At 39.8% G+C, this 121,896-nt stretch overlaps 1 protein-coding gene and 1 pseudogene across 1 annotated transcript; both read left to right on the forward strand.

The window, feature by feature from the left end:
• The first annotated feature begins 1,645 nt into the window (after positions 1 to 1,645).
• On the forward strand, positions 1,646 to 2,830 carry LOC134492405 (dnaJ homolog subfamily A member 1-like; annotated as a pseudogene).
• Positions 2,831 to 59,467: 56,637 nt separating this feature from the next.
• Positions 59,468 to 116,168, forward strand: LCP2 (lymphocyte cytosolic protein 2). The gene is made up of 21 exons (XM_063292440.1): positions 59,468 to 59,766; positions 67,217 to 67,279; positions 70,883 to 70,929; positions 90,191 to 90,256; positions 94,675 to 94,706; positions 97,922 to 97,959; positions 99,100 to 99,295; positions 100,537 to 100,640; positions 101,356 to 101,422; positions 101,773 to 101,856; positions 103,559 to 103,581; positions 103,671 to 103,690; positions 103,795 to 103,899; positions 105,157 to 105,187; positions 106,773 to 106,785; positions 109,109 to 109,238; positions 111,323 to 111,363; positions 112,350 to 112,471; positions 114,581 to 114,658; positions 114,941 to 115,096; positions 115,387 to 116,168. Exons 1-21 carry the CDS (start codon positions 59,689 to 59,691, stop codon positions 115,507 to 115,509), a joined length of 1,617 nt encoding a protein of 538 aa, XP_063148510.1. The 5' UTR covers positions 59,468 to 59,688; the 3' UTR covers positions 115,510 to 116,168.
• The last annotated feature ends 5,728 nt before the right edge of the window (positions 116,169 to 121,896 follow it).

Below are 121,896 nucleotides of genomic sequence, written 5' to 3' on the forward strand. Positions count from 1 at the left end.
AGAATATCTGTAGCTCAGGACTGAACTGTGGAGTTCTTGGTGCTCTCTGAGCTTGGTATTTGCTTGCAGACATTTTATTACCCAACTAGATAACATAATCAATGTAAGTAAGTGTGGGATTTGCTCCCTGTTTATATGCAGTAGCTTGTCCTGCCAGGTTTGGTGGGGTGTGGTTTCCTCTCTGGTGGTCTCTTGATTAGATTGTTTTTTGCCTGATTGTTTGTCTGGTGCTGATCTCTGCTTATCTGAATGTGGGCTGCTGGAGGGGATGTATTGTTGTCTTTTTGTTTCCTTCCTAGGTGTTTTTTATTCTCTCTTTTGAATGGTGTATAAATTTGGTTTATGATTTGACTGATTTGTCTGAATGCCAAGCTTGCAGGAATTTCTGGATTTTGCTTGGTCTAGAGCCTCGTGTGGCGCAGAGTGGTAGGCGGCAGTATTGCAACCGAAACTCTCCCCACAACCCAAGTTCGATCTCAGCAGAAGCTGGATTCTCGGGTAGCCGGCTCAGGTCGACTCAGCCTTCCATCCTTCCGAGGTCGGTAAAATGAGCACCCAGCTTGCTGGGGAAGATGACGACTGGGGAAGGCAACGGCAAACCACCTGCTATAGTCTGCCAAGAAAACGTCATGAAAGTGGCATCCCCCCCAAAGGGTCAGACATGACTCGGTGCTTGCGCAGGGAACCTTTTACCTTTCACCTTCACCAAGATGCTAATAGTTTCCCAGTTGAAACTGTGTTGAGTGTGTCCATGTGTTATGAGATTAAGGAGTTTTCACCATGTCTTCTGACAGCTAGTTGGAGTTTGTGGATGTGCTCTGCTAGTCTTCTGCCTGTTTGTCCTGCATAGTGGCTGTTGCAGTCCTTGCGCTGTATGTTGTAGATGACCCTGTTTTTAATTCTTGGGCTACTGGGTCTTTGCATTTCAGATAGCAGCTGGGTTTATAATCTCAGCATGATTTTTGCCGTAACCCAGTAAAAAAATCTAAAACTATGCTAATGCATATACAGTAGGCAATGTGACCATATCATCCATATTTGTTTGTTCTGCAGTAGATGGATAGAAACTGAGCTGGACTGCTCATTACCTGTTGTAGGTAGATGAAAAGGAGTGCTAATGAAATGAGTGGTGGAAAGATAAATACTAAACTACAGAAGAAACATGGGGAAGATAAATCACATCCAGTTCTTTAGGAGACCTGCTTTGTTAAATTTAAACTCCTATAGCCTCGAGGTCAAGAAAATAATATCAAGTCTGGAAAATATTTTTATTCAAAAACAAATACATCCAATAAAAGGGAAGCAGAGTGGTATTGTATATAGAGATGCCCTACGCCTATGAATAAATATGTAAGTCCTGTATATGGAATTCCTGTGGCAAAATTAAAGGAGGGTGAATACCAGTGATAGAAGATGTCAGCACAGAAGGTGGTATTTTTGGGAATGGATGGGAATTCCTTGAAAAAGAAAACACCCTGAATGCTACCTAGCCTGAGATCATCTCAGAACTTTCCAAAACAGTCACAGTTGTCTATGTGAGAGAAAGATGCAGGCAAAGGTTGGACTCAGCAGTAGTCATGAGTAGACTTATAGGGAAGCCAATCAGCCTTTCTCTTGGCCAAAAGTACAAGGTATCAGTTGTATCATGGTGAATGAGATCATACACTATGGTACACTTGGGGTAAACCTAATACCTTGCAGAAGGACCTGAAAAAGGCTTATAGGAAGCTTGCACTGAAATACATTCAGATAGGGATCCTAATAAAGAAAAAAAGCTCAAACAAATTTTATGAAATCCTTCCTGACCCCAAGAAAAGAAAATTGTAGGATAAAAGTAATGAACAAACCATAAAAGAAATTGGTAATGGACATTTTGGGTCACCTAAGGATATATTTGATATATTCTTTGGAGGAAGCAGAGGAAGGCAAAGAGAGAGGGGAAGTAAAAACGTTCATCAGTTATCAGTAACTCTAAAAGACATGTATGGCAGAATAATAGGCATAGGGCTGTACACAAAAAGGTAAACGTGGAATTCAAGGGGTCAACAAAGGTGCAGTAGAATGCTGCCTTAACTGCAGAGGAACAGGCATGCAAATAAGTATTCATCAGATAGGACCTCAAATGGTTCAGTCTGTACTTATGGAACATCAAAGCCATGGAAAGCGCATCATTCCCAAGAACAGATGTAAAAGCTGCAATGGAAGTGAAACTGTTAGAAGGAAATTTGGGGATACACATTAACAAAGGAAATAAATATGATCCAAAAATAACTTTTCATGGTCCAAAAATTTCAGTCAATCAGGTAGCACCGCTCACATTTCTATATGGTATTGAAGTAAGGAAACCGGAACTCAATTTGCTGTGGCTTACTTTATTTTGTGCATCAAAGCTGTATGGTGTACAAATGCACTGGCTTAGTATTCAGTGTTTTCTGTTTAGTATTATAACTTATATTCCCTCTTATGTATGCACCTGTATTTGTGATTCTTGTTAAAGATGTAAAACTGAAGTTTTGCATTCATCACCAGCTTAGAAAAAAAAAGATTAAAGGCATAAAAACCAAAGGTAGTGCCACTGTGAAAATTTACTCTACGCCCCCAGCCAGGCACAGAATGTAGACAATGCCTTTCTAAATCAGTTCATCAAACTTTCAAGAAGATAAGTTCAACTGGTAAAGGGAGACTTCTACTACCCTGATATCTGCTGGGGAAATAATTCACCTAAGAGTGAAGGTTCAGATTCCAGACATCTCTTGTGGTGATTTTCATTTTTCAGAAAGTGAAAGAAGCAGGGAAGTCAGCTACCCTGGACAAAATAGAGAGCAATTAGTTGATGGTCTGAAAGTGTTAAGCACCGTGGGGAAAAGTGGTCGTGTCGTGCTGGAGTTCAAGATAACTAATAGAGGAAAAGCTGACCGAAATATATCATGTACCTTATGCTTCAAAAAAGCAGGTTTTAACGAACTCAGATGAAAACTGGTCAGCATAACATGTCCTGATATCCTAAAAGATAAACCAGCCTATCAGGACTGGAGATCCCAAGGAAGATGCTGAAAGTACATTCACCAATGGTTCCCAGAGGAGGAAAACTAGGAAAAGTTTCAAGAGGTCCACATATAGGTGAATTGCAAGCTGAGAAGGAAAAGCAAGATGTATAGAAGCAGGGGCTGATAGTGAAGGAAGAGTACAAATTGATAGCTTGATTCCATGGGAATAAAACTCCAAAGGCTCAAAGAATACAAAATATGATGAAAAGGGGTGGTAGCTCCACAAATAAAGTGTTGAAGAAGCCGTTAGTCTGTTGCACAGGGAAGGTGGATAAATAATAACTGGGAATAGGGAGAAAGCAGAACTGAAACACCTTCTTTGCCTTCTCTCCCAAGAGGGAGAGGGAAAAGGCAAGAGGGCAAAGGCCCTTCCTGACGTGACTAAGGAAGATGGAAACAGAGCTCAGGTTTGATAAAGGTATCGTAAGAACCCATGCTGCTATCTTAAGCAAATTCTCAGAACCAGGTGCATTACATCCCAGGGTGCTGAAGGAGCTGACAAAAGTGACATCAGAAGTGTTGACTGTAATCTGTGAAAATTCCAGGAGAACTGGAAAAGTGTCACAAGGTTGGAAAAAAGCAAACATATTCATAGAAGAGAAGAGGGTAACCTGGGAAAATGAGACTAGGCAGCTTAATATTTGTGCTTAGCATAGTATTAGAAAGGACTGGCAAGCAGCATATCTAGGAGCACTTAGAAAAGAATTTTTCCATTGCAAGGAACCAGGATGGGTTTGTCAGAAATAAATCATGTCAGGCTAACCTTATCACTTTTTAGGAATGTACAACCAGGATAATGCTGTGAATGAAGGACACCTTGAGCTCAGAAGAACATTTGACAAAGCCTCTTGTGAGAGCTCTTGTGGACAAGGGAAAAGCGGATCAACGTAAGCCAGAGGGTACTGCATTTCAGCAGACCCGTATCTGATTGAAGACCCACACCCAAAGGATGCTTATAATTAATTCTGCACCACCCTACAGGGAAGTATCAAGTGGGGATTCCCAAGGCTCCATCGCCTGTCCGTCATATGTCCTATATGGCTTTCTCAGATTTGGCTTAGCATGCTGTATGTGTAATGCCACTGTGATATGGAAACTATGGTTTATGGCTTATTTCAATGTTTGAACTCAACACTGTGGCTTATTCAACTAACCATGCTTAAGCAAACCATGGCTTAGGCTGAAATGTGAACTAGATGATTAATAAAGAATTCTGTTTGTATGGCACAAGAGGATGTACAGAATCATTAATATTAAAGTCACCCATTCCAGACAATACATATGCTCTTCTCCCATTATTCATGGGTTACAGCACAGATCCCCCTCTAGTTTACCAGGTATCTTTCCCTGACAAACTAATAGAGACACACATAATAAAGCAAAAAAAAAAAAAGCTCAGCCTTAGACTTCCAATGTTTAGAGGAGGAGGATAACATGAAAAGTTGAAGGGGAGAGGCACTAAGTAACAAAATAGGAGAGAACCATCCCCATGATGTGCTGAGGGGAGAAAAATCAAATGATTTTATTTTTTTCTGCACAAAATTAAAACACAGAGATCTTATTGAAACCGAGCAGCAGAAACAGCACCAAATAAGGAATAATTGCCAAATGCATTGGACATCAACTGTTCGTTAGCATAAGACTTTCCTAAATGCCTTATAAGAATTGTTCTTTCTGATGCAAATTGTGACACAATTCTTTGGGTGAAATAAATCTGTTCTCCACACAGCAGCACAGATGAGCTTAATCCCTTAGAGAGCTCTCATTCAATAAACAAAGTACAAACTCTTTAAATGGTACAGTTCCTAGGTTGATGTACCATTAGTAAAGTCGGAACATACCATTTGTTTAAAACATTGCTACCCACTTTTCAATAAAAGCAAAACAATCATTGCTGCAAGCTATCTAGAGTACAATTAGTAATGCAGAATTGGCAACAAGCAGACAGCCACTAGATCAAAATCAGGGGCAATGTTTATTTTTCTTCTGCCCTAGATGAACTTCTATATGATTTTCACTCTTAATTGACAGAATGGAAATAGAAGGTGAGGTACTGTGCTGCTTCTAGCAGGTTAAGATGTACACTACTACTACGTTTCTGATCCCAACTCTGGACTGCAAACTATTTCTGCAGCATGGAACATTACTTAAATAGCAGCCTTATCCAAGAACAGAAATTATTTACACAGCTAGATCAGGCCAATATTTTCAGAAGAATCATGCAAAATATATAAATGAGGAGGGAACCAATCATGATATTCTACCTTGCCCCTTCCAGTAGGTGGACATGGAAGGTTTGAACAGCAGCTACATCTTCTGTTGAGTTGGATTCAACTGCAGTTCCCCCAAGATCTCAGAAACCCTGCACAGAGTTTCCAGTCTCCTGGAGGACTAAAATCCACAGGGCTACATGCAGCTACAGCCTCCTTTCAGATCTTCTCAATCAGCATAGGGAAGGGAAGGGATAAAACATCTTCACACTTTAGAGACTCCAGATGGTGGAGAAGTCTCTTCTTTCAACATTATTGCACTGCCGAGTTACAGAACATTGTTTGCATATGTCATTCTGTGTTTTAGGCACTTCTCTTAATGAATTATAATTTGTGTTCGTACAAGATAATGGGAAAAAATGTTCATACCAAGGAAGGAGGATGGCCAAATCTGTGTTAGGAACAGGAAGCACTGGAAAGGAGCCTTGAGTGGCAGGTCAAAGGTGGCCTTGGAGTCCAGGGCAGAAGAAATCATATCTATATCAAGGCATTTTCCATCACTATCATTTCTCATGCCTGGTAACAGCAGTTTGACTATTTACTCAAGGCCGGTAGATTTCTTTAAGATGTCTAATCTGTTAAGAAGCAATGACCCTACTACGTTCAGGTTGTCATAACCTGTGTTGTTGGAATGTCCACCACTAATTGCATCGGATCAGACAGAGATTTTAAACAGCAACTTCTTCCTGCTGTTTATGCCGTCCAGAGTCCATGACTTCTAGTCTGAAAGTCATGTAGCAGAAACACATGAACCAAAAAGATGTGATTAAATTGATTCCTTAGAGATCACAAACATTTAGTCTTTGCAGCTCTGAAATGAGATGTTGTTACTGAAAATGAACAGGTAAATCAAAATACATGAGCAGAATAATGGCAGTGTGCCAATAGCAGTGTCTTATAATTCGTGAGATGTTTGCTAGTAATTTATGCTATCCAGAATAGTTTACCAGCTTTGCCATATGTAACTAATGTGAAGCATCATATGCAATCAGAAATTAATTAGAGGAGCTTATATACAGCAAGTTCAGTAAGTTTTTAATTCTTAATCCAGATTCATACTGGCAAAAGTTTTCCACTTATCCCAGGGCTTCCCGGGAGTCATAGTTTTGCAAGGAGATGAGCTTTGCGTGGAGTTTTTCCAACAAAGTCTGAAAAGTCTGAAAGTCTGAAAAACTAGTATCCTTAAATACCTTGCAGAGGAAATTATAACCTTTAGAATGATTTACAACGACTACAATGAAAGCTATTTAATGCTAATTGAGATTCATAATGTTCACTCTCTGTTCTCTGTTTCTCACTTATGAGGATCAAAATATTAATCTACTAACTAGGGAAGAAAATAAACTTCACTTAATTCAAAACGACGGATTTCGCAGTAATCATGTTCAGAATCAGGCAGCATAAATCTTTATTTAAAACCCAGTTTAATCTTCTGTAGCTATATTACCTCTTAGGCATGTTACTACTGATTTGTGCTTTACTATTTGCTGGGAGGGTGGACAGCACAGCATTTTCCCCAACTTTGCTAATCTTGCATCCAGAAAAAAGAATAAAGGTAATTATCTTATAAAAGTACCCATCAGTTAAAAAGGTACAGCTTGTATCTATAGAACGGCAGGGATGTTGTGTACTGCTATAAAGCTGGTATCTAGAAAGAGGTCAGCTAAACCAAAGGACAACAACAAATCTATGTGTGTGTGGTTAACAAGCATCATTTCCTTTGGAGTGCAAGGTTCAGGAACACAAATGGCTGCACTTCTTACAGCAACAGTAGGAATTAGCACACCAGGATGCCAGAGGTCTGAATGCCACCACTTCTAACTTAGCACTGAGATGGGATTGCTCAGCATGTTATTTGTCCTCCAACCATTTTTCAAAACCTCTTCATGACCATTGCCAACACAAGACAGTTGTTAGAAGTCCTTAGCTGCTCCAGATTCTCAGCTTGTGCTCTTCTGCTTTCAGGTGCCGTAAATAAAGGAACAACAAATTATTAAAAAAAAAAAAAATGAAGGCAACTCCACTGAAACCATCATGTTTTGTGCAGAATATTTTCCTCAGGAAAGTAAGCCAGTTATTGAGTCATTTAATTTAATTGTTTCTAATGTGAAGGAATCTACTGTAATGAATTTAGTTTCCTATCATTTACTAAGTGAGTGAAAATATTTATTGGATAGCTGATTATAAATGCCTATCATCTCCAGGTACACATTCAGCTCTTTGGGGAGAAGGCATAAAAATCCAAAGTTCGACCACATCCTCCCCTCCCCTGCCCAAATAAATGAAATAAGGCAACTGCACACCTGAGGTTTCACACTGCATAAGAAACACGCCTTAATTTCTTATAATGTTCCTAGATAGTTTTTCAAAGCTTCTGTTTTCTTTTTTTGGGAAAAAATAAAGGAAGAGAAAGAAACAATTTCACCAGATAATCCTAATGCGACTTCCAATCTGCATTCCTGTTGGCTGAACCCAGTAAAAGAAACTTTAAAAAGTCTTCATTAGCCATCATCAAACAGTTCAAGTGTGAAATCACAGAACTCTTCAGGCAATTAAGAGCACCGCAGAAGCAGTTATTACTAAAACTTCAGAGAAAGTTAATCAAAACGAGGGCAGATTTTATTTTTGGAGACGCATCGATCCCATTCCGTTCAGGAGCCTATCAACCTTGTCTCGGCCGGGCATCAACTGAGAGTGACGAAAAAAAGAAGAGAGAGCACAGAGTGGGCTCCCAGTCTTCCCACCGAGTAATAAGCAGATTCGCGGAGCTGTTTTCACGCCGCCTTGCTGCCGCAAACGCAAAGAACGATGCTCAGCTTCTGAAGCCGCGCGAACAGGAATGAATGTCCCGAGGGAACCCTTTCCTACGAGGCGAACTGCAGATCCACTTGACCGACAACCCCTCACTTGGGCATTAAAATGGGACTCCCGACACTGCAAATGTTTCCGCCCGGGAAGGATCAACGCTACCGAGCAAAGACTTCCTGGATCTGCTGCACCCAGACAGCTGCAGCAGCAACCTGAAAAGCTGACTGAAACGCCGCCGCTTGCCTTGTCCAGGGCCCCACTGATCGCCCAGAAGTGACCTACCAACAGTTAGCACCTTCGCGGCACCCAAAACGCGACAGCGCAACCACCTCTCCGAAGGGACCAGCACCCTTCTGCTGCCTAAACCCAATGACTGGCAAACGACGCCCGCTCACTCGCCCCTCTCCCTCCCGGCCTCCCGCCCTCCCGGCCTTCCGTCCCCACGTCGACGACTCCTCGCCTTACCTTTGCTAAGAGTGCCCGTGACGAGTTTGAAGAGGGTGCGGGCAAATTTCACGAGGCCGTGCTGACATCGCTTCGAGCACCCGCTCATGGCTCCGGAGGAGGGCCCGGCTCTCTGCTAGACCGAAAAGTCCACGCCAACTTCGAGAGCGCAAAACTCCCAGCTGAAGCGGGGGCGGCCCTTCGCTGCTCCTGAAAGGCAGGCTCCCGCGCCGAGCTTCCAGCACTGGGGGCAGCCAAGGCGGGTGTGCTACCCAGTGTTAAAGGTGCAGCTCCCTCCCTGCCTCCTGGGTTTCCCCCGCCCCAGCTGAAGGATGCCCTTTAAGATTGATCAGCCCGGGGAGTTCGCTGCCACACCACGCTTTGCCAACCGCCTTTGGGGCAGTGGGCACGCAGCAGCGAATATCAAGACCGGCGGCGGGGCGCGGAACCGCCGCCGTTGAGTCGCTTTCGGCTTTCCCCGCTCCGTTCGTCTGTCTCCTCAGAAACGAGGAAGCGATTGTTCTCGTAGAGGACGACCGTGCTTGGGAAGGATTTGCTACCCTGCGTAGAGACGCAAGCGAGTCTGTTGGCTGGCTCGTTCCTGAAATTACAGTATCCCACCGAGAGCTCCGCTTCCGACGTCTGCTGCAGGTTCGGCCGGCTCCCGCAGGGATTAACGCGCCTGATGCTGCTGATTAGGAAAGCGGCAACTGGTCTTTGACTTTCCATTTATCCCCAAACATTTAATCTGCTGACTGCTCTCTCTCTCCCCCCTCCCCCCTCCCCCCACTTATCGATCTTGCTCTCGTCTCTGCAGAAGTTAAATTAATCTTACCGCTCTAGCAAAAGAGCCCCTCAGAAGATCGCTGTGTGCCGCCTGCAGTTTCCAAAAACAGTTGGCAACTTCCCTAGCTTTTGGTTCCTAGGAGTTCTGCTGAACACGCCCTCCCTGGCCCCCAAAACCCAGGCTTCACACTTATCCCCAAAGCAAAGAGATTTCCCCTCCCCCACTTCACCACCACAAAGAACTGGGGGAATTAATCAACCTGGCACTAACTTTCAAGTCTGTAGGCTCTCTCTGTGAGGATGACATGCTCTCGATAGGGTAATATATCATAGATAAATACGGCCATGCATCTGGGGGCATTACACCTGCAGAAGCTATACTTGGCATTAAATTGTACCTGCCACAGTGATTGTTAAAAAAAAAAAAAGAGAGTAGCGCTGGCATTTGGCAACAGTGTTTATTGCCTTTCCATGCCCTGACTATAAATGGAAGGCCTAAAATGCAGAAGTACCAAACCCACATTTGTGAAAAACTGGCCCAGTATTTATTCTCAGGACACTCTTTCCCTCCAATGTTTAATTCCAGCTTCTAACAGTTCCAGCTGCCATGGCAAAGGCACGTTGGAGAAAATTTCTACACAATGCACCTCACCTTAGGCAGGTAGTCTCCCCTTTGGTTGGGTAAGTGTGAGCAATAGATACACCCAGAGCATCAGGTGGCGATTAGCCTTCAAGTGATCCTGATGCCAAAATTCATCCTTATGTGCCGAAATGAAGATAAAGTTCTTCCTGAAAGCAAGGACATAATTACAGCAGTTTTGCCTACCTACCTTCAGCTTGCTGTTGAGACATGAGAACAGGAAATAAATACTCTGCAAGCCAAGTGGTAAAAACATAGACTTAACAAAAAAACTTCATTAGGAGAGCATCTTTTATTCCTCAAGACTTCTTTCTCTGTGAAAGGTGACAAATAGTGTTGTATTATTTACTTTTTTAGTGCCTTGTGATGCTTCATTGACTACAGCGTGAAACACAAGTGGTGGTGCTGCATCTGCACCACATGCACACACCAGGATAGATTTTGACACTAGAGTAATCCTAATGCAGTGTCTAAAATGAATTGAGAAACATATAGATTATGTACATAACAATTTATTGTGTGCATAAGATGTTCAGCTTTTCTGAACCTCTTGACTATGGGGAAAATCTGTTATTCAGACTGACAGGATGTTCAGTGACATTTAAAGTGACATAAAGAAGGCTGAGTTTGTGCCAGTAACTGCATGTAGCTCCTCGGTGGGATGAGGGCAACAGTGCATTGGCTTGCAAGGTAGTCTCTGAAGCAGAGAACATATATACTTAGATATTTATTTATTTATTTATTAAATTTATATCACTGCCCATCTGCCCCAATGGGGGACTCTGGGCAGTTTACAATAAATAGCATTAAAAACATAGCCACATAAAAATTACATTAAAATATACATAAAAGCAAATGTAAAATCCAAGTGGAGATGGAACACAATCACTAAGTGGTGCTATGGCACTAGCCATCCCCAGGTGGAGCTATCACTCTCTCCCTCCCAAGCAAGGCGGCAGAACCAGGTCTTAAGTTTCTTCTGGAAGTCCCAGAGCGAGGAAACCTTTCTCAACTCTGGGGGCAAGATGTTCCAAAGGGCGGGTGCCACTGCAGAGAAGGCTCACCTCCTGGACCCCGCTAGATGAAATTCCTTTGCTGATGGGGTCCGTAGCATGCCCTCCCTGCCTGACCGGGGGGTCAATGTTATGGGGACAAGATGGTCCCTCAGGTACCCTGGTCCCATGCCATGTAGGGCTTTAAAGGTAATAACCAACACCTTGAATTGGACCCAGAAGCAAACTGGTACCCAATGCAGCTCGCGCAGCAGCGGTGTCACATGGGCTGATTTTACAGCCCCAATAACTTCGCGCAGTCGTGTTCTGGACCAGCTGAAGCTTCCGAATACTTTTCAAAGGTAGCCCCATGTAGACCGCATTGCAGTAGTCTATATGGGAGATGACAAGGGCATAAGTGACTGTTCGGAGGGCATCTCGGTCCAAGAATGGGCGTAGCTGGCGCATCACCCAAAGATGTGCAAAGGCCCTCCTGGCTGCGACTGCCACCTGCTCTTCAAGCAGGAGTCGCAAGTCCAGGAGGACCCCCAGGTTCCGCACTGGTTCCGAATGGGGCAGTGCCACCCCATCCAGAACCAAAGATGACAACTTCCTGGAACATTCCCCTGGCATCTCCCCAGACTCCGCTTCACACTTAGAGTCCAACTTAGAATGGATCTGAGTGATTTTATCCTGCAGACGCTGTGAAAACTCTTCCAAATGGCCTTGTAGGTGGGTCCCTGGATATACCTGACCCAGAAGAGATCAAGTGATCTTGAACAAGGCCATCGGACGGCATTCTGCAGATGCAGTAAGAGCAGAGAATACATATAAACCCATCATGTTATTTCCTTTTGGGTAACCAACATTATGCAAAGCCAAAAAGAATAAAACAAAAGCATGAGATAAGATGAAGAAAAGGGAACATGCTAAAATAGTTTACACCAAAACCCTTTACTATACCTCCCCATAACTTCTTATACCTGTAAACCATCCTTGAGAAACATCCTTCTCAGATGGGGCACAAATGATCAGGCTCAAATTTCTTTGGACACATTATGCGAAGACCCAGCTCTCTGGAGAAGGCTCTTGTGCTGGGAAAGGTGGAAGGAAAGAGAAGAGGATGTCCAACAGCAAGGTGGACAGACTCGGTTTATTTATTTATTTTATTTATTTGTTTATCAAATTTGTCACCGCCCATCTCCTCCCACCTCCCACCAGTTACAGTGGTGATGAGTGCACCATCTGGAGTACCCTTCAAGGTACACCAGCCTTGAACACCAAAGTCATGAATACTAAAACTACCTTTATGACAGGCTTACAGAAGCATAACTGTGCAACTCTGAATGTGCCTCCCCCCTCCCTGCCTTTATCCTAAAGAGAAATTGGGAGGGCCGAGTCCCAGTCCCTTTCTCAAATTCCATTCCTGCTTTGGGCTGAGATTTCTTTTATCTGACCATGGCTGCGGCTCATCCTCCTGTTCCTCAAGGTTATTCTCACAACCCATTACAATATCCAACTTTTTGGTTAGCACAAGAGTAAGGAAATTGCCCCCAAATGGATTCTGTACAGCAAGGAACTTCCAAGACCTTTCTAGATAGTGGGGTTCCACTGAATGCAGTGACTGAATGATTGTATTGCTCAGAAATCTTTTGGCAATCTTTTTTTGTTCCTGAAAGTGATTTTATAGGATGTTTTAGGATAGCTCCAATTGATACAGTTCCTTGCTATTGGATAGAATAGCCTGTGTTACATAATGTTTTATGCCTTATTATGGTAGTACAAGTTCATTTCATTATGCTCTCACAAAAATGACCCTAAAGGAAAAATATTTATGTTTCTTAAATTCAGTGAAAAATTTGTTTTCATAGAAAAATCTCTACTGCACCTTTCTTCAGACACTTTTTAACCTTAACTTTGTTCTTGATGGATCTTGGCTTTTACATAATTCTCATTTTAGGATTTTACTATTTATTATTTTATTTATTTATTGTTCTCCACTACTAAAATAATTTAATGTATCCTAGTTTACTTCTAAACCTTTTTCATTTGGTAGCTGTGACAGGAATCTTTTGAAATCAAAATAAAAATTGTGTGTGTGTGTGTGTCTGTGAATGTTGAGCTTATTTTGCTTATCTTAGTTGGAACCAGGTTGGGCCTGTTTACTAATTGGATCACTAGGGAAAACTAGGATGTATTGTGTACCATAGGCTAGACTGGGAAGCCAAAACACCATCCATTGGTGACAAACCATTTCCATACTGGTGCTAAGAAAGCCACCAGGACATGCCCATAATAACCCCTAGAAAAAGTTCCACTCAAAAATATAGATGTGTGTTTGTCTTGTGTGGATACATACCTATACACTATATGAAAGAAATGTTGCTGCCTACAAAAAGCAAGGAAATCCTCTGAGGCCATCTTAGTATCGTTTCCAAATTCTCCAAATCTGCAACCAGCTCTTTAGGCAGTAGAAAGCAAAGATAGTTCTAGAGAACAAAAGAAACATGTAAGTTCCACGCCTTGCTCTTCTACATGGAAGGGCAATACCCTACTCTGAAAGCCATATTTTGCCCAGTGGGACTAACTTCTACTGGGTTGCACAACATTCAGAAGGTCCATACTGCATGTAAGAAATGAAGCTTTGAATGCTCTCTGAGCAAGTGGAATTTCAGGAGTTGCTTCCGTAATACCCAATTGTTCTTCTGAAGTTTTGTCTTTTTTTGTCTTTATTGTTGGACATCTTTATAGCCGATTGGTTAACTTAATTAAAAACTCCTAGCTGAAGATACTCTTGGTTTAAGATTGGGAAAGGAGTACGGCAGGGCTGTATACTCTCACCCTACCAACTTGTATGCAGAACACATCATGCGACAAGCTGGCCTTGAGGAATCCAAGGCTGGAGTTAAAATCTCTGGAAGAAACATTAACAATCTCAGATATGCAGATGATACCACTTTGATGGCTGAAAGTGAAGAGGAACTGAGGAGCCTTATGATGAAGGTGAAAGAAGAAAGTGCAAAAGCTGGCTTGCAGCTAAACCTCAAAAAAACCAAGATTATGGCAACCAGCTTGATTGATAACTGGCAAATAGAGGGAGAAAATGTAGAAGCAGTGAAAGACTTTATATTCCTAGGTGCAAAGATTACTGCAGATGCTGACTGCAGTCAGGAAATCAGAAGACTCTTAATCCTTGGGAGAAGAGCAATGACAAATCTTGATAAAATAGTTAAGAGCAGAGACATCACACTGACAACAAAGGTCCGCATAGTTAAAGCAATGGTGTTCCCCATAGTAACATATGGCTGCGAGAGCTGGACCATAAGGAAGGCTGAGAGAAGGGAGATAGATGCTTTGGAACTGTGGTGTTGGAGGAAAATTCTGCGAGTGCCTTGGACTGCAAGAAGATCCAACCAGTCCATCCTCCAGGAAATAAAGCCAGACTGCTCACTTGAGGGAATGATATTAAAGGGAAAACTGAAATACTTTGGCCACATAATGAGAAGACAGGACACCCTGGAGAAGGTGCTGATGCTAGGGAGAGTGGAGGGCAAAAGGAAGAGGGGCCGACCAAGGGCAAGATGGATGGATGATATTCTAGAGGTGACGGACTCGTCCCTGGGGGAGCTGGGGGTGTTGACGATCGACAGGAAGCTCTGGCGTGGGCTGGTCCATGAAGTCACGAAGAGTCAGAAGTGACTAAACGAATAAACAACAACGAAGATACTCTGATGGGTTTCAAGGAGCATATGGTGTGCGGTTGAATCCATGTCATCTTCTAGCAAGTAGATTTCTAACATTAACTTGTAAAGTAGCAAACTGATGTGGCATATTTTTTTTCCAATGAAAGTTCTTTGGGGCAGGAAAGTTTACCATAAAGACAAGTGGTGGGGAGCTAGATTACCCATTCTCTTCTAGTAATAATGAAACTGATATTTAAACAGAAGTGAGTAATCTCAGAACCTTGTAGTCCTTGCAGATTAAAACTGGAACTTGCTAGTATGAGTAGGAATTTTTGTTGGGTGGGGGAATTATATTAGAACTTGGTTTTATCCCTTTTGGAAAAATTGGAATAAATTCAACACAGTATGCCAATATGGACAAGAATGTTGCATGTTTCTCTCTGTGTGTGTGTTGCATCACAGTTCTTCAAAGCTTATGGCTGAAATCTATACCTATCCACCTGGGAATGAATCTCAGTAAACTTAATGAGTAAACTTGTACAGCACTGTTAATGTTTATATATAAAAATCTATATTTAGTACTCAGAAGCTAACTCTTAACACATTTATTACATAAAAATTCTGGGTAAACACACAAACACAAACATATATGTACATATACATATACATATGCACACAGTATAAACAAACATATATATGCACACCTTTTTCTGTTTTATGAAGCATGGTAGTATAATGATTATGCAGCCAAATGTATTAATGACAGATAATCTAAAAGGTACATAATTCAAAATAATTGTTCTGATTATAAATTATAAATTATTTGCATCAAATATATCTCCCTGCTAATGCAAACTCCTTTCTGTTCTGTGCTGACAATTGTTGTTGTTTATTCATTTAGTCGCTTTCAACTCTTCGTGACTTCATGGACCAGCCCACGCCAGAGCTTCCTGTCGGTCGTCAACACCCCCAGCTCCCCCAGGGACGAGTCCGTCACCTCTAGAATATCATCCATCCATCTTGCCCTTGGTCGGCCCCTCTTCCTTTTGCCTTCCACTCTCCCTAGCATCAGCATCTTCTCCAGGGTGTCCTGTCTTCTCATTATGTGGCCAAAGTATTTCAGTTTTGCCTTTAATATCATTCCCTCAAGTGAGCAGTCTGGCTTTATTTCCTGGAGGATGGACTGGTTTGATCTTCTTGCAGTCCAAGGCACTCGCAGAATTTTCCTCCAACACCACAGTTCAAAAGTATCGATCTTCCTTCGCTCAGCCTTCCTTATGGTCCAGCTCTCGCAGCCATATGTTACTACTGGGAATACCATTGCTTTAACTATGCGGGCCTTTGTTGTCAGTGTGATGTCTCTGCTCTTAACTATTTTATTGAGATTTGTCATTGCTCTTCTCCCAAGGATTAAGTGTCTTCTGATTGCCTGACTGCAGTCAGCATCTGCAGTAATCTTTGCACCTAGGAATACAAAGTCTTTCACTGCTTCTACATTTTCTCCCTCTATTTGCCAGTTATCAATCAAGCTGGTTGCCATAATCTTGGTTTTTTTGAGGTTTAGCTGCAAACCAGCTTTTGCACTTTCTTCTTTCACCTTCATCATAAGGCTCCTCAGTTCCTCTTCACTTTCAGCCATCAAAGTGGTATCATCTGCATATCTGAGATTGTTAATGTTTCTTCCAGAGATTTTAACTCCAGCCTTGGATTCCTCAAGGCCAGCTTGTCGCATGATGTGTTCTGCATACAAGTTGAATAGGTAGGGTGAGAGTATATAGCCCTGCCATACTCCTTTCCCAATCTTAAACCAGTCCGTTGTTCCATGGTCTGTTCTTACTGTTGCTACTTGGTCGTTATACAAATTCTTCAGGAGGCATACAAGATGACTTGGTATCCCCATACCATATCTACAATCTTTCACAGAAGATAGTCTTTACCTAATACTTTATATACTCAATTTGGGCCATATCCATATAGGTCTTTTTTTATAATATATTTTTATTAAAAATTTTAATTACAATAGCAAAAACTAATACAAACTAAATTTAGAGAAAGAGAAGAGAATAAAAAGTGCAGGAAAAAAGAAAAAGAAAAAGAAAAGAGAGAATATAATAAAGGAAAAGACATTTATGAAGTGACTTCCAACCTTCATCACAAGTATAAACAAATTTGATAACTCTTCACCCTCTATAAGGTTAAACAGATATCTCTTCTTCCCATATCCCATCCCTTATCTATAAGCAAATCCATAAAACATCAACTTTTCAATCCTTATGTTAGCAAAAAGTCCATAAACAGTTGCCAGAACATTGCAAAAAAAAAAAAAGTATTATTTTAACCTTGATCAAATATATGTCACATATGATGAGTACATGATAAGAGAAAGGCAAATATATACATACAGTCCACACAATTATATACAGAACTTCTGAAGGGATGCAGCAGTAGCCTCATAACTGGATGTCCAATTCAGCTATCCAGGCGATCGCTTCTGGTGTTGCTTCGTGCAGATCTTCTAAGGAGCCAGGGAATGCACGTCGTGGGCAGTCCTGCATGATATGTTTAATAGTTTGCATATTGGCACCACAGTCTCAACAAGGAGAACCTTTCCAGCCCCACTGATACAGAGCAGAGGCCCTCCTTCCAGTATCACATCTGATTCTATTCAATTTCATCCAGACAGAGTCAGGCAGATTAAAGCCAGGAGGTTTGGAAGAGAGATCAATAATGACCAAGCCGCCCGAACGGTTAATCAAATAAACCAACTTTATATTCCTTCCTTTTACTTGTAACAATCTTAATCTTTAATTCAATCAAATATTGTCATAGGATTTGATTTCTCTTCAATTCTTCTTTATCCCATCACACAGATTTCTTCAAGGCCTTAACAAGTCTCTTTTGTAGATCCAATAATAAAACATTTTCCAGGTCATCTTTTGGTTTATCATTTGTATTTCTCTTTTAATTTTTAAAACTTCAGCAAGTTTCTTTTGTATATCCAGCAAAGCATCCTTTCCAAATAATTCTCTTAGCTTGTCATTTGTAGATCCACATTCTGTACTTTCTCTATCTTATAAAATTTCTTTCACATCTGTCATTCCTTCATTAACATCTTTTAGACATAGTCTATCCATAAAAGCAGACATTATTACTGACAGTGTTGATATTGTAGTTTCTAACTTCTGGCTCCATTCTTCAAAGAGCTCCTTTAATTTTTCCAATCTTATAACATTTTGTATCATTCTCTAAGTCCCAGTATTAATTGACATCAGGCTTGTATTTCTTTTCTTCTGCTTAAAATCATTAGTCCCCTCTGGTGTCCAGTTTCTAAAATCACTCTTTTATTATGACCTGCATAACCAAAATAAGTCTGTTTCCCATGAGAAGTTGTTTATTTTTTATAGTTAATTCCAAAATCTTATAATAGAAGTCAATATTCCAAATTTATCTGGACTCTTAATCCATTATAACTTTCTTAGATCAAAATCTTATTTAGCTTTTTGCTGTTTATTTCAAATTATTTAAGTTCTAAAGTTTGTAATTAATTCTTCTTTTGTTCAGAGTTGAAGGTAAACTCACCCAATGAAGACTTTTCAAACCTGTCATTCCAAAGGTCTAATAGCTTTAGAATAGTTAATAGGCAATTTCCAAAAGTGATTAGAAAGTGAGGTTTGCAAACTTAATGTCCTTTAAAAGGCTCTGCTGTGGTTGTGAGCAAGATGGCTAATCCCTTTTTCTCCCGGTTGTCAAACCTAAGGGAGACCACTGTCCTGCGGTCTCCCCATGAGGAGCAGCTGTCTGGAGCACATGTGGGCAATCTTCCATCCTCATCCAAAGAGGTTCCAAGGTACTGGTCTACTCACTGGTTCCTTGGTCTTTGCCTCGGTCATTGGATCTGCTTTCACAGAGCCATCTTCAATTCTCCACACCTTCCCCAGAAGCCCGGCCATACCCATATAGGTCTGAGGAATTAAATTTAAGTTTGAAATGAAATAAAATCACACATAATACTATATAAGAACAAAACCTTGTTTTTTCACAATAGTTTTAATGTAATAAGTTCCAGAACATTAGAAAAAATGTCTTACTTATTTTTAAAATATATATTTAATAGAGAAGATCAGCATTTTGTCCAGATACAATTCTTTAGCATACCATCATTTTCTGAAAAACAGTTCCAGGAACCATAAAGGTTTTGTGCGGGCTTGTTCACAAATGCAGCATAGGGAAACATAGCCACATGCAGAAACAAAGTGTCCTTTGCTTGCCTGAAGTTTGGAGTCTAAAGACTTCAATATAGACTTTTTTGATCAATACACTTATTATAACATTCTTCCCGTACTAAAAGTGTTGGAGAAAGCTCAAGGAACGTGGGTAGATGTAGCTAGCTGATCACAAGTGCTCTCTTCTTTCCTCTTAAAACCTTCTCGAACTATTAATATGCATCAACCAACCTATTTGTATCAATGGAATGCTAAAAAGAAAAAAGTAAAATGATTATATATTACTTTTACTGATGTCCTCTGAAGATAGTAGCTATAAAATATTTTGTGTTGCCAGTTTGCCGCATTCAGGGTTATCAGCCTGAAACAACCTGTTTCTTTGTAAGTTTTGTGCCTACCCAGGGTATCTATGTATAATACACTCACAAAAATGATCCCGTTAGCCTAGAGCGTACCTGATAATTTTATAAGTCAAAACAGGAAGAAACCACTACCCTCATGCAGACTCTGACCTCAAGTATCACAAAGCTTTCAAGCAGATTGCCAGCTGCCTTCCCACAATCAAAACATAGCAGCAGAAACCTCTAGGTGGAAACCTACACACATAGAGACACCAAGTCTGCATCTTACAGCCCTTCTCTGCAGGAGTCTGAGTAATGCCCTCATGGGAAGCCTTGACTCCTTTATATTGGCCCTAATCCATGCACCCATTTGTCAGTGGGAGATTAAAAGCAGCAGGAAAAGCTGAGCAACGAGCGGGCTCTCAAGAAAAAGTCAAGAGAGAAAGAAAAGCTATGCAGAAGTCAGAACTCAGCAATTGCACATTAAATTCATCCCTAACTAATATGCTTGCAGCAATGAATCACTGTCAATATGTTAACATCTTTGCTGAGTAGCTTTTCTCTTTAACTCTGATAAATTCTGCGTCCTGAGGCTATACATGCTTCAGATAGGATAAGAGTACATCTTTTAATTCCTCCAAACAGCCAGCCAAAAATCCGTATTAGGGATGACCAAGTGTGAGCTGGAGGGAAGAAGAATTGCTCACCCATCCCCCCCAAGTTTAGATACAGCTCCTAGATCTCCAAAAGCAGTTACCAGATTTGTGTTTTTGAGCATGACCAAGGGGGAATTATAAAATCCATGACTGAAGGGTGATTACATGAGTTGTGCTTGATTAAATGTAAAGATAAGTGATAGGGAATCAAATTTAGTTCTTGTCCTGGCCCCACAAACTACCATTGGGAGTGTAGCTCCAGGCCACTTAAAGGCAGTCCAGAAGTAAGACATGGTGAATTATAGCTCTGCCTGGAAGCAGATATGGGCCCAGAGCCATGGGCACTTTCTGGCAATAGGGAACTGTTGAGGATTCCAGAATGTAATTGAACTGAACGTAATGTAGCCTTTTGAGTCACTGCTTTTTGCAATATAATGATTATCTTCTGTTTATAATCCTCTATTTTTATTTGGTTTTAGTGTGTTTCTGTTTAATTAATTTTGAAAATATTTTATTTTTATTGTGAGTCAACTTGATTACCATCCTTTGGCACAAAGGTTAAATATACATCCAACAATTAAATTAGCATCTGGTGACTGAGCTGTGGCAGATATGCCTCTCTCCAATTATTGAAAAAAAAATAGCATGGGGGTTAGGATCATATTTACAAAATGTAAGTTTCCCATTTCCTTCTTTTTATGGACAAATCCCCTAGATTGTAGGGCAAATAGCACAAATTTAATAAATTGGTAACAATTCTTTGCAAATCTGAAATTTGCTTCTTATGTGACTCAGAGTCTTACCTCCTACCATAAGTTCTGGACTGCTAGTTGTTCCCAGATAGCTGTTTATGATTACTATTCACTGCCACCACCCAAACGCAAATAACAAATGAAATTTTTAGGCAATTATGCTCAGATCAGGACTGTGTGCCTGTTCCAGAAGCATTTTTCTTTCAGAATGAAAGCAGCATGTTTTATTTTTAAAATGTGACCTTGCCTTGTCCCCAGGATGCTGCTGAAATATTTTCTTTTTTATGACTTTCAGCAAGATTCTAAACTGGTAAACAAAATGATGGGGTTTCGCTTGGGATCACATGACTTCCAGGGTTCAGCTTTGGTACTTGCTTGTGAGAAATGAACCCATTTGGCCCAAACTTTAAAGGGGCGCTTTCTGCAGCTGGCCTATCAACATGTTCTGCTTTGACATTAAGGGCAGAGAAAGGGAAAGGTCCCATTCACTTTCTCCGAGGACAGGACAGATTGGCCAACAGTTTTTCCAGGGTCGAGTTCTCCGTTGGCAGTGGCAAAAAAAGAATCACAGTTTTTTTTTAAAAAAAACTTTGTTTTTTTTATGTTGGTGCCAATAACAGCAGCAGCAACTGTTTTGGCAGCCTAGATATCCTTTTGCATCCTCCACAAGATCTGAAGCCCAGCCTTGTTCTGTGGGGTTGTGGGTGAAAATGGCAGTGGCCATAAAAACAGTTGATAAAATGTTCAAGGAAAATTGCATTAAGATTTTTTTTTAAAAAAAATTTCCTTGGAAGTGAGGGGAAAAAGAAAAATTCTGAAGCAAAGAAAGTATCTTCTGAGAAAATGTAGCGGAGCTCTAATTTTTACCATGTTGGAGGTATCCCTATATTAATTAATATATTTTAATTTATGCAGCAAAAAAAAAAAGGATGGAAAGTTGAGCCACTTTAATCAAGCCCAATCTAAGAAGCCTTTTGTATTCAGAAAGTATATTCAGTAAAGGAAAAAATTGGTAGCACATTTGTGTTACTCAAAAACACAACAGCGTGATGGATTTCTTAAGAGAAATGTTGTGCCAGTATGTGTCTTTCACTCATAAGAAACCCAAATACCTTTAACTATGTTTTTAAAATGTGAATGCAGACTAAAGTTTCAAAGATAAAAGATAAAAAGTTAAGTCTTCTATAGAGCTCCACTCCTGATGACTCCAGGGAAAGTCCATGTAGTTTTCCTGACAAATATACAGGAAATGGTTTGCCTCTGCCTTCTTCCAAAATAATTTCTTGATATCCCAATTTAGCCCACAACCCAAGGGTTTCCTGGTGATCTCCCATCCAAATACCAACTATCCTCCTGTGTTTGAGGGCAAAGCAAGTGCTGGCACCCAGCTGTGCATATTGCACAGGTACCCATTAAAAAACATTTAACAGGGTTGATTCTGTTTTCATATGTACTTAAAGTCAAAAAGTGTCACAGAAAGGCTTCTAGAATTATAATGATTGAATGAAATTATAATTTCAAGAAATTAGCATTTTCCTACATATTGAATCGGCTGATTTGAACCTTCAGCTTTCTGTTTTCACTTTCCCTTGAGAACTGTCTGCTAAGTCACTCTCACTTTATGTAAACACATTTCGGAATTCTTTCATATCTTAGACTTTCTCTGGTTAAGCTCCTAGGGGGCACCATAATCTACTGCATGAGACATGGAAGATTTTAAACAGATTTTTTCTGACTTTTATCAATCTTTTATGCAAGATATCCAGACATTGTGGAAAATATTAGATCTAAAATATGCCATCAGGTTGAGGATGTGGTGGATGAAATTGAGGAATTTAAGAGCAATAGGAAGTTGTTGTTTTTTTAAGACTGAAATTGAGATTTTTATTGAGATGTGGGATGAAGATTGATTAATGGAGTTGGAGAAATCTAAGGGAGAGAGTGATCTGCAAGCCATAAGTAAAATTGATCTCCTGGTGGAATGCCATGAAAAGAACCTGGAATCTTTGAGGGGGGCAGTTGGGCTGTTTGATTCTTTCAAGCGGAAAGCTCTGGGCACATTGTGGGGATATGTAACTGCTCTGGTTTATTTTGAAGTGGGAAAAGGGTTGAAGAATGTTCATCTGGTTTGCCAGGTTTTCAAAGCTTTCCAAAAACCCAGGAGAGAGGGCACCATCCTTATTTCTGAGGAAATGCTGTTCCAGAGGGTGGGGGCTACAACACAGGAGGCACGCTTCCTAGATCCCATGAGATGGCAGTATTTAATGGAGGGGACCTGGAGCACCCCCACTCTACTGGAACATTGTGGTGGTTGTTATTGTTATTATCCCAGAATTAATTTAATCACTACAAAATATTTAGAAAAAGGGATTGCAAGCCTAAGCTCTTTGTTTACAGTATATCTTCCTCTTCAATACTGTGTCCACACCAGACTCAGTCCTTTGATATTTGGGCAAGTGTTTGGAATGAGGAAGCAGACATTTGTGTACAGACTTCTTTGGGGCCAGAATTCTTATACACAAGTTGCCCAGTAATCCTGTATGCAAACTGCTGTGTACAGGGCCTGCAGCTGTGTTCTACATCATTGGAGGCAAGGATGCATACTTAATACCAAGAGCAATGCTAAAACCAGCAAGATTGTTCCTTTGCTTTCCTATGTAGAGCTATGATGCATGGAGGACATTTGAATGTTGCAGCCTTTTTACAATGTCCCTCTGGGGTAATGTGTTAATTTATTCAACAAAGAGAGAGATTGCTCTTTCTCTCTTAATGTAGATTGATTTATTGATTAATGTGCCATCAAGTTGTTGTCGACTCCTAGTGACCACATAGATAGATTTTCTCCATAATGATTGGTCCCTAGCCTGGTCTTTCAGGTCTTCCAACAGTGCACTCATCGGCACTGTAATTGAGTCCATCCAACTTGCTGCTGATCATCCTCTTCTTTCCTTCCACCTTTCCCAGCATTAAAGTCTTGTCTACAGAACTAGGTGTTTGCATATTGTGTCCAAAGATGGATAATTTGAGCTTGGTCATTTGTGCCTTGAGTGAGAACTGTGGGTTGGTTTATTTATTTGATAATCCATTTTTTTTTTTGGATGTCCACAGTATTCTTGAGAGTCTTCTCCAGCACCAAAGTTCAAAAGCATCAATATTCCTCCTTTCCTGATACTTCAAAGTCCAGCTTTTGCTTACATATCACAGAGGATACTGTGGCTTGCACAGTTCTGATCTTTGTAGGTATAGTCACATTACAACATTTCAATATCTTTTCCAAGGCCTTCATGGCTGCTCTACCAAGTGCTAGGCTGTGGCATATTTCTTGACTGCTAATTCCTTTACTGTTGATGGTTGATCCTAAAGGCACTTTGCTATCTTCACTGTCAGTTCTAAGGCTGATTATTGTATTTATTGCCATTAGTTTGGTCTTCTTTATATTTAATTTTAGTCCCATTTTTTTACTCTGCTCCTTAACTTTTATTACTAGAGATTGCAGATCATCTGCATCTTTGGATATCAGGGTAGTGTCATTAGCATAGCACAGATTATTGATGTTTCCTCCTCCAATTTTAAAACCAAGCCCATCTTCTTCCAATTCAGCCTCCTTCAATATATATTCAGCATATAGGTTAAAAAAATAAGGGGAGAGTATAAAGCCTTGTCACAATCCTTTGTCAACCTGGAGCCAGTCTGTTTCACCATGTTTTGTCCATACTGTGGCTTCCTCACTTGTATATACAGTAAGTTTCTCATGAAGACAGTGAGAAGTTCTGGGATTCCCATTTTATCTGAGCACATTCCATAGCTTGAGATGATTGACACAATTGAAGGCCTTTCTATAATCAATGAAGCACATAGTGACTTCTTTTTGGTATTCTTTGGCTTTCTCAGTTATCCAGCATACATCAGCAATCACGTCTCACATTCCTTGGCCTTTTCTAAAACCAGCTTGAACATCTCTTTTTCCATGTAGGCCTCTAATGTGCATTAGATGATCCTAAGCATCATTTTGCTAGCTTGTGACAGCACAGCAGGATGGTGGGGGGTTAATGTAGAGGTGGGCAATATTTACCTATCCAGGGTTTTCATGTAATATTCGGGGAGGAAGGAGAGTTGCATGGATGAGGTAATGATCCACAATGAGTGGGACTGCCTCACATTTGTGATCAGGGTAAGGATTTTTTTATTTTTCCAAATTTTAGAATGAGGTAAGGGTGGTTTTGTTTTTTTCATTTTAAAACTGTGCTAAGTCTATTTTAGAGCTCACATTTTATATATATATACACACACACACAAACCCACATACACACACACATACACATACTCAAACTATACACACACACACACACATACTATATGCACAGACACACACACACAAACATACTGTCTATGTGTGTGTGTGTGTGTGTATATATATAGTGTCTGTGTGTGTGTATATGTAGTGTGTGTGTGTGTGTATACTGTATATATATATAGTGTGTATGTATGTGTGTGTGTATGTGTGTGTGTGTGTATATATATGTGTATATATAGAGAGACAGACACACACACACATACATACATACACATACACACTGTATATATACTGTGCGTGTGTATATATATGTGTGTGTGTATGCATGTATGTATGTATATACACACACACACACACACACTGTATTGTCCCAGCATCAAACGATGAAATATATAACTGATTTTCAGCACTAGTTGGAGCCACAAAAGGGATAGGAAACCCCATCCCAGTTCTATGACATATTTCATTGCTCCTGCATGGCAAAATCAAAACATTAAGTCCACAAATGCTCATCCTTTGGGCCAAAATATTAAGATCCCTTTTCATGGGACTTTATTTCCAGAAAGTATGTTAAAGACTGCAGCTTTTGATTAGCAAATGCCTCTAATTCTTTAACAAGAGTTCTTATATTGGTCTGCTCCTTCTGAGCCTCATCATCTGGAGAAAGATGCTTCACTGTTTCTTCTTTCCAGCCAGAGCAATAGTTAGCATCTTTAATTTTAATTCTATCCCAACTGTTATAATCCTCTCCTCCACTCCCCATTAGACTCTATTGCACTTTAATTCTAATAATCAAAAGCAATATGAATAAAATCAAGATTTGGAGCTTCATTCCGAATACAGCAAGATGCACGTCATTCTACCTGGGTGAGAAGGTGATTCCATTTAGAATGTATTTGTCACTGCTCTTGCATTCTTTCTAACTTTCTGATGAGGGACCACTAGATAACAGAGCATGTGACAAGGACAAAGCTACACTTGTGCACTTCAGAACAAAAAGTGAATTATTTTAAAGCAAACAGAGCAACCCATACAGAAATATTAGCACTTGAATTATGTCCTTCATCCCTACGTGTAACTGAGAAGCAAAGCAGAAAAGGAAGGGAGCTGTTCTTGTTCCTGAATCATGAGTTCTAAGTTCTTGAAGTACACATGCTGTAGAGTAATAATTGTGCACAGTAGATAAAATCAGGGTAGATAAGGATGATAAGAAAATATAACTGTATCAAGTCCTTCGCTTCTATCAGATCTTTATTTTTATTTCCTGCTCAAACTGTTCATAAATTAGAGAAGGCTATAATCTGTCATAGACTAGTTATTTTGCCTTTTTTTTAACAAATAGAAATTTAATTTTAAATGAAGTTAAATGGGAATTCTGAAAACAAACTGCCACTATCCAGAAACAATTTATTTTCAAAAATGTCTTTGGGAACTGTAACATTTTCTTAGAAAATAAAAATGGTGGGCATCTGCAGTTTGCAGTGTGTCCACTTGCTGAGAAAAGAAGACAAAGGCAAACTGCATATGGCAGAGATAATCCTCACAAGTCTGATTTTGGTAAAGAGGTGCACTGTCACTGACCACAGTTACTGTGGCAGCTATTTTGTGAACAAGTAACCTGTGGCGCTGCGGGTTAAACCGCTGAGCTGTCGATCGGAAGGTCGGCGGTTCGAAACCGCGCGGCAGGGTGAGCTCCCGTTGTTAATCCCAGCTCCTGCTCACCTAGCAGTTCGAAAACATGCAAATGTGAGTAGATCAATAGGTACCGCTTCGGCGGGAAGGTAACGGCGTTCCGAGTCATCATGCTGGCCACATGACCCGGAAGTGTCTATGACAATGCCGGCTCCAAGGCTTAGAAACGGAGATGAGCACCGCCCCCTAGAGTCGGATTCGACTGGACTTTACGTCAAGGGAAACCTTTACCTTTACCTTTAACCTGACCTCAGAAGCAGCCATTTTAGTGGAGTTCCACAGTATGTTTTCAAAATTCAGATGCCCCCACTGTTCCTTCATTTTCTACAGGATACCTGAACAGTTTGTTCAAGAATTTAAAGAAGCAGTAATAGATTTTATTTCAGTCCAAAATATTCCAACAGTCATACTCTTTACATTTCATAATAAACATATTTAATGGTTCTTCAGCAGTAATTGTTTTATGTTTTGCCATGTATAGCAAGAAGCCATTCCAGTGGAATTCTTTTCATTCTAAAATACCAAGAGGTTTTGGACTGAGTGGTATAACAAAAAGTGGTTTAAAGTGTCTTCAAGTAGGCTGAACAACGTAAAACATGTCTGGAACTGGACCAAGGGCACAGATAAAGATGACACCAAGGACAGGTGTTTGAAGAGGGTAAGCTTCTTCCCCTTCTATAAAGCTCATTCCACCATCACCACCCCAAATTTTCACCCCTTCCAACTGTATGAGGAAGACCATCTTCCGTCTTCTTCTTTTGGCCCAGATTAACAGAATGGAATGGAAGAGGTTTTCAAGGAAAAAGAGGGCTACTGCTGAGTCCTTATTGATCAAATGTGAAGGCCCCATAACTCGGTTGATCATCAGTGGTCTAAAACATGCATTAGTTCAAGCAAAGCACAAGTGCTTAACACAACACTGATTCTTAAATAAATACCATCAAGTTATTTTATTAATTAGTGAAGCTATGGCTGGGCTCTGATGTGTCAAATCATACATTCATTTGTTTGGTTCTGGCTTAATGCAATGTGTAGTCCTGACTCCTGTTGATAAAGTTTGGTTAATTACTTAATGTGATGTGTGAACCCTGCCAATAATGGTTTATTCAAAAGACCAGGGTTAAATTAAACCTGGCTTAGTTCAATATATGATCTCAATCTATATGAGACAGTGGAAAGGAAATCCACTATTTCCTCTTCAGAGTCCCAAACTGAAATAAATAACACAACCACCCATAATTTAGGATATAATTCTAACACGGGGACATATTCACCTCACAAACTAACTGATAACTTATACTACCTCCATAGGGGTAATAATAGGAAATGCTGTCCAGCTCTAAGTTAAGATGAATAGTTATAAGCTTTTAATAATATAAGAGAAGACATTTCTGTCATCTCATCTTCATTCTTGCTGTAGGAGCTTTTCATGGGGATTAGAGAATTAAGCTTAAGGACACTGAAAACCATTATCTTGTATATTCAGTTCAGGTTACATATCCCCAATAATGATTTTACCACTTACCATGAAAAGCATGTATTAACCCTCAGTTACATTCCCAGAATGAAGAAAAAAATCTGATTTCATTTAACTTCAATTATTGCGAATAGTAGATCCTGTTGAGGCCATAGTTAACCTCATTTCATGTCTCATGTCTTCCACAGTCTAGGAACAAAGGCTTTATTGAATTTCAAATAAGTTAGATCTTCCTCGATTTTCATTATTCAGAAAACAAATTACCTTCTTCCTCAAAAGGATTTTAAATTTGTCCAATATGAATGAACCCAAGCTACTTTATATCCTGTTTGAGATATCATTTCTACTTGCTGCATCTGATTACACTAATATTATTCAATATCATTATTAGAAATGTAAGACAAAGATTAATAATAGGATTTCTGCATAAGGAAGCTATACAGAGCTCAGTGGGAAAGTCCTAGAGTTACATGCAAAATTTTACATTTGTAAAAAGTGCAAAGTTTGGCTTGACTATTCCTGATTCTAATCAGGGTTGTCAAAATGCTACATTGTCCCACGTAATTGTAAATCACTATTAAATCTATATGTTGGATTATTTATATGATTTGATAGCCTCTGTGAATACGGTGAATAATGTTCGTTAACAGGTATTTAAATTAAACTTGTAAGTCAGAATACATCCCAATACCCAAGGCTGTTGTTTGTAACAGGACAAAATAAGCCTTCTTGTACTTCCAAGATTTGTTAGCAGGCTCTTCTATCAACCTATACAATTAAAGAGTGACAAATAATCAATGTGTTTCTATTCTAATAGTTCCTTGAAATTAAACAAACTTGGCAGCCACAAGAGTTGACTAATTTATATTTCTAATTGTACTCTATAGTTCTATACATACATACATACATACATACATACATACATGGAATCGAATTTTTCCAAAGTATTTGCTTGTCATTTTATAAAGTCATAGTCCTCTAGCAGCAGACAGTGTGCAGAATACATGATGGTACAGAAGTTGGTTACTGTGCTAGAAATTGCCACATATTGGCCTGATTAAAAGTGGAATATTTACATTTCAGTCTCCCTACCATGAATATTTCACAATATAGGTGATACCAGTAAAACAGAAGAGTCCATATAGAAGGGGTATTGCAGGAGAAAATGATTCACAATTTCTGCCTTTCCTGACTTGCAAGGGCAAACACACTATAAATACAGAATGATTTGATATCTGACCAACAACATTGAAGAAAGCAGGATATAAACCAGGCCAATGCAAATGGCTGTGTTTCAGCACTATAATTTTAGAAAAAAAGAATAGACTAAAGCTATACTTGCTGCCCCTACATAGGGCTCTATAAAAGGGTTCATAATATTCTGAAGGTCCATGTCCTGAAATCATAGCTTAATAACCTTTTAGATACTCTTTTAATTCAATAAAAAGACAAGGTTCAAGGATAGACACCCCTATTAAATAAAAATGAAATTTATTATGTTTATCATCGGCTCTGGATATGAAGTTATCTGCCAAAATTAACAGAGCCAGGCTGGTTGGAGGAAATAGAATCTTTAGCCATGGATTTAAAAAGGCCAAATATTTATTAGAATGAAAGTCTGTCTGCAGAATTTTAGCTTCAGACTGAAACTGAAAATGGCCCCTGGAAACAGGTTGGAGCTTCCACTAGTGTAAAAACTAAGGGCACAATCCATCCAACATGCAAACCTTTTAAGTCCTATTGGTTTCAATAGGTAACATTTACAGTAGGTAAAAGGTAAAAGTTCCCCCTGACATTAAGTCCAGTCGTGTCCGATTCTAGGGGGCGGTGCTCTTCTCCGTTTCAAAGCCGAAGAGCCAGCGTTTGTCCGTAGACACTTCCTCCATGGTCATGTGGCCGGCATGACTAAACGGAACACTGTTACCTGCCTGCCAAAGCAGCACCTATTAATCTACTCACATTTGCATGTTTTTGAACTGCTAGGTTGGCAGGAGCTGGGACTAGCAACGGGAGCTCACCCCGTCACGCGGATTCGAACCGCTGACCTTCTGATCAGCAAGCTCAGCGGTTTAACCCGCAGCGCCACTGCATCCCCTATTTACAGTAGAGTGAGTGGTTAATATTGCTGCTGAAATGATATGGATTTAAAAGTTAATAAGTTGTCAATAATATTCCTGCTGAAATAATATGGGTTTAAAAAACCTGTTTTTAAGGAGTGTGCCCCAAATATTACTTTGTTGTATAATGCTTTGCAAAAATGCTTACCCAATCAACATGCTTATTTTCTTGAAATATCTCTTTGAAAGTCACAATAACCTCAGCACAGAATATGTTTTTAAAAAGAAACAGCTCCGAGTAAGCAAACCCACTTTTAGCTGAGATTGATTGATTTAATTTGTAGGAAAAGAGCTTTTTTCAGTCCCATTACTGAAATCAAGTGGAACCTCAGTAAGGAAAGAATTCATCCCTGGAATATTTTGCAACAGACAGAAATAAGAAGGGGCACTTTTCAATGTGGTCTTCTCTGAGAAGGGGGAGGGTCTACTCCCCCAACCCTCATTTTCTTGCGCTTAGGGCAACACTGGTTTAATAAAAGCCCACAAATGACCATTTATTTATTTATTTATTTCTCTAGGTTTCCAATTCCTGCTAAAAGCCTTGATTTTATCACAGCTGCTTGGCCGAATCATTCATTTCCTCAATTTGGCTCGGTAATGATGCTAAACAAGCACCAAATGAGGCTATTTTCTGTTCCAGCTTTTGTTATATTTGATTCACGTCTAAAGATGTATCCACAGCTGTCCCTAAGGACCTATTTTTTTCCCTATTGCTTAGAGTTACACTTGGGATATTATTTCATTTGCAGCATCAGCAACACTGAGTACTAAAATTAACCCAAACTCTTTCTTCCAGCTGCTTCCTTTTTTCATCAAATTAGAAGAAGGCTGGTGATAGCCAATTGGCCACTGCCTTCTGACCCATCTGTGTAAACCAAGGCTCCAGGTCTCATATGCCCAGGTTCCTAACACTACCTCGAGACTATCCATTTCTGGTAAGTGTTGTGTGACAGCTGTGAGGTTGGAAGAGATTCATTTTAATATCATTTAAAAACATTGTATGGATAAAGCTTCTGTTGTCTTTTGAAAGTAAAACAAAGCAAAACTGCCTGGAATATCTGTCAAGTAGTTGTGATGAAAATAGTATCAAGCAGGTGGGATATTAGTTAATGGCAAGCTTGTCATAAAAGACTGGAAACTCTTTATGGACTTTTTGCTGAAAATGGACAAAAATGGACATATGATTTTGGGATTTATTGATTAAGAAGGTTTGTTTATGGGAATAAGGGAACTATGATATGCAATATAGGAGGATGGAGATGGTAACTGCAACATTTGTAACTGCTGCAAAGAAGATTGGAAGTTGCTTCTTTAGATATCTTCCTTTTTCTTTCTTCTTTTTTGTTATCCTTCACTTTTTCTTTTACTCTTTTATATCTTTTTATTTTTTTCTGTTTCTGTAGTTTTTGAAATCTTTGTAAAATCTTCTTTTAATAAAACTTTTTTGAAAAAAGACTTAATGGCAACCTCTGAAACCAAATATAATAAATGTGATACGCAGTTTTCTTTAGGTGCTACATTATAGTGACCATAATATGGACCAGGGTGTGGTCAAACAGGGTGTGACCAAAAAAGTCAAGAGGTGGCCTCTGCAGTGTGACCAAAGCTCTGCCCACTTTCTGTACATTGCATATAATGAGCAGAGCTTTGATCACATTGTTGTGGCCCCTTGGATGGACCAAAAGAGCAGTACTGTGTTTAGGTCAGTACATATCTGTATTAACCTTGCTAAAGCTACTTCCATCCTGACACCTACATGATAGAGAAGCAAAATCAGTTGTCTAAGAGCAGAGCCATAAATATTGCCTCCTATGCTCCATCAGTCAAGGTACAAGGTCCCACAAATCTGCCATGTTTATTTATTTATTTTCTATCCTGCCTTTATTTTTATAAATAACTCAAGGCAGTGAACATACCTAATACACTTCCATCCTCCTATTTTCCCCACAACAACAACAACAACAACCCTGTGAGGTAAGTTGGGCTGAGAGAGAATGACTGGCCCAGGGTCACCCAGCCGGCTTTCATGCCTAAGTCAGGACTAGAACTCACAGATTCCTGGTTTCTAGTCCGTTGCCTTAACCGCTAGACCAGACTGGCTCTCTGTGTTACTTTGGCATAGGAAACGGGGGGAAAAAAACTACAGACACCTCTTTCTAGCCTTGCTAGTTATGACCAGCCCTATAAAACATAGTTATCAACCCAGCAAGCAGAAGAAGCTCTTTCTGAACAGAAGACCTGTGCTCTGAGATTTACTGGCAAGAGATTTTTCCTTAATATTCCATATCAGAAAGAGGAGCCATCTGTAGCACTCCAGAGGTAGAAGAGAGATTGTAGCTGAAAACCTTTACAATATTTTGAATTATTTTTATCTTATGAATTTTTCTTTCTTTTCCCTCCTGAAGGGATGTCAAATTCATTGGAAATATGACTGTATAATATGTGTATATTGTGTCTACATATTTAATTCCTAAACACTATGATAGCATTTGAATATTATGAATCTGGAAGCATCTCATATTGTTTTAGAAACACAAGGGTTAAATATGGTAGAACTAAGAAATGTGTGAATGATGACTAGGTTATAACTGCATCTCCAATAGGCTGGCCCTGCCACTATCCATCTATTTAGGCTGAAGCTCTGAGAGAGGCTCTATCCACAATGTTAATACTGTAATGTTTCTATGTCACACCAGCAGGCTATTGACATTAAACAAACTTTTTGACCCTGGCACATGGGTGGTAGTAAAACTAGCTTGGGAGGTGGGGGATGACCTGGCAGGGTAGGCCAGCATGAGGTAACTATGATCTAGCTCAGTGTTTTTCAAACTTGGCAACTTTAAGATGTGGAGACTTCAATTCCCCAGCCAGCATTCTAGGAGTTGAAGTCCACACATCATAAAGTTGCCAAGTTTGAAAAACACTGAGCTAGCTGATGTTTATCCATTTACTTCTAAGAACTGTCTGTTGGAATTCCCAGCCACTTGAACCTGTTTCCTTTCTCTGCTGCTTAGTACAGAAGTGGAGTTGGGATTTAACATAATAATTTTTAACATAAAAATAGGGGGCTTTTGTCTCTGGCTTCCTGTTTCTTCCACCACCATTTGTACCATCTATCCATGTTTAACTGAACCATGGGTTCCTCAGTTAACTCAATTAGTCTGTTAGCATAATACAATGAACCATAATCTAATTCCACTGGCTAAGTTTATAGAACATTTGGGCTGAAATATGGTTGGGTAGCTTGTAGTTCAATGTGTCATAAGAACAGAACCAATGTAATGTATTGCCAGGACTGTGATATTTTGAACAAGGATATTTTTCATTGAAAATCCTAGTTTCAGTTCCCTTCCAAATCTATCAGTACAGAGGCAGAGCACAGAAAACAGCCTCAAGAAAGCAACAATGATTTGGCACAGAAAAAAGGAATCTCTGCTGTCTGCTGAAGAAAAACAAAAATTAACTCAATGTATCCGCAGACATTGGGCTGAGGGTTGGTGCTTCCAAATATCCTCCATAGGTGGTTCAAGCAAATTGCATCAGAAACAAAACTGAATAGAATTGTTACAGTCTAAAATCAAATTAGGGTTTTTTTCCCCAGCATGTGTGTTTTAAATCTTATTGCCTAACATAATCACCAGCCTCCCTGACTGGATACAACTAGCAGCCAGAATGTAACAAAGCTCCAACAGTTTTTGAGCAAAAAAAAAAACGACAAAAAACAAAACAGGGACAAAATCAGCTTTTATGTATAGAATAGAGCAGATGTTGGTCATTCTTTATGCACCAAGAAGAAATTCAGTCAGTGTTAGCATGCAGAATATATGAGTTTAATAAGCTTTTTCCTTTGGTGGGATTCCAGAGTCTTTGATGGCTTAACATCATTGAGAAATCCTTGTAAATTTGGATATGAAATGTTCTGGTATTCTTGGATTACAGTGCAGTCCAAAACATAGTTATCTACCAGATACCAGTTTTTAATATTGTGACTCAAATCTATGCCATTCAAATGAACGAAATAAAATATATAATTAAATATCATTTCTGAACTTTTTAGGTGCAACCTAGTAGTTTGCAGAGAAGTTGGGTACAAGGCAGGAACAATTAATATATAAGATACCTAGCTAAATTGCAGGATACGAGAAACAGGATCTTTTGAAGTAGAAGTACAGATTTGGAGAAAAAATAGAAAGATTTTCATGCTAGACATGCTGACTCCAGGTTATCATTTAACTAGCTCCAGCCTGAAAGTCAAGGAGGATACAGCGGACAAGAGGATGGTTTGGGTGGTAGCAAGATCATGTTCTAAATACCACTGCAATTCACATTGAGTTGGGTGGCAAATACATACATACCAGCTCAGAAACATATTTCAGACCCTAACTTTAGGTATATGAAGAAAGGGAGAAAGGAAAAGAAGGATATTCAAAACAGTAGGTTCTCCATCTTCTAATTACAAAGAGTAGTCATGAGCCAGCAGTGAAGGAGAAAGGGCAGGAAGCTTTGTATAAAGAAATACCAGAGTGGTGATTGACAACTGCATCAATGTGATGTGAAGAGCTGGAAGTTTCACCTGTGAGGACAAGCTGAGAAGGAGTTTGAAAATCACGCTCAAGGGGAAAAGATGCTAAGATGAGGGGAAAGGAGAAAAGTGTATTGAAATGCTGAGCCATGAAAGCAGCAGCAGCAGCAGCATTGAGACATTGGCAGAAACAAGTAGAAGAAGCACATTTGGGAAGGGTGTGATAAGGACAGTTATTCAAAGTTGCTTGCTTAGTATAAAGTTTCTGTTGTGTTTGTGCGTATACGGTTACTGTGTCTGGAAACTGCTTCTAATTATATAAATAAAAGCTATAGAAGGTTCATCCTGGGTTTTTGCTTGTTCGTTTTTCTTATCTGATGTCTCGGGAGAGAGAGAAGTCCCTTAGAGCCCTGCTGGTGGAAAGTTTAGTAGCAGATATGGTGAGAATAAGTTCTACAGGAGATCAAAGAGATTCTGAGAAATCTCTCTGGGAGGGCACTTCACAAACCCACCAGTGATTTCTGTTTTAGCAAAGCTTACATAAAAATAGGTTTGGTTTAGCACTGAAACACCATGTAAATACTTTCAGAGGCATTTAAGTAAAGCGTAATACCGTTGTGGGAGAAGATGTAATAGTTACACAATCTTAAAAAAAACATCCAGCCAAACTTATTAGTACTGTAGCAGCAGGGTGGACAGGAAATGAAAGAACTGCGGCTTAGTGCAGGAAACCTTTGTGAAACCCTTTGTGTACATTCCTCGCCATTGAGAAGACAACCACCTCAATTGCTTTATTGAATAAGATCACATGTTACACACAATCTCCTACTGCTAGGAGACAGGTGAATATTTGCTTTCCCCTGAGATGAAGATTCACGGCTTCCATTTTGCATTTGTACCATTGACTCACATGAGCAAGTAACCATAGCAACGTTTTCACCCATAAACCATATTTTACCATCTTCCCTGAAAACTAAAAACTAAAAGATGATGCAATTAATCATAGCTGTCATTCATTGTATCCTTAAGGAAGAGGGCCTGTCATGAGCACTGGTGGTGAGCCAGTGGGGAAAACGCATGTATAGTAGTGAGGAATTGAGCAGCCATTCAAAGAGAACCAGAACAGACCCACCTTAACTTTTGGGGTTTATCTGTCTGGGTTTTTCCCACGCTTCTTCAGTTTGGTAGGATTTTCTGTCTACTGTAGCAGTAATAAAACACTAGAGACCTATTTCTCATCTCAGTGTGATTCCTGCTTGTTAGGACAGGGCTGGATCCAAGAGACGTATTTTTGTCAATTATTTGCCCATGCTCTACATGGAATTTACTATGGTTGGCATATTTTCCCAAGCATGAAAGCCTACCTATTTACATTAGCATTGGCAATTAATATTCATTATGCAAATGAACCTTAAGTATCACTGAATATACCACATTTGGCTACATTTGGGCTAAAGCATAATGTGGTTTATTGCTTTATGCTTGCCGTAGATGTACTGGTGTTCAGGTAAGATTTCCTTTGAGTCTGTGTGAAGGTTTCCTTCCTTCCTCCCTCAGTTCTTGGTGGGTACACATCGAAGGGCAGTCCCCTAGAAAGCAAAGCCATTTAGCTGAAAAGCAAACAAAAAGTGCTTGATTTTAAATTGGATTTGGACTACATTCCAACCAGCTGAAAGTCAACTATTGATTGTATAATAATGATTTGCACATACAGCAAGCAGCTACCTTGCTATGTAAAATAAATATCAATAAAGGTGATAATTATTATTCAGAACAGCTTATATGCTTCTACAAAGGTCACAGAGGGAAGAGTTTCAGTAGAAATAAATACAATCATGCCATACTTTTTTTAAAAAAGAAATGGTGAATTACATTTCAAAAATAAGTAATCTTCCTAAGGTTCTTGGCTGGATATAAAAACGAGCAATCTTACCAAAGTAGAAAAAAGAACTTTTCCCAAATGCATTGCTAGTGGGGTTGATGGATTGCTAGTGGGGTTGATGAATTATTCCAAATACAATTCATGTTAATAAGAGCTCACTCTCCATACACACCACAGACACACACGCTCATGTACACACTTCTTCTATCCAGATATTATTTTTCATATTCCACCCAGATAATACCTCACAATATAAGTACATCTCACTAGTAAAAATTATTGGCACTTCTTTTTAGGGGGAAACATTCACTAGATCTGGCTCTTAACCCACATTTTTTTACTGAGAAGGAAACAGTTACTACATGTACAACTCACACTTGATATAGCATGGATGCTGCTAACTGTGGCTCATTAAACAAATTATAGTTGAGCAAACCATGTGGATTCCACAGAAAGATCCATCAGTGCTGATAGGGTCAAGCTGTTATTGACATCAGAATGGGTAAAGAAATTTAACACAAAAGTTGATGTTAAGAATTTCCAAGTGCTGAAAAATGCTACAGGTGAGACAGAAGGTGTAGTGGCAATGCAGAAGACCATTGTATTTTGAGGAGTTTAAGTGACCTATCTTGATTTTCTCTTCACATAAGGAAGCTTAGAGATTGTTTTGAGTTATACTAATGTTTAGCTGGCTTGTTTTTTATTTCTGCTTGAAGGGGGGAGAGAAGAGAAAACCCCAAGATGGTTTATGTTAACACTAGCTTACCTGTATGGCTTCCCAGGCTCTTGGATGATAACCAGGTGCATCAGACCCTGGGAACTATCTAGCCAAGGTCAGATCCTGCAGTCTCCGTACCATGGAAACAGGGTCACCAGGTTTTAGGGCCAGACTTTGACAAAAACCTGAGGATTGCCTTTTGAGTTGGGGAGCTTCTGCACAGACCTGAGCACTGGATGCTGTGAAAATGGAACCACCCTGGGGTATCTCCACTGTCGTTATTAAGGGGCTTCTGACAGCCTATGGGAGAATGGGTATCATCTTGCTTGGTATGTTATGATTTTTCTTTCTTTATGATATGCTGTTTATGCTTCTGTTTAATCTGCCTAAACTGTGTTTCTGTTTAAATCTGTTTGCTTAAGTTAATAATAAAGCTTAAAATCTCTTTATTCACTGGTGTGCTTATTGTCTCTGGATCTAAAATAACCAATTATCTGGGCACCTGATCACTGCCTGGACACTTGGCAGAACAGAAGGTGCTTAGCTTACTTTTTTCTTAACCCCCTTTTAAAAAAAATTACCAGATTTGCTGTCTTGTATATTTGCTACCTAACCTTTATCCAATTCATTATGCCTGCAGTAATTCTCATCCTGAAAAATATATGCCTCAAAATTGGCTGCATGATATATAATTATAATTTCGAATATTGGGGATGTACCTACTATTTCCTTTTATCCTCATGTAGTCTGGGCAGCATCCTGTACATTAGTAGGTGGGGGAAGTCAAGGAGTATATTCCATTTTGGAATTTTGGCCAACAGGACATCTTCAAAAAGAATTTAGGGGACAACTGTATTCTGTATTCTAAATGCACATTTAATTAATGCAATACTTGTGAATGAGAAATGTGTAGATCGAAACAGAATGTATTTTCTATGTATGTTGGTCTATGGCTACATAAAGAATTTGCTACATTCTAATGCCTGTACATCCCATTTATAATATTTAGTATGGCAAGGTGCTAATCTCACTGCACAGCAATGTCCTTTGAAATAGGTCCTTTGGAATGCACAGGAGGATGCATGAAGCACCTCTTTCTGAATTATTAAAGCAGTCACATCCTTTTCTAAGCTCATGTAACTGCTTTAGAAGCTGCTTGCTCTCAGGTATCCTTCATATCCCTGTTTGCGTAGCATCTTCATTTGAAGTATTAAAAACTAAAAATCAAAAAGAAGGGCTTTGTACAAACTCCAGCACATTCCAAAGTATCTCTGTGGAAGGATTTGTGTAGCCTTGATAAAGATATAAATTGATATATTGCACAGGTCTTTCTATCTCCAACATAGGCACCCCCTCCCATCATATGTAATATAGTTTGGGAGAAAGAATCAACATACGAATGATTAAGGGCTGTTTGCAAGCATTTAATGAAACTGTTTCCCCTCATTGGACAATTTCATTATACTGAGCCCTTGACAATATGTCAGTTGTTAGGTTTAAAGCCCCACAAATTCCATTCTGAAAATCAGTTATTTTATACTTGGATTTTTATTTTTTTGTTTTAAAGCAAAATGTGGAATGGCAGAAACCAACAGAAGCTGAACCACACCTGCTGTGCTTAAATTGTCCCCCTCTTGCTGGGACTGTAATGAGAGTTTAGGATTTTGATCATGAAGCTCATCTGCATGTATGCCTTTAACTTCTGTGTATGAGTGCCACAAACTTTCCTGGGCAGGCTGCAATTGCTCTGTTCATCTCCATTGCTTGTTTTCATTCACAAAAAGATGATGGAGGGTGGGAGCAGAAGCTGCTGCATCCTGGCCAGTCATTTTTCTATTTATCCCCTTCCCCTTACAATGAATATTTGGCATTGCTGCTCAAATCTCCCCTGGTTCTTCAAAATACGGCACCAGTTGTTTTTTCCTCTATCCAGTCAGTAAAACCTCAGCATTGACAGTCCTGCAAATGTCATTAAATACAAGATCTCATGCAGAATCAGAAAACTGCATGGGATAAGACATGACTTTCAAGCTAATACAGAACTATATATTTTTTTTTTACAGCCTTTAAATGTCTAGATCAATGTTTCTCAACCTCAGCAACTTTAAGATGCATGGTCTCCAACTCCCAGCATGCTGGCTGAGGAATTCTGGGAGTTGAAGTCCACACATCTTAAAGTTGCTGAGGTTGAAAAACACTGGTCTAGATGAAAACGGAAGAAAACTGACTTGGGTTGCAAAAATCCTCATGACTACTAGATGACAGCAGTGAGAAAATGTTCTACTGTATATCGTTTTGCTGCCATCTAATGGTCATCCCAAAATTTGCAGCTCAGACCTGGTAGCCCTAGCATTATGGAACATTGTGTCCTTTTTTGTTCTTTGCACTTTTCTCATACTAGCTCCATTCTTTGAGAGTTATGCTGCTCAGACACAAGCCAGTTTCACTTCCCAATATCCTCTGGGAGGAAAAAGAAGGAACATGACTCAAATCACTTAAGACGGACTGATGAAAAGGGTTTTTTTTCCTAGTAAACTCTACATCTCTAGGCAGGTTTGCTTGTATGAAATTTATAGAAAAAAAGTATTGTATCAATTTAAAGGTACTTTTTTAAAAACTTTGGTTAGATATCTTGAGAATTAAGTACATTCTATCATTCTTTGTGAAAGGAATTGCCGCTGATGCACTGAAACTAAAATTGCTTGGGGAGATCATTTTAATGAGGCAGTTTAAAGGACATATCTACTTTGAATTCTATGAGATGGAGGTATGTTGCTATAGTTATTAATATTCCTTTCCTTCCTGACACTGTATGGAATCATTCTCATGCCAATATTAAGAGCAATATCTGATTATTGTTTAGAGCAATATCTGATTATCCAAATATGCCTGTTTGGATAAAATGACTACTCATTTTATGAGTACTCTAGTTATGAGTACTCATAACTAGAGTACTAGTTATGAGTAGTCATAACTAGTACTCCAGTTAAGAGTAGTCATTAATTTGGAAATTCAAATGAGACAGCAGTTGATAGTGACAATATCTAAAAAACACCACAGTTCAAAAGCATCGATCTTCCTTCTCTCAGCCTTCCTTATGGTCCAGCTCTCACAGCCATATGTTACTACGGGGAACACCATTGCTTTAACTATGCGGACCTTTGTTGTCAGTGTGATGTCTCTGCTCTTAACTATTTTATCGAGATTTGTCATTGCTCTTCTCCCAAGGATTAAGCGTCTTCTGATTTCCTGACTGCAGTCAGCATCTGCAGTAATCTTCGCACCTAGAAATACAAAGTCTTTCACTGCCTCTACATTTTCTCCCTCTATTTGCCAGTTATCAATCAAGCTGGTTGCCACAATCTTGGTTTTTTTGAGGTTTAGCTACAAGCCAGCTTTTGCACTTTCTTCTTTCCCCTTCATCATAAGGCTCCTCAGTTCCTCTTCGCTTTCAGCCATCAAAGTGGTATCATCTGCATATCTGAGATTGTTAATGTTTCTTCCAGCAATTTTAACTCCAGCCTTGGATTCCTCAAACCCAGCATGTCGCATGATGGGTTCTGCGTACAAGTTGAATAGGCAGGGTGAGAGTATACAACCCTGCCGTACTCCTTTCCCAATCTTAAACCAGTCCGTTGTTCCGTGGTCTGTTCTTACTGTTGCTACTTGGTCGTTATACAGATTCGTCAGGAGGCAGACAAGATGACTTGGTATCCCCATACCACTAAGAGTTTGCCACAATTTGTTATGGTCCACACAGTCAAAGGCTTTAGAATAGTCAATAAAACAGAAATAGATGTTTTTCTGAAACTCCCTGGCTTTTTCCATTATCCATCGGATATTGGCAATTTGGTCCCTAGTTCCTCTGCCTTTTCTAAACCCAGCTTGTACATCTGGCAATTCTTGCTCCATGAATTGCTGACGTCTACCTTAGCTTCAGGGAAATGAGATCATATTCCTTGTATTTTAGAATGGAAAAATTACACTTGACATTACAAGTAATTATCATATGTAACAACTGCTACCATTGAGGGGAAATCTTCCTGGAAAAGATGGAAGATAAGTTGGACTGAATCAGAGTTTAATGTCCAGAACCAGAGTGAGTTTCCTGAATTTCCTATGTTCTTGCATACAGCTTAAGAGCATGCATATCTCAAGACAGTGGCACTCAAACTTGATCCAAGCACATCAACACTTTCTTAAACTTGCCAATGAGCAATTCCACCAGCTATGTTGGAATGGCATTTAGGAATAGCACTTAGCAATTCCACTTGCTATGTTGAATGGCACTTTCAACATAGCAGAATTCAGCATATATTTTCTCTTACAGGGCATGCAAGCTTCTATGCAGGCTCTCATATTTTAAGAAAATTATGGGGCAATCTATAATTGTATTATAATGATAGGTTTTATAATAGACAGCAATAAAAATGAGGCACAATAATACACATCAAAAAATAATACCCAGATTAATTAAAATAATCTCATTTGCAATTCACAGCAATGTTTTTTAAGCCACCCATATATGGCATGAAGCAATGTAAGTTAACATTGTCTATCATTAAGTTAAATTTACAGTTAAAGTGAAGATCAAGTATTTGCCAAGTTATTGAGTCCTTGATTTTGAATCAGTGTCCCACATTCAGCACTGTTTTTTTCCCTTGAAAAACCTCGAGCCATGGTTAAAATGAACCCTTGTTTAGCACAGTATATGAAACTACCTACTCTTATTTGGAACAGATCACAGTAACTGGAGCAAAGGCTTATAAAAAAGAATTCAGTATAACTTGACACATATGTTCTTTACAAATACCAATTAATTAATTGCTTTAAATCTAATAGAATCACCAACATTGTAAGTTTTCTGTTAATGCACTGGTTAACAGCTTCAGATGAATGGGCAGTTAACTGCAGAGTTATTTCTTTTCCGAATTCTTGTTGGGTCGAACCACCGACCAGAAACTAAGGAACTCCCAAACTGGAAAGAACCTTAGTTGGTAGGAAGGGAATGCATGATTTATGCCTTTTGAATTTCAATGACAGCTGATTTCCTCAACTTGGCATCCTGCGGATGAATGGGATTGTAGCCTAGGAATGCTAAGAGCCTGCAGTCTGACGGAGCAGGACAGTGCCAATCTAAGACTGAGTTGTGGATTCAAGAGAGGGGAAAATGAAGGTAATATGAAATCAGCTTTGAAAACTGAGGCACGACTTCCCAATAATTTATTGAATAATATGTTCTGAGGAATAAGTCAAAAGCATGACATAAGTATCAGAATGGTATGTTCAGATAAGAAGATATGATTGATAGAAAGGCAGCTATGAAGGAGGGGAGGTGAGGGGAGAAAAGAAGGAAGAAACCATTAATTTAGCAGGAAAATTGCACTATGTTGCTGGCAGGAATCATAATCTTGCTGATAAGGGCTGAAAGTGGGAACAATGGAAACAGAGCCACCCTAATGGCCTTTATAAAACAATTTCCTTCATTTAAAATATGGAGACAGGCTGCAGAGTGGAAAGTACTGATTTTTTTTCCCATTGTTGTCCTTGAATAGAACCTTGTCTGTAAGGAGAGAAGTGATGATGACTCACCTCAGCTGCGAAAACAGTCTTGAGCAAGTATATTAAGGGGCATCCAGAAATTTCTGCTGTCATTCTGATTTAGTACCTTGACTAGATATTATGCCAGGAAAAAATGTTCACTGGAAAAGTGCCTTATGCAGAATTAGATGGTTGGTCCATCTGGCTCAGAAGGTCTACTCTGTAAAGACTGGCAAAAAGACTGGCAAAAACTCCCACCTATTTGAGCTGGTGGACCCATTTGGGAATTTGAGAGACTATTATTTACACAATGGCTCCCAGGGTGGGGATGGCCAGTCACAAAATAGATATTAACTAGAAAGAAAATGGGTAGGTTTGCTCCTAATCTTCCCCAACTTTTCAGGAGGCTATCTAGTGCCTCTGCTTACATTCCTCTTTCCTTCTTTCTGAACCGGTATTGCACTTCTAAGGAAAACACTATTTTATTTTCTAAAGATGCCTCTGGATGCCTCTCTATTTGGGGCCCAGAATTATTGTTGGAAACACAGATTTTGCTTAGCATGGAAGTTTCCCACTTATTTGCTGTTCCTTAAATGATATCAAGACTGCAGAAGCATCTATGGCAGAGGGCAAGTTGAAAATTCAGAAAAAGGGATTTGGGGCAACTTGTTTTAAGCACCACTGTAACTTTTTAATTTCTGTAAATTAATTAGTGAAATATTAGTAGTAAACCAATTTTATGTCCAAGATCATGAGGTAGCTTTTACTGTATTTGAGTTTCCCAGGAAGAGAGTAGACTTGGCTCCTTTTTAGAAGTCACAATCCTGGGTGAAGCCATCCACAATACCACTTTTGTTTGAAGAAATCAAGAGAAGCTGAGGAGGGGTCAGCTCAGTCCTTAGAATAAATCCTAGTTTTAATAGGAGACCTAGCGTAGCCTTAAGACCTCTTTATTGACTCTGTAGAAACAGTAGTTTTGAACACAGTCTGTACATGTTTACTTGGGAATAAGTCCTATTGTGTTTATCAGAGCTTTTTGCAAAATGAACATATTTAGGATTACAGCCTTAATACAGGAGATTACAAATAGCAACACAAATCAGAAACACTACGAGCATGGATGCATGTTGATAGTTTCTGCTGCTTTGCTTTTTGGGTTAGCTTCTTGGAGATTTAATCTCCCTGCCTTCTTTTGGACACCAATGCAAGGAGTGGGAGACATGATTGCAGTCATTATTTAATTACAGGGCAGTGTGCAAATCAGCCCAATTTACCTTGCTTGAATTATCTTCCCATAAAATAAAGTTAATTACTATTAAAGTTGCATAAATGATCATGTATTATAGCAATAAGAAAAGTATGCCACCAGCCAGAAAGTACATTTTCTCTAGGAGGGTTTGTTTGGTTCTAAGCTTCCTTTCTTTGAAATGTCTTCTTCCTACATCATTTGGCTACATCATTAAGCTCCCTACATCGTTTGGTTCCTCACTCCCCCCATACCAGCTTCATGCTTTTCACAGTTTATAGTATTTTAGGATGATATTCATATTCTCTTGGCAATAGGAAACTAAACACAATTTGGTAGCCTTTGGTTTTCTGGAAGCATTTTCCATGAAGGTGAACTCATATGCGGACTAATGGGGTCATCTGAGTGCCTTTGAGTAGCATGCTTCAAAAGCAGGTTTGCAAGCAGCTTCAAACATTTTGTTCTCTCTCATATAGGACAAGGGCAGGATTTTGGATTTAGTCAAAAAGGCCTCAACACCCTAAAGATTTCACAAAGCAGCACGGCTTATTCTATGAAAAATTGGTTGCTAACAGTGCGTCTTATGTATTATTTTTTTGCATTCTTTTCAACCTTGCTTTTGCTTTGTTAATTATTCCCAATTTCCCCAAGCAGTGAGGAAGCCAGGCAGTATTACAGGTTTTAGTCTTCTTTGGATGAGAGAACAGTGGAGTAGATAGTCTCTGCAAAACAAGAACAAAGAAGAAAAAGAAAATGGGAGTGCAAATGGAAACAGTATAGATGTCGTAGTGATCTACTATTTCTGCATTTTCCCAGGTAAAAAGTGTGAAGTCCTTGAAACTGCCCCACCAAATTTCCATCTCCAAATGCAAAATGCAAGCAGAGATTTCAGATTCCAATTCCTACAATTAGAATAGATTGTGCCCTGATTTTTAATGACTACATAAAAATTGCAGGAAACCTCGTTGGATTTCACAAGAATGCCTTCTGTCTATCACTGTCTACCAGCACCTAAAGTCGGTGTCAGAGCTGCACAAGAGTTTATCTGAACAAAGGCATGTAACAGGGAGATGAAAGTTCTATTAAAGTCAAAACAAATTACTTCTGTTGCCAAGAAAACTACATGGATACCATTAGTACACCTTGATTTGAGGGCATATTTACCTTTTGCTCAAAGTGCCTGCTCTGGTTGCTATGACATGTGGTATGTTTTATCCGTACACGGAGACCTAGCTTTACAGTTGTTGGTGATCCTCTGCAATGCTAGGCTGTTTCAGGTGGCATTAAATCGAGCCATAAAATTGCTGGTCTGATCTGGGTTGGATCAGAAGTCCATTTTAGATCTCTGGACTGGGTCTTCTAATCAAATGGGTGCTCTTTGCCCATTTCTAGCTTATCCCTCTTGCCAGAGGTATCTTGTCTTGGCTATTTCTAGATGGATCTTCTTTGACTTCCTCCTCCTGAAAAAAGAAGAATGTTTTATTTTTCAGAGAACATAGTCATTACTCCCTAATGATGCTTTTTGGCCACTTTATGGATAAGCATACAATAAACATGATACACAATAACAGGGTTAAAGGACACTCTGTGAATAAGAGGCACACAAGAAAAATAAAAATGAAAAATGTACTGAATTTTCATGAGTTGTTTGCCTGCCTGAAAGTTGCTATTTTAAAGTAGTGATGTTCTCAATCCTCCCTTTGGCAAGCCTGTTACTCAGAGGTGGCTGTGTGCTTTGGACTACAGATAAAGCTGGCATAGGAACCCTCTTGAGCTATAGCTCCTAATACTCTTCTTACTTACCATGCTGGCTAAGGCTGTTGGGCGTTGTAGCACAACAGGTCAGGTCCCACCCCAGTTCTAAGTTGAGGGCTCACCTACACAGCTTGCTTGCCACAGCACAAATATGCCTCTGAGGACATGTCCTCACAACAGAGATCCCACCTCCATGCCAGCCTACTGCTGAGGCAGACTGAAGCTGGATCCAGGTGTTCTGGTATGAAAGTAGGGTGTTCCTTGGGAAAATGGAATGAGAAGAACTTGCATGCTAACCAGAGTTGTTGAGAATCGGGCAGCATTTAAATTTGATGATGATGATGATGATGATGATGATGATGATGATGATGATGATGATCTCCCATCTGGACAGTCCATGATGCATGGAGGAGGAGGCTGGAGATGATGCAGGCAGGAGTAATGATTAGCTACAACTGGACCAGCAGGTCTACTGTGAGACTGCAGTGCTGCTCTGGCTGTGTAGGAGACTGGAACCCAACTTCTGCAGCTCCTTCCTTTCTCTTCCCTTGACTAGAAAGTGCAAAGAACTGAAATTACCTCGCCTGTCCTAGCTTAATGCCAGTAATTGAAGAGACAGAGCCACTATGCTACAGTAAACTCCACTGCAGGGAATTTCCTTCCCAGTGGCCACTGCTGTCAGGGAAGCCTTTTCTCCTCATTTCCTCTCATTACAGAATCATCTTCTAACAAGTGAATTCTATCATCCATTCAACATCCAACTGCACTTGTTCTTCTCCTGCCCTTTTGGCTGATCAGAATTGTATATATGCTGTGATTTTACACAATCAGTGAAATGATTTCTCAGATTCTAGCTTTTCAGTAACATTTATCCAACCACTGCACCTCAGCTGCACAAACATAGATCACTACAAAGTAGCTGAAGAGAGCCAGTTTGGTGTAGTGGTTAAGGCACCAGGCTAGAAACCTGGAGACTGTGAGTTCTAGTCCCGCCTTAAGTATAAAGCCAGCTGGGGGACCTTGGGCTAGACACACACTCTCAGCCCTAGGAAGGAGGCAATGGCAAACCACTTCTGAAAAACCTTGCCATGGGACTAGTCTAGGCAGTTGCCAGGAATCAAAAACTGACTGGAAGGCACCAAAAAGAAAAAAGAAAACGCACCCAAGAGAGAGAAAAGCCCAAACTCCTTGCTGAAAAATGTATGTGGATATACCGGAAAGCACCCCACAGCTAAATATAGCTGTCACCTCCCCCCAGACCCCCTTTCTGAACTCTGGCTCAAGAATGCTTCTGGAGCAGCTGTATGTTGGATGCTCAAATCTAAGTGACCACTCACTGCAGCTAAAAGAGATAAACTCCTTGCAGCCACAGAGTAGTTGTTAGACTGATAATCATCCATCTTTTTAAATATGCTAAAAGATTTAAAACATGCCTTATTTGAATAGTTTCATAGAACTTTCAGATTTCACACCAGCCACAGCAATCAGTTTCTGTTGTTGTTGTTTATTCATTCAGTCACTTCCGACTCTTCATGACTTCATGGACCAGCCCACGCCAGAGCTTCCTGTCGGTCGTCAACACCCCCAGCTCCCCCAGGGACGAGTCCGTCACCTCTAGAATTTCATCCATCCACCTTGCCCTTGGTCGGCCCCTCTTCCTTTTGCCCTCCACTCTCTGTAATGGTTGCCTATTCTAACAGACTCAGTCTCACAAGCAGGTGCTTAAGGATAACTGGTTTATTGAAAGAATAGTGTGCAGATACAAAGAAAGCTGAGGATGAGCAAAAGCGCGCCAAATACAAACTAAAAACCCTCGCTTCAAACCCGGTTCCGCCCTTGCTCCCACTTAGCAACCACCCCCTCCCAGGTGTTAGCAACCGTCACCCACATCGGCCTGGGAAAGTAACCTTGAACACAGGCAATAACCCAAACATACATTCCACAGTTACAGTAAGGAGATTACAGCCTGGCAAGGCTGGAAATCTCCACTCAGCAAACACGGATCAGAAAAGTGACATGTGAAACGTTACGATGTATTCAGAACAGTGGAACGAGGAACATGACATACCGCCCCCCCTTAAAAAACCCCGGAAATTAAGGAGCAGGCTTGGTAGGATAGGCAGCATGAAAACGGGCAACTAAGATAGGGGAGTGAACATCGTGGGCAGCAACCCACTCAGGATGAGGGAAATGTTTCCACCGGACCAGGTATTGCAAAGTAGAAAAAAGGCGTCGGGGATCTAGAATCTCCTGGACTTCGAAGTGTTGCTGGCCATCAATCATGATGGTAGGAGGTGGTGAGGGTTGTGGGTGCCAGTGATCCGAGTGTTGGAAAGGCTTGAGCGAGCTGCAATGAAAAACGGGATGCAAACTTTTAAGATTATGAGGCAAATCTAACTTAAAAGTAACAGGATTAATTTGGGCCACAATAGGAAAGGGGCCCACGAACTTCGGTGCCAACTTCTTAGAGGGTTGCGGAGATTTAATAAACTTGGTGGAAAGGTAAACTTTATCTCCAACCTTGAAGGGTGGCTGAGGTGCTCGTTTGGCGTCAGCATGGCGTTTGTAAGCAGCTTGGGCATCGGCAAGAGCTTGTTTGATTTTGGACCAGGAGTCCCCCAGATGTGCTGCCCAGTCTGCCGGGGACGAAGGAGGAGAGGTTGGTTGCGGTAGCTCAGGAATGGGCACAAAATCCCAACCAAAGACAGTGTGAAATGGTACCTGACCAGTGCTCTGATGCACTGCATTGTTGTAGGCTACCTCAGCAAAGGGCAAGAGATCGACCCAGTTATCTTGTTGATAGTTAACAAAAGCACGCAGATATTGCTCCAATGTTGAATTAAGCGCCTCTGTAGATCCGTCAGTTTCAGGATGCGACGCAGTGGAGAGCGCTTGTTTAGTGCCCACCAATTTCATAAAAGCCCGCCAAAACTGGGAGGTAAATTGTGTGCCTCTGTCAGTCACCAAATGGGAGGGGCTCCCGTGGATTCTGTACATGTGTACAAAGAAGAGGCAGGCTAGCTGCTGTGCTGAGGGAATGGAAGTGCATGGAATGAAATGGGCTTGTTTTGAGAAAAAGTCCTTTACAACCCAAATCACAGTTTTTCTCTGGCTTGGAGGTAAATCCATGATAAAATCCATACAGATCTCCTCCCAGGGGCGAGAGGGACTGGCCACTGGTTGGAGCAACCCTTGGGGCTTACCAACCTTCCATTTGGAACCAGCGCACACAGGGCAGGAGGCAACATAATCTTTAACGTCACGCCGTAGTGTTGGCCACCAGAATTGGCATCTAACCAAGTGGAGTGTTTTCACAAACCCAAAATGTCCAGCCAGTTTGTCATCATGGCAATGGAGTAAAACGTCTTTGCGCAAAGCATCAGGCACATAGAGACGATCGTTTTTCCAAGCAAAATCACGGTCAAAAGTAACATTGTGTAAATTTGCTTGCAACCAAGTGTCAGATTTCAATTGGGAAAGAAACTGTTGTTGCAAGTCTGAGGGAACTGGCAGCCGTCCCGGAGGGGGTGAAATTGAAGCGTCTGATTGCTGCGCGCGAGTTTGGCTGTGGGTCACAGCTGCCAGACTCAATTGCGGGTCCATCCACAGTGTGCCTACTATGTCAGGCACAGTACTGGAATCTTGGGGTCTGCGGGAAAGTGCATCAGCCAGAAAGTTTTTCTTTCCCGGAATAAATTTTAAATTAAAATCAAAATGGCTGAAGAATTGAGCCCATCTGATTTGTTTCGGGTTGAGCTTACGAGGTGCACTGAGTGCTTCGAGGTTCTTGTGATCAGTCCAAACCTCGAAAGGGTGGGTAGCCCCCTCCAGCAAGTGGCGCCAAGTGTCTAAAGCAGCTTTGACAGCAAAAGCCTCTTTCTCCCAAACATGCCACCGCCTTTCAGTTTCAGAGAATTTATGGGAGAGATAAGCACAAGGCTTCAAGCAGCCCAACTCATCTGCTTGTAGCAGGAGCGCTCCAATGGAGAAATCAGAGGCATCCACTTGCACCACAAATGGTTTGCTAGGATCAGGATGCTGTAGAATGGGTTCTGCCGTAAATAGCTTTTTAAGCTTGTCAAAAGCCACCTGGCACGCGGGCGTCCATTTCAGCAATGCCCCCAGATTCTTTGTCCTTCGGGCGTCCCCCTGCCCTTTAGTTTTGAGCAACTCAGTGAGGGGCAACGCTATCTCCGCGAACCCCTGGATAAACTGCTGATAATAGTTCATGAATCCGAGGAAACTTTGGAGCTGCCTATGCATACGTGGTGGCTCCCATGCCAGAATGGCTTCAATCTTAGCTGGATCCATTTCAATACCCTTGTCTGAAATTCTATAGCCCAAATAGTCAATTTGAGATTTATGAAAAGCACATTTGGACAATTTAGCATACAGTTCAGCCTTCCTCAGCTTACTGAGCACTTGTCTGACCAGCTCTACATGTTCCTCAATTGTTTCAGTATAGATCAATACATCGTCCAAATACACCAAGACCCCTTTAAATAAATGGTCATGCAAGACCTCATTAATCAATTGCATAAAAACCCCAGGTGCTCCCGCCAACCCAAAAGGTAACACTTTATATTGGAAAGAGCCCAAAGGACAATTGAAAGCAGTTTTCCATTCATCCCCCTCCCTTATGCGAATACGGAAATATGCCTCCTTCAGATCCAACTTAGAAAATATTTTCCCCTTCACCAGATGTGATAACATGTCCTTGATTAATGGGATGGGATATTTATTCAATATTGATACTGCATTCAATCCACGGAAATCTGTGCATAATCTCAAAGTCCCATCTTTCTTTGGTCTGAATAAAACAGGCACACCCACTGGGGAATTAGCTGGTTCGATAAAACCCCTAGCTAAATTTTTGTCAACAAACTCTCTTAGTGTTGCCAGTTCCTTCTGAGCATAAATTTTTGGCTTAGGCAACTTTGCATTAGGGATAAAGTCTATGGCACAGTCAGTCTTTCGGTGCGGCGGTAGCTGATCCACCTCTTTTTCGCCAAACACATCTGCAAAGTCCAGGTATTGTTCCGGCAGTCCATCTAGCGGACCCGTAAGGGAATGCGGAGTTGCCACTGCAGCTCTCCCCACCTCGCCGTTATCCAATTCATCTCCCTCAGGGGCTTTGTAGAATCCATCTGCAAAAGTCACAGTCCTGTGCACCCAATTTATGTGTGGGTTCTGTTGCACGAACCAAGGCATCCCCAAAATGACAAACAGACCCCCCACAGGTGCCACCACAAAAGGCGGTTTCTCCCAGTGGCTTCCCATTTGCAACGCCACCATCCCTGTGGAGTGAGTTACCGCTTTCCCCCCCCCCCGCTGTAGATCCATCCAATTGGGTGAAGATCATGGGCCGTTTCAAAGGGAACGTGGGTAACTTTAACGCAGCCACCACGTCTGGGTGCATTAAACACCATGAGCACCCCGAATCAACCATCGCCCACAGTTCCACAGTTCTTGTCCGTGACCCCAATTTCACCTTTACTGTCAGGGTAGGGAAATTTCCACTCACCGAAGCGTGATCGCGCCCGTCCTCTTCCACCTGCCCAGCGGCGCCCTTTAAAGCAGGTGGCTGCCGTTTCCCGCTGGTTGATTAAGAACAGCCTCCTCCTCCTCGGCAAAGAAAGGGATCTCCGGTTCGACCTCCGCCAGCGCCGCCTTCATCTTTCTTGGCAGAGAAGGGGATTTTCCAGATGACTTTCCCGGCCGGTCCTCGGTCTTTCCCTTCGGGCATGCTGCCGCTCGGTGCCCCTCTTTTCCACACCGCAGACATTGCCCTCTCGCATAGCATCGCTCCTTTTCTTCCTCCCAGGTCCGCTGGCTGGATCTCCCTGGAGGAGCCGAGGTGCGGGACCCTTTACTGAATCTCCCATACCTCAACGATTTTCGATGGGCAAACGTCTCCAGGGCATGCTCCGCGCTGCTCGCCAGCTGAATCCAATCGTACAGGGTTCTTGGGTCCTCTCGCCCCAGGGCCCACTTCAGAACTTCCATTTCCAGCCCATCCTTGAACATCTCCACCAGCATGGATTGGGACCAATCCTCCACTTTCCCAGCCAGCGCCTTAAATTCCAGCGCATAATCCGCCACGGATCGTGACCCTTGGTACCCGCTTCGCGCTCTCCTGAGCTAACGGGTCTTCAAAATGTTGCCGTAATGCCCATAGGAACTCCTTGAAGTCTTCTAACTTTGGAGCGTCCGATTGGCACAGCTGTACATACCAATCGGCCGCCCTCCCCTTCAGCTTGGTAGCAATGGCGTTTATTTTGCCCTGCTCTGACCGGAACCCCTGTTCCCAATCCTCCATATAACTGTTGGCATTAGTGATGAAGAATGACAATTTGGTAGGGTCCCCATCGAACTTTACCATGAAGGGTGGGGGTCTCGCCGCCTCCGGTCGCTCAGCTCTTTGCATGGCCCCTAGCGAGTGCCTCTCTGCCGGAGGGGACCTCGAAATTGTCAACCTCAGGCCCCTCTCCTCTCCTCGAAGCCGAACCCGGCTTCTCCCTCTGGGGGATGGTAGGGGTGATGGAGAGGTGGAATGCCTGTGGTGGGACCCTTCCCTTCCTTTTTCAGGTGAACCCCAGCCCACTGACATTTTTTTCAGCATGGATTCAACTGAGTCCAATTTGGCCTCCAACACCTTTATACGGTCAGGGGTGGGTGATCCCTCGGGCACCTCTTTTTGGACCACCTTAGGTGACAGCGGTACCGCCACTTCCAGGAGGCTTGAGCCTCCCCACTGACCGATTCCTCCTCCCAAGTAAAGTAATCACCAGCCGAAGTACTGGTCGTTTCTGGTACTTTTTGACATCCCTCCTTCTCCTTCGAGTTGGGGTGGGGTTCTGCCTGACCCTCCGGGGCGTCGCTGCAGGGTACCTTCTCCGCTCTCACCACCGTAGAGTTCAGTTCCCCTTCGCTTGATGCCTCGCTCTCCATCTCCTGCAATCTCGGTTCGTTCCTCGCTAGCGCTCCCCGTCACAGACGAATTTGGATAGGGGCTAGCGGAATAAGGGTTTAGGATTCTCAGCTTTATGTAATGGTTGCCTATTCTAACAGACTCAGTTTCACAAGCAGGTGCTTAAGGATAACTGGTTTATTGAAAGAATAGTGTGCAGATACAAAGAAAGCTGAGAATGAGCAAAAGCGTGCCAAATACAAACTAAAAACCCTCACTTCAAACCCGGTTCCGCCCTTGCTCCCACTTAGCAACCACCCCCTCCCAGGTGTTAGCAACCGTCACCCACATCGGCCTGGGAAAGTAACCTTGAACACAGGCAATAACCCAAACATACATTCCACAGTTACAGTAAAGAGATTACAGCCTGGCAAGGCTGGAAATCTCCACTTAGCAAACACGGATCAGAAAAGTGACATGCGAAACGTTACGATGTATTCAGAACATTGGAACGAGGAACATGACACTCTCCCTAACATCAGCTCCTTCTCCAGGGTGTCCTGTCTTCTCATTATGTGGCCAAAGTATTTCAGTTTTGCCTTTAATATCGTTCCCTCAAGTGAGCAGTTTGGCTTTATTTCCTGGAGGATGGACTGGTTTGATCTTCTTGCAGTCCAAGGCACTCTCAGAATTTTGCTCAAGCACCGCAGTTCAAGTCATCCTTTCGGCTTTGAGCTAGCTGCGTCATCACGTCTGGGGCTAGTTGAACTCATCCTCTGTTCCTCCCCAGTAGCATTTTGACCATCTTCCGACCTGGGGGGTCTCATCTTCCAATGGTATACCGACATATCTCTGGTTGTACTGATCCATTTAGTTTTCACGACAAGAATACTGGGGTGGGTTGCCATTACCTTCCCCAGGGATTGCATTTAGTCTGACCTCTCTGTCATGACCTTCCCATCTTGGTTGGCCCTTCACAGTTTAGCTCATAGCATCATTGAGGTGCTCACTCCAGGACCACGACAAGGTAACGATCCTTTGCTGAAGATCAAAATCAATTTCTATTTTCCAGAAATTCATCCCTGCATTTTGTAACAGGCTAACAGCAGACCCAACAAAATTAACTAAGTGCTTCACTGCAGAGAACAATGAAATAATGTCCATTCCTACTGTAATTCACAGCAATCAAGGCTTATATGTTCATGTTCAGGGTTTAAAGCCTAGGCTTCTTCCTTCTTTCTGAGTCAGATGATATGTCAGTACTTTTTTCAAGGACATTGGAGGCAGTCTGGGATGAGAAGTACTGGTTCCCATCTCTCCAGCTTCAGCTTTGTAATGTCCAGTCTATGTTACATCAGAGAAAAGAAGCATTGAACATCAATCTGTCTATCTGTCTATCTCTCAGTTTAGGGACTGGATGGCTCACAGTGTAGTCAGCAACAAATAAACAACAATAATAACACAATACAGAACAAAATAATATGGGACCCAGTCACTCTGTACAAAAACAGACAAAAACACATCCAACAAAGGGCTCCCTCCATCTTAACTCAAGATGGCACTCAAGGCCTGGGACAACAACAGGTCTTCAAGGCCTTCTGGAATGCCATGGGGAATGTCCAGGTACCTAGTGTTAAAATCTGGCTAGTAGGCTTATCAGGCGCCGTTCCAAAAATACAAAACTTTAGATTATACCTATTATGAAAAAAAGTATTGGCTTAGTTCAACATACAGAATGGGAATTGTCTGTTGGATTTAGAGTGCTTCCACTTATTGGTTGGTTTATTTTTGTATTGTTGAACATTGGATTAGAGCCTAAATCAGTTATTCTGGCATTTTTAATTCTCAGGGACTGCACTTTAAGAGTGGCCCAGAGCAGAGGATGTGGTTGTAGACAGGAGTTAAACTCTCAATTTAGAAATTGATTTACTGGCTGAAACTGTCCCATTGCTGTTTTTTATTATTTATTACACATTTCCTTTATGTAAAGTCAGGGAAAAGATTTAATGATTCAGAAAATGCAGCATTATATCGGCTATTCCGCTTAAATTATATTTCTAAAGGATTTTCCCCCTCAAATAATTACCTGTGAATTGGTGGGGTCTCTTTTAGTAATAAGAACAAAGCTGTTGAAATTGAGAGAGTTAAACAGCTTTAAGGAAAGTAACCAGCAGGGTCTGCAGGAGGAGTCAAAAAAGTCAAGATGGCAGTTGCAGCTATACAACTGAAGCCCCACCCCTTTGTTTTATTTTATTTATTTATTTAATTTTATTTATCAAATTTGTCACTGCCCATCTCCTCCCACTGGAGGGACTCTGGGCGGTTTACAACAAAATCCTCAATAAAACAATAAATATATAAAATACAGTATAAAATTACAAATTATTAATAATATAGATAAAAATAAAGTCCAGATGGCTATATCTCATTCAATCTTCACGTGGAAGGGCTGCTTCAAAGCACTAGCCAACCCCAGGCATGACTCCTCTCCTCCCTGCCCCAGGCCAGTTGGCAGAGCCAGGTCTTCAAGTTTCTCTGAAAGGCCAGGAGCGATGGGGCTAGCCTCACCTCTGGGGGCAAGATGTTCCAAAGGGCGGGCGCTACTGCAGAGAAGGCCCGCCTCCTGGACCCCGCCAGATGGAATTCTCTTACCAACGGGGTCCTCAGCATGCCGTCTCTGCAAGATCAGGTGGGGCGGGTAGATGTAACGGGGAAGAGGCGGTCCCTCAGGTAACCTGGCCCCATGCCATGCAGGGCTTTAAAGGTGATAACCAACACCTTGAATTGGACCCAGAAGCAAACTGGTACCCAGTGCAGCTCACGTAGCAAAGGTGTTATATGCGCCCTTCTAGGGGCACCACAAATAGCTTGTGCGGCTGCATTTTGGACCAGCTGAAGCTTCCGGATACTCTTCAAGGGTAGCCCCATGTAGAGTGCATTGCTGTCATGAGTACTGATGGCGAGCAGGAGGGGGCCTCTCTCCAGGGTGGAAAACGCATGCGTAGTACTGAGGAATTAAGCAGCCATTCAAAGAGACACAGATCAGACCCGCCTTAACTTTTGGGGTTTATCTGTCTGGGTTTTTCCCACACTTCTTCAGTTTGTTAGGATTGATGTCCTAACAGTCAGAAATCACGCTGAGACAAGGAGTAGGTCTCTAGTGTTTATTACTGCTACCTAAAACAGAATCCTAACAAACTGAAGAAGCGTGGGAAAAACCCAGACAGATAAACCCCAAAAGTTAAGGCGGGTCTGATCTGTGTCTCTTTGAATGGCTGCTTAATTCCTCAGTACTACGCATGCATTTTCCACCCTGGAGAGAGGCCCCCTCCTGCTCGCCATCAGTACTCATGACAATTGCAGCAGTCAATATGGGAGATAACGAGGGCATGAGTGACCATTCGAAGGGCTTCCTGATCCAGGAAGGGGCGTAACTGGCACACAACACGAAGCTGCACAAAGGCCCTCCTGGCCACAGCTGCCACCTGCTCTTCGAGCAGGAGCTGTGAGTCCAAGAGGACCCCCAAGTTACGCACTGGGTCTGTCTGGGGCAGTGCAACCCCATCCAGAACCAAAGATGACAAAGTCCCAGATATGGAAGAGCCCTTAACCCACAGCCACTCCATCTTACCAGGGTTCAGTTGAAGCCTGTTGCTCCCCATCCAGACCCCCACAGCCTCTAGGCACCTGGAGAGGGCAGTCACAGCATCACTTACTTCACCTGGGATTGAGATATACAGCTGAGTATCATCAGCATACAGATGATACCTCATCCCATGGTGATGGATGATCTCACCCAGCGGTTTCATGTAGATGTTGAATAGGAGAGGGGAGAGAACCAAACCCTGTGGCACCCCACAATGGAGGGGTCGAGGGTTGGATCTCTCCCCCACATCACCACCGACTGGGACTGGTCCTGGAGGAAGGAGGTGAACCAGTGCAAAACCACGCCGCCCGCCCCCAACTCCCTGAGCCGCCCCAAAAGGATACCATGGTTGGTGGTATCGAGAGCTGCTGAGGGATCAAGAAGAGCAAGGATGGATGCACTGCCACCATCCCGCTCCTGCCAGAGATCATCCATAAATGCGGCCAATGCCATTTCCGTCCCATATTTTATTCAGTTTGTATGCTACCAATCTCAGCAAGTGATTCTAGGCAGCAAACAATCTTAAAATAAATTAAAAGCAAATTCCCATCATAAATACAAAAATTAAAGTACCCAGCAGGGAAGGAAGATGTCACAACTGATGGTTGTTAGCACAACCAGGAGGTGGGTCCATTCACACACTCAGGGCAACAAGCTGAGCACAGAACTGGGTCTTTAGGGCTTTATGAAAGGGCAGCAGGGTTGGAACCCATCCTAATCCTCTGTACTGTACATGTGTGTGATGTGTGTGATGTTGATCCATGTACAAAAGGGGCAGGGCTTCAATTCTGTTGAACATGATAATCATCTTGACTTTTTTGAATAGTGCAGATTCCACTGTAGTAATCCCACATCTGAGTTAGTGCAACTTATAGCAGAGTACTGTGTAGTAGCTTCAAATAAGAGGCATCAGAAAGACTTCAGACTGCTTCAGTGATGGAAGGGCTACTGAAGGACTAAGTGAGTGGTGTTCACTCAAGTCTGTTATTCAGAGTGTATGTGTGTGTGTGTGTGTACATACATACATGCACACACACACATCCATCCATCCATCCATCTTGGATTGCTATAAGTTCACAAAGTTCTCTGCCGCAGAACAGACAACAATACTGGACAAAGTTCCTATTGTCCACTTTTCTCTGAACAAACCCACACAAAACGTATTTGTTTATGACAGATTGCCGCAAAGAATACCTGTTTCTAAGCATTCCATATACAGTACTTCAGAAATACACGCTGGGAAATGTATGTAACATAGAATGACATCAGAGAATCTTGCAATTTAAAAAAATCTTGGATAATTTACTTTAAGAACTGTATAGATCAAGGAATTGTGTGCAAAAGTTGTAACGTTAGAAAAAGCTACAAAAGAAAAATGGAGGCAGATTTTTAATGGATTTGTTTTCATCTATTTTTCAAAAAACAACAAAACCTCAAGGCCATGTAAAAAGGGTATTCTCCTAAATACCCATGCAGGCTAGGAACCATGGGAACTCTCTATTTTCAGAGGGCACTGCTTGGTTTCTACCTTATGACAGTGCATTTATTTTTAAATGCTGACATCCTCCTCATTCAAGTTATGAACAAATCCTAAATGTGCATGAGAAGAATTAAGCTTGGCTGCACTCTTGTGGTGATACAGGGAGTTTGCTATGATTTTTTGTCTTTACAGAGCTACATATTTTCTGTTTTTGTATTTCTTGATAAGAAAGGAAGTAAAAAAATCACCACACTGATTATAATTTTTAAACGTCAGTATACTATCTTAATATTCATCACTGTCATGTAGGATGAAATAAGGTAACTCACCCAAATTTCTAACAGATGCTAACCCAGTTGTTAATGTATTTGGGAAAAATACATTGTTAATGTATTTGGGAAAATAATAACCTAAAAGAGATCTACATGAAGTTCTTTTGATGTACTTTTACATCACCCAAAAATAAATGCAAAGAACCATCCTGACTTTATTGATCCCCTACTTTGTTTGTTTGCTCATTTATTTATTATTATTTTTCACATCTTCACTTTGCATTTGGACAGCATGTTCTACAGTACTTGAAAGATACTGGGAGACTAACAGCTGAGGCTGAACTGCCAGGGGAATCTGCAGGGGATGAATCCAAAAAGACTAGACAATGGGGCTTCAGTTGCACAGTTGAGGTTGCTATCTTGCCTTTTCTATACTTGAAGACACACCTCACAAGTGCTTCCATTTTGTAGCAGCACAATGCTAGACCAGTGTCTGTGAGGCAGGCTTGCTTGTGCCTGCATCTTTGATCGGACTTACCCATTGTACTGAATCAAAATGCAGCTGGATATTGTGTGAATCCAGGATCTTGGTTTATAAATCACAGTTTCTGGCTCAGTGCTATTTGTGAAGCCAGGTAATTGTGGTTTATACACTAAAGCTTCATTAAACAAGCCTAGGCTTCATTCAGTGGGTCAGTGTAATCTTTCGGCATTCTGATACTTCATCTTTTTGTGTTTGATCTTTGGCTGTCTTTTGACTTTGCTAAATAGGACTGCAGGTATTTACAAACTATCTTGTCACCCCAGAGCAGGAAGTTTATACTTGCCCAGGTGGCAGAGTGTCAAACCTTGGAATGCTATTTCACATATACAGTAAGTTTCATTAAAATAATTCTGAGGGAGGGAGGAAGATTCTGGCTTATTTATCTCCTTCTGTTGTGTCCGATTTCTGGGAGTTTCTATTTCATTCCCCCTTTTTACTTTTTAATGTGAATTAAAAAAATATCCCAATCTGTAGTCTGGGTAGCATCTCAAGATGTTAACAACTTCTTTTGCACAAGGCAACTGACCCCCAGTTGCATTGATCCCTAGCTTCTTGCATTTGAGCCAAATAATGTCTTTTCTTGATGGTAACATTATTTCTTCTTTATTTTCAAACCTTTCTTTTGCAATAATGGGATTGAGCCACTGTGTTTCCTTATTTACATATTTAGATATATATATTAAAAAAAAAAAAGGAAGTGGTGAAGCTGAGTAACTTGCTGACAGGTTTTCTGAGAAAGAGACGGTTCGGCTCCTACCGGAAGCCTTGCTGTCTTCAGTCGCAGCACGCTTCTAAGGAAAGCCGAAACCTAGGAATTCAATTTCATTTAAATTAATTCTGTGGATCTGCTGTATTTTTCCTGTCTCAGTTGCTCCTGGGGAGAAGTCCTACGGTGAATCACAGCCAAGGTTAACATGTTTTGCTTCCTAACTGGCTAGCTAAGAACAGAAATGGATTCACGAAGCATGCCCTATCGCTCCGAAGTGGCCCGTTGGTCACCAAATGATTTGGCAGACTACTTTAGGAGGGTAAGTTTCATTTTAATTGAACAGTTTCATCTTTACCATTCCCAATTTTCCTAGTTGGAAAGCCTGAGCTGGAAAATGTATTTTTTCCTCATATCCAGAAAATACATTTTTCTATACATATGTATTTTCATGTAACTACAGCTCTCCAAAGTGATCCTTCCAAAAGAACTTAAAATCTTAGCTTGCATCTAGGAAGAAATGGATGTATTATTATCTTTTACATTCATTTCACTTATTTGTAATAGGAGCCTAGAATTCTATTGGTTGGCAATGAAGTCATTTGGTTTTTCTGTAAAATGAGAGTGAACAACTGCCATTCCAGACCCAAAGCTACAAGCAGCCAGATTATTTAGATCCAATATGTATCATGATCCAAACCTATCGAGGCCTTGAAAGCAAGGCTAATTCTTTTTCTTCATATTCTTTTTTTGGCCTACACATTCTGCAGAGAGGGAGACAGAATTTCGGCCTCAAAGCAAAGCTTAAAGTCTAGCTGACTTTTTATTTGAAGGCCCAGAATTAAGGGATTTAAAGCAAAGGACACGTTTCTCACCATTCTCCGTGGGAATTAATGGCAGGCCAGAAAAAGATTGTGCTTTCTACAGCACTCCTGTAAAAATGCCTTCTTGCACAGCTTGGTATTTCCAGCTTTTTGATACTTGGAAGAAGAGCAAGAACCAAATTGCAAAGAAGTATTGCTGTGCTGGGGAGAGAATGCTCACACGATCAGACATTGATGCTCTCATTTCAGTGCAGCAAATGTGGGACTTCGCCTACGTTTCTCATAAAATGCCATCTTCCCATCCCCCAAATTGTATTAGAGTGTGCATAGGTTGTGTAGTATACTGCAGAGCTTTGAACATGGATTCAAGGGCCAGTGGGAAGTGCTAAAAACAATTTAATTCCAGAAATAGCTTGTGGTCTCACTAGATTTCCTTCTCCACCACCCCTTTGCAATCACTCTCTCTTTAATATCGTGTTAACTATGACAAGTGACTAGGTGCTTTCTGGATACTCCAGGTACTATCCCCTCAGTATTAGGGCCAATACTTCTGGCTTAGCTTGATGTACCTTTCAGGAGAAACAGCACTTCCTGCCTTGACTGCACTATGTGGCTATGACAGCTTTATTTATTTTTCCTACAACTCATAGCAATGTGCTTGCACAGATGAATACCATGTTAGCAGTCTCAGAGAAGTTAAACCAAGCGGCAGACTTCATTAGAGCAGAGTGGAGACAGCAGGGGCACTGACAGTTACACTACCTTGGACTTACAGGTCTTCTAGCCTCGACAGATACAATTAGTCTCTTTCAGCTTTATTATATCCCCAGGCAATAGTCAAGGATAAATCAAGCTAGAGTGACAGCTTTGCAATGGCCCAGCACCTGACTGCAATTCTGTGTAGTTCAAATCAATGCACAGATTAGGCCCTTTGTAAAAACTGAGGATGGGTTTCTTGTCCTTTTTGTACTGATTACTTTTGCATATTCCAGGTGTACCCCCTTGCATTGTCTTTACAAAGTTGTGGCCTGTACTCTGTATGAAAAATCTCAGCAGACAATCTGGTTTTGCACAAAACATTCTGCACAAAATATTGCACAAAAGCACAAAATATTGTAGCTGTTTGGTGAAAGAGCTTGATGTTCATGCTCTTTGCTGGATCTTATCTTCCTTACCAGCTCTTACCTGTCTCTTCAACTGGAGATGGTGGGGGTTGAACTTGGAACCTTCTGAATGCAGCATGTGTTCTCTTAGCTTCCTCCAAAATTACAGTGACCATATTTTCTTGGAAAAAAATAAAGTACAAACCTGAAAAGGGGGCAAATCTGAAGAAAGGTTCATAAGGATTTAAAAAAAAATTGTTTCAGTTTATAACTTTGCTTTACAAAGGAAAATTCAAGAGCAAAACCAAGAAAGTAAATAAATAAATAAAATCAATCTAAAGGACAGCTTTCTGAAATAAAGGAGTGTTCTTTATAATAAAGGACGTCTGGTCATGGTATCCAAAATTCATCCAGGTTTTAGATGAAAGTTGTGATCTTTTCCAAACAGCAATAAAAAAAAATCTTCTGTATTGATTACAAAAGAATATGATCATCAATTTAAGTCAATCCCACCAAAAATGAAGATTAGATACCTTGGCTGTGGATTGCGTTATATGGTTTTTTATATTGTCTTCTGCTTTTTATATTGTTTTTTAATTGCTGTAAGCCACAAGGCCGACATATGAGATGGGTGGCTATATAAATAAAATTAAATAAATGAGAAAAAAAATGTAAACAAAGACAAAAATGTTATACAGCACCACACTTCTCCAGTTTGACCATTCCAGCTGAAATAAATCCTGGAGATTTCTCCTCAGAAAGCAACGTACAATAAATGTACAGAAACCCTTTATGTGTATGCATATATGTACGAGCGTATATAACTGCCAGAATCCTCACTCCAAAAAAGGGAAAGGCCAATATGTGAGAGAGATATACTGTATATATGTATATGTATATGTATATGAATTAATATATACAAATTAAAATTAATTGCATGTATAAATGAATATATACAAATTAAAATTAATTGCCTGTATGGTAAAATGACATTTATAAAACAAATTGATCCTCAATCTGCCAACTCTTCTGTCATATGTATTTACAAATTGCTGTCACACACAGAAGCACAAAAGTGTCCGTGCACACACACACACACATTCTCATCCTTTCTTCCAAAAGAAGTAGTAAAGGAGGAGGAAGGCAGTATTCCCTAGAAACTCAGGCACTTGGAGCTTGGCAATGAGCTGATTAAAAAAACCCTTAATCCCTGAATTTGGGGGAGAGACTAACTTTGCAAAGTGGCTTTTTCACCCCTCCCAACAGCACAAATCATGAGTACTTCAGGGAAAGCAAAAAGCATTTATTAAGGGGTTAATTATATAATTACAATACACTTATATACACTTTTTATAGTGTAACAAATGATACATACATCTGGTATAGGTGATATGTCAGAAAGCAACTAATCAAACAAAATAGATTGATTACATATGAGAACTGAACAACAGAAAACATTGATTACAGATAATATTCTGCAAGTGGCCGATTTATGGGTTACGCCACTCCCTTTCCCAGCCTGGTTTCTATCTGTCTTAAAGCTTGCTGAAAATGCTAATTTTTGCACGTAAAAGAAAGAATTGGTTTGGGGTAAAAGGAAAACATGGTTTCCCAAACTTCAAAAGGAAGCATGGATGCCATGCTAAAATGCTAAAATCACCTTTATTAAAAGGCCAATAATGAAGCCTAAAATTCCAGGTAACAGCAGGATAGGGTGGAGGGAAAGGATATCTCTACTGGGAAGGTAAGAGAAAAAACAAAATTGGAGGGGAGGGAGGAAGGAAGGCCGGCCTGAATAGGTGTTTAAAAAGTGTTAAATTAATCAGGCAAGCAGCTGGTGATTCACTAATTTTCAGGGCCTCCAGTTTTTCAGCAGCAAGCTCTGTTCTCATTTGCGCTTGCTTGTTCCTTTGTTTTCAACAGTTTCTTCCTCAGTATTCCCTTCAGCAGAGCGTAGGATGATCTCAACTCGTTCTCCTCCCTTCCCCACTTCATAGGTAATTATTTGAGGAAAGAGCTTCATCCTTCTCAAGATGAAAGTAAATACTGTAAATGTGATTTCAAAACCAAAACCAAAACTACATAGGCATTGTCTGTTTTAATTCTAGTGCTGAGCTGCAACTCTCTTTAAAGCCCTATTGAGCACTTCTTTTGTAACAGCACTGTGGCATGCCTTGCACTTTGCAAACAAAACCTCCTTCCCCTGTCTTTTGGGCCAGTTGCTATCTGAATGTGGCTCGGCCTAGGTGGGAATCCTTTTCACTTCTATAATTTTATGCCTCATGATTCTCACTCTCTTCCTACTAGGAATATAGGACTGGAAGCCTTGTCTCCCAGCTGGAGATTGATATAAGGAGGTTATTTCTGTGGATGCAGGCTCCCTTTTTTAGCAGAGTGGTTTGCTAGCAGTAGAGAAGCTGCTTGGTGTGAGGTGCAAGTCTTGTAGTTCAAATACTTCTGAAGGTGGGTTGCCTGGATGTCACCTATGCTAAATGAACACATTTAGCATCGGGCCAAATTACAGATTGACCTTTTCACTGCATTGATGTTTAATGCAATATAGAGTTCTGAATGCAGTTGATCAGCAATGGGCTGCTGTGCAAAGTCCTATTCAGCTTTTGCCCCTCCTATAGCTTTATTTGCCACACTTTCAATTTATTGCTTGATCATGCAATCAGCAATGTGGAAAGTTGCTGCAAGCCCATCTTAGTTTTCTTCTTATATTGTCTGTTTTCTCCAGTGCTAGATCACCTCTTGAGTAACTGTAATGAAATAATTTCCTTAGATGTCCTTTTCTTGCTATCAGTATTTTTCAACTTGGGCAACATGCTCAGTCCTTACTGATTGAGGTCAATCACTTCCCCTGCCTAATCCTGGCTGATTAAAGTCATCAGGAGTAGTTTGGTTTTCTAATTACCTTAAATTAAATTTTAAAAGCTCTTTAGAATACACTGTTTTGAACTACCAGCCTGTGTCAAATTTACCTCATAGATGAGGCTCTGTGATGGGTAGTATCATTACTTTAAGATTCCTGAATGATACTATTATTCAGGAATGTGAAGATACTTATTATTTTTGTATTTTTCCCAGTTAGTTTCTAAAAGACTTTTGAGAGTGGAACTGCTTGATTATCTCACTGATGACCTATGCTAGCAGCCAGACAGGACAAGTCCATCCTCTTGTGACAGTTCTGTTGGTCATATATGTGACTTCTGACATGGTGGACTTCTCTTGGTCTGTATATTTTTATAGCAGTGTTCAGGACAAAATAACCTCTCTGGGCCATCCTTCAGGGGTGAGATTGTATGGGTGTCATTATCTAGCTAGAGGGCAGGACTCTGATTTTGTATTGAGAACTCTTGTATGTATTTATGACCACTAATTAGGGATCCATTTTATCCTTTTGGCTAACGTATACTTCTGTGGAAAAATCTCAGTAAGGATATGAGTGAGATGCTCTGTGTTTTCGTTTAAGAAGAGAGAGATGTCAGTCAGTGATCAGAATTTAATTTAATTTAATTTATGAATTCAGTGTTAACTGTAATGAATGTAATGTAACCCATAATGAATTTACTGAATTCAATGTAAACTGTACTTATATTTAGAAAAGACAGAATATATTTTGTATGTTTGGGTTTATACGCAGCTTGTGTGATTGAGCTTCCCCTCCACTCTCAACATATCAGATTAACACAATGAGAATGAGGGTTCTTCAAAGCTTAAGAGAGGGATTTTTTTTCCAGCATGATTTGTGAGAAGCACCTTTCATGAACAAACTTAAGTAGCCACATTGCTTCAATTCAAAGCATCTTCCAACAGTTCCCATAGCTGGAAGAAACTTTTGTGAGTATATGTCAGCTGCTGGAGTGATTTCAATGCATGTGCAAAACCCTCTTGCTAGTGGGACTGCTGGAGAAAGCATTGAGACAATGCAAAATACCTCTAGTTACTTCCTCAGTTCAGTGAGAAGAATGTTTCCTCCATGGTGTGACGCAGGAAATCCCAGCCACTATTAAAGGCTTAATGGCATTGTTCTGGACTCAGTTTTGCTTTTGGGTGGTCAGATAATGGCTATACCCAGGATAAATTATTTAAAAATTATCAATATTTGTAAACTTGCTCAATCAAACTCTGGGCAGTATCCAACCAGGCAAACAAGACAACAAAATTAAAAAAAAAATACAGAATATGAGTTAACATAGTAATTAATATAATGGGAGACCACTATTATTGAAAGTCAAAGACACATCAGAATAGGACTGTTTTAATTGCCTTAGGGAGAACCAGGAAGGATGGGGCCAAATGCTGGCTGGGGAATTCTGGGAGTTGAAATCTACACGTCTTAAAGTTGCCAAGTTTGAAAAACACTGCTTTAGATCATGGGGGTTATTACTGAAAGAGCCTGCTGCTTGGCCCACATTGTGTGACCTCTCAGGGGGGTGGGAACCTCAGCAAGTCCTCCCTAGATATTCAGTCCTGATGGATAGAGTCATTCTGGAAAGGTGGTTCCTGATATATCTGGATGTTATGCCATTTGCAGCTTTACAGGTGATACTTTAATAATTCTGCAGTAGCAAGCCAACCTTGCCAGCAGTCTAGCAGTTGCATTCTGCACCAGCTGTAGCTTCCAAACCAGAACAGATATGAGCAATTTTATTCACAAGAAAGCCCACAAAGTCATCCTGCTGACCTGCAGGCATTATGTCCCAGTCATCCTTTCCTAGAAGGGTCTGGACAACCCAAACAGTGACATTAGGCAGAAATATGCAGCTACAATAAATGCAGAGGAGAATTAACCATTTGCCACTCTTATCATCACTATGTAGACTTGACTTTGAGCTCTCATCTACCTTTAGTCTTCCACCGTCCCCTCTCTAGGGATGTTTTCAGTCTGGACTGGCAACTGGGCATAGGCCCTGCAGGAACAATCTCAACCAGCACTCTGCCCATTTCCAAGTTCCAGAGGTTAACCAGGTATGAGAGACAACTGCCCACCAAATTTTGGGGAAAATTCCCAACAGCCCTGTGAAAACCTTCTGGATCCATTAGGTACCTAGTGTAGCCTATCTTAATTGGTCCTCTGTGTTTGTGGAGATCTGGGGCATTCATGATCAGGAGATTGACCAGGAAAGGATATGACTATGGTAAAAACAGATGTAAGCGTCCTTCATCTTCAGATCTTGTTTCATCTACAAGGGGCAGGGCTTTGATCACACTGTAAGAAGGTTTATTCTCAGTCTAGTTTCCTGTTAAGAAACCAGGACTGGAGAAGGCTGAGGGATTTTCTATGGCTAAGTAAGTTGTGAAACTCTACAATATTTCTTTGAATTGCATTTCTCTGAACTGCTACTTAAAGGGCAATAAAAAAGAAAAAAAATATGTATTCATTTCTTGTTATGATCTTAGAGCCTATAATTACATGACCTCTTCTGCAATTAAGCTGAAGGTTTTAAAAAAAAATTCTAGCAGGTAAGATCAGAATGTGAAAGCTCTGACAAATTGTGTCTTTGGCCTTTCAGTTCATGATGATGAAACAGCCTTCAAAACTATTGCTATTATCATTAGAGAAACAATTTTTGGGTCATAAGTGCCACTGAAGTTAGTATTATTTCTGAAGAAGCATGTCTAATCTTCAGCCATAAGCCAATTATGCTTTATTCAGACACTATGAAATCTGGTTACAGATATGCTTTTAATTATAACAGTACAATCCTAACAATGCAAAACTATGCATAACTTCTCAATTTGATGGTATTTACTTACAAAAGAATGAGTATAGGATGGCAAGCTAACATTGTTTCTTTCAACTATCTTATCACCAAACAATGTTTATTTTCATCTGCAGTTAAACTTCAAGGACTGTGAGAAAGTTGTTAGAAAGCATAACATAACTGGACAAAGATTTCTGGTAAGTTTTTCAATGAATCAATACTTTCAGTGAATGTAGAATTGGAAGGGAACATTTGTTGTTTATTTGTTTAGTCGCTTCCGACTCTTCGTGACTTCATGGACCAGCCCACGCCAGAGCTTCCTGTCGGTCGTCAACACCCCCAGCTCCCCCAGGGACGAGTCCGTCACCTCTAGAATATCATCCATCCACCTTGCCCTTGGTCGGCCCCTCTTCCTTTTGCCTTCCACTCTCCCTAGCATCAGCACCTTCTCCAGGGTGTCCCGTCTTCTCATTATGTGGCCAAAGTATTTCAGTTTTGCCTTTAATATCATTCCCTCAAGTGAGCAGTCTGGCTTTATTTCCTGGAGGATGGACTGGTTTGATCTTCTTGCAGTCCAGGGCACTCTCAGAATTTTCCTCAAGCACCACAGTTCAAAAGCATCGATCTTCCTTCTCTCAACCTTCCTTATGGTCCAGCTCTCGCAGCCACATGTTACTACGGGGAACACCATTGCTTTAACTATGCGGACCTTTGTTGTCAGTGTGATGTCTCTGCTCTTAACTGTTTTATTGAGATTTGTCATTGCTCTTCTCCCAAGGATTAAGCGTCTTCTGATTTCCTGACTGTAGTCAGCATCTGCAGTAATCTTCGCACCTAGAAATACAAAGTCTTTCACTGCCTCTACGTTTTCTCCCTCTATTTGCCAGTTATTAATCAAGCTGGTTGCCATAATCTTGGTTTTTTTGAGGTTTAGCTGCAAGCCAGCTTTTGCACTTTCTTCTTTCACCTTCATCATAAGGCTCCTCAGTTCCTCTTCGCTTTCAGCCATCAAAGTGGTATCATCTGCATATCTGAGATTGTTAATGTTTCTTCCAGCAATTTTAACTCCAGCCTTGGATTCCTCAAACCCAGCATGTCGCATGATGGGTTCTGCGTACAAGTTGAATAGGTAGGGTGAGAGTATAAAGCCCTGCCGCACTCCTTTCCCAATCTTAAACCAATCCATTGTTCCGTGGTCTGTTCTTACTGTTGCTACTTGGTCGTTATACAGATTCTTCAGGAGGCAGAGAAGATGATTTGGTATCCCCATACCACTAAGAACTTGCCACAATTTGTTATGGTCCACACAGTCAAAGGCTTTAGAATAGTCAATAAAACAGAAACAGATGTTTTTCTGAAACTCCCCGGCTTTTTCCATTATCCAGCGGATATTGGCAATTTGGTCCCTAGTTCCTCTGCCTTTTCTAAACCCAGCTTGTACATCTGGCAATTCTCGCTCCATAAATTGCTGGAGTCTACCTTGCAGGATCTTTACCTCACTGGCATGTGAAATGAGTGCCACTGTTCGATAGTTTGAACATTCTTTAGTGTTTCCCTTTTTTGGTATGGGGATATAAGTTGATTTTTTCCAATCTGATGGCCATTCTTGTGTTTTCCAAATTTGCTGGCATATAGCATGCATTACCTTGACAGCATCATCTTGCACGATTTTGAACAGTTCAGCTGGGATGCCGTCGTCTCCTGCTGCCTTGTTATTAGCAATGCTTCTTAAGGCCCATACAAAGCTCACTCTTCAGGATGTCTGGCTCTAGCTCACTGACCACACCATCAAAGCTATCCCGATATTGTTATCCTTCCTATACAGGTCTTCTGTATATTCTTGCCACCTTTTCTTGATCTCTTCTTCTTCTGTTAGGTCCTTGCCATCTTTGTTTTTGATCATACCCATTTTTGCCTGGAATTTACCTCCGATGTTTCTAATTTTCTGGAAGAGGTCTCTTGTCCTTCCTATTCTATTGTCTTCTTCCACTTCCGCGCATTGCTTGTTTAAAAATAATTCCTTATCTCTTTTGGCTAACCTCTGGAATTTTGCATTTAATTGGGCATATCTCCCCCTATCACTGTTGCCTTTTGCTTTCCTTCTTCCTTGGGCTACTTCTAGTGTCTCAGCAGACAGCCATTTTACCTTCTTGATTTTCTCTTCCTTTGGGATGTATTTTGTTGCCGCCTCTTGAACAATGTTGCGAACTTCTGTCCATAGTTCTTCCGGGACCCTAACTACTAAGTCCAGTCCCTTAAATCGATTTTTCACCTCCACTGCATATTCCTTAGGAATATTAGTGAGCTCGTATCTAGCTGATCTGTGGGTCTTCCCTAATCTCTTGAGTCTGATCCTAAATTGTGCAAGGAGAAGTTCGTGATCTGAACTACAGTCAGCTCCAGGTCTTGTTTTTACCGACTGTATAGATGTCCACCACCTTTGGCTGCAAAGGATGTAGTCAATCTGATTTCGGTGTTGTCCATCTGGTGAAGTCCATGTATAAAGCCGTCTCTTAGGTTGTTGGAAGGGAGTGTTTGTTTTGCAGAGTGAGTTGTCTTGGCAAAATTCTATCAGCCTATGTCCTGCTTTGTTTTGTTCTCCCAGGCCATGCTTACCTGTAATTCCAGGTGTCATTTGACTGCCCACCTTAGCATTCCCGTCTCCTGTGATGAAAATAGCATCTGTTTTAGGCGTGTTGTCCAGTAGGTGCTGCAGATCCTCACAGAACTGCTCTACTTCAGCTTCTTCAGCATTTGTGGTTTGGGCGTATATTTGGATCACTGTGATGTTAGATGGCTTGCCCTGAATTCGAATTGAGATCATTCTGTCGTTTTTTGGATTGTATCCGAGCACTGCTTTAGCCACTTTACTATTAATTATGAAGGCTACTCCATTTCTTCTGTGGTCCTCTTGTCCACAGTAGTAGATCTGGTGGTCATCTGATGTGAAGTGGCCCATTCCAGTCCATTTCAGTTCACTGACGCCCAGAATGTCTATCTTTAATCTTGACATTTCACCAATTTTTTTGGTGTGTTGATCCTTAGAACATTGGATTTGCCGTTCACCACCAGCACCGTCGGCCGCTAGCCGTCCTTTCGGCTTTGAGCTAGCTGCGTCATCACGTCTGGGGCTAGTTGAACTCGTCCTCTGTTCCTCCCCAGTAGCATTTTGACCATCTTCCGACCTGGGGGTCTCATCTTCCGATGGTATACCGACATATCTCTGGTTGTACTGATCCATTTAGTTTTCACAGCAAGAATACTGGGGTGGGTTGCCATTACCTTCCCCAGGGATCGCATTTAGTCTGACCTCTCTGTCATGACCTTCCCGTCTTGGGTGGCCCTTCACGGTTTAGCTCATGGCATCATTGAAGTGCTCAAGCTCCAGCACCACGACAAGGTAACAATCCTTTGCTGAAGGGAAGGGAACATAAGGGCAGTTTAATCCAATCCTCTGGATTGTTCAGGAAAACCATTTAAACCATGTTACAAACTTTCAGAAAGATATTTCAAAAGATCTCATTTCCTTTGGATATGCAAATTAATCTATCAATCAAGCAATAATTATTGATGGATAATAAATGAGAAGCTAATAAAAATGAAGAGGTATTGGTGAATAATTAAGGAAGAAGATTAAAGGATGAGGAAAGAGCATGTGGTCAATCAAGGAGTACAAGTTACATTTAAGCAAATATCGCTCTCGTGACCATTGCAATTCTATTTTTATTTTACGATAGGCTACATCTGTAACCAAAACTGTGGCACAGGCCTAATTATAGCATGCTGCGTTTTTGTTTCAGAGCATGTCTGAAAATGATATTCAGAAGTTTCCAAAGCTAAAAGTTCCGTAAGTAAAATACGTCCATTTTAACATCTGATTCTGTCATCAGTACGTTGACGCTCAATATGTGAAAAAGAAAACCAATGTGATCCAGTTAAAGGGAAAACAAATTCCTTAAATGTAAGTTCTGCTCATGCTCACCAGATGCTTTTTTCTGCCCAGTTTGTCTTGTCCTGGATCAGACAACATTAATTTCTTTTAGGTGAACCAGTGAAGGGGTAGAGATGAGGGCAGAAACCTATTTCTGAAAGATACAGTAAATGTTGGCCTAAATACGAAATACTACTGGAATCTACTTGAGGTAGCCAAATGTCTTGGGCAATACAGCCTTTTCTAATGTAAAGAACTTGGGTAGAATCTAAACTGAGTTGTATTCAGATCTCAGTGAAATCAGCAAGATCAAATCATGACTAACTTTTTTGTACAAGTTAATGTGGGATTTTAAAGCAGTTGACTTAGATGGCATTGATGCTGTTATAATTTTTTAACATTTATTTTAGAGTTAAATGGAAAAGGAAATAGAAATAATGCAAGAACAACTTCAGACTTTTATAGCAAAATATAGTTCCTTTTGCCTTCCTTGCACAAAGCTGGCCACAAAGCTCCAATTTCAGTTGCATCACAAGAAATGTCAGGAGCATCTAAAACATTTCACAATATGTTTTTTATTTTCACATCAGGGAAGGATAGAAATATATGGAGAGCAATGAATTGTGTTGGTATAAACTAGATTTAGCTATGCTTTCTTTTCTTAACTAATTCTTTTAATACGTTTTGTTTACTGTTTCTTTTTTCTCTGCTATGTATAACACTGCTTATTACCCCAAAAGGGAACAGCATGTTGAGTTTGTAAGTATGCATGTCTAAAGCATAATTGTTATCGAACAAAAACCATTAATTCCTCTCTTCTATGGTGGGCAGTCAGTATGAGTATATAAATTACATTATCCATTGATATTTTGACTCATAGGCTTAAGGCATTTTTTTTTAAAAAAAAATCCAAGTCATTCAGCAACTAGTATTGTCCCCAGTTAATTGCTTCAGAATTGCTGTGGTTGCATCTGCTACATGCAATTTATTTTACCTATATTATTGGTATGAGATCCTTGCAAATTCACTCAACAATTTATTGAAGACGTTCCAATACATTTTGGGAATGTAAATAGTATTCTGGTACAAATGTAACTCCCTGGTTGTAGAATCCCAGTTTCTGAAATATGTACTAACAGCTTCTGGCTGCTCCAAACATATACCAGGACTGTTCATGCACCAAGGTCAGGATCCTTCTGGCTGGGAATTCTGAGACTTTTAGTATCAATATGTATCAAGGGCACCAGGATGTGGAGTGCTGTAGAACAAGAACGGTTGCTTGATCTTTTGTGCAATATTTTGATACGGTTTTTCCCTTCAGTAGCATGTGCTTTCCTGTATCAGTTTTACCATCTAAACTAGCTTCAAGATCACATGTTTTGCAACACACAAAATCACCTTCCCTTATTACCACCCACATGATAGTTCTTGTTTTTTCTTGTGTTTTTTTCCCCATTTATAGTTCTTTTGCTTTTTGTCAAGCACCATGACAAAGGCAACGTCACAAAGAAAATGTCACAAAGAGCAGGAGGAAGGACGGTGGCCATGCAATTGGGAAAGAATTGTTGTTTTTCTTTGGCCTCACTCAGCAGTCATTCAGACTGACCGATCAGAGGCTCGGATTGAGTTTGTTTCATATAATCAAAAAAGCTCCGGGAAAGTTTTGCTGGCATCTGTCCATAGCAGAACAGCAAGGTTTTTTGGGGATTTGATTAACGTGTATCAATTAAGTCATATAGTAAAGACAGGAGACCTGGAAAAAAGCCTGTTCATTGCATGAGGTTGGAAGCCCCGTACATAGATGCCATGGCATAAATCATGTGAACTCATGTTCTACATTATTACATTGCAGTCACTGCGTATTCTGTGATGGAGTTCTGTTTTTTTCTGGCAGGTTGCCAAATGCAGAAAATACATCACTTTGTTGTGTTATGCGGACAGACTGACAAATGAAAAACAGTGCATTGTTTATGGCATTACAGATAGTATTGCTGTTGCTCGTTCAGGTTGCTAAATATAAAAACGATGTTGCTTTATTTGTTTAAGCAAAAAAAAAAAAAGTCTCAAACCGATCATCAGAGTTGTATATTTTTGCTATTCATGGAATCTGTTGAAATGAATCTGTTGCTATTGACATCTCTGCTAGATTCAGTTCTGTCGCTTTTTCTGCAAGCAGAAATTTCAAAACCCATTTTTAATGGCTGTTTGCTAGGAGATTTAAAAAAAAATGTTTTACTTTTTTATGTTATTAGCCCCTTGGCCATTTGTGTGTGTGTGTGTTGGCTATAAGCATAGGTTACTTATGACCTATTGCGCCATCAGTTTTAAATTCCCAGTGATATACAGTAGTTCTCAAAATGTTTTTAAATTTTATTCTGTTGGAACACAGAGCATTCAAAATGTTCTCATATTTCATTTTATGCACATTACTATACATCAGTCTACCCATCCATCCATTTATATGTTTGTCAAGACCAATGACCATAAGTTTGCCAACTCCTCACCCCATATAACAGAAGAAAACTAGACAAAGATAATAAAAAGCAATGGATGTGAGTCATATACAATTCCAACCAAACATTACACACCTGATTTACAACATTCAATCACTCACATCTTATATATACACACACTGGCTGAGCTAACCCATTATACTAAGCCCATAATATGGTTTGTTTGGTTTTGGTTTAAATGTTATATAACCCTTGTAATTTATCAGGTGTAATTTGTGACACAGAGTTATAATTCAGCTTTTGTGGCTTATTTATCAGGCTGTGGTTTAAACAAAACACGCTTTAGTGCTACATGTGGACCCAGCATCCTTCCTTCCCTTTCTCACACATATACATGCACACATATGTCAGGAGACTTATGCTATATTGATTATGTGCCATTAAGTCAGTGTTGACTCTTAGTGACCACATAGATGGATTTTCTCCAGGGCATCTGATCATCCAACAGTGCATCCATCACCATTGTAATGGAATCAATCCACCTTGCTGCTGGTCATGCTTTTTCTTTTCATTCCACCCTCCTTAGCATTATAGACGTCTCCAGAAAGCTAGGTCTTTGCATAATGTGTCCAACATATGATAATCTGAGCCTGGTCATTTGTGTGTCAAATGAGAACTCTGGATTGATTTGTGCTATGAAATACTGTATTTGCTTGACTTCTTGGCTATCCACGGTATTCTCAGGAGTCTAGTCCAACACTTAAGTTCAAAAGAATCAGTACTCTTTCTATTTTGCTTCTTCAAACTCCAATTTTCACTTCCATAAAGTTTCACAGGGAAGACTATTGCTTGGGTGAATCTGATCTTTGTAGGTATAAACACATCCCAACATCTGAATATCTTTTCCAAGATCTTCATCCTGATTTTATCAAATGCTGATCTGTGGCATATATTTTGATTGCTGGTTCCTTTAGTTTTAGTTGATTCTAAAGGCAGACACTACCCACCATTTCAGTATCTTGATTATCAATGCTGGGTGCTGTACATAGAAACAGATTAGAAACCATTCTCTTTTCAGTCAGAATGGCAGACATTAAAAATTGATTTAAGTTTTAAAAAATCCAATTTGCTGTAAGGAAACTGCTCAGAACTGGAAAGTTCATGCTTGAAAAGTAGTAGTGGCTAGTGCCCAATAACACAAGAAGTCTTGGAGTTAAAAAGTAAGGTCTTCATTAAATTGAGCTTAACTCCTCTTGACTTCATAGACACATCCTTCTGGATCTTTTTCAACTTCATGGTCTTGCCTCCAGTCCTGGAGTTCTCTAGTGGTCTCCTATCCAAGTACTAATCACTGTTCCTACTTAGCTCCCAAGCCCAACTGAGCATTCGATATCCACTTAGGACCTGATGGTTTCTCTACTGGGAAACTCTACTGAATGGCTGGCATATGACTAGATTGATTTTTCTCTCAGCTTCTCTTAGGGAATGAAGTCCCAAAGCCAGACTATCCAGAAGGCAGGAAAATAAATAAATAATTGTGGGGTCTGGAGGCATGGACCTTAGTGGCTACTAATCCAAGAGGAAGAATCTGAAACTTCTCTGCCCGAAGGAAGGCCCCTCCCCTTATAAGACTTATAGCAGTGGTGTAGGTGATATCATAGTTAGGATGTAAACATTTAAACCTTTCTGCTTATCCCCACCCCTTTCCCCCCACACCAAAATCTGGATTCATACAAAAAGAAAGGAAGTAGGGAATAGAGGGACTGGTCACAATAGAGGGTCAGAAACTTCTCCATTGAGCATTTCTGTGAAGGTCTATCAGTTTCAATATTAGGATGTTAAGTGAGTTGCCTCCAGTTTAAATCCACTGATTCTAAAATTTTATCAGATAATGCCCTTAATGAGCATTTGTAAGAAACCATATTCTATGTGTGGTTTTGAAGTTTGGTGTTAGAGCTCAGACAGGAAGCTCACTGAACTGTTAGAAGAGCATTGTTAGCTCTCTCATTAGTCTACCAAGGCATATCCAGCCACTCCAGAAAGTCCAAGAGCTTTTGCTTGGATTTATGTAAGTGGCTGATCCTGGCCGTTTCCTCACCAGGAATTTATATCAATTTACAGCATCATCCAGCTGTTGCTGTGGTGCTATCAAGTCTGCCTTTGCTAGTGACTGATTAATTGGCCCCTACTGGGGAAAAAACATCACTGAACTTATTATTTACTGTATACGTCACAGTGATGTTTTTATTTATTTATTTATTTACTCAACTTATATAGCCGCCCATCTCACTTTTACATGACTCTAGGTGGCTTACAGTAAAACAAATAAAAACTCAAAATACATAATTTAAAACAAAAATAAAAACACATAGTAGCCCGCCCAGCATGATCTAACCGAGTGTTTCTCAACCTCGGCAACTTGAAGACGTGTGGACTTCAACTCCCAGAGTTCCCCAGCCTGATCAGCCTGAAGTACACTTGTGGTTCAATCTTCCTTTTAAATTCTGCATGATTGGGCCAGTTTAACTCTTTTGACAATGTGCAAGTGAGTGACAGGCTGGGGAATTCTGGGAGTTGAAGTCCACACGTCTTCAAGTTGCCGAGGTTGAGAAACACTGATCTAACCTATCATGTTACATGTTATCTCCTAGTTTCCCCCCACCTCAGTGCTGTACAGATGTTGACAAAACGAAAGCACTCCTGCCACATGTTCACAGTCTGAGAGGCACAATGCAAAAGAAGAGGGATGGGAAGGGTAGAGGGAAAAGGAAGTGTCCGCTCTTGATCTTGCTAGAGGAGAGACTATGTTGCTTCTCTCTCACTGGGAGGTACTGTACTTTCCTTGGCTGATCTTCAGTTTTTCAGGGCCAGGGGAATCAAAGGCACATCCCACCTTTGTCATTCTCCTTATAGGCCTTCGATTTGGATTCCCCGTGTATCTGGGCTCTTGTAACCCTAACAGAAGCAACTTCATAAAGTTGTTGCTTCTCAGCAGTCTCTCCAATCTCAAACATCTTTTCCCTTTTTAGCCTCAGTGACGCCAGGCGATTTCTGCACGGCAGGAAATGCAAGTAGAAACAACACGGGTTTTCTTTTGCATAACCACATTGTTATGCTGATGGGGTGAAGGCCCAATTATGTGAATTATACATTACCTGACTGTTGTTTGATATGCTGTTGGATTGTGGCTTTCTCTCAGGTGAGAGCAGAAAACAGCCAGATTGCCAACCTGGCAAGAACAGGATGCAGTGGGTGGGTAGTTTTTTTTTAATTCCTTCTCCCCCTCTTCTATTTTGTGGTTTGTATGTGTTTGCTGGCAATCTAGCCTCAAAGTTTATCCAACCTTTGCTTACTACTTCTGATATAGCAGGAGACTGTTTTCCATTGCCACTTTTCCTGTCCGCCTCTACTATGATCACATGATCCCCTTCATGCAGGCCCTCCATAGGTTATCAGTAGTTTTCTGGATGCAATTAATAGCAGTAGTTTTGTCTTATAAAGTTTATATAGCTTGACACCAAGGTACCTGCACATCCACCCATTCCAACCAGAGTCAGCCTGTTTGAGGAAGTCTTCCTGGGAGAAGCTACTCCTGGTGCCCCGCTTTTATGAGGTCAAGGGTCTGAGTTGAGAAAGCATTGTCAACCATGGGACCTGTGATCTGGAACAGCTTCCTCTAGAAGCCAGACTGGAATCCTTACGATGGTCTTAGCTGATTTACCATACCTGATTTACCATCACTCTGACGTAGTAGATAATAAAGTCTAACAGATCTTAAACTCTTTGATTCTGCTTTTGGACATTATCAGAATAAGAGGGAAAATGCTACCTGAACAGCCGTGCAGCTAAGGATGGTTACACCTGTGTCACTCATGGGCTGTTGACTAGATGAAGACTAGATGTTGACTAGATGTCAGTGGGTCACAACAGAAGATAAATGTTGCCAGGCCACATTTATGGCATGCTAAGATGCAAGTGGGGTCATGACTATAAGGTTGCAGCTTCACTCTCATGGAAAATATTGACAGTTGAGTGGCATAATGGGCTCTCTGACATTACATGAGCAGGCACCCTTTTATCAACTCGTTAAAACAATAAGCAGAGCCATTTTAGCATGGCAAAGCAAAGACAGCTTTCAGTTTCATTTACTTCGTTGGCTCTCACCTTCTTTATTATGGCCAGCCACTAGCCTCAATTTTGAACTTGCTTGTGCTAATGGAATGTTGCCCACTGGTGCTCCTCCTGCCACATTTGGGAGCTCCACTCAGCTTTCTGAAAAGGGGCTCAAGGTTGATCAGCCTGAAGTACACTTGTGGTTCAATCTTCCTTTTAAATTCTGCATGATTGGGCCAGTTTAACTCTTTTGACAATGTGCAAGTGAGTGACAGGCTAACAAATACTTTTGAGAATAGGGGAATCGCATGCCACTTTCTCTGTGGTAGCCTCTTCTTTTTTGGCTAGTCTACCAGGGAGGCTTTATATATCACTGTGCCTGCTTTCTTCTGATGCCTCTGCTAATTATTTAGAGTATTGCCAATAAACCACAACTTCCAGACACAGACTACTTTTGCTCAGAAGGTTGTAAGAGGGAAAATGATCTGTCCATTTATCCACCTTCAGTATCCTTTTTAGAAACAAGATTCATATTGGTTTTTTATCGAATCTTTTCTTATAGAAGCCAAATTTAAAAACAAGTTGCACAATTTGTGGAATATATAAGAACTCTAGCCAAACAATGTATTTGATTTTTAATTAAACAATGCCTAGACATGTTAACCAAAGTCTTTGGATGCTTTTCCTGGAATTAAAATATTAAGGCATGGGTGTTTGCTTCATATCTTCTCTGCTAAAGACAGACATCAAGACTTCATTCAGCTTTTTGGGAGTCATCTTTCTCTTTCAGGCAATGAAGAAGTGATGATGGTCTAATCCAATCATTTTCTTAGCCAGGTTTTTGCTTCTCACATTTAAATAATTGTTTCCATGTTTTTCTTGATGATTTTAGCAATTTTTTTAATCCATTCAATTGTGTCCAATCCTCCGAGACTGCCTGGACAAGTCCCTGCAGTTTTCTTGGCAAGGTTTTTCAGAAGTGGTTTGCCATTGCCTGCTTCCTAGGGCTGAGAGAGAGGGACTGGCCCAAGGTCACCCAGCTGGCTTTGTGCCTAAGGCAGGACTAGAATTCATGGTCTCCTGGTTTCTAGCCTGGTGCCTTAACCACTACACCAACCTGGCTTTCAATTTTAGCAATACTCATTCCCATATTAGTTGTTGCTCCTATCCAGCTTATATTTGCTTTTTCAGTCTGTTTTTCTTTTTGTTCACATTGGAGTGATCCCTGAAAGATCTTCCTACATGTACAGTTTTCTTGACCCTGCTTATTAATTACCTTGAAATCCATTTGGACTTGTTGATAACTTTCCTAATTCAGAGTATGCACTTTTAGCAGTGTGTTTCATCATCAGACTCTGTTTCAACTTCCTTCTCAGAATCTCCTAATTCTTGAGAACGTTCCTTTTTAATTTTAATTAGATGAAACTTCCACATTTTGAAATTGCATGGCCAAAACAGGTTCCCATATACAAATAGAGTCGCATCACGTCCTGTGGCAATGACCATTACAACAGCAATTGGTGTTTGGTCCTTTGCCATATTTAGCTAAGACTGATATTAAATTGTCAGATATTCCTACCTTTATGAGTGAGGACAAATTTAACACCCATCAAATACCATCAGCCACTCTGATCTGTCCACCTGGAAGGGGAGAGACAAGAATACAAGTAATACTTTCCAAAGTATTGCTCCTCGGTCTTCTCCTTGATCAACTGCTTAAGCTCCTCTTTGTAAGCAGTCTGTGTGGTTTTTATGCTTCCTTCCTTAGCTGTAGATTTATGGGCCTAGTGGTTGAAAGACCCCAGAGGAAAATGATACACAAGAGCTGCCATTTCTTCTAATGCTTCGTAACTGCATTAAAAAGCTATTCACTTGGCGTAGCAGTTAGGACTTGGAATAGTTAGCCCTGGTCAAGTAATGGCACCAGAATTGAGAAGATGAGAAGCAAGATGCAAAAGGACTCTAAATCCAGCATAATGATTGCTAGCTTGTCTGTTATGTGCATTTGCAGAAGTCTTTCGTATCTCTCTTTATCTAGCCAAAATCTGATTACTGTACCTTATAAAGGGATTTTATACAACTTTAGGGACAAGCAAAGTGGCTAAAGCAGTGCTCGGATACAATCCAAAAAACGATAGAATGATCTCAATTCAAATTCAGGGCAAGACATCTAATATCACAGTGATCCAAATATACGCCCCAACCACAGATGCTGAAGAAGCTGAAGTAGAGCAGTTCTATGAGGATCTGCAGCACCTACTGGACAACACGCCTAAAAGAGATGTTATTTTCATCACAGGAGACTGGAATGCTAAGGTGGGCATTCAAATAACACCTGGAATTACAGGTAAGCATGGCCTGGGAGAACAAAACGAAGCAGGACATAGGCTGATAGAATTTTGCCAAGACAATTCACTCTGCATAACAAACACTCTCTTCCAACAACCTAAGAGACGGCTTTATACATGGACTTCACCAGATGGACAACACCAAAATAAGACTGACTACATCCTTGGCAGCCAAAGGTGGCAGACATCTATACAGTCGGTAAAAACAAGACCTGGAGCTGACTGTAGTTCAGATCACGAACTTCTCCTTGCACAATTTAGGATCAGACTCAAGAGATTAGGGAAGACCCACAGATCAGCTAGATATGAGCTCACTAATATCCCTAAGGAATATGCAGTGGAGGTGAAGAATAGATTTAAGGGACTGGACTTAGTAGATAGGTCCCGGAAGAACTCTGGACAGAAGTTCGCAACATTGTTCAGGAGGCGGCAACAAAATACATCCCAAAGAAAGAGAAAACCAAGAAGGCAAAATGGCTGTCTGCTGAGACACTAGAAATAGCCCAAGAAAGAAGGAAAGCAAAAGGCAACAGTGATACGGGCATATATGCCCAATTAAATGCAAAATTCCAGAGGTTAGCCAGAAGAGATAAGGAATTATTTTTAAACAAGCAATGCGTGGAAGTGGAAGAAGAAGACAATAGAATAGGAAGGACAAGAGACCTCTTCCAGAAAATTAGAAACATTGGAGGTAAATTCCAGGCAAAACTGGGTATGATCAAAAACAAAGATGGCAAGGACCTAACAGAAGAAGAAGAGATCAAGAAAAGATGGCAAGAATATAGAGAAGACCCGTATAGGAAGGATAACAATATCAGGGATAGCTCTGATGGTGTGGTCAGTGAGCTAGAGCCAGACATCCTGAAGAGTGAGGTTGAATGGGCCGTAAGAAGCATCGTTAATAACAAGGCAGCAGGAGACTACAGCATCCCAGCTGAACTGTTCAAAATCTTGCGAGATGATGCTGTCAAGGTAATGCATGCTATACGCCAGCAAATTTGGAAAACACAAGAATGGCCATCAGATTGGAAAAAATCAACTTATATCCCCATACCAAAAAAGGGAAACACTAAAGAATGTTCAAACTATCAAACAGTGGCACTCATTTCACATGCCAGTAAAGTAATGCTCAAGATCCTACAAGGTAGACTTCAGCAATTCATGGAGCGAGAATTGCCAGATGTACAAGCTGGGTTTAGAAAAGGCAGAGGAACTAGGGACCAAATTGCCAATATCGGCTGGATAATGGAAAAAGCCAGGGAGTTTCAGAAAAACATCTATTTCTGTTTTATTGACTATTCTAAAGCCTTTGACTGTGTGGACCATAACAAATTGTGGCAAGTTCTTAGTGGTATGGGGATACCAAGTCATCTTGTCTGCCTCCTGAAGAATGTGTGTAACGACCAAGTAGCAACAGTAAGAACAGACCACAGAACAACGGATTGGTTTAAGATTGGGAAAGGAGTGCGGCAGGCTGTATACTCTCACCCTACCTATTCAGCTTGTACGCAGAACACATCATGCGACATGCTGGGCTTGAGGAATCCAAGGCTGGAGTTAAAATTGCTGGAAGAAACATTAACAATCTCAGATATGCAGATGATACCACTTTGATGGCTGAAAGCGAAGAGGAACTGAGGAGCCTTATGATGAAGGTGAAAGAAGAAAGTGCAAAAGCTGGCTTGAGGCTAAACCTCAAAAAAACCAAGATTATGGCAACCAGCTTGATTGATAACTGGAAATAGAGGAAAAAAACGTAGAGGCAGTGAAAGATTTTGTATTTCTAGGTGCGAAGATTACTGCAGATGCTGACTGCAGTCAGGAAATCAGAAGATGCTTAATCCTTGGGAGAAGAGCAATGACAAATCTCGATAAAATAGTCAAGAGCAGAGACATCACACTGACAACAAAGGTCTGCGTAGTTAAAGCAATGGTATTCCCAGTAGTAATATATGGCTGCGAGAGCTGGACCATAAGGAAGGCTGAGCAAAGGAAGATCAATGCTTTGGAACTGTGGTGTTGGAGGAAAATTCTGAGAGTGCCTTGGACTGCAAGAAGATCAAACCAGTCCATCCTCCAGGAAATAAAGCCAGACTGCTCACTTGAGGGAATGATATTAAAGGCAAAACTGAAATACTTTGGCCACATAATGAGAAGACAGGACACCCTGGAGAAGATGCTGATGCCAGGGAGAGTGGAGGGCAAAAGGAAGAGGGGCCAACCAAGGGCAAGGTGGATGGATGATATTCTAGAGGTGACGTACTCGTCCCTGGGGGAGCTGGGGGTGTTGACGACCGACAGGAAGTTCTGGCGTGGGCTGGTCCATGAAGTCACGAAGAGTCGGCTAAACAGGTAAACAACAAGGGACAAGCAAACTCATTTGAGAATTGGAGCAGCTCTACTGTGAGGAAAGATTTTAGCTTGAAATAAAAGAAATAAAGAGCGACATGCTAGCAGTACATAACGTTGTGGGGCACAGAGAGAGGTCTAGGTCTTCAAGGGATTTTCCAGACAGAACTTCTCAGAATGGCTGCAGGGATAGGACCCATTATTTATCAGCACCATGACTCAACATCAGAGAGACTCTGAAAACTCAAAATAATTAACTGGATGCCATCAAAACTGGGTTCTTCACTACAAAAGAACATAAGAATAGCCCTGCTACACCAGGGGATAGTCCATTTTAGTTCAGCATGTGCTTGGAGATAATAATAATAATAATAATAATAATAATAATAATAATAATAATAATAATAAAGATTTAGGTATCCTCAATTCCAGAACAACTCTTTGTAACTGACCACATAGCAAAGAGAATAAAATACAACATGAGTAAGGAAAAGGAGAAGATTAATGGAAAGCAAGTAAAAATAGAGAACCAGATGGTGAATCTGACAACCACACAGAAAACATACACAAACACACCCCAGAGGCCACAGGCCAGCCACCCTAGCCCAGGACCTGGGAGAACAGCCAGATCTTTAAGCATTACGAAATGGGATTTCCATTTTTGTAGCTGCCAAAAAACTGAATCAACATCTTCACTGAGGTATCCACTATTACCCAAAGCGAAGGTCTCCACAGGATTTGATGTTTTTGTCAAAATGAGAAAACAAGCATTATGCCATCACAATGCAAGCTCTATCCCTTTCATATACTGTTTGTGTGTGACATCACAACACTTGTACAGAGAGGACAGAGCTCATATTATGATGTCACAACATTCATTTTGTCATTTGCCCTCCCCTTGAAACCCCCCTACAGACAACTCTTATCCCCAAATCTTTTTATAGATGTTAGTTACAGACAGCCCAGATCTCACTGGTGCATAAGTGAAGATAGGGAAGGGGGTGGGGATTGCCCCAATGTCCATACACACTTAAACTGGGCCATGTCTGTTGTTTGCTTTACCATTTACCCATTTAAAGAGATCTTTGGGGGCTTTTCACAATCATGTTTGGTTCCAGTACCTTCAACAGTTTGGTACCAGCCCCAAACCTGGCCAGCTCACTGCTTACTCCTAAGCCATGACATTTCTGAACAAGATAAAAAGTGCCAGTCCCAAAGAACTCTACTTCTCGCCCCTCAGATAAGTGGACTACAACTCCCATGAGCCACACTTTGTGAATGTTGAGAATTATAACCATAGACTACACTTATTTTCTGTTTTTGGTTCATTGTTCCGGTCCCAACAAGGTCATCATTTTCTTGCTGGGAAGGGAGGAGGAGGGAGAAACAAGCAGAGATGGGTTCCAGTCATAAGCCCATTTCTGTGAGCCAGGCGTGCTGGGCTATTGCTCAAGTGGGCTCTGGGTGCTCATCAACCGAACTACCTGGGTAGAAAAGGCTGAATGGAGGCAGCAAGAGTAGCATCTGCAGTAATGCTAAGATAGCTCAGAAAATGTAGAAAGCAACCAGTCACAGCTCAGACAATATCCCATGTCTCAGGGCATAGCTACTAGTGATGGCAAGAACCTGCCAATCTCATTCCTCAGTCACAGTAAAAGGAAAGCAGAGGGGGTTAGCTGTTTTGGGGCCTTCATACTTCCCTTTCGTCTTGCGTATGAGAGGAAAGGAATGGGACAGTGAGGATGAGGATGAGCCCTAAGAAATCAAGATGGAATAAACAAATAAATAAAATTTATTTATTTATTTTTATTTATTTTATTTATCTGATTTATCCCTGCCCATCTCCTCCCGTCGGAGGCCTCTGGGCGGTTTACAACAAGTGATTAAAAACATCACAATAATACAAAAAGTAAAATATAGTAAAAATACTATAAATAGAAATAAAGAATAAAGAATAAAAAATCCAAGCGATAATAAATAAATAAAACAAAATTGGCATCCAGTGTGGAATAACAACTAAGGATCCGTTCAACCCTAGCCTCAAATAAAACATAAGGTTTTGTATGTTAGAAGAGCACCCCCTTATTAAACTTGAACCAAACATTGTACATGCAGAGGTCTGAAATTAACCGAAACATGAAATTTGAAAACTGATTTTCAAAAAGCCCTAGGAATTAGGGTGTGTATATTTTTAGGAGGTCCTACCTGAAATAATCTGATTCTGAAAGGCATGCTCAAGTGTTTCTCTGGAAGAAAAACAAGTAAACCTTGAATTAATCTGTTTATTTCAGAATCTGAATCTTGACAGACATATTCTGTGTGTGCATGATTGGGGGCCTAAGAAGAGCCATGGTTTTGTCACTCTGTGCCCATTCAGCCTGCTAAAACAAATTGGAACCCACAAGTGACTCGGAGTTTCTCTTTTCCCCCACTTCATCTCATTCTCAACCCTTCTGTGTACCAGATTTTGCATAAGCCTAGTTCTCTGTTGCTGATGATTCCAAAAATACCAACAGGAATTAAAAGTCTTAAGCTTCAAACACCATTCACACAGGCCAGCTGAACCATACAGTACATGCCAAGCCACAGCATAAAACTCTTTTTGCTGTTTGTACTTTGCGTTGCTCATGCATCATATGGATGCTGATATCTGATGACCCAATAAAGTGAAGTTAGATCTAACCTCTAACCCACAGAAACCAGGGGTTATCAAATTTAAAGCAGACCCCTTCCAGATATACAGTACTATGTCATTTTACAGAAACAACAGTGCCTTTGCTATGTTACTAGGGTATATGTTTTCAGGGATTTGCATAAACTTCTAATCCAGATGCATCTGCAGGTCAACGAGTAATAAATGATGAAGCCATTGCACCAGTGAAATGCAAGGTCTGCTTGTTTCATACAAACATCAACTGGTATTGTATTTTTTCTCTGCATTTTGAACTGGACTGCTCATTTCCCCAGCTAAACATTCTAGAATTGGCTGGGGTTTTTTTTGTTACATTTGGTATCTCCACCCCCATCCCAAAATCATTTGAATCCTTGGATGTTGAGTTCTGTTTGGTGACTCACATGACTGAAAAAGATTGTTGCCTGTGTGGTGCAACCAACTGCATTTACTTCACCAAGACCGAATTATGCCCCCTTGAAAGGACTTAAGTTGAACCCTGAGTATATGTGGTGACACTGATTGGGTTGAAGAGAATAAGTGACAAAACTGTTTCCTTCTTTCAGTCATCCAAACTTCCAGATAATTGTATCAATCAGTTGCTGTGGGTTTTCTCTCAGTTTGAGGATTTGGTAGCAGTAACTGTAAATGTGCATTACTATTTTTTCCACTACTGTTTTTAACCACAGTAAGATCATTGTCTAAACTAATGGAAATAAATAGATAGATGAAGAATGATCTTAGTGTACAAGATTTCATACAACACCTGATGGAAACTTTGATCAAAACCACAATCTCTTTCTATCTGTAATTGCTAAAAGAAAAGAAAACTAACTTATTACATGGCCGTTAGCTGGACAAACATGGAAGCAAGTTGCACTGAAGCTAGTTAAATTTCAGACATTCTTCCAATATATTGGTTCAGAAGAAGGAATGGGCAGTCATATCATCAGCTTCAAGGAATGAACACATTTGGTTAGGTAATTAGGATTCCAATTTTCATCCTGGGATATGGCCTAAAGGAGTTTCAGCAAAGGGGAATTGTCAATTTAGGGCATCTATGTCTGGACTTTAAAAATCTGGACAACTATTATGTTGTTTTAGTTATTTGAACCATAGATCAGATTATACAGAAAAATCAGATTAAAAAGCAACATTAAGATTCAAACAGTCATAAATAAGAATAAGAACACCATATATCAGTAAGCTTGGCTGCTTCTAATAGGTTCTAATACAATGCAGTGCAAATCAATAGGAAGCTTGTAACGCTCCTATGGTCTCAGGGTGCTGGTTGAATAGCAAGAGATGTTCTACCAGGTCTATTAAATACACGGGAAGTTACAAATCAGAGTGTGGAATCAAAGAGAGCAGTAAAGAGATGTGTGAGTTAGAGATTCAATTTCTTGAAGTTCTGAGATGGGAACATCATTGTAATTTTCTCTGTAGTATTGCCAAGGATAGAGTACTAAAGCAAGCTTGGGAGGAAGCTCTGTGGTGGTTTAAATCCATGCAGTCATATGGGTACTTTGCCAGGATGAATAGTTTTCTGTTAATTCCCAACCTATTGAGTTTGACAGAAGTTCTCTGCTTTCTTTTTTAGAGGTCTATATCTAGAGTGCTAGCAAAAATTGTCTTGAAAAGCCACACTAACATGTATCTTTATGAAGCTGCATCTTCCAGGTTGCAGAATCAAATCAGCTAAAGGAACCCCAGTAAAACTCAGTTTAAGCCACTGAGTTGACAAACACAAGCACTTGTCATAAGAAAAACTAGTCCAGATTCAAGTCCACCTACTTGGGCTATTTCTTCATGAATCTGGGCAAGTCCATCTTCCAGAGCTCAACCATTTGGATAAGCTTGGAGAGGGAGGGGCAGTGAGCTACAGTGAGGAGAAGGGCAGAAATGAATGATTGTTCATACTTCATGTACATCCTGTAGCATTAATGGGTTTTTTAAAGTTTGAAATATGCTGTAGTATTTAATAAATGAACTATACAAAGAATCATCTCTTGACCCTTCATGATGCAATTGCTGTGGATTCATAAATACATAATTCTGCATTTATGACTATTTTATAAACCATCAGCCAGCTAAAGGAAGAAAACACTGAAATAGAAATTTGTCAGGTGTTACTAACTCCTTTTTAAAAAAAATATTAATCTTTCATTAGAAAAACTTTATTTAACACATGCATTTTGACTAACCTCCTTCCTGTGCAAAAATAAAAAATAAACCAAAAACCACAAGGGCTTTTTTTTTCTTAAAAAAAAAGACTATGTTCTATTTAAAGGTGACAGTAGTTTTTGAAATAATAATTAGTTTAATAGGCAGGAAAAGAAACTTCTAAATGCTCAGTTGCATATATAGATTTAAGAAGTTAATGAGATAAAAGTAGGAGGGTTGACCTTTAAACTGTGGCTGCCTCTGCCTCTTTTTATTTGACACCATTAAATTTACCGGGGATTGAAAGTATACCATCTAATTCCAACTACAGATCCTTGCTTGTCACACTCTTTACAAGCCAAGATTATATCTAAACACAAATCTTAGTTTGCAATCCTCCATAGAATCCTGGTTAATTTTTCTGACTGGAAACCCCATGGACTTTTTGCATAAAAATGAAAAAAAACTAACTTCTGGTTTATAATTTTGATGCTCAGACAGGATAGCTTATAGAAAGAAGAGAGTCATGATGTAACTTTAGAGAGGGAGATTAAAATATAATTGTACTTAAAACTGCTGTGAAGAATATCGGAAGCTATTTCTTTATACCTTTATATCTTCTTTTATATCTTGTTCTTTTTTTCCTACTTGCTTCTATTTTCTTTTTTATTGCACTTTTAGCTTTTTCTGCTATTTCTTTCTTTTTTATTTTGTCTGTTCTAATTTAGTTTGTAGTAGTTCTTACTATTTTTCTTAAAACTTTAAATAAAACCTATGGTTAATTTTTTGAAGCCAACTCAAGCAGTATGCACTTATGAAAATCATTTCCACAGTTGCATATAAATATGATTCACATGAATTTCTGAGGCTAGATATTGTAGGATATTGGGGAGGGGGGCAAATTATGATATATGGGTTTGATATTTAGAAAAAATACTAGATAATAGAAAACAAAAGTTATGTTGTGACCTTAGAGGAAGAATTTAATTTAAATTTATATCTATAACTGTTGTAAAAGAAAATCAGAAATCTCTTTTCTTTCTTTCCTTCACTTTTGGCTTTGATTCTTCATTCTTTCTTTACTTTTTTTTTTCCTTTTCCTTATTTTAAACATTAGTTTGTTAGTTTTTATCTTTCTTGTTTAAAAATTTAATACAGTTATTATAAAAAAAAATGTCAAAAGCCAAAAACACTTTTCCAAGGAAACAGAAACTGTTCTCTCAGTAAATTACGATGCTTCTTGTTAATATATTCTGGCATTATACCTAGTAAAAAAATTATGATTTCATTTCAAATTTAATTCCTGATTTACTGAGATATATGCTCACAGCTGTGAGAATAAACTTTGCCGAATATTGGAAGAAAGTTATAACAAGAATGTTATCTGGGACCTTAAAATGGAAGAATATACAGCAATGGCAAAACTAACAACATATATTCAGAACAGCAGTTTAACCAAATTCAGGCAAGAATGGTTTTCTTACACGCAATAAGGCAAATACAAACACATACAGCAAGGTTTCTAAGGAGTCTAAATGTTTATAAATATTGCATATTGGTTGGAATATAAAGAAGGGGGAAGTCACAAATCAAATACTTATCTATTTTCCAAGTAGTTCTTCTATCTATCATCTCTCTCTCTCTCCCTCTCTCCCATGATGACCTTAGTATTAAGCATTAAGCTCTAAAATAGAAGCCTTTTTTATATTATAAAATAATTTTTGTATTATAAAATAATTTCATTCATTTTGTAATTGTCCATCAATGCTATACTCAGCTTTAAGCATGAACAACCTTATCTTTATTAACATTTTAGAAACTGTATTTCACATTGATATAAATGTTTCTCTCCTTATCTTTAAAGGTTTAACTTATCTAAATCATCATAGTGTTGATTTCTAGTTTATATTGCATAAATACCACTGTTCCCTGCTAATATTTGTATTCTTTAATGTATTCTTTGTGTCTTATAATTCAGTAAAACAATTACTTGAGGGAAAAAACCCTTTTTAGCTCAGCTGTTAAACTTTTAGAAGGCCAAAGGATGCTGATAGGCTGGGAAAAAATACAGAGCTCTGGGGAAGCAAATGAAAGTAACTCCCTAGAAAAGAAACTCTGTTCATGAAATGCTGCCTCTTTGTTCTTTCACAACCCCATGGTCCTTGCACTCCTGCCCCAGTACCTCATAGTTATATCCTAATAGCCTCACTGACCTCACTAATCATTTGATATGTTACGTATACCCAATGAAATACCTGGCTGTTATATCTAATCACACGTGCCACTGCATTCCTTTTGATGTGTAATCCCCATTGTGTGCCTGCTACTCTCTTGTATTCTCTTCCTCTTCAATCTCTCTGCTTTGCAAGGGGGAAAAAAGGAAAAACAACTGGTTAGGCACAGGACAATGCGTACTGACTGTAATGGCAATCAAGTGATTGATGGACTCTGCAAAGGTCATGAATGTGGGCATTGGTTGTAAAGTTATTTTTTCAGCACCGTCATAAACTTTGAACGGTCACTGAATGAGGCAGTTGCTAAGCGAGGATTACCTGTATTTTAATTTGCATTAGTCTATAAAGAGGGACTATAACCCCTCCTCTTCTTAGGCCTCTCTTTGTCTCCAGCACTGTCAATAAAGAAATTTGTACCTTGGTGTAATGTGTCCCACTTCAAACATACCACTAAAAATTCTATGATAATATGGAACTTTTACCTGTTTATTATTTACTATTATGTGTCTATTTTCTTTCCTTCTTTTCACATTAAGCATTAAGCTTGCCATGCTTTTCAGTGTAATTGCATGGTACGTGTGTGGTTTAAAATTGACTAATCCTTTATTATAACTCCATTTAACAATGGAGTTGTCATGGAGCTAAAAAAATATAATAGCAGGATGTTGACTTTGTCTTGCCTGCTAGAACTCATGTAACCTTTCTGTGCAATAGTTGTATTTAAAAAAAATGTAGTAAATCCAGCTGAGCACATTGAACTCTTTCTTCCATTTAAACCATAAATGGTATACAGTTTAATATAATGATTGTTTTATTAATAACCTCCTGTTTCTTTTCTCATCTCAGCATTCTAAGCAAATTAAGTCAGGAAATAAACCGACACGAAGAAAAAAAAAGCATCTTTCCCAAAAGGTAGGAAGTGTTTAGTATCTTCCTGTTGCTATAATAGTAAATGAAAGTCGTTGAGACTGACTTCCTGCCATTAGATGGCAGGAGAGGATGTACATCCAGCTGTTAGGATGAATGGAAGAGCTTTCAGTTTTGTTCCCTGGATACAGTATTGATTAATGAACCATGTCCAAGGAATAAACAGCAAAAACAAAAACAAAGCTACTCCAGCGCAAATCATCCAGCATGAATCAAGATAACTGAATGTTAAAACTCCATATGAGTGAGATTAGCATATTGCAACAGAACACTTCTTATTAAACACCAACCGAAATAATTATGTTCATGAATGTATGACATGGCACTTACATTATCTTGAATAGTAATACTGGGTTTATTCACCCATCAGCTGCAGAACTGTAGCATATAGGGAGAAAATGCAAAGAACTTCATTCCTGGTTAGCGCATTAAATTAGTTAAACTGAAAGCCATTTGCCAGCAGGGCTGCAACTGGTGGGGGGGGGCAAGCAGGGCGTGTGCCCTAGGCTCCGTGCTGGGGGGGGCAAAATGAGCACTGCGGGGGTGCCAAAATGGGCGTGGAATCCATGTTTGCCCCTAGTTGCAGCCCTGTTTGCCGGGCATTATTTTCTGATTCAGCAACAGATTCCAGAACCAGCTCATAAAACCGAAACTTGATTCCTTCTTTGTCCTCATTGGGGAAGCCCTTCCTTTCCAATCTTCTGTTATGAAGCTGCAGTTGAGAGGACTTACTTATGAGCCCAGTTTTATTTGTGAATTTAGTTTATGCAAAGTACTCAGGTTCTTCTTCATACTGAGGCAGGAGGTAAACATTTGTAAGTCAGTGCCGGGTGCTCCTTTGCAAAATGTAATGCAACACTCAGGCTGCTACTGAGCCTTTTTGCCTCTGCAGACAGCAGCCAATGAGGGGGATGAAGTGTTAGGGAATTTCACAAGCCAATGGTGTCAAGTCATATATTTTCTACACAATTGTTAATTAGTCGATCTCCTTTCAAGGGCAAAGGACTAAGGCAGAGATAACATTGTCCTCCATTGCAGCAACTCCATTCTGACTGCAGTGTTGAACACATTTCTTGAAATAAGTACAATTAATTTCAGTGCCTGGGGTTTCTAGTCTCATTAGCTTCACAGTTGACTCCAATGGTTTGGACCGTGAATTGAGCTATGAAACTCTTTAAAGAAAGCTAAGTTTGTTTTGTTTTTTTAAAGCATCTGAATATTTAGTATGGAAGAGACAGATACAAAAAGAAAAATAGCGTAATCTTGACACTGGCTCCAGTGTAAAAGTTGCTCTCTTCAGCTAAGATCTTACTGTGTGGCAGTAGTAGTAGATATTGCCCATAAAGGTTTGTCGCCCAAGCACCACTTTTCTGTAATCTGGATAGTTTAATTCATACTTTTTGTTTCATACAATGGGACTCTAAGAGCAAAAAACATTCCCTGCCGGCATTTCACTGCTATGGCGTAGACCAGCTATATAAAGGCATTCAGTGTTGGATTAGGAATGGGAAGACACAGCTTCAAGTCCACCTCAACCAGGGAAGCTCATTTTATGACTTCGGGGCAATTGCTGTATTTCAGCCCAGCCTATTACAAAGGATCATTATGATAATTTAGATGTATATCCTACCTTTCCTCCAAGAACTCAATGAAACATACAGGGGACTCCCTCCTCCATTTTCCCCCAGAGAACAACAATCTGTCAGGTAGAATGAGTTGATAGAACATAATTGATCCAAAGTCACCTCCAGTGAACTTCTATGATTGAGGGTGGGCCTGAAGCTGGGTTTCCCTGCTTGAAGTCCAACAACTTCACCCACCCCTGCACCACAATGGCTAAATTCAATGTTTTGTAAATAGCCTGCTTCAAATTGTAGAGCATATGCACCTTTATTCAGGGGCCAGGGACATTTGTAGGAAAAGCAGATAACTTTTCAGGGTATTAAACGTGCCCATATTTAGAAAATAAGTACAAAGGTTCTAGAGTGATGCTCTGTTAAATTCTCTGCTTTTATTATTTTAAGAAAAGTACCTTTTTTTTTAGGAAAGAATTTGATGTTATCTGTGGGCATAATTGCCCCTTGTATGGGAACAAATCATATTAGATTTGGGACATGTAGTTTGATAGAATTTCTGTGTAATGAGAGTCTCTAAAAATGCAGCAGGGGGGAAGAATTCATTAATTGTGCCTTAGAGTTTTCATTGACTTTGCCTATAAACAATAAAGTTGTCTTTTGGCAAAGGGACATGTTGTTAAAAATATGTTGGGGCAAAAAATCTGTACAACACAACAGCAAAACTGTCAGGTGGTAGTGGTTAATTCTATCTTTTTGGATAGAATTAAGTATCATTTCCTGTGAAAGCCACTACTGGCCAACAATACCAACTGGTATTACTAATTTAATATCATTTGCTATTATTGGTATTAATATAATTGAAATTCTCTGATATACTATTTTTATTATTAATTATTTTCAAAAAATGAAAGGAAATTAGAACTGTCATGAAATACAGATGAAACCAAAAGTGCACAGGCTAAGTAGAAGTTCCTGTGGTTTTCAAAGCAAAGTGGTCTAGTTTCTTAGCCTATTAACTTTTTACCAATATTCTTCCAGTTAGTCTGTTAAACAGGTATACATTTTTAAAAGATTTGAATTCATATTTAAACAACATATTTTTGCACATTCTGCATATTTCAGCTGGTGTAAAATACCAATTTTAATAGCTAGATATTAATATATTCTGCCCAGATTCATTGCTCATCTGCATGACAGCACTAAAGTGTTTTGTCCAGGGCACAAGCTGAGTTAAACTAAGCCAGCTTTGATCTATTCTACCGCTTCACAAACCTGGGTAAATTATCCAAAATTGGGTAAAAGTGGTTTTTCTTTGGGTAATGACACACAAACCCATTAAATTGACTTAAAGTGTTTTACCTACATTGGGTAAAAAGGACTTTCTAATAAGCAGTTTTGGGTAATGAAGGAAAAGTTTGGGAAGCACCGATTTATTCAGTCTCAGCCACAAAGCAGAACAGGGGTTCTGTCCACATAAGAATTGGGGGTGGGGGGAGGTGGGAGGAATATTTCCTTGATACCAGCTACAAGCAGTGAAAGATCTGCTTGTCAGGATGGGTGCCTGGGATGGAGGCTTTAACCACTTTTCAAGTTGCCTAAGTGTGCCCTACACTAGTAACCTGTCAGTTGGGCTACTATGAACACAGGTCTACCAGTCTTCTAAAAGACCAAATGATAGTAAAACTGTTTACCAGTCCATCAGTCTACTGTAAGTTCAGTAAACCCAAAAGTGGCCATCTGGGGGGTTGGTAGGATGAGTGGGTATGTAGGATAAAGTTTCCGTCCATCCTCTAGCCCAATGATCTGTCCGATGGGCTGGTTTTGGGCAGACAAAATTTAACAGAAGACCTGGAGACAGGTTTACTGTTCTTCTAAAAAAGAAAAGGCTTCCTGTTCTTCTGGTCACTTGGATCAGAAAGGGAAACCGGCAGAACTGCTGTCAATTTCAGTCCAGCTCCCAAATACAGTATCTCAAACTGGTGTTGCAGGGGCATTCTGGCAGCCAGTGGCCTTCTAAGTATTCCATGGAATGTGCAAAACTGCAGTAGTATATGCAATATGGCACTGCCTTCATTCATTCATTCATGTATCTTTTTTATTTATTTGGTAAATGTATATAGTCGCCCATCTCACATATGTGACTGAGTGGTGCACGGAGTTTAAAAAACAATACAACCAAGTAACCAAAAACGTAGCAACAAAAACCATTAAAAATGGGATATTACCATGGGATATTTCTCAGGAGGATGACAGGGAGGGACACGGACATGAGAGCAGCTATCACATTACCCATTAGCACCAGCTGAAATTCGTAAACTGTTTAGTGGCAGACCGGTGCTTTCTCTGGTATGAACTGGTATTCCAGAACACCAATGTTTTCAGGTATATAAGGTCACATAGGGCCTGAGATGTCCCTCGCAGGCGTGACATACAAAGATCCTTCTGAAGGAGGGCAGGCAGCATTGCAGCCAGAGATGAAATGGCTGTAGAGGACAGTTACCAGTAACTGGATGGGAGATGATATATCCACAGTAGCATACACACTCCCTAACTAGAAGGAGTGGAGGCACTGGATACAGTGAAATAGACCACTGCAGGTACACAACATAGTACTGTTTGTGCTGGCAAAAGTTGGAACACATAGTGTCTTGATGCAAGAAAAGAAGCTGTCCTTGGGCCAGGGCTAGACTGGGCACAATGTCATGTATTCACGTCCTCCCCAAGCAGTTAGCCAGAGCAATCAGGGCATTTGAATTAACCAAAAGTTTGCTGTCATCATTGTCATCTAAAACATTAATTTGCTTATTTCCTCCTTTAATTTTACAGAGCACAGATACAGAAGTCTCCTGAAAATACAGGTAAAAACATTTGCTATGCCTGTTCGCTGTGCACCAATATTCAGAATTCATGCTGGTAATCAATTTCCTTTTGAAATAGTCCCACTCTGTGCTTTGGCTTTAGGCTACATTGGTGGTACTTTAATGCTGCAGAACTCAATGTGAAATGTTAATCATGATATGTTAAATGCAAATGATTTCAATGAGAAGTAAATATAATCAATTTACCTTGGAGCCAACAGTTGTATACATAATAATGGCTTTTAAAACAATGGAAGTTGAAGAGTGGAAACATTAAATAAAATTTAGCACAAGTACAGAAACCCTTTTCCTACTTGTACTCCTGCTGGCATACTAAAAGAAATAATTGGATTCCATTTTGCAGCTGTAAACCCATTCCTATTTTGGGTTTCCACCAAAGCCATATAAATTGAACAGATAAATAAGGACTGTTTACAAAACTTGCGTCTTGCTCATGCTTCAGACTTCTGTCTCCCTTCCACTCATTCTTATTGGCAGGCCCAGAGACATTCCCAGGATTGAAGGCTTTCATCAAAACGATGAAAGCAGCATTGCATCATTGCAATGCAAACTCCACCCATTTCATACTTATGCATGTGTCACAACACACTCACAGAAGGGGTGGAGCTCACAACACAGTGCTGCTTTTGTTATTTGATCTTTTGAAACTATGGTTACCCAGAGTCAAAACAAGACTAAGAGGCTTAGTATCATATTTTGTTTCAATACTGATTAATCACAGGCACTGTTTTCACTTGCCTAATAATATCAACTTTCTCCTTTAACCACATGATTTTGCTCTAATGTTATCCCTCGCCCAAACCCATGACTGAGATAACCATAAGTCATAGCTGTATCAGTAAGAAAATTCTTCTCCTTTGAGAACGTAATTCAACAATAGCATCAAGGCATATAAAATCTGTTACGTTTTGCCACCTATTCCTTGGAGGCAGAGTTAGCTGTGCAGTAGTGGGTATGATAAGAAGTTAGTTTGCGAAGTGTTGGGAGATGCATAGTCCCTCCTTCCTGGTTATTAACTAGCCTCAACTGTAGCCATCTCTCTCCCAATGTTTACCCTTTTCATTAGCATTTTGTTCCCGAGTTTCTTCGTACTCATCACTTCCTCGTCTACCACCTTTCTATTTATGACCATGACTTCCCCCCAGGCTTCCAACTAGGGATAGGAGAGAAGAACAGAGCTCCAATATTTTATTTAAGGAAGAAAAGGGATCACTTTAGCACTCTTCTGCTTTAATAGTATTCTGAAATGTATGTTTACCTGACGATGCAACAGCTGTTCTCTCCCATTGCAGTATCCAGAGAATAATGAAGGATAGTGAGCTGGATTTTCATTACTTGTCATTTCCCCTATATCAGTTCATTTCACTTGCTTCCCCCCAGGCCTGGGGGAGTAATGGAGGTAGCTGCCCAACAGCTAATCAATTTTAGTTTTCCTAGCAAGTTACACATTCACAGCAGGGTTTGTCTTCTTCCTCTCTGGGTCTTCCTGGGTGTTTCACATTATTTTAACTGGTGAGATGCTCAAATGGTGTGTAGAAGGAGGGGCTTCCAGAAGCCTAGAAAAGCCTGCTGAGTCCTGAAGAGAAACTAACCATATTCCTGCTGCAGTGTTCTAATTCATGATTATCTTTGTGGCTGGCTGGGGCCATGCTGAAAGGGGAGAGCAGCAAAACAGAGGAGAAAACCAGTAACCTTGCCTGTACCAAATGGAACGTCCACAAGTCAGGGCGATACCATTCAGCAGTGATGCAGAAAGAAACAACAGAGGCAGGACGGGGATTGTCAGTTGGGTAGCAAATTTTACGCCAGCATTTTTTTTCCTGCCAACTCAAAGGTGGATGGATAGCATCTTAAAGAGTCTTTGAGGATTAACTGCAGCATTCTAAGAAGATGGGAGACAAGGAACAGCAGGAAGACAAAGCAGATGGTACAAATAGGGCAGATTCAAGACATTTTCCTGCCTGAGGTGAAAGACAAGATAGCACGCTCTCTGTCCCATGTACAGATAATGAACAAATTGGCAGTTAAATCTTTCTACAGCATTGTTGCTGTCTCCCACCAGACAGTGAGGGCAGCAGAGTAATGATGGGGTGCAGGCCACATAGCATGATGCAAACAATTGTGCTTTCTACCTCATTACCACTAATCCACCCACTCCAGTGTCTGTTGCTTCAGGCATTTCCTTCACTCTGTATAATGGTAAGGTAGTTCTGGGCACAATGGTAATATGATGTTTGGACAGGACCAGCTAATAAAATACCCTGTCTGGAACCTTGTTCCTGGCAATGCAATTGAGTTGGAGGTGGTATGGCCTGTTTTTTTTTTTTAATAACTTACAAGATAAGGGCTTTCTCTTAAGGCATGTTCTTAATATATAGTATACAGTATGTTCTCCCAAGGGTTGTAGTAAGATAGCCAGGATCAGAATTAAGTAGGAAACACATAAAAATAATATTTATTCTTGAACTGATAACCCATAGCTTATTATGCTAACATAGTTACGTCTGAACAGGAACTACTGCTGCCTCTCTCAAAGTTTTCTTGCTATCCTAGTAAATAAATACCACATATTTATGCACTTCCTGCTGTGTGAATTGTGCAGTAATATAACACCTGCCAACTGGCTTTTTATTATCTGAGGCTATATTCCTATGTCATCTCACCATTTCCTAGCATCCTCTTTTTGGTCATATTTTTCCTTCAGCTAAGAATGAGTTCAGGTATGCATTTTCATCACTCAATATCCACAATATAGGCAGGATCTCCACTAGTGACTTACAGCATTTTTTAGCATCATCCAACCATAATTGTTTTGATTTAATACTAAGGAGGACAGTCTTGCCATTGCCTTAACGATGACAAGGTGGTAACAAAAGATACTATAGTCACTGGTGGGGAAATGGCCATAACCTGAATACATGAAATATCAAAACAGGGCTCTTGAAATTTCATGCTCTATCATTTTCAGTGGAATACATCCAAATGTTCAACTGAGACCGGCAAATAATATCATGGAGGGATTACCATCATCTATCCATAATATATGCTGTACATGACTTTATTAGCCTTGGCTCTCCCACCATGCTCTGCTAACTACGTATGCATCAACAGTTAACTGGGGAACCATCTCAAACTTAGATATTGATATTCTTCTGTGTATTAAGAAATGTATGATTTTTGCTGTTCTTCCACAGAATATAAACAAGAGGAGGGTGATGGCTGGTCCTCTTTTGTAAGTATATTTTGGGATTTGGGGCAAGAGTTGCATTTGTTCTTTGGGGCAAGAGTTATCATGGGAGGTTACACCCCAGCAAAAAATAAACTTGCTTGATTGAAAATGTATAATAATTTTATTTAATTTACAAATACATTAGTATGATTGCTCCCCATATATCGAATAATTTACCCATTTCTGTGGCTATGAAAATGATGATGATGTTTCTCAGTGGCAATTTTTGAAGAAGCACTAGATAAACATAGATTAAAACCACCATATATTGTGGTTTTAAATACCACAATAGATATATTTGAAAGAAATGGAATTATAGCAAAGATGACCAGACTGCTACTGCACTCTTTGTTTTACTTTACTAACAGTTTGGGGGTGAAGCTGTTACTAAAATGTGACAACATATACAGTATATTGCTAAATTGTTTGTAACCTTTGTAACCCATCCAGAATTGTGCATGAGTGAGCAGCCATAGACATGGAAATTATAAATAAATCCAGATTTCTCAAGAACATTGTTTTGTTAAAAAAGACCAAAATATCAGAGATAATTCCACTTTCTAATGATATCTATTATGCAGGTTCCAGAAGAGATAAAACATGTTTGGAGAGGGAATTTAACATATCATACTTCAAGTTGCCAAGTTCCTATTGTCAAGGATTCTGAGCAACTTAATTTCCCTGGCAAAGCTAAATGAGGAATGCCTTTCAAATCAGTCCTTGGGGAGTCAGCAGTATATAAATACCACAATTAAATATATTTTTTAAAAAAATATGCAGTGCCACAGGAGTTAGCATAAACAGATTCTTGAGTTGTTTAAAGCCCACAGAAAGGTGACTTGACCTGGGAACACTGAATTCAAAGTAGGAGCCTGTTGGTCAAGTAGATTGTTTTACTGGGGCAGATCTCAGAGGCATTGAGTTTTAGGCTTTATACAGACGATCACAATTAAGGGCTATGTGGTTAGCTGTTCTACCACCTTATCAGGGTAATCGCTATAAATAGGAGTCTTAGCTTCTGAACTGTGTGTGTGTATTAAATATTACTCTTGGTTGTGGCTTGTGATAGAATTCATTCTGTACCCGGAAAGTAATCTTGATATGATAGATTGTTTTGGCAAAAGGACACATCTGTTCTGACAGGATGAAAGTGATGATTATGAAAGCCCAGATGATGATCAAGTTGGAGATGGCGTTGATTATGAAACGCCCGATGATCAAGACAGGGTTGTGGATGAAAATGATCCAGATTATGAACCTCCTCCGTCAAATGATGAGGACGTCCACCGCAATGCTATATTTCCTCCCAAACCAATTCCAGCCACTTCAGAATATATAGGTAACTGCTTTAAATCTGATTTCAAGCAGTTCATTATTCAAATCATGGAGAGTGGGGATGTGTTATTTTGCAGAAAAGATGTGGGGAACTTTTCCCATTTAATAGTAATGCCTAGCAACAATTTTCTGATCTCTTAAAATAATTCCTTCTATGCTCTGTCAAACAGCATTATGGAATTCATTGATAGTTTCTGAAAAGCCACCTTAAATATAAATATAAAAATAAAACGAAGGGTCCATAAATATTAAATGATGTGACCTTATCACTACCTCTCTAGATTACTATAACACACTTTACTTGGAGCCTACTTTTAAAGGATATTCAGAAGCTGCAGGTGGTCCACAAGGCAGCAGCCTGCATAGTTTGGGGCTCTCAACATTGGGAGCACATAAACCAGTTTTGAGGACCCTGCATTGGTTGCCATTTGGCTTTTGGGTCCAGGTTAAGGTTCTGGTGTGATCTTTAAAGCCCTCCATGGCTTGACACCCAGATACCTACATAACCTCCTTCTCCAGCCAATTTTGGCCTGATTGATTAGATTTAACAGGAAGAAGCTGGTGCAAACCCCGTATTTTGGAAGTTTCAGGCACTGCTTTTCTGTTTTCAGTGCTGACTTCTCCATGAGAAGGCCAGGTCAGGTTCTTCATGGCCGGTCTTTCGGAAGTTCTTAAAGATCATGCTGTTTTGGAGAGCCTTCCCCTGGTTTATTTTGATGTTGCCACCTTTTATTCTATCTTCTTTATATTGTGGTGTTGTGGTGTTTTTATTTTTATCTTAGAATTGTGGTGCTGTGGTGCTTTTATTTTTACATTGGATGTCTTCTTTTAATTTTTTTTAAAATTTTTATCCTGTCTTTATTTTATTTTTTTATATAAATAACTCAAAGCGGTGAACATACCTAATACTCCTTCCTCCTCCTAGTTTCCCCACAACAGCAACCCTGTGAGGTGAGTTGGGCTGAGAGAGAAGGACTGGCCCAAGGTCACCCAGCCAGCTTTCATGCCTGAGGCGGGACTAGGACTTTCATTCTCCGGGTTTCTAGCCCATCGCCTTAACCACTAGACCAAACTCTCTCTCTCTCTCTTTTATATATATATTTTTTCCCCCTATGGAAGCTGCCATCAGCTGTTTTGATTGTGGCAACACAGAAATATGTTGAACAAACCAACCAACAAATAGATAGATAGCTCACACAACAAAAAGGGCTGGGCGTGTTTTGTAAATGTGCTTGCTTTCATTAGATAGACCTGCAACAGAGAGAGGTAAAACATCTCTTCAGCCTCCTGTTCCACCACAGAGGCCTGGCCCCAGCCCTGTACCAGGAGCATCTCGAAGCAGAGGCCACGTGGTATGTGTCTTTGAAGTTCAAATAGTTTATTTTCATATTTATTTGTCTGAAGGATTAGAAACATAGCTACCTACTTCTGTTTCATGAGGAACTGCTCTATAGCCATGTATGCATTTCTGTATAATCTTCCAGGCATAACTTATTCAAACAGTCTTGAGTTCTTTGCTTTGTTCTCTGCAGAGTGTTGTCAGGTCATACTCTGCATCTCAGAATTGAAGAAGCCTCCTTCAGTATAAGGATTCTAAAGCATAAATAAATTTAGAGGCATTGCACTCAAATAGATAGCAGCATCACACCCACACCCAACCTTGGCTGAGCTTGAAAAACAAAGCAGGGTTAGTCACCAGCAGGGCCATAATCTAGACTCGGAGGTAGAAACAAAATGGAACAGTGTGTAAGAAGGCAAAGGCAATTTATTTATATGTTATTGCCAAAACCCCTAAATAAGCATGTCTAGGAAGTCACCAGGATTCAAGCTTGACTTGAAGGAGACTTTTTCTTTACCTCTTACTCTACTTCAGTATACATCCAGACATAAAAGGTATTTATGGGAGGTAGAAGGGACAGACCTATATTACTTGTTCATTCTACTACCTTGTTGGCACCTCTGGAATGTCCTAAAATAATTTCAGCAAATTAAAATCAAGTTAAGTACTGTACTGTTAAATGCACTCCATTTTATTATTTTACTATTCATGTGTTATTTTGGCAGACACCCTCCAATTCTCCTTCAAGCAATAATGAGAATTACAGAGACAAAAGTGCAAATCTCTTTAAACGTAAGTGTGCTTACTGTCTTGCATGTAATATATTTCCACTATTCAAAACGTAAAACATTCCTCTGCCTTCCCAACCTTTCCACAATCTGAATTTGAATGCATGTTGATTTTTTTAAATGACTTTATTTGGTAAAGGGTTTTTGATAAAAGAGTAAAAAAAAAAGTGGGTATCAGTAGCACCCCAAATTGTGCTGTTACATCCAGGCAGTTAAAGCTAATCTTTGTTTAACCAATCTTTGAATGAAAGTTTTTAGAATTTTAAAAATGAGTAAGATGACTGCGTTGTGGGAGGGATGTATGGTGATACTAACACAGTATCTGAGTCAATATCTGTTTTGGTTTCACTCCAGCTCCAGCCCCTTTTGTCGACAGAAGCAAAAAGCCACCACTGGATCGACCTGGGCCTCCCTTTGAGAGAGAAAGCCTTGGACCTGGTTAGCATGTATTCATGACCATCACTTTTTAACTGTGGGCTTTGTTCAGGGTCAGATTTGTTAATTGCCTGAAAAAAGAGGGGGCAAATACATGTTGCAGGCTATTACAAAACAGACAGTGATGAGATGAAAAGTACAGCTTCAGAAGAACACAGTGGACAAGCAATAGCAAGAGGTTTTTCAACCAACGTATAATTCTGATGAGTCTACAGGAAGATGGTTAGAAATAGCAGAAGTTTGTAGTGTTTCAAACCACAGAAAAATTGGACAAAGGTCAGAAAATAAATTTAGAGTGGAAGTATAAAGCTGAGGATAAAAAGTGTTATTATTTTTTTGCAAGAACATTTTAAATGGGACTCCATAATTTTGTTTTCAACAAGGAACTGAGAGCTCCCCTAAAGAGGCTAGTTGATTGATCTATCAAATAAAAGAACAAGCAACACACCATGCTTAAGGCAGCACAGTTAATGGACTTTAACATTAAAGCAGTTTCTCAAAGGGCACTTTAATTTCTTTTGGCATTCTAGAAAGACAGCATTTCTAACTTCAATCTCTTACATTTAGAAATGAATCCAGATTAGTGCAGATTTGAGAGCATGACTTTGAAATGTTCTTGCTGTCCTTCTGGAGAATATTCCATCATATACCCTGTACATCTAGGAAAAAGGAAACAAACAGTGCTAAGACAATGTTCTTGGCCTCAGACTGGCCAAATTACAGATTTATTTACTCCTATATTGTCATCAGTTTGATTATGATATGAAAAGCATTTCTACAGGGTTATTGTACAGGGAGACAGCCCCATTCACATAAAACCAAATGTGAAAAGGGCAGACATGGGTTGCAGCAACAGCAGAGTACAGGTAGTCCTTGTTTAACTACCATAATTGAGACTGAGATTTTGGTTGCTAAGTGAAGCGGTCATTAAGTAAATCCAACCCGATTTTATGACCTTTTTGCGGCAGTCGTTAAGCCAATCACCTCAGGCGTCAAGCAGACCATGTGGTCATTAAGTGAATCATGTGGTTCTCCATTGATTTTGCGTGCCAGCAGCCATCCGGGAAGGTCGAAAATGGTGATCACATGACCATGTGACACTGCAATGGTCATAAATGCAAACCTGTTGCCAAGCACCCAAATTGTGATCATGTGACTGTGGGGACATGGTGATGGTCATAAGCGTGAGGACTGGTCATAAGTCATTTTTTCTAGCACTGTCGTAAGTCTGAACCATCACTAAATGAATGGTTGTTAAGCGAGGACTACCTGTACATTGATGGTCACATCCTCAACACTGTGTCCCTGAGCTATCCTGATTCTAAGTCCTCATGTATCAAGCACAGAGGTCTGAAAAGTGATTCCACCATGCAACTGCTGCTCACAACAAGAATTTCTTTAGCGGACTCTTCTTTTAAGGCCCAGTTAGGGATGCACTATTGAAGTTTTGTCTATACAGCAACATGGGAGAACTCTACAGCCAAGTAAAACATGAATACTTTAACACGTTCTATAAGAGAGAAAGGCATTATTACATTTTTGTTTTCTTCACAATAGTATGTTATATGCTTCGACTTTCAATCATGACTTTCTCTTAAAGTCAATGCAACCTTAGCAGCCCTGTCTAGATTTCTCAGTCCAGTGATGGGTAACTAACTGTTCTTCCCTCTTTTCATTCTTTTTTTGTTGTTGCTGTTTAATCAAGGCAAACGAGCTTTTCCTGAAATGGTAAGATATGGCTTTATTCTAGTAACTCCTACAATATTTTAGTTTATTTTTCAGTGTTTTTATTTATCCTTGTCTTTCCTTCTTTCCAGGCTCTGACACCAAAGCTCAGGTAAATGTTTAATTTTCTGTAATATAAACCATCAGAATTAGGCCAAGAGTCTGACACAGTATGAAGAAATTCGCCTTCAAATGCTATTCTCTTTCTCTTTTTAGATCTCTGGCAGAAGACTTAGCGAAGATACAGAAGCCTCCTCTGCCACCAACTGAGAGACATGAAAAAAACAGTCCTTCCTCTAGAAGAGTGCTGCCACCCACAAAGTAACTACATCTGTAAAACTTAAATAATTCAGCATTAGCCTAGATAGGTGCTACACAATGTCAAGAGATGGGATACATCTCTTGAAAGCAATTCTATGGGCTTGTTAGCAAAGTGCCCTTTAGTGTTTTATTGAAAGGGCTCTGAAAACCATTTTTAAGCTCTAACACAAATATACCAGAATGTCACATAACTGAAATGCAAATAGGTATTGTCAGTAGCCCACTTGTTGTGTTAGTATTCATAGTGCTAAGCTAAAGAAGGGGTTATAAATGCTTCTCATGAAAATTCCTTAGCTGTTTTCCCTCATCTGTCAGGACTGCCCTGTAATACAGGTAGTCCTTGTTTAGTGATCACAATTGGGACCAGCAACTCAGTCATCAAAGGAGGCAGTCACTAAGTGAAACTCTGACTGTGCTTATGATCTTACTTCGGCTTTCTTGAAGTAAATGCAAGGATTGGTCACAAAGTTACTTTTTCATTAATGTAACTGTGAACAGTCTCAGTTGCTAAGTGAGGACTACCTGTCCTGCCTTCTAAGCCCTTATTTCTCCTTTTTTGAAATAAGTTATAACCACTACTAGGATTAAAATGAGTCCGGGTAGGTGGTTTAGAGAAGAGCAGAGGCAGGGGAAAGTTCAGTGGCAGGTCTTTGCAATCAGTGCCCCTCTTTAAATCCCCTTGCCCACATTTAAAGAATTTGGCTTCACTTACCCACTAAACTGCACTAATCTTTAGATTTCTCTGCAATTTACTTGGCAAGAGGAAGAATGTATAGGACTTCCTCTGGTATATATTGAAAAGTTAATTTGCAGTGCTGGATAGGCTAATTGTATAGACACTGATATGTAGGCAAAGGTTGAGTCTGCATAACATATTAAAGCATGGTTTGCTTCACCATACTCTACTTAATGAACCATCACTAAGCTATAGAGCACGGTTTGCAAACCACAAGGTCCAAGTCATACTGTATATTAAACCATAATTGCTTTGGTTGATTTTGGCTGAGCAAGTTGCATAAACAGAGGTTTTGTACTTCAGCTCTCCTGTTTAGGTTCATCAGGGAAGAGCAATGCAGCTACCTTCCTCTTTTGCCCAAAATGACTTTTCATTATTTAGAACAAAGTAAATGCCATTTTGATTACCAATAATGCAATTCCATTGGTTGAGATTTATTTTTTATTTTATTTCTTAAATAGATCAACAGTTTTATTAAATAGTACTTGCAGAATGTACTATTAATTTTACTTGTTTTCTAGGAGCAATCAGATGCCTGAAAGACAGACAGAAGTAAGTATATCTATATATAATCTCTCTCTTTGAAAATGTCACTTGTAGTCTGTTCTCAATTTAACAGAACAAAATTTAATATTTGACCTGTTTTACAGTTTCCAATTGGAATCTCACTAATCCTTGGACTAGTTTCCAGGATCTATTTGCTTCCTTAATAAACTGGATTCAAATATGCTTAACTTAAGTGATAAATTAGTAGCAGTGCCTTTAACAGTCTGGTTTCTTTTACAGTAAGATACATGCTTCCTACCCAAATTGTGAAGATTTTAAAACATAGCTTCCCAAAATTATGCTGCCAACAGTACAGTATAGAGTAGAAGAAAGTGCCCTGCTACCTTGGAAGGTGGTAGAAATGTTCTGGCTGAGCTGGTAAAAATTAGGCCCCTTCCTCATGCAAGGCCTGTACTGACCTGAGATTGGCACCATTACCTCTCTTGTCCCCCCAGCAATGGGGAAATTTGTTGGCAGATTGCTGGGAAAGCCTTTGGCCCAGGAGAGATCAGAAAAGTCACACACACCAGGCATTTCTATAAAAATAATTTATTTACAGAAAGCAAAACGAAAGCAAAACATATTTAAAAGTCTTGGGCTCTCAGTGAGAGCAGCTTGACTCTCTACATGTCTGCACAGAAAGGAAAACAGAAACAGAAAGAAGTCCAAGGAAGTTCCTTCCCCCCAGGTGATGCAACCATTTAACACTGAAAAGGAGACAATTAAATTCAACCTCTTCACCTGGCCAAAATGATTAGTTACCATAGCAACCTTAATCTGTAGTAGGAAACATTAACAAAATTGCCTATGTAGCTGCAAGCAGAGGCAGGAGGGTCAGCCCTTTGAGGTAGACCAGATCAGGAAATCAATTCCACAGGAAGACTATAGCTATACTTTATTGAGATTTTTTTTTAAAAAAATCCCTTTAATCGTGTCTGATTCTCGGAGACTGCCTGGACTAGTCCCTGCAGTTTTCTTGGCAAGGTTTTTCAGAAGTGGTTTGCCCTTGCCTCCTTCCTAGGGCTTGGAGAGAGTGACTGGCCCAAGTCACCTAGTTGGCTTTGTGCCTAAGGCGGGACTAGAACTCACACTCTCTCGGTTGGTAGCCTGGTGCCTTAACCACTATACCAAACTGGCTCTCTTTATTGAGATAGACTGTAGTAACAGACACATGAAGTCTGAGTGTGCTTCTCCTCTCTCCCTCATCTATCCCAGTGAGTCACAGAGGAATTATCCTGAGTCTCTTCTTAATACTAACTCTCTTCCCAGGATATAAGGAACACTTCTGTCCTCCTTGTTTAATTAACAGCTTCTGAAGACTATTTGTATCAAGGCCCTCTCCCTGGCTCTCTACAAAAGGAAGTCCCATAAAGACAGCTTTGTGGTGTTTCTTTGGGGGCTTGAAGGCAAATGCTTTCCAATTGGCAGTAACTCCCATCTTCATGCTTCTCAACATTGCCCCTCTTCTCTGCAGCCAAGGCTCCATGGTGCCTTGGTGATTTTCTCCCAAGTTCTTGAACCCTCTGAGGGTGACAGGAGCCACCTGTATCCTTTTTTTCCTTACCACAATAAGCAAATGCAATTAGGGAAGAGTGAGAATGGGAGTAGATGGTTGTCTGGCTGCCATTTTTCATGGTTCTACCTGGGCTAGTTGGAGGGAGTGATGATTAGTTCAATGGGACAATGGAAGGCAACAAGGTGGGCAACAGGAGAACCTTCACAAAGTAGTGCAAAGATGCTTCAGAGGGCATTGGGGCAAAGCTGGTGTCTTTGTGGAAGTATCCTCCCTTATACTGCTACAGAAATAGTTTCTAGGCAGAATAATTTTGGGTTATTATGTTTGTTCATTCTCCACAATTACCTTTTGAAAGCAATAAGGACCCCAATCAATTTGCTGCCAGAAGAATTTGAGAAAGAGGAAGGCTGACTTTAGATATCCATTCTTCCCCAGTCCTTAAATAAAACATTTCAAGAATCACCTTTAGCAAAACTTAATTGGATCTAAAGCTATACTTAATTAAACTATATAAAATAATTACAGATGTGATGATTTATTGAATAGGTTTGCCCAAATCAGGCAAATTGTAGGTTGTTATGAGAAGGAAGGAAGGAAGGAAGGAAGGAAGGAAGGAAGGAAGGAAGGAAGGAAGGAAGGAAGGAAGGAAGGAAGGAAGGAAGGAAGGAAGGAAGGAAGGAAGGAAGGAAGGAAGGAAGGAAGGAAGGAAGGAAGGAAGGAAGGAAGGAAGGAAGGAAGGAAGGAAGGAAGGAAGGAAGGAAGGAAGGAAGACAGACATTGCAGGGCTACCTTAAAATATTTCTTACCTCTTCTAAGATAATGCCTGTTAAGACATTATCTTCTATGTGCCTGCATTAGCTGAAATATTTATTTTATTTTGGTTTCTTTAACCTTTGTACAAGTTATACATTGATATTGTCATGAGTACTGATGGCAAGCAGGAGGGGGCCTCTATCCAGGGGGGAAAACGCATGCGTAGTACTGAGGAATTAAGCAGCCATTCAAAGAGATACAGATCAGACCCGCCTTAACTTTTGGGGTTTATCTGTCTGGGTTTTTCCCACGCTTCTTCAGTTTGTTAGGATTCCATTTAATGTAGCAGTAATAAACACTAGAGACCTACTCCTTGTCTCAGCGTGATTTCTGACTGTTAGGACAGATATATTGAGTGAAACTCATGCAGTTAATCAATAAAGAACTGGCAACACTAATATTAATTTATTTTATATTTCAGACGGAACCTGACAGTATGTAATGTATTATTTTTACTTCATTATCATCATACCCACTGAACCTATTTAGTCTTCCTTTCTCTTAAAAATTAATACTAAGGAATGAGACCAAAGACATCCCAGAAAAAATGAGCTCTGGAGAAGAAGTTGAACGAAACTTCCACGGGGATTAAGCAATATGCATTTAACCACTTTCAAGATTATGCCGCTGCTCTTCTATCAAACTATATTTGATATGGAATTAGGAAGCAAATTTGGAGTCAGTGGTGGCCATGCAGCAAGCACTCAACTTATTAGAGGTCTTAGATGTTCATATAGAAAGTATGATCCACTAACATCACACAAACATCAACAGGACTTAATGTGTTGACCTTGCACAATTATTTTGCTACAGCATATAATACAGGTCATGTGAATGCATAAGAATGTAAGAAGAATCCTGCTGAATCAGGACAAAGCCCAACTTAGTTCAGCATTTTGTTTTTCACAGTAGTGAACCTGATGCCTTTAGGGTGCTCAAAAGCAGGAGATGGATACATTCCTCACTCTCACCATTCCTCACTCTCACCTGCAAATTCTGTTTGGAGGCATGCTGCCCCTAAATCAGGGTTAATTTTGAATCTTCAAGACCAATAACTCTTGATAAACCAGTCCTCCAAGAATTTATCCAATTTCTTTTAAAGCCACTCAAGTTAAAGGCTATTATTATATCTATGGTAATTAATTCCACAAGTTAATTGTGCATGATGTGAAGAAGTGCTTCATTTTGTGTGTTTTAAATCTTTGAATCAGCTGTATTGGATGGCTCTTGGACAAGTGGTTTGAGATAGTGAGAAAACCTTCTCCCTGTCCATGTTTTCTATGCCATGCTTGATTTTATATCCCTGCCTCATGTCTCCTCTCAGTTGCCTATTTTCCAAGCTAAAGAGTCCCACGTATTCTAGCCTTTTCTTGTAGAGGTGTTTGAGCCCTCAGATAATTTTCGTGGCCCTTCTCATTAGCAAAGATGGCTATCAGACCCATTCTAGATGTAGATATATCGTAGATTTGATAGGGGCAGGACAGTGTTAGCATTTTTATTTTCGGTCCCCTTCCTAATGATCCTTATCATGAAATTGGCCCTTTTCACAGCTAGTGAAATGTTTTTTGTCTGTTGTTTGATTTTCCTCTTCTCTGTAGATATTCTCCAAAGGCCAGTTCCACAGCCATCACCACAGCCCTTTAATACCTTCCCTTCCAGAAATACTAAGTCACAGTCCAATTCAGTTCCTTTACCACCCAAGACGAAGCCTGATCTATACACAGAAAGGTTAGTTGAATGAACTGACAACTCACTGTAAGCAATTAATTTATGCTGCAACTTATTATTCATCATTTAACTCTATAAATAAGATTCTTTTAATAATGATGCTAGTACTATAGACTAGTATACTTTTAATAATTAAGATATCTGAAACAAGAAACTTGCATAAAAATACATTTAAGATTTTTAATCTAAAAGCATAGTCTACTGAAATGGAAATCCAACAGGAAAAAAGATAAGGCTTATAATAATTTAATATATGCTTATAAAACTAACAAGCAAATAAAAATGTTTTAGCATTGGTCTGAGACTAACAACTATTTCCTTATTTCTATAAAGAACATGGAGGGAGGATAGAATAGGACCAGGAAGGTAAGATACAGCCTTATATAGGTGATGGGCAGGAGGGCTATAGAAATGCTGTCGTCTTTCAGTTTTTATCACTGAGCTTTTATTTTTGCTTCAGTTTCCCTATGGAATGTAAGTGATCATCACCCCCAAACGTGTAGACACAATAGGAATATTTATGTAACCCCTTTGTCACTGAGGCAAGAGTTTGGTTCTTGTTTTAGCCATAGATCTACTATACTTCTTGTATTAAAGGCTTCAGGGCACATTTGAAAGATGTCCAGTGGAAGTATAATTTTAATCTTTATTCACATGATAAACTTTCACTCTGAGACAATACCAGTGTGCAAATAGTAGCTATATCCTTGATTGAGAAGGTGGTCAGGATACAGCTTCAGACAGCCCTGGAGGAAGTAGATTATCTGGACCCTCTTCAGTTGGGTTTCATATCTATAGATATAGTATGGAGGCAGAATTGATTGCACTTGTGGATGACCTCTGGTGAGATTAGGATGGTTGTGGTGCATTTATCCTGGCCCTTCCTGATCTTTCAGTGGCTTTTGATATTATCAATCATGATATCTTTCTCAACAGGCTCAGGGGGTTGGGAGTGGAGACACAATGTTATGGTGATTTCGTCCTTCTTTTGGGATTGGTTCCAGTCAATGTTGATAGAGTGGAGAGGCCTTTGTCCTATACCTGGCTTTGCACAGTTCCTTAGGACTCTACTCTTTCCACACTCCTATTTAACCTGAAGCTGCTGGATGAATTTGCTCATCGGCATGGAGTTAGATATCATCATTAAGCTGATGATACCTGATTATACATCTCTGCCCCAGGCCAACCAAATTATACTACTAAGATTCTTTCTTGGTGTCTAGAGGCTGTGGGGGCTGTAGGGAGGGACACACTTTAGTTTTAACCCTAGCAACACTGAGTGGCTGTGGGTTTTGAGGCTCTTCTGATCTGGGGACCTTCCATCATTAGCTCTGTACTGGGTAGCATTCCCCCATGTGGAACTGGTGTGTTATTTGGTCCTCTTGGACTCTCATCTCCTGCTGGAAGAGCAAATGGCAGTTGTGGCCAGGAGAGCCTTTACACAAATCTATCTTGTGCACCAATTGAGCTCATTTGTGGATTGGAAGGCCATGCTCACTGTCACACCTTGGTCATCTCCCATCTGAATTACTGCAAAGTACTCTACATACCCTTGAAGGTCACTAAGAAGTTGCAACTGGCTCAAATGCAATAACATAGGCAGTTTTCAGCACACGATAGTGTGTGCTTGTAAATCGCAGTACTCCCAGCAAATATCTGGGTACATTTCAAGGTGCTGGTTGTTACCTGCAAAGCTCTGCATAGCACAAGGTGAGGTTATTTGCAGGACCGCCTGTCTCCAATTATTTCTGCTCATCCCATAAGATCTGATAAGTGGAATGTTCCAGGTCTCCAAGGTGCCTTTTCATCTAAAGCTCCCAAAGTGCTATCAGTATCAGAATTTGCTTTAGATGATTCTAAGCCTCCAGTATTTTTATAAAAGTATTGCTAAAAATAGTTGTTTGCAAGAACTCTAGAATGAAGAATTGGAATAAAGGTAACCCCTGATTTACATTTAGTAAAGATTGTAAAAAAAGTGACAGCAAGACTGAACTTCTTGATAACACTACTGTTTATATAGCTGGAGATTAACAGGATATCAAAATTCATCTATATATCCTAATCATTCTTTGTTTTTATTACAGCATTTCCTCAAGTGTATCATTACCACCACGTCTTCTGCCAAGTATGCATTTTAGAAATACTTTATGAATGTTGATCTTGTATTTTGAGATAATCTGCAGATACTGAAACCTAATATCTCATTAAATCTTTTCCATTGGACAACCATAACATATTTGCATTAATGCAGATTTATAAAGCATCAGTGATCTGTGCATCACGGCAAAGGAATAAGAAATAGCAAGACAAAAAATAAACATAAAACTAATTTACCCAACATCATTCACTATTCTTCTCCATACTTTCCTATAGTTGCAGATCATACACAACTTCATATATTGCCTTTTGTTCTAGTTTTGAACTAGTTATATAATTACAAAATGATGGGGATATATATAGCTACATGGCAATAAATGTGGGTATTAAATATATGAGCAATTAGGATGGCCCTTTAAAGTGTGTGGGTGGACATTTTACTTATGTACTGAGTGGTAAATCATTATTTAGGGCAGGATAGCAAAAGGTAGGGAGGCTGCCTTTCACTATCCTGCCCTAAATGGCAACTACGGTGGCTGTGGCATCTACCAGTGGAGGCAAAGATCAGTAGATGGCGTGCCATGTACCATATAGCCAATTAGTACATCATCTATCACAGAAGATCAGTGTTATACCATCTATTTATCTTTGCTGTTTCTGCTCTGCTGACACCAGATAGACAGGAATAACTTCTCCTGTATATACATTACAGTGAAAGAGAATGTCTCTGGTGGATCTTACAAATGGAAAATTTCTGGAATTTGTCCCATCCCCAGTATGCTACCAATGTGTTTGTGTGGAACCCTTTCTACCCCTATGAAAGTTTGTGGGCGATACAGTCTATATTTAATCAGTTTGTATACTGGATTTAAGCTACAACAAAACAGTATTAATCTGAATCTTTGTATCAATATTAAGTACATCTGGTTTCCTAGAAATAGGTTCCTTAACTATATCCCAATATCAGTTCAGTGGACTAACTTTAATTTCTAAACATGTTTAATCTTCCTGAAGGTAATCTCTCCAGAACCTTTTCCAAGTTCCCAGGAGATGGCAGACCACCATTACCAATTCCCAATAGACCAAATGCAGAATTTCCTAAAGCTGATAATGAAGGAGTGGAACAATGTCATAAGGTATACAGATATCATCAAGAAAAGTAAAATAATGGAACATGCAGGTGATTTATTTAGTAGAATCTCAGACCTAGCTGATACATGTGAAATCAAAGGACCATCTGATCAACATGATAAGATGGCAGGTATGGAAAGTTGAAGTCAACAGTAAAGACCATCCGGAAGATGTGTACTTTTATTATTTAAATTAAAAAGGGACCACATCTTTTTAATTTAAATAATGAAGAGTCGCTGTATGCAAGATGGGTGGTAGAGAAATATGACAAACAAATGAATAAATCTTTCAAACTCTTCACTTCCCCCAACCCACTGAATGGCTGTGGCCTGCAGAGTTGGGAAGCAGACTTGCAGGTGTACCCCATTTCAGCCACATGTCAAAACCTGTCCCCTCCCCAAGGCACATGCCCACCTCAATCCCCACATTCACTGTCATGACTGGTGGATAGCTTACTGCCAGCTGCTTAATCCAGAAAGGGAAATGGCAGCAAATCCATCAGATTTAACTAATCACTTTGCTTAACATGCCCTGCACACCTGAAATAAGGACACCACCATCTGGTGGAGAACTAAAATAGAGGCAATAAGAATCAGCAATAGGGACAACAAATTCTATGCCGGTATAGAATTATAGCAATCCAAAATAATTGGGTAATACGTTAACTTAGCAAGTGGGACGCGGTGGCGCTGCGGGTTAAACCGCTGCGCTGCTGAGCTTGCCAATCGGAAGGTCGGTGGTTCGAATCCGCGCGACGGGGTGAGCTCCCGTTGCTAGTCCCAGCTCCTGCTCACCTAGCAGTTCGAAAACATGCAAATGTGAGTAGATCAATAGGTACCACTTCGGTGGGAAGGTAACGGCATTCCGTGTCGTCATGCCGGCCACATGACCACGGACGGGTCTACAGACAACGCCGGCTCTAACGGCTTAGAAACGGAGATGAGCACCACCCCCTAGAGTCGGACACGACTGGACTTTACGTTGAGGGAAACCCTACTTTAACTTAGTAGTGAGGAACAGTCCATAGCTAACTGATTTTATAAAACCCCAAGGTGCCACTAGTGTCAGAAAAGGGGAAAAAGCTAACCTAGTTAAGAATGACATGACCCTGTCATGGGCTAGGGATGCGATAAAGAAGTTTGTGCTGCACAAGAAAGTGCACAGTTGAAATTCAGATTAAACTAAGACCCCCCTTGGGTTAAACTACACCTTTTTAAATTTAGATTTTTCCTGCTGTTCCACTGCTTACATCTTTGTTTGCTGTTAAAAACCCTATAATATCACTTCACAAGGCAGTAGTATTATAAATTGTACAAATTATACTATATATTACAAAGAAAATAGCTAGTTTTTATGTTCAGCAGAACTTCTTTATAGATAGACTCTTAAGCAAAGAAAAAATGTAGCAGGGAGAGGAAGGGAGATAAAGAAAATGCCTCTGGGTATGGTGAAAAGCTCCAATTACTAATTGGTAATTCTGCCTTCAGCCTCCTGTGGCACAGAGTGGTGGGCAGAAGTATTGCAACCGAAACTCTCCCCACGACCCGAGTTTGATCCCAGCGGAAGCTGGATTCTCTCTTGGGTAGCCGGCTCAGGTGACTCAGCCTTCCATCCTTCTGAGGTCGGTAAAATGAGTACCTAGCTTGCTGGGGAAGGTGACGACTGGGGAAGGCAATGGCAAACCACCCCGCTATAGTCTGCCAAGAAAATGTCGCAAAAGCGGCGTCGCCCCAAAGGGTCAGACATGACTTGGTGCTTGCATAGGGGACCTTTCACAATTCTGCCTTCAGACAAAATTTAGACAATTACATAGAAGCATTATTAAACTAAATGCATGCAAGGTGCAAAATATTTTAGAATGGCATCAAAAAGCCATGAAGAATAAAAAAACAATTATTTCAAGAGAATGTAGTATAATTTGTTTATTTACATTAATCTTATATATACAGCAACATCAGCAAAATCAACTCCCCCAGCAGTTGAATACTTTGTCAGCAAAACATCTTTAAATGTTCCGTATACTTTCCTAAATACCTTTCAAAATTTCACATGAATTTTTATGATAATAAACATGTTTTTCCATTTTTCTTTTCATTTGGCTAACTGATCATCAGGGTCAACAAAATCAGAAGTGGTATGCTGCTGATATCACCCGCTCAGATGCAGAAGTTGCACTTAGGAATATAAACCGGGTAAAGATTTAAATGTTATTGTCTGTACATATCAGTATTTCTCAACCTCAGCAACTTTAAGATCTGTCGATTTCATAGTAGCCAGGTCATTCTGGGAGTTGAAGTCCACACATCTTAAGCTGCTGAGGTTGAGGAACTCTGGTACATATGGTATATAAGAAAATTGCTAAATACTTAAAAAATCAACTAAATCTGTTTCAGTTATTTGTTTATTTATTGAATCAATATGGCTGTTGTGATGACATTTTTTCTTAAAAACATTTGAATATGTTACTTTTTTAGGATGGTGCATTTTTAGTAAGAGACAGCTCCAAAAAAACAGTTGAGCAACCGTTTGTTCTAATGGTACTTTACCACAACAAAGTTTATAATATCCAGATACGCTATCAACAAGAGGATCAAGTCTACTTCTTAGGAACTAGCTTGAAAGGAAATGAGGTATGCTGTGGTATCATTCTCCTAACATCATAATCTTTCCACTATGCAGGCTTATTAAACATAAGACTTTCTAAGACAGTCATATTGCTTCTCAAATGTTCTACAAAATCTGTATACATTATCTGAGCAGAATCAAATCTAGAAAAATATAGTAACTAAATAAAGATCCACTTATCTGTCCTCAAATGAGTAATTCCATAAAATGAAATTATTACAGAGAAGGCAAAATAAAGTTGCTTGAACTTTTTCTATCATGGGAATAACTGAAAGGTATTTTTTAAATCATACAGGACTTCACTTCAGTGGCTGACATTGTTGATTACTTCAAACGAATGCCCCTTCTATTGATAGATGGAAAAGATCGATGTTCAAAGAAGCAATGCATGTTAACATATGCTGCTGGAACGCTTTAGAAGAGAAAATGAATGAAGATCAAGCTCAAGTTCCACTTTGTCTTTTCGGGCTATATCCCAGATTTGTATTGGGTGAACTGAGATAATTTTTCATCTGTATTTTCATGTTACACCATGAAGGTTACTATTATGTTGTCTCTTTTTCCCTTCAGTATGAGAATCATTAAGCACACACTTCCACTGAAAAATGTGATATCCATTGACTGAAATATACGTTGTAAACTGAACATTTTTCTTCAAGGACAAAGACGTCTTCTTTTATAGACATTTATAAACAGTAGTTCTATATACCTTTTCCATATAAAGGTTATAATAGCAGAATCACTCAAGAGTTGCTTAACAGATATTTGCTGATATTATCAAGCACAATGTGTATGCTAATGTCTGTTCTTAGTGAAAACATTTGTTTATTGTGTTCCATATATGATGGCACTGGTTAGCTGCAGACTCATCAAGAGTCAAGGGAATTGTTTTGGTAGTTATTTTCCCACTTAAACATTTATGAGAGAACTAATTGTTTCTTTTGCAGTTTTCTATCATTTGTATCTTTTGAACGAAGCTATTGTAGATTATGAACTCTCATAATACATATGACAGCCCTATTAATATTGTTATTGTTCTTGGAACCATGGAATGTAAATTAAATTCTGTATCAATCATTCAGTCTAAGTTACCTCTAATTTTAGGTAATTGTCAGTCTGACCTACTAGCAGATATATTTTCAATTAAACTGCCATTGCAATTTGGCTGGATTGTATTTTTTTGTCATTAACATAATTATATCTTGGTGCCAACTTAAATTGAAGAACTATTCTTATATTTTATACTACTAAAAAAATAGTTAAAATGACACCAATATATGTAACTTATTAATAAGGACATTTCTTAATGTATCTTACTAAATGCAAAGATGATGGAGTGGATGGAAGAGGTACATTTCTTGAAAAAAAAATTAGTAACTTCAACAAACTATTTGGTCAACAGCCATTCATTATATTCTTCTTGGATAGGAACAGAATATTAACATTTTAAAGCCTGATTATAATAGAGTTGTTGGATCTTTGATTTGCATGTTGCAGTGTAAAGCTGTATATAGGCATACCTTGATGATATTGCAGGTTTGTAAAAAAAAACACAGTATCTGCAAAGTGCAGTAAAGCAAAGCACAATAAAACGAGGTATGCCTCTATTCTTACTTTATCCAGAAATAACAAGAACATTTGAACATCACACCAAAGCATACTTTAGGAAAGTATGGGAAATTACAGTAAATTACAGTAAACCTTGGACTCTAAGATCCCCTTGCGTCTAGGGTTTGGAAGCATTTACCTCCAGTTTATTTATCTGGATGAAATAAGAATCCATTATTACATGTCATTAAAATTAACTATGGAATAAACCAAGTTTGAAGCTTTCTCAAACTAAACATGGTTAATGCCAACCTTGTGACAAATATGATTTTAAAAAAGAAGTAAAAACTTCTGAGCGTAGGAGGAAGAGAAGCCCCCAGTGGTTTGTTCACATTATGCTAAAGCACATAACATGATAATTCAAATGATTGATGAATGAGGCCCTCCTCCCCCGAGAAGAAAATATTTCCAGAAAATTGGTTATATGCTGCTAGTTTGCTTTATTCTTCAGGAAAATAATTATGAAACATTAACCTGTCAACAACTGCATTTATACAGGTCAATTTTATTAAATCCACAGTTGTTTCAACAACTAAACATACCCAGTTAAGAATATAACAAATCAAAATATTTTATAATCCTTATTGCAACAATATAACAGTGAATATTGATTGGATTATTTCCCTAAATAAATTATGCTGTAGTATATCACGAAATGTATGGTGATGTTCCAACACTCATCATACAATTTTTTATATAACCTGAAAACGAATTAATTCAGAAAAAAAAAGACATTGTTTTTGTGCCCAGATAAAATAGTATTTTAGTACAATATATGCTGTGGTTTGGAAAAAAAAAATAAAATGCCAACAGCATTCCTCAGCAATGCCGATTTACATATCAAAATTTAATAACTCAACCAATCTTAAAAATCTGTAATTCTGACACTCAACTATAGACATATTTGCAAATGTATTTCAAAGGACATTATGTTAAGAGCGCATTAAGAAAGTCAGCAAGGTAAAGTTCTTTTCCTTTCTCTTAACCATTTTAAATATTGATGTTTTAGAAAGCAGTACTACTGAAGAGATGCTAGCAAAGATAATACTCAGTTTTTATTTTTAAACTCTTCTTGACTCTTTTCCTCATCTTCTCTTGAAGCATCTTCTTGGACAGGATGACTAAAGTTCAGAAGGAGATCACAAAGCAGGAGTTCAGTTTTTACTGTAAAGCAACATTTGATTTTTTTTTAAAAGAACAACAACTGTACATTGTGCTGTTTCTCTGTATTCTCTTATGTGTATTTATTGCTCTAAGGAACAGGAATATGATTGTTTCCAAAATGAAATTTAGATAGAAAGGCTCAGAAGGAGAAGAATGGCTTTTAAGATTCTATTGATTCTAAGATTCTAACAGCCCAGAGTCCCCTTTTCAGGAGAAATGGGCGGTGATAGAAATTTGAAAAATAAATAAATAAATATTGGGATCGGGCATGCATGGCAACATTTTACAACAGAATTCTGAAAAAAAGAAAAAAGAAAAGTCATCTGTTGTATTCTGCATGCTATTTTTAATACTTCCCATGAGAAGGGTACTCAAGCAAGAATTCCACCCTATGCCAGAAACCCCTCCTGCTAGTTGGGAATCTTTTGTTGTTGTTGTTTATTCGTTTAGTCGCTTCCGACTCTTCGTGACTTCATGGACCAGCCCACGCCGGGAATCTTTAGGAAATGACTAAAGTGGGAGGCAAAGCTGGAGTGAAAGTGTGAAATTTGAAAGAAAGTAGTTCTGAAAAGCTTTTCTTGGCATGCAGGTGAATATGTTGTGAGGAGAGCTAGGGACTTTCCCCTGTGTGAGTACTACACAGCCTTTTTTAAAAAATCACAATTCAAATGAATGCTTGCATATTCCAGTCATTTTAAGGCCATGCAGTATTGGAGTAGGATATACCACCTACTGATTTACACAAACTGTGGGTACAGTACATACAATATTCTTTATTTCACAATTAAACATTTGTGCTAACATATTCAGTCACTCTAATGCCATGGTTTATTGTCATCAACATGGGACTCTGATATAGAAATTTCTGACACCATGCTGGAAAATGGACTGGAAGGGCCCACGAGTACAGCAGACCTGACTTATACTCTGAAGCAGTATAAATAAGCAGCCCACCTCCCATCCCTTAACTGTATAACTGCAAACAGTGTTTGCATTAAGTAATGTTTTCTGATGCTTCCTTGGCATTACAACCAAGATGTAGTGATTCCAATAGCAGTTGTTTTTTTTCTAGACACTGGCTACCTAGATGCAAATCCTTGTTCAACCACAGAAGCAATTCAGTAGCCTCTGGCAAATTGGTATCTCTCAGCCTAGTCTAGAGCCAGTGTACCATCATAAATTGTGTTAAGACTATTTCAGTGTGTATGTGTTCATTACATAAAAATACTGACTTAGCAAGATTCAATAGCACAGCCTTGCTTTTGAATGTATTCTGTTCATAACTCTCAATTCTAAATGCCCATTGTTGCATACATATTCAAACCTAAGCTTTGTGAATGAAATAGGGTTTAGGTAAAGGTAAAGGTAAAGGTTTCCCTTGACGTAAAGTCCAGTCGTGTCCGACTCTAGGGGGCGGTGCTCATCTCCGTTTCAAAGCCTTGGAGCCGGCGTCCATAGGACACTTCCGGGTCATGTGGCCAGCATGACTCACGGAACGCCGTTACCTTCCCGCCGAAGCGGTACCAATTAATCTACTCACATTTGCATGTTTTCGAACTGCTTGGTGTGCAGGAGCTGGGACGAGCAACGGGAGCTCACCCCGCCGCGCGGTTTCGAACCGCCGACCTTCCGATCGACAGCTCAGCGGTTTAACCCGCAGCGCCACCGCGTCCCATGAAATAGGGTTTATCCTTAAACAAATGTTTTCAAAGTTATAGCCTTGGAAGCATCTTTTGCCAGAGAACCACATATGCTTTGTTGTGCAATTGCTTTGCCTCATTGATAGAACTCCATTGAAGTACAGAGCCCATATACCACTATTCCAAGACTTCCCATAATTTCCTCTTTTCCAAGCCATAAAAACATATTAAGAAAAAATGGAATATTATAATTGGTAGCATTACTGACAAATAACTTGTATCTCTGAGAAATTACACACTTTCAACAACAGAACATCTAATCTACAGCTTCTACTCTATCATAAAAAAAAGTTAAACAATTTTTTAGACTAATATATATTTAGATCAGGGTTCTCCAAAGTGGTCAGTACCGACCCCCAAGGCTTTATAGGACTATCCATTATTGTTGTTATTATTAGTAGGAATAATAGCAATAGTAGTTCTGGTACTATTAGTTAAAGTAGTAATTATTAAGTTATTTTCATATAATAAATGTTTGGGGGTTAATGAGCTGAAGAGTTTGGGGACCCTTGATTTAGAAGGAGAAAAATATTCATATTCACACCATTCTTCATATCATATCTTCATTCTAACAGTGGCATTAGAAATTACCAATTAGTTTATTCATTTCAGATGATACTTTATCCAAAGTTTTTATTGCACTGTCAATAACAAGCAGGTGATCCTTATCATTCATGGACATCTGAAAAGAAAATGAGCATAAAATCAGAATGAAAAACAACAAATTTCTTAAAACTCCAAAATTTCTAGAAACTCTTTGAGTAACTAAGTGTAGTAACTGTAAAGGAATTAATCAGGGTAAAATGAGAGCTGAGAAATAGATGAGGGTTTTTCAAAATATGTTCTGCAGAACCTTAGGGTTCCATGAGAACTTGATAGGGTTCTGGGAGAGACTAAGGGCAAAAAAAGAAATTCACTCCAATGTAGCCAATTTTCTATTATTAGAGGTCTCTTTATCAGGGATTTCAGGATTATAATAAATAATAACAATAACAACAGGTTTCAAACAAAAGTTTGAAAACTCCTGTCTAGTCTACAGCCTTGGAATCCTATCCAAGTACTAAGCAGGTTCAGTCCTACTCAGTTCTTTCAAGATTAGTCAAAATCAGCTAACTTCTGTCACCTGGCTGTGCAACACAATATTCTCCTGCAAATACAATTAGCAAGGTATATCAGAATACATGTACAGTAGGTAAGATTTAGTTGGTCCCATGTTTGTCTGCAGAAAGCTTATTTCTGATAAAAAATAAATATGCAGGGAGGAGATTGTGATTTGCATCTGAAAGCATAGTCAGATAAATGTTTCTATCTGAATATGGATTAGATCCTCCTTGCTTGACATAATTTTGCTAAACAAACTGAAATAACCTATTTGTGTGAAAAGATTTTATAGGTTTTATAGTATCTCCAGTCTCAACTGAGGTAGTTGAATAGCAATGAGTAGAGCTGAATGATGAAAGACACGTAGTTTCCATCTATCATGAAAATAGGCAGTTGATTATCTACTTCCTTTACCATATATGCAAATAAAACTTATGTCCCATTGTTTGTGGGTCTCTCTCTCTCTCTCTCTCTCTCTCTCTGAGATTATATATAATATCAAAAATAGCAGCAACTGCTTTTAGTCCCCTTAACCACATGAGGGTGCCATTGATATTTTAAGGTATTAAAAGTATATTCATCCTTTTAGCTTTTATTACATTTGTTTTATTAAGAGATGAATCATGTGATAAATAGTAAACACCTTTGTGCATTTTAATTCACAGAAGTTGTTGTTTTGGGTCAAACCCTGCTTAGAGGAAAGAGCATTCAGTTTAACTAAAAATGCAGTTAAGGATAGAGATATCTGCAGATTTTCTTCCGTATGAGTCAGGCGTAAACAATACAGTGTTAATTTGAAAAAAAAACTGTGTATTAGATACGTTACATAGTGGAAAAGTAAAGGGACTCCTCTTTTAAATTATGTATTACTTTTTAAGGAGGCTAAATTTCTGTTCGCTTATTTGGTGCCATGTTGGGTTGTGATCTGGATCAGTCTGCATTGTCCATTGAAGTTGTGATGTTTTACATAGAAAATACATATATTTAGAACGAAGTGACCCCTGGAGAATCCTGTGAAGTAAATTTTGAGTAGCGTGCATGTAATAGAAATTAAGGTAAGAAAGGCACCCCAAATTTGTAGTTTGGAATTTGTTGCTACTCTTGAGATAAACCAGAGAGATCAGATCTCAGGGGTCGTGGAGGATGAAGTATTCGTGAAATAAATTCTGAAGGGCTTTTTAAAACTCTTACATCCACTCTGGAAGTCCGAACAAATATATCGCCCGTCCCGC

The sequence above is a fragment of the Candoia aspera genome, chromosome 2 (assembly GCF_035149785.1).
Source record: "Candoia aspera isolate rCanAsp1 chromosome 2, rCanAsp1.hap2, whole genome shotgun sequence".
Classification (NCBI taxonomy): Eukaryota; Metazoa; Chordata; class Lepidosauria; order Squamata; family Boidae; genus Candoia; species Candoia aspera.

Coding starts and splice junctions, on each gene's coding strand:
- LCP2 (XM_063292440.1), top strand. CDS start 59,689: ATGGATTCACGAAGCATGCCCTATCGCTCCGAAGTGGCCCGTTGGTCA. Junction 70,930..90,190: donor TTTCCAAAGCTAAAAGTTCC/GTAAGTAAAATA, acceptor TTCTCATCTCAG/CATTCTAAGCAAATTAAGTC. Junction 90,257..94,674: donor AAAAGCATCTTTCCCAAAAG/GTAGGAAGTGTT, acceptor TTAATTTTACAG/AGCACAGATACAGAAGTCTC.